This window comes from Bubalus bubalis, chromosome 4 (genome assembly GCF_019923935.1).
Source record: "Bubalus bubalis isolate 160015118507 breed Murrah chromosome 4, NDDB_SH_1, whole genome shotgun sequence".
In the NCBI taxonomy this organism is placed as follows: Eukaryota; Metazoa; Chordata; class Mammalia; order Artiodactyla; family Bovidae; genus Bubalus; species Bubalus bubalis.
In genome coordinates this window covers 86,450,633-86,594,811 of record NC_059160.1, presented here as the reverse complement: position 1 = coordinate 86,594,811, position 144,179 = coordinate 86,450,633, and the positions used below count along the sequence as shown (strand labels likewise).

The 144,179-nt window shown below is 40.5% G+C and overlaps 1 long non-coding RNA gene across 2 annotated transcripts; it reads left to right on the top strand.

Moving 5' to 3' along the window:
• Nucleotides 1–31,557: 31,557 nt before the first annotated feature.
• On the top strand, nt 31,558–101,497 carry LOC112584584. Of its 2 annotated transcripts, XR_006550568.2 has the most exons (3): nt 31,970–32,396; nt 98,377–99,802; nt 100,921–101,497. It is a non-coding gene; the product is annotated as an uncharacterized LOC112584584 (long non-coding RNA). The 2 variants fall into 2 exon arrangements; XR_006550569.1 differs by lacking the exon at nt 100,921–101,497 and having other exon boundaries at nt 31,558–32,396; nt 98,377–98,749.
• The last annotated feature ends 42,682 nt before the right edge of the window (nt 101,498–144,179 follow it).

The following is a 144,179-nucleotide window of genomic DNA, read 5'->3' as shown; positions in this document are numbered from 1 at the left end:
GATCTTGCTTCTATCACCAGTCACATCCACAACTGGGTATTGTTTTTGCTTTGGCCTCATCCCTTCATTCTTTCTGGAGTATTTCTCCATTGATCTTCAGTAGCATATTGGGCACCTACCGACCTGGGGAGTTCATCTTTCAGTTTCCTATCTTTTTGTGATGGTGCAGGAGCGGCCGAGAGGAGCTACCACATGCTCAAGCTCAGGGGCACGGCCAAGAGGAGCTCCCCATGTCCAAGGTCAGGGGCGGTGGCAGAGAGGAGTTACCTCACATCCAAGGTAAGGAGCAGCGGCTATGCTTTGCTGGAGCAGCAGTGAAGAGATACCCTACGTCCAAGATAAGAGAAACCCAAGTAAGATGGTAGGCGCTGAGAGAGGGCATCAGAGGGCAGACAGACTGAAACCACAATCACAGACAACTAGCCAATCTGATCACATGGACCACAGCTTTTCTAACTCAATGAAACTGAGCCATGCCGTGTGGGGCCACCCAAGATGAATGGGTCATGGTGGAGAGGTCTGACAGAATGTGGTCCACTGGAGAAGGGATGGCAAACCAGTATTCTTGCCTTGAGAACCCCATGAACAGTATGAAAAGCTAGGCTTCAACAGTATGTGAACCATGAACTTCTAGATGTTCAAGCTGGATTTAGAAAAGGCAGAGGCAATTTGTGATCAAATTGCCAACATCTGTTGGATCATCGAAAAAGCAAGAGAGTTCCAGAAAAATATCTACTTCTGCTTTATTGACTGTGCCAAAGCCTTTGATTGTGGGGACCACAACAAACAGTGGAAAATTCTTAAAGAGATGGGAATACCAGACCTCCTGACCTGCATCCTGAACAAATCTGTATGCAGGTCAGGAAGCAACAGTTAGAACTGGACATGGAACAACAGACTGGTTCCAAATAGGAAAAGGGGTACACATCAAGGCTGTATATTGTCACCCTGCTTATTTAACTTATATGCAGAGTACATCATGAGAAATGCTGGGCTGGATGAAGCACTAGCTGGAATCAAGATTGCCAGGAGAAATATCAATAACCTCAGATATGCAGATGATACCACCCTTATGGCAGAAAGAGAAGAACTAAAGAGCCTCTTGATGAGAGTGAAAGAGGAGAGTGAAAAAGTTGGCTTAAAACTCAACATTCAGAAAACTAAAATCATGGCATCTGGTCCCATCACTTCATAGCAAATAGATGGGGAAACAGTGGAAACGGTGACAGATTTTATTTTCTTGGGCTCCAAAATCACTGCAGATGGTGACTGCAGCCATGAAGTTAAAAGATGCTTGCTCCTTGGAAGAAAAGTTATGACCAACATAGACAGTATATTAAAAAGCAGTGACATTACTTTGCCAACAAAGATCAGTCTAGTCAAAGCTATGGTTTTTCCAGTGGTCATGTATGGATGTGAGAGTTGGACTATAAAGAAAGCTGAGCACCAAAGAATTGATGCTTTTGAAGTGTGGTGTTGGAGAAGACTCTTGAGAGTCCCTTGGACTGCAAGGAGATCCAACCAGTCCATCCTAAAGGAGATCAGTTCTGAGTGTTCATCAGAAGGACTGATGTTGAAGCTGAAACTCCAATACTTTGGCCACCTAATGCGGAGAATTGATTCATTTGAATAGACCCTGATGTTGGGAAAGATTGAAGGCAGGAGGAGATGAGGACAACAGAGGATGAGATGGTTGGATTGCATCACCAACTTGATGGAGAAGAATTTGAATAAACTCCGGGAGTTGGTGATGGACAGGGAAGCCTGGCCTGCAGTCCATGGGGTCGCAAAGAGTTGCACACGACTGAGAGACTGAACTGAACTGAACATTCTCTATCACTGATACTTCTCTTGCTCTGAAAACTACTCTGCTTGAGAAAGAATGCATAATATATAAAATTAACAAGTTAAGAAGTGGTATTATAATCAAAGATTATTTTAAGGAGGAGAAGATAAATAACACAATAAATACTAAAGAATTGGATATTATTGCTTCTGCCAAGCCAAACCAGGAATTAGGAGGGTTGAGTCATGGAGCTGCTGTTTTTGTGATAAGCTTTTTAGCACCATTTAACTTTGAACCATACAAATATGTTACTTTCATAAAAATAAAAGGCAATTTTTGAAGCAAAATCTATACAATGGATATCCTTATTTAAATATTTGTCTACTTTTGAATGTTTGAATTGTTTCTAGTTTCTTCATAACCAAATGAGATGAACATTTGCATCCATATCTCTGATTTTCTATTTGGATGGATGTAAGGATTTCTTTTGCAGGAATGAAGTCTTAAGTCCCTATTAGCACAATGCACACAAATACTAGCTTTGTCCAGCAATCAGTTAAAACTCTTCTTTATAAACTTTTCTGTACCTTTACTAAGGCATCTAGAAATAGTTTTTGTTCAAAATATACATGAAATATTCCCACTTCATATACCTCTTTAACCACATAGAACTTAAAGAAATCCTTAAACTAAACTCTATTAGATAAGTAATTATTTTGAAAATGGAGCAAGTGTCTAAAACTAGAATGTGGATTCTATAACTTCAGGAATATTTAATTTATATATTTCAGGCAAAAGGGCTTTTTAAGACTGTAAATATTTGATATCTTAGGTGATTTTAAGAATCCATGATTCTAAGATGGTGACATTGAATGTCAAGGATTTTTTGATAGACTCAATGGGAAGTTGTAACTTACAGCCCAAATTTTATTCTTAAAAATTCATATATATAATTTGTGGGTACAAGATGGCCCTATCATCCAAAATCAGGTCACACTTATATTGAATCAAGCCCCAGATAGCAAGAAAATTCATGCTCCTAATCCTTCCCATGCTCTCTCACTTTTAAGACCACTGACAATGAAAGAGTGAAACAGAGGGAGAAAGTTTTAATGCTAACTCAGGGTTGAGTACTTACTATGCCAAGCTAAGCACACTAATGCATTGGTTCAATCCTCAAGCAACCCTTTTACAAGAATTCTCTTATTACTCCTAATTTACAGAGGGGAAAACCGAGATTTAGAGAGGTTATATACACTGTCCCAGCTCACATATCTCAAAAGTGGCAGAGCAAAAATTTGAACCCAGTTCTGACTCCAGCAGAGCTCAACTGTGTTCAAGCATCACTTTGCTCAGCAGCCATCCTATATCCACAGGAATGCAATAGGCAGCCTGGATCAATAACAGCAGGTGAAAAGTAAAATTCTTATACTTTTGGTGTCAAATATGACTTTCCTGACATGTTTTACCTGAAATTAATGACAAATGTCCTACATCCCAACCCACAAGGGCTGCAGTGTCCATAACTAGTCCTGAAGAAAAACTGTATTCAGACATTGCATTCTGTACCAATACCATCTGCTGGGTCATTTGTCCATCTTCCAGTGAACTGCTCTTGCTAGGAAGCTCAGTTCTTTCTGCTCCCTCTGGGTACCTACAAGTCCTTTGTTATCTAAATCATCATCAAAACCAAACCTCTGCTGTGACAAATTCAGATGGTTCCCTTACTCAAGATTTCCTGTCTTTAGATAAAGGTGCCAACCTTCTCTTTCAGAGGTCCCCCAGTGTCCTAAGCCACAGAGCAGCCTGTATTTTTGGACCTATCCCAGTTTTAAGTGTTTCTAAACTTACTAGACCTAAATAGAAAAAGAGTGATAATTTTCTTTCTTTACTCAAACTGATTTATTAGTAGCATTTACCAGAGCACCGTGTTATGAGGATTCTGAGAATCCATGTAGGCTCTCTGGGAAAGAGGGTGATGTTTGACTAGCCAGGTCTGTCACTGACCTATGACAGGAGAGAAGCGGCACCATAACAGGAACTTGCAGTCCCTCAAGGGATTGTTCAAGCTTTCCAATGACTGCCCACACGAACTCTCAGGTTCGTAAGGAACACGTTAGAAAAGTGAAATAAAAGGAATCTGGGTTCTCTGAATCACCAGATTCTTTTCAATTTTCATTCTTATTCTCAAGGTAATTAATTCTAAACTAATTCAAACACCCTCCTCCCAGGATGACTAAAGATTCTTTTCCATGGATGAAGGTCATTGCCACACAGAGAAAACAGGCTTGACTGCACTTGACCATAGGATGACAACAGCTCCATGAGTCAGCTGCAGAACATGTTACAAGTGAAGGAGGCTAATCAGCTGGCATTCTAGGATGTGATTCTGATGCTAAGCAGAGTGACTGCCACAGTTCTGCCACATGTATAATCAGCTCCACAAGGTTCAGCAGAAGGAAACGGATCTGGTGTCAAAGGCTGATCAATCTGGTTTCTCATCCAGGTTCTTGCACTGACAGAACAACTCATTACATGTCCACAGATGAGAAGCTGTGATATTGTGAAGACATGGATTCATCCCCAGATTAATGTATCAGTTAATTCCAAATCAAAATCTTAATAGGGTTTGGATAAACTGACTCTCAAACATATGGAGCAGTGAAAGACCAATAATAGACAAAATGTTTTGGAAAAAGTCAAGATACAGAGTTGGGGTAGAAGCTTCTGGGAACTTTCCTAGTCAGATATGAAGAGTTCTTTATTTCAAAGCTGTAAAAATCAAGACAGTGCCATATTTGTGTGGGACAAACAATTAGAATGCGGGAACAAAATAGACAGCCCAGGACCAAATCCACTCACGTGGAAGGCTAATATATTTATGCTTATCCATTCATTCACCTATCACATATCAGGTGCTCTAGGAGGAGGTAAGCAATGCAAGAGGAGGCAAAAACAGATGAAAACCTGTTGCTCTGAGTGTAATAAGCTTTAGAGCATATTGAGCAGAGGAATGACATGATCTGATTTATGATTTTGAAAGATCACCCAGAGCCAGTGCTCTGTGACAACCTGTGTGCCATGGAGTTTTCCAGAGGCTATGTGATGTGCAACATCACAGTCACATAAATGCAGAAGCAGATACGAGAACTCAGCTACCATCTGTGAAAGAAACTTACAAAGATCTAAAGCAATGCCACTTTTTTCACTAATTTTCTCTTTTTTTAAGATAGTTATTTAATAGCATGCTTTGCACTATTCGTTATGAAAAATAATGGTTATTTATAGTAACCTATAAAGGGTTTATTATGTTATTTTAAGCAATTTAATAAGTGTTTTGGCAGAACACTCATTGACATAAATGGCAGCACTATTTTTAGGGAGTCTGTTTCCTAGAGTAATGGAAATGAAAACAAAAATAAACAAATGAGACCTAATAAATTTAAAAGCTTTTGCACAGCTAAGGAAGCCATAAACAAATGAAAAGAAATCCATGGAATGGGAGAAAATACTTGCAAACAATACTACTGACAAGAGATTAATTTCCAAAATATATAAAGAGCTCACAAAGCTTAATATCAAAAAGCAATCCAATGGAAATAAACCACCCAATCAAACTCAATCAAAAAGAAGACCTAAATAGACGTTTCTCCAAAGAAGACATACAGATGGCCAACAAGTACGTGAAAAGATACTCAACCTTGCTAAGTATTAGTGAAATGTAAATCAAAACTACAATGAGATACTACCTCACACCAGTCAGGAGAGCCATCATTAGAAAGTCTACAAAGAATAACTGCTGGAGAGGGTGTGGAGAAAAGGGAACCCTCATGTACTGTTGATGGAAATGTAAATTGGTACAACCACTACGGAGAAGAATATGGAATTTCCTTTAAAAAACTAAAAATAGAGTTATCATATGATCCTGCAATCCTACCCCTGGACATATATCTGGAGAAAACTTTAATTTGAAAAATACATGCAACCCAATGTTCATAGCATAACTATTTACAATAGCCAAGACATGGAAACAACCCAAATGTCCACTGACAGATGAATGAATAAAGAAGATGTAATATATACATCAGATCAGATCAGATCAGATCAGTCGCTCAGTCGTGTCTGACTCTTTGCAACCCCATGAATCGCAGCACACCAGGCCTCCCTGGCCATCACCAGCTCCCAGAGTTCACCCAGACTCACGTCCATCGAGTCAGTGATGCCATCCAGCCATCTCATCCTCTGTCGTCCCCTTCTCCTCTTGCCCCCAATCCCTCCCAGCATCAGAGTCTTTTCCAATGAGTCAACTCTTCACATGAGGTGGCCAAAGTACTGGAGTTTCAGCTTTAGCATCATTCCTTCCAAAGAAATCCCAGGGCTGATCTCCTTCAGAATGGACTGATTGGATCTCCTTGCAGTCCAAGGGACTCTCAAGAGTCTTCTCCAACACCACAGTTCAAAAGCATCAATTCTTCGGCGCTCAGCCTTCTTCACAGTGCAACTCTCACATCCATACATGACCACTGAAAAAACCATAGCCTTGATTAGATGAACCTTTGTTGGCAAAGTAATGTCTCTGCTTTTCAATATTCTATCTAGGTTGGTCATAACTTTCCTTCCAAGGAGTAAGCGTCTTTTAATTTCATGGCTGCAGTCACCATATGCAGTGATTTTGGAGCCCAGAAAAATAAAGTCTGACACTGTTTCCACTGTTTCCCCATCTATTTCCCATGAAGTGATGGGACCGGATGCCATGATCTTCGTTTTCTGAATGTTGAGCTTTAAGCCAACTTTTTCACTCTCCACTTTCACTTTCATCAAGAGGCTTTTTAGTTGCTCTTCACTTTCTGCCGTAAGGGTGGTGTCATCTGCATATCTGAGATTGTTGATAACTTTTTCATATATGTACATATATGGGCTTCCGTCATAGCTCAGTTGGTAAAGAATCCGCCTGCAATGCAAGAGACCCCGGTTCAATTCCTGGGTAGGGAAGATGCCCTGGAGAAGGGACAGGTTACCCACTCCAGTATATATTTATATAATGGAATACTACTCAGCCATGTATCAACATGGATGGATCTGGAATTTAACATATTAAGTGAAGTCAGTCAGACAAAGACAAATATATGATATCGCTTATGTGTGGAATCGTAAAAAACGATACAAATAAACTTATTTACAAAACAGAAATAGTCTTATAGAAGTAGAAAACAAACCTATGGTTACTAAAAAGATAGCAGGGGCAGAAGAAGAGAGACAAACTAGAAGTTTGGGATTAACAAGCACTATATACAAAGCAGGTAAACAACGAGGACCTACAGAAGAGCACAGGGAACTCTACTCAATATCTTATACAAATCTAAAAGAAAAAATATATATGCACGTATATGTATATACAGATAACTGAATCACTTTGCTGTACACTTGAAGCTAATACATTGTAAATTAATCATATTTAAATAAAATAAATATTAATAAATATTTGAAAGCAGATAAGCTTTCATTTCTAATACATTAAATACTAATAGACATAATTCACATAAAGAAGATCTTTGGGATCCTCAGTAACCTTTAGAAGTGTAAATCAAAAAATTTAAGAAATGAAAGCTCAGAGACAGAATTCCACATGTTCCCAAGGCAACATTTGTGAGAATGGTCACTGGTACATTGTGATAGCAAAAGGAAGGGGAGGAAGAAGGGAAGGGAAGAAGAAAAAGAGGAGGGAAGGAGGGAGGAGAGAAAGAAGGAAAGAAAGGGGAAAAAAATAGAAACAACATAAATATCAATCAACAAGAAAATGGATAAATTAATTTGGGCATATTCATGTTATTGAAGACTATACAAACGAAACGAACTAGAGCTATCTATAACTCTCACAAATATTAAGAGAAGAAAGCAAGTTTATTAATTTAAGCAAGTTATATAATTTATTTATGTAAATAAGCAAGTTACATAATTTAATTTAGGCAAGTTATATAATTTAAGCAAGTTACGTAATTATAATATTATGTAATATTAAGAGAAGAAAGCAAGTTTCAGAAAGATACATACCAGGATGATGCCATTTATATAAACTTTTAAAACATTCAAAATAGTAATATATGATTTTCATACCTATAAACAAATAAGAACAAAAGGTAAGTATAAGGCATGCACAATATTTAAGATGATGATTCACTGGAGTACTGGTTATATCCAGGGAGTGAAATGAGATTAGGAAGAGATTAAATGAGGGGCTTCGATCATATCTGTAAAGCTTTGTTTACTAAATGAATGATATGTACATAGATATCATGCTCTATACAGTTGTATTTCTTAACTAAGACAGGATTGAATTTGTTTTGACATTGTGTTATATATTTGCTGAGACTTCTGTGGTGACTCAGATGATAAAGAATCTGCCTGCAGTGCAGGAGACTGGGGTTTGATCCCTGGGCCAGGAAGATCCCCTGGAGAAAGGAATGGCTACCCCCTCCAGTATTCTTGCCTGGAAAATTCCATGGATGAAGGTGCCTGGCGGCCTATAGTCCATGGGGTCACAAAGAGTCGGACATGACTAAGCAACTATCACACTCACTTTTCACTATATATCTGCACCCCCACTCCCATTGGGTTATAATAACTTTAGCTTTAAACTATACCACCTGTGAAAACAAGACCTGTAAGGGGAAAGGCAAAAGGAAAAGGGAGCTAGCATTTGTGTGTCTACCTATGTACCATCACTGAACTGGGTATTACTTTTTTTCTTATTTAATCTTCACAACAAAATCATAAAAGACTGAGTTAAAGAAAGGCAGAGGTGTAAAAATTGAGTGATCCCCTTGAAGACAATCCATAATCATAAGCAATATGACCCAAACATTTGAGTTGCACAGTATCTGTGGGATAGGCCTTCATGAAATTGGTCATTTTGACCTTGTCCCAGAATACACAGACCTGTGTCTTATTTTTCACAATTTATGAGGTTAATTTCATGTATTTGACATGTCAGAAAATGAAAATGTTCTTCGTGGCAAATAGATGGGAAAAAACTGGAAACAGTGGCAGATTTTATTTGCTTGGGCTCCAAAATCACTTCGGATGGTGACTGCAGCCACAAATTAAAAGATGCTTTCTCCTTGGAAGAAAAGCTATGACAAACCTGGACAGCGTATGAAATAACAGAGACATCACTTTGCCAACAAAGGTCCATCTAGTCAAAGCTATGGTTTTTCCAGTAGTCATGCACAGATATGAGAGTTGGACCATAAAGAAGGCTGAGTGCCAAAGAACTGATGCTTTTGAACTGTAATGTTGGAGAAGACTCTTGAGAGTCCCTTGGACTGCAAGGAGATCAAACCAGTCAATCCTAAAGGAAATCAACTCTGAATATTCATTGGAAGGGCTGATGCTGAAGCTCCAATACTTTGGCCCCTGATGCAAAGATCTGACTCACTGGAAAAGACCCTGATGCTGGGAAAGATTGAGGGCAGGAGTAGTAGGGGGCAACAGAGGATAAGATAGTTGGATGGCATCACTGACTCAATGGGCATGAGTTTGAGCAAACTTCGGGAAACAGTGAAGGACATGGAAGCCTGGAGGGCTGCAGTCCGTGGGGTCTCAGAGAACTTGACATGACTTCACGACTGAACAATAACAACAACTCCATCTCTATGATATAATTATAGGAGCAATGCTGAAGCATATTTTACACCAGCAGTAGATAAAAGGGCACAGCCAGAATGAGGGGTTGAGATTTAAGCTCCAAAACTGCTGTCAAAATTAGATAGAAATGTGAAGTCCTTCTCCAAGCTAAAGTCTCAAAATAAGGAGAAGAATTAGAAAATTGAGCAAATGACAGTTGTATGTACTGCCATACATATATTTACTATATTTATGTTCACACATATAAAATATATCTGTATCTATACACATACACACACACACACACACACACAGAGATATCCTCTAGTAAGCAAAGAAATACCTACTAAAATCATGAGATACCATTATTCTATTAAATTAGCAAAGCTTTTTTATAGGTAATGTGTCTTGCAACAAAAATTAGATGACACATATAAGGTAAATTAAGAGATTTCTGGAAGGGAACAGAAATACATAAAATATATAACATATGCTGTATATATCCTATCAGTTCAGTTCAGTTCAGTCACTTGGTTATATCCGACTCTTTGCGAACCCATGGACTGCAGCATCCCAGGCTTCCCTGTCCATCACCAACACCCAGAGCTTACTCAAATTCATGTCCATTTACTTGGTGATGCCATCCAACTGTCTAATCCTCTGTTGTCCTCTTCTCTTCCTACCTTCAATCTTTCCCAGTATCCGGGTCTTTTCAAATGAGTCAGTTCTTCACATCAGGTGGCCAAAGTATTAGAGCTTCAGCTTCGGCACCATTCCTTCCAATGAATATTCAGGACTGATTTCCTTCAGGATTGACTGGTTGTATCTCCTTGCAGTCCAAGGGACTCTCAAGAGTCTTCTCCAACACCACAGTTCAAAAGCATCAGTTCTTTGGTGCTCAGCTTTCTTTATAGTCCAACTCTCACATCCATACATGACTACTGGAAAAACCATAGCTTTTACTAGACAGACCTTTGTTGGCAAAGTAATGTCTCTGCTTTTTAATACCCTGTCTAGGTTTGTCGTAGTTTTTCTTCCAAGGAGCAAGTGTCTTTTAATTTCCTGGCTGCAGTCACCATCTGCAGTGATTTTGGAGCCCAAGAAAATAAAGTCTGTCACTGTTTCCACTTTTTCCCTATCTATTTGCCATGAAGTGATGATACCAGATGCCGTGATCTTCATTTTCTGAATGCTAAGTTTTAAGTCAGCTTTTACACTCTCCTCTTTCACTTTCATCTAGAGGCTTTTCAGTTCCTCTTCACTTTCTGCCATAAGGTTGATATATATCACATATATGTATATCATATACACAGTATGTAGTTGAAAAATACATTGTATTAATAGATACATTATATTACAGGTATATACAACATATATGTTTGTGTGTGTATGTACCGGGTTAAATAACCTTAAATAGATTTTCTATGATACATTAATGTGCATCATGAAGCTCCAAGAGATGATGTTTTTATATTCAACAGTTGTCAAATTTATTTAATTATAGTGCTCTCTTTTCAAGAAAATTCCCCTGGGAAAACAGTCTAAAAAATGATGTCCCTCACCATCCTACACTCCCCCATGTCTCAGAAATCTCACCCCTGGAATCACCAAGGGAAATGGCATATTGTGTAACAATTCATAAGGCTGGCAAGGTGGCAGCAATGATACGTAGTGTTGCCTTGCTGTTAAAAATAACCAAGTGCAGTTAGAAATAAATAAATTTTAAAAATTAAAAAAAAGAGACAAAAAATATAATTGAGTGTTTAAGATTTTGATGATATTTTTTGAAATAAGACATCACTCTTTATGATGAAAATTTAAAGTTCCCAAACTCTACTCACTTATTGTATTCCTAGTGGGGAAATTTCTTCTCTGTGGAAACTCTCACAGAGAAGATAGACAAAGAGGAGAGTTGGGGCTTTCCCCCCTTAATCAGCAGAACACAGAAATGTTTCTGGAAAATGTTCTTAATACAATATAATTTTCTCACAAAAATGTTAACTACCCAGGAGAGAAAGTTCATTTTTCCAAAGTCCACATTTGATTAGTTCCTGTCCTGTAACACTTGACTTGCCTGTGTCAGGAGATCAGCCCTTAGCAGGCCGCTGCAGGAATGGAGCAGCGGCTGGGGGGGGTGGGGGTGGGGGTGGGGACAGGGGCCTGTCAGCTGCTGAATGTGATGTCGCCCCGTGTGCCTACCCAGAGCTCCATGAAGGAACGTAGTCCCATCCAGAATACTTCCAGTCACTTGAACGTTGATGAAGACAAGTACGTCTGTCCTTGGCTTTGGCAAAGGTGTCCAAGGCACACCAGTTTGCTTTTATGTGGGACTCCACAGAATGTTAATGTCAAGTCTTCCAGAATTCAGGTAATCCTGCAAAGAGTAGATGGATTTTTTTCTTTCTTTTCTAGGAACTTTTCAACCATCTTTTATCCCCACCCTCCCGAGGGGTCCTAAACCCTCTCCATCTTTGACTTCCTCTATGCAGACAACCCAGAGGACCCAAACTTGTCGTTCAGTGAATCTGTTATGTGCACGTCCTTTACCATGGCCAATCATCCTTTGCCTCCTCTTCTGATCTAGCTGATTTGGTTTCTTGTCTTCCTTCTTTCCCTCCATTGAGATCTCAAAGTAAAACCTGTTTCCTTTATTATTGTTTGCACCCTCTTTATTATTTTTAGCATGAAATTCCCACCTATCCTCCTTAATCTCCCTCTTTCCACCTGTTTCAATATGGAGAAGCAGGAAATGGTGATCGAATTTCCAAGAACCTTGGCATCAGATAGACCTGCGCTCTGACTCCAACTGGGCCACTAAATGAATTGGACAAGTTATTTAATCTCTCTGACATTTGGTTCCTCATCTATACAACAGATACTTCAATAGATACTTTGTAACATTAGGAAAGAAATAAGTGAATGGAAGGTGCCTGATACCTGCTGCTGCTGCTGCTAAGTCACGTCAGTCATGTCCGACTCTGTGCGACCCCATAGACGGCTCCCCCGTCCCTGGGATTCTCCAAGCAAGAACACTGGAGTGTGTTGCCATTTCCTTCTCCAGTGAATGAAAGTGAAAGTGACTGGTACTAAATAAATAGATCCTATTATTATTGTTGTTACATCAATTATTATCATTGCAGTCTACCAGTGATGACTTTCCCTGGACTTTCTCTCACCACATTACCCCATCCTCTTCCTTCTCTGTCAGGGGCACCAGGGCACTAATCCACAACCCGAATGGCTATTTCTCTCGGCCAAGGCCATTTGATTGCTGATGAGAATATCTCTCCTTCCGACACATTTGACTCATGAGTCAGCTATCTGCATTATAACTAGACAAGCTTGGGAGACTCACATAATCAAACCACCACCCCTCCTGATCAAAGTGAAAATACACACAGCTGGGAATGAGGATTTCAGGTGATGTGTTGGTTCTTTCAAGGGCCAGACTCTACCCCAGGTATCTCCCCAGCAACAGACTCTGCCTTCACATTTTTTTGCCTTTTTTTTTTTTTTTTTTGAAGGATAATTGCTTTACAGAATTTTATTGTTTTCTGTCAAACCTCAACATGAATCAGCCATAGGTACACATATATCCCCTCCCTTTTGAACATCCCTCCCCATCTCCCTCCCCGTCCCACACCTTTAGGTTGATACAGAGCCCCTGTTTGCGTTTCCTGAGCCATACAGCAAATTCCCATTGGCTATCTATTTTACATATAGTTCCAGTGGTCATGTATGGATGTGAGGGTTGGACTGTGCAGAAAGATAAGTGCCGAAGAATTGATGCTTTTGAACTGTGGTGTTGAAGAAGACTCTTGACAGTCCCTTGGACTGCAAGGAGATCCAACCAGTCCATTCTAAAGGAGATCAGTCCTGGGTGTTCTTTGGAAGGAATGATGCTAAAGCTGAAACTCCAGTACTTTGGCCACCTCATGTGAAGAGTTGACTCATTGGAAAAGACTCGGATGCTGGGAGGGATTGGGGGCAGGAGGAGAAGGGGATGACAGAGGATGAGATGGCTGGATGGCATCACTGACTCGATGGATGTGAGTTTGAATGAGCTCCAGGAGATGGTGATGGACAGGGAGGCCTGGTGTGCTGCGATTCATGGAGTCACAGAGAGTCGGACACAGCTGAGTAACTGAACTGAACTGAACTGAATGTAAGTTTCCATGTTACTCTTTCCATACATCTCACCCACTCCTTCCCTCTCCCCATGTCCATAAGTGTACTCTTTATGTCTGTTTCTCCACTGCTGCCCTACAAATAAATTCTTCAGAACCATTTTTCTATATTCCATATATGTGCACTAGAATATGATATTTATCTTTCTCTTTCTGACTAACTTCATCCTGTATAATAGAGTCTAGGTTCACCCACCTCTTCAGAACTGACTCAAATGCATTCCTTTTTATGGCTGAGTAATATTCCAGTCTGTCTATGTACCACAACTTCTTTATCCATTCATCTGTTGGTGGACATCTAGGTTGCTTCCATGTTCTAGCTATTGTAAATAGTGTTGCAATGAACAATGGGATACATGAGTCTTTTTCAATTTTGGTTTCCTCAGGGTATATGCCTAGGAGTGGGATTGCTGGGTCATATGGTGGTTTTATTCCTAGTTTTTTAAGGAATCTCTATACCTTCTTCCATAGTGGCTGTATCAATTTACATTCCCACCAACAGTGCAAGAGTGTTCCCTTTTAGCCACATCCTCTCCAGCATTTATTGTTTGTAGACTTTTTGATGATGGCCATTTTGACTGGTGTGAGGTGATATCTCATTGTGGTTTTGATTTGCATTTCTCTAATAATGAGTGATGTTGAATATCTTTTTTTTTTTAATTTTATTTTATTTTTAAACTTTACATAACTGTATTTGTTTTGCCAAATATCAAAATGAATCCACTACAGGTATACCTGAATATCTTTTCATGTGTTTGTTAGCCATCTGTATGTCTTCTTTGGAGAGATGTCTATTTAGGTCTTTCCCCCACTTTTTGATTGGGTTGTTTGTTTTCCTGGTATTGAGTTGTATGAGCTGCTTGTACATTTTGGAAATTAATCCTTTGCCAGTTGTTTCATTTGCTATTATTTTCTCCCATTCTGAGGGTTGTCCTTTCACCTTGCCTATAGTTTCCTTTGCTGTGCAAAAGCTTTTAAGTTTAATCAGATCCCACTTGTTTACTTTTATTTTTATTTCCGTTACTCTAGGAGGTGAGTCATAGAGGATCTTGCTTTGATTTATGTCATCGAGTGTTCTGCCTATGTTTTTCTCTAAGAGTTTTATAGTTTTTGGTCTTACATTTAGGTTTTTAATCCATTTTGAGTTTATCTTTGTGTACGGTGTTAGAAAGTGTTCTAATTTCATGTTGTCTTTGATTTCTTTCATCAGTGTCTTATAATTTTCTGTGTACAGTTCTTTTGTCTCCTTAGGTAAGTTTATTCCTGGATATTTAATTCTTTTTGTTGCAGTGGTGAATGGGATTGATTCCTTAATTTCTCTTTCTGATTTTTCAATGTTAGTATATAGAAATGTAAGTGATTTCTGTGTATTGATTTTGTATCCTGCAACTTTGCTAAGTTCACTGATTAGCTCTAGTAATTTCTGATACTATCTTTAGGGTTTTCTACGTACATATCATGTCATCTGCATACAGTGAGAGCTTTACTTCTTCTTTTCCGATCTGAATTCCTTTAATTTCTTTTTCTTATCTGATTGCTGTAGCTAGGACTTCCAGAACTATGTTGAATAATAGTGGTAAAAGTGGACACCCTTGTCTTGTTCCTAATCTTAGGGGGAATGCTTTCAGTTTCTCACCATTGAGAATAATGTTTGCTGTAGGCTTATCATATATGGCCTTTACTATATTGCTAAGGTAGGTTGAGGTAGGTTCCTTCTATGCCCATTTTTTGAAGAGTTTTAATCATAAATGGGTGCTTAATTTTGTCAAAGGCTTTTTCTGCACCTATTGAGATTATCACATGGTTTTATCTTTCAATTTGTTAATATGGTGTATCACATTGATTGATTTGTGTATATTGAAGAATCCTTGCCTCCCTGGAATAAACCCAACTTGATCATGGTGTATGAGCTTTTTGATGTGTTGCCGAATTTTGTTTGCTATAATTTTTTGAGGATTTTTGCATCTATGTTCATCAGTGGTATTGGCCAGTAGTTTTCTTTTTGTGTGTTGTCTTTGTCTGGGTTTGTTATCTATGATGGTGGCTTCGTAGAATGAATTTGGAAGTATTCCTTCCTCTGCAATTTTTTGAAAGAGTTTCAGAAGGATAGGCATTAGCTCTTCTCTAAATGTTTGATAAAATTCTCCTGTGAAGTCATCTGGTCCCGGGCTTTTGTTTTTTGGGAGTTTTTTTAATCACAGCTTCAATTTCAGTGCTTGTAATTGGGTTGTTCATAATTTCTATTTCTTCCTGGTTCAGTCTTGGAAGATTGAACTTTTCTAAGAATCTGTCCATTTCTTCCAGGTTATCCATTTTATTGCCATATAGTTGTTCATAATAGTCTCTTATAATCCTTTGTATTTCTGCTTTGTCTGTTGTAATCTCTCCTTTTCATCTCTAATTTTGTTAATTTGATTCTTCTCTCTTTTTTTCTTGATGAGTCTGGCTAAAGGTCTGTCAATTTTGTTTATCTTCTCAAAGAACCAGCTTTTAGTTTTATTAATCTTTACTATTGTTTCTTTCTTTTTCATTTATTTCTGCTTTGATCTTTATGATTTCTTTTCTTCTACTAATTTTGGGGTTTTTTTGTTTTTCTTTTTCCAGTTGTTTTAGGTTTAAACTTAGGCTGTCTATTCGATGTTTTTCTTGTTTCTTGAGGTAGGATTGTATTGCTATAAACTTTCCTCTTAGAACTGCATCCCATAGGTTTTGAGTTGTCATGTTTCATTGTCATTTGTTTCTAGAAATTTTTTGATTTCCCTTTTGATTTCTTCAGTAACCTGTTGGTTATTTAGAAACGTGTTGTTTAATCTCCATGTGTTTGTGTTTATTACGGTTTTTTTTCCTTGTAATTGATATCTAGTCTCATAGTGTTGTGGTCAGAGAAGATGCTTGATACCATTTCAACTTTCTTAAATTTACTGAGGTTTGATTTGTGACCCAAGATGTGGTCTATCCTGGAGAATGTTCCATGTATACTTGAGAAGGTGTATTCTTCTGCATTTGGATGGAAATCCTGAAGATATCAATGAGATCCATCTTATCTAATGTATTATTTAAGACTCTGTGCGACCCCATAGACAGCAGCCCACCAGGCTCCCCCGTCCCTGGGATTCTCCAGACAAGAACACTGGAGGGGGTTGCCATTTCCTTCTCCATTGCGTGAAAGTGAAAAGTGAAAGTGAAGTCGCTCAGTCGCATCTGACTCGTAGCGACCCCATGGACTGCAGCCTACCAGGCTCATCCATCCATGGGATTTTCCAGGCAAGAGTACTGGAGTGGCTTGCCATTGCCTTCTCCACTGAAGTGACTTAGCTTAGCTTATGTTCCTGTTGCCATTTTCTTAATTGGGTTTGGGGTTGATTTTGTAGATCTTTTTTCTTCTTTTGTATTTCTTGACTGTATAAGTCCCTTTAACATTTGTTGTAAAGTTGGTTTGGTGGTACTGAATTCTCTTAACTTTTGCTTGTCTGTAAAGCTTTTGATTTCTCCATCAATTTTGAATGAGATCCTTGCCAGATACAGTAATCTTGGTTGTAGATTTTTACCTTTCAGTACTTTAAATATATCCTGCCATTCCCTTCTGGCCTGCAGAGTTTCTGCTGAAAGATCAGCTGTTAAGCGTATGGGGTTTCCCTTGTATGTTACTTGTTGCTTCTCCCTTGCTGCTTTTAATATTCTTTCTTTGTGTTTAGTCTTTGTTAGTTCAATTAGTATGTGTTTTGGCTTGTTTCTCCTTGGGTTTATCTTGTATGGGACTCTTTGTGCCTCTTGGACTTGATTGACTATTTCCTTTCCCATGTTTGGGAAAATTTTCAACTATAATCTCTTCAAAAATTTTCTCATGTCCTTTCTTTTTCTCTTCTTCTTCTGGGACTCCTGTAATTCAAATGATGGTGCATTTGATATTGTCCCAGAGGTCTCTGAGACTATCCTCAGTTCTTTCCATTACATAAAGTAAAACTTTAATTTAATTTTAATTAATTAATTAAAATTAAATTAAAGCAAATTAGTTTAATTTAATTTTAGTTTTTAATTTTAATTTAATTTAATAAAAATTAAATTAATAAAATTTAAAATTTAAAAATTTAAAAGTTAAATAAAATTTAATTAAAATTTAATTTAATTTAAAATTTAATTTTAATTTAATTTAAAATTTAATTTAATTTAATTTAAAGTAATTAATTTAATTTAATTTTAATAAAGTAAAACTTTATTCTGCTCTTCAGAGGTTATTTCCACCATTTTATCTTCCAACTCACAGATTCATTCTTCTGCTTTAGATATTCTGCTATTGATTCCTTCTAGAGTATTTTTAATTTCAATAATTGTGCTGCCTTCATGTTTAACTGTAGACACGGGCTCCAGACCATCCCTCCATAAGGAGAGGGTGAAGAACGCCTGTCTGACCCAGGATTTGCTAAGTTAAGGAAGTTCATGGTTGCTCATTGGCTGCCCTGATCCTGATCTCCAGAGGACTCAGTGCCCTGGAGGAAGGTCACACGGCTGCGGCCTTCAGTGAATGCTCCTTGGACCAACGCCACCTCCTTTGCCAGGAGAGAGATGAAAACTAGGTCCCTGGGGCTTTGGGCCAGAGGAATTAGAAAGTCTTCTCTTTGTGGAGTTAGCCATTTCCCTGAGCCCAAAGTATCTCCCCGTCCTGTTTCCCTCCACCTCCCTGAGAAGTCACAGCCTCTCAACAAGCTGAGCTCCTCTGTGCCAGCCAACCTTGCCTCTTCCCACTCCACCCCAAGTCTCACATGCTTTTCCCTCTGTGTATAAAAATCCAGCCCTATCCTTCCCATTCGACCTACTGCCCCTCAAAGCACAACAGAGAGAGCTTTCTTCCCTCGGCAATTACCTTGACACCAGCCACATTTGGGGAGAGAGGAGACTGGACCCCCAGTTCTCAAATCTGTGTTATTAGGACTCCATGGGGAAAACTGCTAGCAGGATGGCTGTCAACTCTCAGACTGTGTTAGCTATTGCTACCCTTTTCTGGAAACTCTGCTCTGCCCACTGGCCTGAAAGAGGCAACTCTAATCTCCCAAATGACTCTCACTGCACCAGCTGCAGCTGATTGGATCGTGGATAAACTGTTGACTGAAAATGAACTGATCCATTGGCTGGGGGCTGACCTGTGATTCGTGTGATCTGGCTCAACCAATCATATTTTTCACTCAAACTGTATGTCAAGAGACACACAAACATGTTCCTATCCATGGTGGCCTGGAAAGCCTGTAGAGTCACATGAGAGATGAGTAGGTTACAGACAGAGCAGAGCTGGAAAGGCCATGGGGAAACTGAGGGATATGGAAATTTACCTCACAGGAGGCTTCCAACTCCCAGCAATGCCTGTAAACCTGACTCATTCCTTCATCTTTGTTCTGTGGGATTCTCTTCTAATCTTTCATTCAAGCCCCCCTGACTGCAGCTAGCTAGAATAAGGTTTTGTTCCAAAAGAGTCTTAACAGAAAGAGCTTCCCCCAAACAGATGCCTAAACACATCTTCCAGACACACTGCATTGTAGTTTGAGTCTCCTGTTAGTTTGCTTGTGATCATTAATGTTGTTGTTCAGTCACTCAATCGTGTCTGACTCTTTGAGATCTCATGGACTGCAGCATGCCAGGCTTCCCTGGCCATAACCTTCTCCCTAAGTTTGCTCAAACTCATGTCCATAGAGTAGGTGATGCCACCCAACCATCTCATATCCTCTCATCCCCTTCTCTTCTTGCCCTCAATCTTTCCCAGCATTGGGGTCTTTTCCAATGAGCATGGCTATCAGTTATGGAATGCTGTTTTATGCCAGGCAGGATGCAAAGAAGAGATAGAGGGCAGAGTACTATCTCTACTAGTGAGATAGTAGCATACACATTGTCTCATTTCATCTCATATGTATTGAGATGGGATGTATTAATACTATCAATACCCCTATTTTACATGTGAGAAAACTGAGACTTAGGTTGAATGAAATTGCCCAAGGCCATTCATTTACAAGTGGCAGACCCAGCATCTAAGTCTAGTTGGTGTGATTCCAAGTCTGTACTCCTATCCATCCCCAGGATGGTGTCTCCTACATCATCAACAAGGCAGGATGAAGCCACATCACTGCTCCCTGCAGGCATGTGGTTATGGGCTTCCAGAGGCTCTCCTGGGAGTGGCCACTTCCCAGTGCTGCAAACCAACGGTGATGTCCTGGTGGAACTGAGAATTATGGAAACAGATACTGCTGACATTCCTGGTGTCCTATGGGTAGGGCTCAAAGGGCACCCAACACATACAAGCCCCAGTACTGCTCACTGCAGGCTTTTGAAAGGAATTGTGGAAGTAGAAGCACATTAGGAAAGGCAGGGAAGCCTGCAGAATTATTTATAAACCAAAGACCTTTTAAGGGACAGTTTCCAAATATATTGATAAACTGATTTTTTTTATCAGTTTTTTTTGTAATCCTCCTCCAATCTACCCCTTGTTAACCCTAAACATCATTTCAACAACCTCTATTCTCTTTCATTGTAAATCAACTATACTTCAATAAAAAAATAAAAATTAACAGTCTCTAACATAAATTCCTGGGGATGACTTTCTTTGTGAGGCTTCTGTTTCACTGACATACAATCCAAGAAACGGTCCATTTATATGGGAAGAGATAAAAATAAATGCAGGATAACACTTTAAAGAAGTATCAGATCAGTCGCTCTGTCATGTCCGAATCTTTGCGACCCCATGAATCGCAGCACACCAGGCCTCCCTGACCATCACCAACTCCCGGAGTTCACTGAGACTCCGTCCATCGAGTCAGTGATGCCATCCAGCCATCTCATCCTCTGTCGTCCCCTTCTCCTCTTGCCCCCAATCCCTCCCAGCATCAGAGTCTTTTCCAATGAGTCAACTCTTCGCAGGAGGTGGCCAAAGTACTGGACTTTCAGCTTTACCATCATTCCTTCCAAAGAAATCCCAGGGCTGATCTCCTTCAAAATGGACTGGTTGGATCTCCTTGCAGTCCAAGGGACTCTCAAGAGTCTTCTCCAACACCACACTTCAAAAGCATCAATTCTTCAGCGCTCAGCTTTCTTCACAGTCCAACTCTCACATCCATACATGACCACAGGAAAAACTATAGCCTTGACCAGACTAACCTTTGTTGGCAAAGTAATGTCTCTGCTTTTCAATATGGTACCTAGGTTGGTCATAACTTTCCTTCCAAGGAGGAAGCATCTTTTAATTTCATGGCTGCAATCACCATCTGCAGTGATTTTGGAGCCCAAAAAAATAAAGTCTGACACTGTTTCCACTGTTTCCCCATCTATTTCCCATGAAGTGATGGGACCAGATGCCATGATCTTCGTTTCTGAATGTTGAGCTTTAACCCAACTTTTTCACTCTCCTCTTTCACTTTCATCAAGAGGCTTTTGAGTTCCTCTTCACTTTCTGCCATAAGGGTGGTGTCATCTGCACATCTGGGGTTATTGATATTTCTCCCGGCAATCTTGATTCCAGCTTGTGCTTCTTCCAGCCCAGCATTTCTCATGATGTACTCTGCATAGAAGTTAAATAAGCAGGGTGACAATATACAGCCTTGACGAACTCCTTTTCCTATTTGGAACTAGTCTGTTGTTCCATGAAGTATAGATAGTAGCATAATATTTAGTAAGATGTTCAAGCCCCAGTTCTAATCAACCACTCTTGATTGTTCCTCCAGAGACTTCTATGGTATGGTGTTAAGCAAGAATGTTTTATTCAAAGACACATTTATTTTTCAGGGTGGATAAATGACTGATATTGAGGGGTCAGTGCATATAAGAACACTCCAAAGGCAAGAATGCAATGATAAAGGCAGATAGTAATTAAATGTGCCCTAGAAGTTGTTGGAAATTACTAGAACTGTAATTATAGGGCTACTAACGATGCTAAGGATATAGTTAATGTTTTGTCAGCACTTTTATTGTAATACTTAGTGAGATTAGTCATTTGAGTTGTTCCCTTTTTATGCCAAAAATGGAAGACAGCTGTTTGTGCTCTAAAAACTATTTTTAAAGGATAGTTCTCTCTGTTTATCAAGTATACTTTGCCACCAGGGAAACATCTCTTAAAGCTTTTGCACTGTCAAAATGAAGTGAGTAGGAATGATTGCTTTAGCTTTAGTTATTACTCCTGCATAATGACAGGAAGCTTAAACATGTGGAAAAGCCTCACAGGGAGGATGAAGAATATCTGGGTGCACAAATATTCCAACTTCCATCTCTTCCTGTAAAGAGGGATTCCTGATGGCACTGATCATTCCCCAAGTTTATTCTCTGAGCAGGAGAGTTACTGCAGAAGTTTTTAGAGGCAGTTCTGTGAAGGTGGATAAACTAAATCACAATCGGCCTGTCCCTCATGAATAGAAAGCCAGCTTCTTTTCTTGAGGCAGTGCCTCTTAGTGAATCAAATCTAAATCCAGGAGTTTTGACTGGCCTAGATGAACCCATCTCCCAGAGTACAATAAACTTCAAGAATTCGCTTCCACCAGTACATTAAGTGGGGGCTTCCCCAATGGCTCAGCGATAAAGAATCCACCTGTAATGTAGGAGATGTAGGAGACACAGATTTGATCCCTGGGTGGGGAAGATCCCCTGAAGGAAGGAATGGAAACCCACTCCAGTATTCTTGCCTGGAAAATCCCACGGACAGAGGATCCTGGTGAGCTACAGTCCATAGGACACTCTTTGCCTGTTGTAGAGAGTCAGACACAACTCAGCATGCATATTAAATTAGATTAGTACGTTAAATATCTGTAGCCTATAACACACCAAAAAAATGGAAGTTTAATGGAAGTTCGCAGAAGAGGTTAAAAAATCCATTAAATGACACTGACTTTTTTTTTACATGTTTGTTTTCACCCTATATTACTTTGGGAGGTTTGGTTGTTGTCCTAAGGCCCTAACTCTTAATAAGGTTATAATCTAGTTAGTAACAAAGAATGAGATGGTTGGATGGCATCATCAACTCAATGGACATGAGTGTGAGCAAACTCCAAGAGATGGTGAAAGACAGGGAACCCTGGCGTGCTGTAGTCCATGGGGTCACAAAAAGTCAGACACAAACTGAGTGACTGAACAACAAAAACAACTAGTTAATGAGAAGACCTCAAGACAGAAAACAATTAAATGACCAACATGAATCAGCATACTGAAAGATGCAGCTCAGATCCCCCTCTTCAAGACAGAACTCCCTACCCAGCTGTGAGGACCCGGGCAAGCTGACAGCCTCCAGCTGGGAGCTTCTTTAGCTTCTAGCCAAGGTCACACTCTTCTCAGGAGGTCTCCAGACAATAACTGAGCAAGGCAGGAGTACAGGGCCTGATCATTTCCACACAGTTAATATTCCTCTCACAGCCATTTCTGCTGTAGAACTCTCCATGGAGACGGGAGGGACTCTGTCAGGTCCGCATGCAATTTGAGGTCTCCCTGCCCAGGTTTGTGGCCCGTTCTTTTCCTCTCACAGTGGCTGCTCCTCAATAAACCTTTTGCAATCCTCACTATGCCTCAGAGTCTGCTTTCTGGAGATCCTAACCCCCAGTAGTGTCAAAATATTAAGAGAAATCAAGAAGCAGATAGGACCAAAACCCTGTGTGTGCCTTCAGGGGAGTGGGAAGTGATAGGTGATGGAAGGGGTGTTTAATTCCCCAGGGGAATTGTGATGGCTAATGAGCTTTGGCTTCCACTGCTTGAAGTGATACCTGCTCTTGGAAAGCTGGAGAGATCAGGGACCAGTACAAGGAGAGATTTGGGCAGACCAATCAAGTGTAAGTCAAGGAGAAGGGCACCAGGAAGAGACCATCATCCATTCATTGTCCCTCCATCATCCTTCCTCTGAGGAAAACTTTGCAGGAATGCAGTGGAGGAAAGTGCGTATCTTGCATTCAGTAAAGCTCAACTTGAATCCTCGATCCCTCTTTGATGGCCTGTGTGACACTAGACAGGTCACTTCATCTGGAATCTCCTTGGACCTTTCTTGTTCACCAGAGATGATGCTTGATTCTCCCAGTGCTTATATAGAATCAAATGAAATAGTCCACAGGGAAGTGTTTAATTGGCTGAATGATATTACCTTGCCACGTCTCAGAGGCTAGGAGGCAGCCACGGAGCACCACCTTCTCCCCCAGACATGCTGTGTGAAGCTCTTTCACCCTGGTGGGCTCAGCTCCCCACTCCCAGCATCATCACCCCCAGGCTGAGTACTTATGCTGAAGATATAGTTAGCACATCCCTACCTTCTCAAATGTGTATCTGTTAATCATTTATTATCTTCTTCCTGGTGTATAGTTTAATTTAGCAATCCTGGCACAAAAATACACGCTCAATATCTGTTGGGTTGAACTGATTTGATCCTTCATTTAGTCTATGGTCTCTAAGGGTTTGTGATAGCTTTTATTATACAAACTGATTTTTTACGCTACTGTAACATCCTGTTCTTTATGTCATGGTGAATGATTTAGTCTCTGTTGTTAAATAACATGCTGTTATTTCTTTCATTAGGAGATAATGACTTGAATTCAATGTCAATTTATCAAGGCTGCATGAAAATAAATATTCAGGGACATTTGCTTATCTTTAGTGAATTTTACCCTAAAAAAATTTACTAAATTCCCTAAGGTATTTTTTATGGTGTGCAGTCTTAAAAATAAGTGTCTTCTAGACATGAGGGAGGGAGTAGGTGTTGCCTTTTGTTTTATTTTGTCTTGGTTTTTTTCTGTTCAGGGTCCCTTCCTTCAATTTCTTCTAATAATAGCACCCTTACTTTGTCGGAGAAACATTCCCCCACCTCCATTGAGCTTTGGTGGAACTGCCAACCACAGTCACAGTGGCCCTGGCCGCAGGATGAGTTCATCATGGTACTCATCCCCCTGGCCTGGGTGACTGACCCAGGCCTGTAGATCCAACCCAAGCTGAAATGATTTGTAGATGGATATACTAGGATAGCGGGGGGTCAAGATTGGGCAGGGGTATATTTAGAGTGTTCTAAGGTCAAAGTCCTCCTTTTCCTCACCACATGGAGGTCTGTGTGATGCAGGAGAAATGACCTCAAACTCCTATAGAGTAAGGCTGGGGGAGGAAGAAGGGAGAAGAGAGGCAGAGAGAGGGACAAGGAGAGGGAGAGAGGAAGATGGGGAGAAGAAGGCGGAGAGAAAGGGAGAGGAGGAGGGGAAGGAGGAAGGGAGAGGGGAGGAGGAGGAGTGGAAGAGGTGAAGGGGGGCAGGATGGGAAGAAAGAAAGATGGAGCAGGGAAGGAGAGAATGAGGAGAAAAAATGAAGATGTCTAGGGAGAAAGAGAAGCAGGGCGAGGGCTATAGAGATCAAAGAAGAGGAAGGGCGGGCAATACAGAGGAAAGGAGGGGAAAAGAGAAGGAACTGGAGAGCATAGAGGAAAGAGGAATGATGGGAAAAAGAGGTGGAGATTGCTGAGGACTGTTGTACAAACACGCAACACACAAAGTGAACTGTTTCAGCATTATCATGCCAGTTTACTTGCTAAACCCCAAAGAATTTCTAGACAGTACAATATTTTGTGATTGAGAAAATAAGAGATTTTTCCAGATGAAAGGGTACAGATCAGCATAGATTAATTTTAAGATCATGACCTTGTAAATTTTTGAAACACTATGTGAAAAAGAACAATGTTACTATTTTTCCACCTTCCTTGTAATTAAGATTCCTCAATCAAAAATTACATCTTTGTGTTCCCTCCAATGACTTGGATACAGTAGATACTCAATGAATGTCTGTTAAATGAGCATGGGATAGATAGACAGAATAAACACATTACAACTTGGAGGCTCTCAAATGGCATAGCCAAGACCACAGCTAAGACCTCGTAAAAAAAAAAGCAAGAAGCATTTGTCTGTGGGTTTCTCAGTGTCTTCTTTAAGGACACTTTCATCTCTTTTTGGAACCCACCCTGCCCCCCACTGTTTTTCTCACTCACCGCCTAATAAAACCTGCTTTCAAAGGACAATCAAACACTTCTGCTATCAAGTTGTAAAGGGCCAGAAGAACTTAATGGTCTGTCTTCAGGGGGCCTTTCTAAGGGCATTTTAAAAAGAGACAAAGGAAGCAAAGCTTTAAAAATCACACACACAAAATGAATGTTTAATTCTGGAATTTCTGGCCAGTGCAGAAAGCATTTAGAGATGATGACACAGGAAGGCAGGGGCCTTCTGGGGTCTCTGTGGTTGTACAAATGGTCATCTACGTGTTAGTTCTGGGCGACAGTGCAGCAGAGTCAGGTTTCAGACAGAATTCCTGAAATCTTGACCACTGGGCCCCAGAAAGAAACCCATCTGTTTGAGCCTGATTGCATTTGTTTACATTTTGCATTTTTCTTGCAAGAAAATACATAGTTATTTTGGCCATGTTGTGCCCACTAAAATCACAGAATGTGTTCCAATACCTTTAATGTCCACCATGAAAAGAACAAATTTATTACTTTTCCACAGCTCCCCAGAGGGTTTTCTCAGAACGTAAAAACAAAATTTTTTTATTAATAAGCTAACACACAGAGAGAGAAAGAAGCCAAAAAGGGGGCAATGAAAAAATGCTCATCAATGATTAATTTTGACCTTACTATAAAATTCTTTAAGTCTGTTTCTGTCTTGATTTACTGATAAGGAAAAGGATAGCTTTATCTAGGAATTTCCAAGTATCTTTTTGCATTTTTGCCTTGCTCGGTAGCTCTGCTGGATTGTTAGAGGCTGACGACAGCACTGCACTGATAAAGCCACAGTGAGAAAAAGTACCATGACTGATGATCAATGTCCGCCATGGGTGCAAGAAGGAAAAGGGTGGATTACATGCCATCAATTATTCTTGCCATTTGGCCTTCATTCACATTTCTCCTGGTAACTGAACCCAGATTTTTCCAAACCAGCCCATATACTCTGGGCTCAGAGCAGAGCATAAAACCAGGACCAGGTCTTTTGCTCCACTAAGCTAACAGTAGACCAGACTCATAAGACCAAGCTAATCTGTGTTTCCTGTTCTCTGAATCGTAATGACAGGGTTTAATAACCTTATCAAAGCCAATAACACTTCAGTAGGAGATGCTACAGTAAGGACTCTCACTTTTTCTGCAGAATTTCAGCTTGGAAGGATTTTGTAGTTCCTAGTATATATCTTGCAACCCTGAAAGAAGATTTCTCCTGTGAACGAATTCAGCCCAGAGGAAGTGGAATCAAAATTTACAAGAATAACCCTCCATGGCTGCACCACTGAGTCCTATTTAAAGTCATACCTGAAATCACATATCTGCCTTGCCTAAGCTACTTTGGGTCAGATATTCTATTACTTGTAATCAGATGAATCCTAACTGATATGGCCATTAATTCTATTTCCTGCCCTGGCTACAACCTTTGCATCACGCTTAGCTGATTCAGTCATGTCCGACTCTTTGTTATCCCACGGGCTGTATAGCCTACCAAGCATCTCTGTCCATGGGATTTTCCAGGCAAGAATACTGGAGTGAGTTGCCATGCCCTTCTCCAGGGGATCTTCCTGACCCAGAAATCAAACCTATGTCTCTTACATCTCCTGCATTGACAGGAAGGTTCTTTATCCCTAGTGCCACCTGAGAAGCCCAGCTATAACCTTTAACCAGTATGTTTTAAAATTAGTTTACCTAAGGAAAGCACCAAAAAAAAAAAAAAAAATGAGGGTGAATATTTGTTGATAGAATGTTAGGGGGGCTTTTCACAGTTTGGGGGTCCCAAAAGGTCAAAAAATTTCTATGCACTCTGTACCTGAAAAATATAGGCTTCACAAAAAAGTATCTGGACCATCCTTACTCCATCCACTGGCCTGGACATCCTCACTCCACACTGAGAAATCAGAAGTGATTGGACAGCACAAGAAGGAATCCCTAGAATATGAAGCTGTTCTGCAGAAGAACCTCGATACAATTAATGAATGTTTCCTGAGCACTTGCCGGGCCCCAGGTCAAGGATCTGAGTCTATAAGGGATGAAGATAAAGTATAATCTCATCAGGGAACTTACCTTGGCCACCTGATCAGCATTCCAACAGTGCTGATTCCAGCCCTTGTGCGAGAAGTTAGTTTGTCCAGATCATCAATGTTCCATGTGTATGGGTAGAGAACACACACTAGAGGTATTTTTTCATTCTTAGTAATTCACTTGAGCATGCACAGTGCTCTGTGAAGAAAGAGAAATTTCTTCTTTGCCTTTGCATCACCAGAAATTTACCTTGCAGAGGGAGGGTTTCCTGACAAGTTTAGGTTTGCCTCAGTCTCATCAGGGATTGTTCTCAAAGGTACTGATGTCAGAAGCTCCCAACACTCTTTCCCCATAAAGACTATGAAGACCAAGAGAAGCAACAGCTCCCTCTAACACTTCTCTCAGTGCACTTCTGTATACTCTTCTAACTCCCTAAACTACACCTCTATCTCACATCCTCTTCCTGATCATCAAGTTGTGAAGACTACTGAAAACCTCTACTTGCTATCACATGATCATTTAAAGCATACCATGCCAGAACTCACCACACAGAACTCACTATCCTCCCTGTCTTGCCCCTCCCCGTTTCAGAGACCGACTCTGTTGTTCACTGGCTTGTCCATGCCAGCAGCCTGAATCTGTCCTTGTCCCACTCTTTATTCCTCACTACCCATTTCTCATCAAACAATACACTATTTTTTTAAAGTTTTTATTGAAGTATAATTCATTTATAATATTGTGTTAGTTTCAGATGTACAGCAAAGGGATTCAGTTACATATATATGTGTATTCTTTTTATTCTTTTCCATTATAGTTTATTACAAGATTTTGAATATAGTTCCCTGTGCTGTAGAGTAAATCCTTGTTGTTTACCTGTTTCACATATGGTAGTGTGTTATCTGTTAAACCCACACTCCCAATTTATCCCTACCCCCTCTTTCCCCTCTGGCAACCATAAGTTTGTTTTCTATGTTTGTGGGTCTGTTTCCGTTTTGTAAATTAGCTCATTTATATCATTATTTTAGATTCCACATATAAGCTGTATCATATAATATTTTTTTCTCAGTCTAGCTTACTTCACTTAATATGATAATCTTTAGTTCCATCCAAATTGCTGAAAATGGCATTATTATTTTCTTTTTATGGTTGAGTAATACCTGCAGTGCAGGAGACCTGGGTTCCTGCATTGGGAAGATCCCCTGGAGAAGGAAATGGCAACCCCCTCCAGTATTCTTGCTTGGAAAATCTCATGGACAGAGGAGCCTGGCAGGCTAAAGTCCATGGGTTTGCGAAGAGTCGGACACAACAGAAGCGACTAACACTAATATTCCACTGTGTGTGTGTGTCTCTCACACACATACATCTTCTTTACCTTTTCATCTGTTGATAAACTGGCTGCTTCCATGTCTTAGCTCTTGTGAATAGTGCTGCTATGAACATTGGGATGCGTGTATTTTTTCAAATTAGAGTTTTCATCTTTTCTGGATATATGTGCAGGAGTAGGATTGCTGGGTCAGATGGTAGCTGTATTTCTAGTTTTTTAAGGAAACTCCATGCTGTTTTCTGTAGCAGTTGTACCAATTTACATTCCCACCAACAGTATAAGAGGGTTCTCTTTTCTCCACACCCTCTCCAGCATTTATTTGTATAGACTTTTTGATGATGGCCATTCTGACCAGAGTGAGGTGATACCTCATTGTAGTTTTAATTTGCATTTCTCTAATGATTAGCAATGTTGTACATCTTTTGATGTTAGCCATCTGTATGTATTCTCTCATTTTTTGATTGGGTTGTTTGTTTTTTTGTTATTGAGTTGTTTATACAACACATCCTATTGAGCTCTTGTTTATATCTGCTTTCACTAGCACTACTTTGGTTCAGCCCCCTGCTCTCTCTCTTCAGTTCAGTTCAGGGGCTTAGTCACGTCCAACTCTTTGTGACCCCATGGAGCTCTCTCTCTTGCATTCCTGTTATTCTCCTAACTCATTTCCCCACTGCTAGCCTTATCTTCTCTGATTCAGCCTCAGAGTAATTTTTATAATTAAAAAGTATTACCATGTAGCCCCCATTTAAAACACTTCAATCAGTTCTCATTGTCCTCCATATAAAGTCCCTAGCATAACTCACCATGCCTTTCATTATTTGACCTCTGCTTATCTCTCACTTCAAGGATCGCCCACCTTATTCTCCATAATCCCTACGGTTCTAATTGCAGCTCTTCAAACAAAAATGCCTTCTATTGTCTCTGGGATTTTGAACGTTTCTGGATGATATATTCTTTTATTGCTTTCTATCTGTTCTCTCTCCCAGCTTCAAGTTCTTCAGTTTCTTACCTTTTTTCTGCTTGTGAAAAGTGAAAGTGTTAGTCTTTCAGTCGTGTCTGACTCTTTGTGATTCCATGGACTGTAGTCCACCAGGTTCCTGTGTCCATGGAATTCTCCAGGCGAGAATACTGGAGTGGGTAGCCATTCCCTTCTCTAGGGGATCTTCCTGACCCAGGGACCTAACTCAAGTCTCCTGCATTACAGGCGGATTCTTTACTGTCTGAACCACTTCTTTCAGAAAGACTTTCCCGGCATCCAGACTGTGCTGATATCCCTGAAATGTACTCCCATAAGGTGCGCAACTAATCCTACAACTCAAACCCACTGAACTGAATTGCCTCTTAGACTGTAAACTCTTTGGGAGCCAGAACTATGACAAGTATATTATTGAGTTCCTGATGATTAATACAGAGACAACACAAACAGGACATCAAAAAAGATGGATCAAATCAAAGAATGAATTACCAAGGACTCTTGAGTACCCATAGGTGAAGCAAAGAAAATACACATATCTGGATTTTGATGTCACATAGCATTTTAGTTTGTATGTTTACTCACTAAATATGTGTTCTATGTTGTTTCCCATTTATCACACGTCTATTCCAATGACCTTGTGAAGCATCTGACAGGAGAGTGAAAATAACGTTTCTCAAAACTAATGACCTGATGTTGCAATAATTTCTCCCCACAACTATGCTAACCATAGCTATGGAATGTGTAAGAAACCGCCTGGTTTTTTACTATGTGTATACGTATACATATATATATATATATATATATATATATATATACACATATACATATAGCTACATCCAAGTAGAACTTGAAAGCTGTAATTTCTGAGTTCAATGCCTTCCATGGTGGCTGCCCAGCTACAGTCAGTCACATGAGTTGTCCCTCCCAGGGCCCTGCCCATGGTGGTGGCAGGCCCCTAGAAGCCAGGTCTGAGCTGTGTGGTCCTGCCCCTGTAACCTCAGCTCATTGATCCAAGGTGGGCACAGACCCACACTGGCCTAATAAGACTTTTTCTCCCAAGAACTGGGAATCTGGTGTTAACCTGGTGTCTGGAGAACTGAGTCATTTGACATGATCTCTTTAAAGTTCCATGGTGCCTCCCCTTCCCAAGGCCTCCCTGGACAACTCTTGCTTACACCCTCTGAGAGTTCTCAGAATTGTTTCAATAAACCTCTTTTGCTGCCTTGCATATAGGATTGTCATTCCCATCTTTCTAAATTCCATATATATTTGTTAATACACTGTATTGGTGTTTCTCTTTCTGACTTACTTCACTCTGTATAATCCAGTTTAATCCACCTCATTGGAACTGACTCAAATGTGTTCTTTTTTATAGCTGAGTAATATTCCATTGTGTATACACACCACAACTTCCTTATCCATTCGTCTGCTGATGGACATCTAGCTGTTGTAAAGCTTGCTGCAATGAACATTGGGGTGCATGTGCCTCTTTCAATTCTGCTAAAACCAACCTTTTTGATCAGGCACAGATCTCTAATTAGTTGAAAACAAGGTGACCAACAATCAATGTTTAAACATAACTTTCAATATGTTATTTATTGACACAAAGACAAGAACAGAAACTCAAATTCCAGAAGTTTTAGTATTTGACTTTAAAAACAAACATCCCCCCCCCAGAATCTTCCCTCTGTTTTTTTTTTAATAAATATACAAATTAAGAAGAGATTAAGTTTTAATAAATGTTCAGCCACAGTAACAGAAGAAAGTATCTTTTTGTCACCAGCAACCAGCACCTGTCCAGTTTTTCCAAGCCCGCTTGTTGGCAGTTCTCATGATCTCTATAGCAAATGAACTTCTAGCAATACTCCCTAAGAGTAGCAGTAGACTATACAAGTAGCCAAAATTGTCTTGAAAGGCTTTGTGAATGAGTGGATATCTTTCTGGGTTAACACTCAGAGTCCCAGAGAAAGGGAATTTACCACAGACATCCGAAAGATGCAGCTGCTCTTTCCGCTAAGAGAGATCATGAATGCCCAAAGCTTTTGAAACCTTAATTATTCGGTTAAATTTAGGGAAATTGATACTACCAAAAAGTCCCAGCAAATCTAACTGAATGTACTTCAGAGAACAGTGATACTGGCTGAAAACCATGGTTTACATTCCATCTTCAAAGTGAGATAATGCAAGAATGCCAAAAATTCAACAGAGCCTTCTCAAGTAACAATCTTGTCCTTGAGAGAGCACTGGGATTCTGAGCTGTGGAATTTTCCACTCATTTATTCTTTCATTTTTCATCTTCCTTTGCCTTCAAGTGTCAATTGGCTCCTCTCAGTCACAGCTGTACAAATCACAGGACCCCTTTTTTTTTAATTGGCAGAAGACATATACATTATTCATCTATTCATTTCTATCTAATGGAAATCCAAAAAAGACAATTTTATTTTCCAACAAAACATTTAAAGCTGCTTTTCCCCCCATGAGAAACGAGACAGAAGACTCCATCCATGGTCTATGTAAGTAAAAAACTTTTTGCCTATTAAAGCATGTATGAATTTGATTTTATTAAAATGTAAGACTGCTTTTTTTCCTGTTATGCTTCATAGTACTTGTACATAACTATGTAGCAAATTCAATGTTTTTCTTAGCTTGTGAAACCTTAGTACCATAATAATACCAAGAACACTCTGTGCTTTTTCCAGCAAATATTGACTTAAGAGGGCACTTTGTTTACACGTATGCTACATCCTTGATAGAAAGCGTGTACGTATTGCGTTGTGGGATGTGTTTTTCTCTAACTGTAAATACAATGAAGCAGAAAAGTCAAGTAGTGACTCTACATCAAGTCATTACCTTGGCCCCTGGGTTATTGATTGAACTGGAATGCAGGTTAAGGTCATGGTGACTCTCGTTTCGCAGGCTCCTCTGTAGCGAAAGGAAATGACCTGTGTCTAACTCAACATCCACACGACTTCCTATTTGACAAGCCAGTTCCCATACGAAATGAAGGGGAAAAGTGACGTTTGCATTGGTAGTGAGGTATATGTATCTGCCTTGCATGTCAGCCACAATGATAGGTTCATGATATAAGGATAAACCTTCCTCTCCTTCAGGAGATAGTTTATTACCCTGCTCTGTAAAAGCCTTGTGGGACGCACAGAGCAGGAGAAAGAAATGTCCACCTGGCTCCCCATCTTCGACCCAGCTCTCCATGACGCAAGAATGAAATCCTTAAGTAGTCACCATCAACCACTAATGAAAATGCTGAGCAAAAAAAAAAACACAAAAAGATGTGAGCTCCAAGCTCTCTGTCAGAAGATAAAAGTTCCATTATAAAAGACAGTCACGGCTTTACAAGCCAAACAGAACTTTCTCAACGTCTCACAGCCATCTCATTAACCAATGCTCTCTCATCATGAGTGATCATGGGTGTTTAGAGTCAGAAGCAAAATATGGGGAGCTCTGTCTGCAGGCAAGTAGAGACAAGGCATTATAGAGGAAGAGCTAGGTGTGTGAGGAAAATGATGAAGTGGGCATATTTTAGCGCTTAATTCATAAGGAAGAAAATGCAGCGCAGGCAGGAACTTAACCCCTTTCTGGTTGGCATGTCAAATGGATACGTAAACAATTATTTCCATTTCTTTCAATATCAATCCCGTCTATATGATTCGAACTTCTCTTTTGCCCCCCTACTTGGCTTTATTTCAAGGACTGGTAAAGGCACCTCATAAAGGCCTTTCACATATAAAAAGGTACAAATTTCAACATCTTTAATTGTTTTTGAAAGCTCATTGATTTTATGTAGAGGAAATCATCATTTGAGATGATTCATTTCCGAGTTGCACCAAGTGTACCATTGAACTCACAGCTGGGCATCTCAAATGAAAGATGGAATTTCTGGGAGCTAACACTTCAGGGGCAGCAAGGAGGGTGGCCCCTCAGTAGTTGATGCTGAAAAAGACTTTAAATCCAAACAATACAGGACACCCAGCACATGCTCCCACAGCATCACATGAGCGGCAAGCCTTATCTGTTCTGCAGAAGTCTGTACACAAGCCTGGGTGTTTACCTGGAGACGTCACCTTCCTGTTGCCCCATCACAGGTTGCCCTTATGTTGGTTTAACCTAGTTTTCACTGTATACACTTGTCAAGGCAAAGGAAAGAACTGTTGGATTTGGGACTTTATATTCTTTTGTGGGACGATTTTGTATTACCACTGAGTAACGAGTTTGCTCAAACGAATATTTTAAGAAGTAAAGGGCAGAGGGAGGAGAGAAGGAGTGGTTATTTTATATCCCATTTTATATTTTATATCCCATTTTTCCTATGTTAAAATGTCTGGAAATTTCGTAAGCTTAATGCTTATATATAAATACAAATGATAACGATGTAACTTTTGCTTATCCCTGGAAATAGGGATATTTTTGTTTGTGTGTGCGTGCATGCTCAGTCCTGTTCAACTCTTTGGCACCCCTCAGCATACATAGCCCACCAGGCTTCTCCGTCAATGGGATTTCCCAGGCAAGAATACTGCAGTGGGTTGCCATGAAGTAGGATAAGGTGGAGCAGACTAGGGTATGATGGGACAGCCTAGGTTCATGGAGCGTATGGTGGTGATCTCCAGTGGCCTTGGCCTACAATGCCTTGAAGTGGGTCTTGTGTTCCCCACCAGAAACTGGGCTGGGTTGCGGCAATGAAAACACCTGATCCTCGCAACTAGACCAGTGGTCAGTGACATAGGCCCTGATCCTTTGGCTTTGCAGAAAAGAATTTCCACAAAGATGGAAAGTAATGGAGCAAGTAAAGCATTTATTAAGAGGGGAAAAGTACAGTACGTGTGGACAGTCACACAGGAGGACTCAGATGGGGAGAGAGTCACTGAGTTACACCCTCGTGGCAGTTTGAATTACTCTGATGGGATATTTCTTCCAGGTTTCCTTTGACCAATCATTTTGATTTGCCTGGTTCACAATCCATATCTGGTATATCTCAGGATCCTCCCAGGTATGCATACGCATCTCTTAGTCAAGGTGGATCCTACCAAAAAGGCATCTGGGTAGAACATCCCTTGACAAAACTCTGCTCTGGCCTCCAAGGAGCCTTTTCTGGGTATGTGTGGCCAGGGAGGTCTCTTGACTTGGAGAATAAGAAGTATGTGGTCTGGGCAGGGCCTAGCTTCTCCCCTCAATTGCCCTGCTATTCTTGTCTCGGAGTTTCAGTCCATAGAGAATGAATGTCCGATTGCTTTATCCTGGGTGGGGCCTTCTGCCTCTTGCCTCAGTAGTAGGTGAGAGTGATGTAAGTGAATGTCCCTTAGTTATATCCAACTCTTTGCAACCCCATGGAATTCTCCAGGCCAGCGTACTGGAATGGGTAGCCTTTCTCTTCTCCAGAGGCTCTTCCCACCCCAGGAATCGAACCCAGGTCTCCCACATTACAGATGGATTCTTTGCCAGCTGAGCCACAAGGGAAGCCCTCAGTAGTGGGGAGGGGACAATAGTACTAGAATGAACTGCTAGTTCAACCCAGTGGTTTTGGAGCTGAGAACCTGAGCTTCAGTAAGGGGAGAATCTTAGACCATAGACAAAGGATTGAACAGTTGGAGTTAACTATATGAAAATACTGAAAAGGAAAGTGTTAGACGCTCAGTTGTGTCCAACTCTTTGCGATCCCATGGACTGTAGCCCACCAGGCTCCTCTGTCCATGGGATTTCCCAGACAAGAATACTGGAGTGGGCTGCCATTTCCTTCTCCAAGGGATCTTCCCAACACTTTTAATACGAAAAACAAAAATGCAAATTTTACTTACCTGCCATTTACTAGCTGTGTTACCTGAAGTAGGTTACCTACCCTCTCTGTGGCTTATCTATAAAATTGAAATATAATGGTCATAGCTTTGCTGGGAAAATAAAATCAGTCGATAACTTAAAAGTCATCTAGAAAAAGTATCTGATAAACATCAACTGTTTTTATTATTGTTGCCACTGCTAGTGTGGATTCAACTAGGCCTTTCTCAAGTAAGTGAGTTTTTGTTGATTGATGAGCTGGAAAACTCAGTCCACTATGAATTGGCATGTCACAGCAGTGTGGGTGTCAACATTTTAGGATACACTGAGGCAGAGCCTAGCTTCAGTGTGGAGCTGAAGGAAGTGGGGGGTATCTGGGAGTCTCCTCTCCATGACTAATGATCACTCATACTTAAGAGCATTTAGGTATCATCTTTCTTATAGCATAACAAAAACTCCTAAAATGGAATTGAAAACCCAAACCTTTCCTGAGTCCCAATTTTGATTTTTGGAAACCTTGACCAAGCCTCTTCTATATCTGGTATTAATAACAATCTTCACTTGAATTGTTACTGAGATTAAATGTGTTAGAAAGCACTTTATGATCTACAGATTCTACAGAGAACTGTACATTCTTAAAAGCATGGTGTATTACAATTACAACATGTTTCTCTTATTTTGAAATCACAGGGGAAAATTCATTCTTGCTTTCTTCCATGGATTTAGCTTTGACCATGAAAGTAGGATATATGTCCAGAGTATTCACGGAAAGTGTATTTGAAGAGAAACACTGAGCTGGGAAGGTTGGAGGATGGGTTCCAGCCCAGCTTTCCCATGGGCACAGCATACAGCTCCAGGCAAGTCGTTTAGACTTCCTGGCTCCCTGTTTCCTTTCCTGTAAAACACAGGATAAATTAGATGATCTCTCCCCCCTCATTCTATAATTCTAAATGTCAGACATAAGTTTGCATGAATCCGTGAGTCACTAAAACTTGGTAAATTTCAGAAAATTATTTAATAAACAAAATCTCTCATAAGCAACTCGAGCAAGCTTGGAACTGACTCCCAAAATATTGCATAATTGTGTTTAGGCAAAGACTTCAAACCTAAGAAGAAGATGTTGGAAGTGGGCCTCTTTTCACTACCACTAGCAATTCACACGACTGAAGCGATTTAGCAGCAGCAGCAGCAATTCACAGAAGACAGGCTGTCGGTTCCTGTGTTCATACTCATTCTGCCTTAAGGGCTCAGAACATTTGAACATCTTTCATTAATTTTATGGGTCACTTAATAAACAGAAAATGCTATTGCCTCTTTCAAAATGAAATGAAAGCCATTTCTATAACACATTTAGCATCTCAAAATGCTTAATAACAGTTTTAGTTACCCCTCTTCCTCATTTCTGGTTTGATCAACATAATAACTTTGCTAAGAAGGCTGGGCCCAGGTATTCTTATGTTCATTTTGCAATTGAATATTCTGGGGACAAACAAAAAAAAGTAACTTGCTTCCTACTTGGAGTTGATGGTCCTCCTTAGATCCTCTGACCCTCACATGAAATCCAATCCTGTCTAAGAGTATCCTCCTCACTATAGTCCACCTGCCTGCAGATAAGCCCCTGGAAATGCCTGACTCAGCTCCCTTCATCAGCAGAAAACTCTCCTCCCTACTCACCGCCCAGGTCTTTCTCTGGGACCCCACATAGAACTGAAGTGGTTCTCTGAGTGCTTTAGCCCTTTTAAAGAACTTCCATGGAAAAATGAGATTCCCAAGATAGAAACAATGGACTTATTGATGACTGAATTAGACCCTGCCTCCATGCCCTGTGGTTTCTCCCCATAAATGTTTTTCCCGTAATTTCAGTGGCTGCTTTGGGAGAACTGTCCAGAACACTTTCATCAAGAGTTATTTTTTCATCCTAAGATTTTGGCTATCTCTCAAAAGGGCAAGAAATGGATCATGTCCTAGAGAAAGATCCTACGAGGTCCTCAACATTTTATATCCATGGGGATAATTAGGAAGATTGAAGAATTACAGCTCCTCCAAGAACTGACTGAGGAGTGGACCAACTTCAAATCACAAATACAGGATTCTGAACACAAAGTATAATTTTATAGAACTCATTTCCCAGCCTCTGTGGTGGAGACAAGATAGTGATAGGTTTGAAGTGCCTGCCCTCGGTTTGGCTGGCAGAGTCAGAGGACTGGGAATGAAAGATCACACAGAGATTAACTCCACAAGAAACATGCTTGTGCTTGCATAATATTTATCTTTAATATTTACCTTCATACTGGCTTCATTTCATGTATCCCCCAAATTAAGTGGCAGAAATAGCTACTCATGGTGGCACACAGCTCCATTACTGCTTCTACTGGTCCTGGAAGAGAGGCACTGTTGCCTTCCCTCTCTTCCCTGGTGGCTCAGACAAAAGAATCCACCTGCAATGCAGGAGACCTGGGTTCAATCTCTGGGTCCGGAAGATTCCCTGGAGAAGGGAATGGCTACCCACTCCAGTATTCTTGCCTGAAGAATTCCAAATGGACAGTGGAGGCTGGAGGGCTACAGTCCATGGGGTCACAAAGAGTCAAACACAACTTAGTAACTAGCACTTTCTGGCAACTGAAGCAAACTGGCAACTGAAGCAAAATAAACACAGCTCCCATCTTTGACTCACTCTTCACTTATGATGGGCGATATTGGCAGCCATATGCATCATTTCACCTAATTCATGTCCACAAATGGAAAGAAACTAGTGTGGGTAAGGCACCACATTATGTGCCCAGGGGCCCAAAATCTGAGCTCAATGGAGTGAACTATGGCTGGAAAGGGATTGTGGGCAGCTGGTGATGGGGTAGATGAGTCTTCATATTACTGTTTAGAATAAAAGGTTTTATAATAAAAACACAACTAATGATCAAACTCAACAAAGATATCAGACTAGGGATCATATCTCCTTTGAAATATCCCTGCATCCCACTCTGATCCCTAAAAAAAAATTTTTAAGGAAAGAGAAATATCTTGAGGATTCAGAGAAGGGATGGTTTCATGAAGAAAGTGGTGCTAGAAATAAGTTCTAAAAGTTGAGCTTATTTATTTATTTTTTTTTTTTTGGCCATGCCATGAAAGATCTTAGTTTCCCAACCAGGGATTGAATTCTTGGCCCCTGCAGTGAAAGTGCAGAGTCCTAGCCACTGAACTGCCAGGGAATTCCCAATGCACAATTTTAAATGGCCCTATTATATCAGGCTTCCCTGGTGGCTCAGATGGTAAAGAATTTGCCTGCAATGCAGGAGACCTGGGTTTGATCCTTTGGTTGGGAAGATCCCTTGGAGGAGGGCATGACCACCCACTCCAGTATTCTTGCCTGGAGAATCCCCATGGACAGAGGAGCCTGACGGGCTACAGTCCATGGGGTCGCAAAGAGTCGGACATGACCATGCAACTAAGCACAGCATTACATATATCATCTTACTTCTTAAGACAAGGAGAGGAGGTCCCTTCACGTAAGAAGTGGACCAGGAGTAAAGGCAAGGGCCTGGGAAGCACCAGACTGCACATGCCAAACCTTTAGTGAGCACCTACTATGTTCCAGGTGTGAATGTAGGTGATACAAGGATTCTGAAGCACAGATGTCTGCCTTCAAGTATCATGCAGCCTGGAGGAGAGGCTGACAGTTGGCTCAGAACGTGTGTATCAGGTGGAAGCAGAAGATAAAGGTGGGAGACTCCATCAGGACCAGGTGAAAAGGATCATTAAAACTAGGCTGATGGGGCTGTACTTATTTCAGTGGTGCCACGCTGTGCTCAGTCACTTCAGTTATGTCAGACTCTTTTTGACCCTATGGACTGTAGCCTGCCAGGCTCCTCTGTCTATGGGATTTTTTTTAGGTAAAAATACTGGAGTGGGTTGCCATGCCCTCCTCCAGGGGATCTTCCCAACCCAGGGATCAAACTCACATCTCCTGCATCTCCTGCATTACAAGTAGATTCTTTACTGCTGAGCAACCAGGGAAGCCCTATTTCAGGGGTAACAGGATTGTTAAAGATTTGAGGCTGAGGAGACATGAAGTGGGTTGAATACATGATTCATTTAGAGCAAATGCATAGGATGCATTCAGAACAAGAAGAAACCTGGAAGAAAAACTGGGTAGGAGATGAAGGCAAAGGTCCCAGGCTATAGATAATAGTGCTCTGAATCTTGTTGCATTAAAGAGGGATGAAAAGAATGAAGAAAGGGGACCAGCTAAAACAGACAGTATAGGACATTGAATTGATTGAAAGGAAAAAGAAATGTTTGGTACGGACCATGCTGAGTTTGGGATGCTAGTAGAATGCTGAGAGGAGGTGTTTAGCCCACATTGGACAGTCGGGTCTGTGGTATTCACGTGCTGGCTAGAAAGATATGTCTTTGGTGCTATCCGCAGGCGGGTGGCTGATGGAGCATGTACAGAAGGAGGAGGAAGAAAACATTTCTGGGGAATGCATCCGTTTATGGGGTAGCAGTATTGGGTTGGCCAAAAAGTTAGTTTGGGTGTTTCCATCCGCTGTTATGGAAAAACTTGAACAAATTTTTGGCCAAACCCCCAATAGAAAGTGCTGTATCTGAGGGAAACAAGAGAAATCAGAAAAGAGTTGATGGTCAAGATAATACATGCCAGGGAGCAGGAGAATGTTCAAAGGAAGAGGTATCAAGAGTGAGATGCAAAGGAGAAGCCAGGAGATGTAGTCTGGGTCAGGATGAGCTATTGGATCTAGTGCTCGGGGCGGGGGGGCGGGGGGAGTGGGGAGCGGGGGGGTGGGGGGTGGGGGGGCAGGGCGGGTGGGGTCACTGGCTGCCTTGAAAAAGAAACAGAAAAATTAGCATGCATCAGCAGCAAGTTAGCGAGTGGAAAGAAGGAAGAGACAGATGGATGGGGTGATGGAGAATATAGATGAGTGTGAGGATGAATGGACTGATGGGGAAGAGGGCAAAGGAATCAGGTTTGCAGATAGGTGACATAGCAAGGGAAAGGCTGCATACAACCCAGAGACAAACTGGAAAGAAGAAAGAAAGCACGGAGGGGGTGATGAAAACAAAGACTCTCCCTCGACTATTCTCACCCATGCCGATGGGTGCAATTACCACCTCTCCCTGGGGTGACTCACACATTTATATCCCCTGCCCCAAGCTCTTCCTGAGCTCCTGATGTATATATAATATGATCTGCTAGACAACTCCACCTGGGTTCAGAAAGATACCTCAGACTCAACCAGCCTGAATCAAATGTGTGATCTTTCCCTCCAAGCCACATCACCTCCCACTGTTCCCTTCTCAACATGACATCTTTGTCCAAAGTCATAATGTTAGAACTTATCTCAGCACCTCGACTGCTCTGAAACTCCTCGCCACCTCTAAAGTGTTTTAATTTATCTCCCCAAATCAACCTTTGCCCTCACCTAAGCTCTATACTACAGCTGGAGAGACTTTTTCAAAATGCTAGTCTGATCACATCCACCCCTGCCTAGAACCTTTCAGTGATTTCCTGTTGGGCAGTGCCAGGGTCTGACCTGGCTCCCCAGCTCCAGACAGCATGGCCCTGCCCACCTCCCAGCCTCACCTCGCACCCTCTTCAGCACGCTTCTTTTCTCTTCCCCCATCACCCCAGCCTCCCTGCTTCTCTTCTCTTCCACCTCTGTGCTCCACACAAGCTGTTCCACCTGTCTGGCATCCCTTCCCACCATTCTCTTCACCTACTTAAGTTATATCTCAAGCAAGACAGGAAACAGTACAACAGAGTGGTTAAAACTCCAGACTTTGCAATTACATTGAGTTCCAGTATTTCTACTCAAGGTGCATGATCCTAAACAAGTTACTTACTATCTCCAAGCCTGAGTTTTCTCACCTATATGTTAACATGAGTCCGTAACTCACCAAAAATCCATATAAAGCACTAAAATCTGGGCCTGGTACATAGGAACCACTTGGTAATTGTCAACCAATGTTATTATTCTTGTTTTCAACTGTAGGTCAGTGATTTCTTTCTGGAGATACCTGTTGACCAGGTCACTACCCCCAGTTGGCACTCTCAGCCCCCTTGTACCCTCCCTTCTTTGCACCCATGACAGATTTAATTTTGCATTTATTAAGAGATTTTTAAGTCATGTCTGTGTTCTCTAACAGATTGAAGGCTCTTTGAGATTCTGCCTCCTTAGCTCATGCAAATAGCCTAGAAAAGACCCTGATGCTGGGAAAGATTGAAGGCAGGAGAAGAAGGGGACGACAGAGGATTAGATGGTTGGATGGCATCACCAACTCAATGGACATGAGTTTGAGCAATTCTGGCAGATAGTAAAGGACAGGGAAGCCTGGCATGCTGCAGTCCATGGGGTCACAGAGAGTCGGACATGACTGAGCAACTGAACAACGAACAACAACCAGCCAAATTAAGTCAACCAATACCGGCCTAGTGAGTGAGTGAGCAAACAAGTAAACAGATATGGCCCAGCGGTGGTTAGAGTATGTGGGGATTGGCCCATTCAGCTCATCTTCTATGCGACAACCCAGGATTCTGTCACCTAACCATCACGTCCTGTCTCTAGGGAGGGCCAGATAAACAGTGTGTCGTCTCATCTGTGAAAACCAGTACATTGTTATTAGCAATATATATTTTTAAGAAACCAAATGACTCTGGAGTAAAATCCATATTTGTGCAGGCCTCATTGACCAAGGACATTTGGTAATCCTTGACTGAGGCAGATGACGACAATGAGGATCGTCTCGTAATTAACAAGGCTTATGAATGTTAGCACATTCAGTCCCAGAACACACTGGGCTAGTGAGTGGAAAGAATAGACTAGAAGCTCTGGAAAGTTATCTCATGTGCCAAGTGAGAAACGCTGGGGAAGAGCCACCTTCCCTGCACCCTTTAGCCCATCTTAATTTTCTGTGTTGTAGATACAGCCACAGACATCAAACTGGACCCCTCACCGGGGTATGCCCTGCAGCTTTCTGACCGTGAACTGTGACTCACAGGCTCGAGGGGCAAATCACATCCTCTCTTCCTTCCACATCACTTTCCCTCCAGGTCACTTCTGAGGAAAACATTTTAGTTCAGAAAATATTTTCTGAAGAATTCTCTTGGTGTCTGCTATTGGGCACATACTAAATCCATGGGAAATTCTATACAACCTTGGACAAATATGAGAAAAGCAGATAAAAGATCCCTATAACTCCATACAGATCACCTTTACTACAGCAGGGAAACACTTTGATTAATGCCACCCTTTGCTTCTAATACCAGCGTGTTCTTTCCCTTGATGGAACAGATGACTGAGTAACAGTAGCTAGAGTTTATGCTGCTATCTGTGGCCTTTCTTCTATTGAGTACCTTGTAAAGGTAGGAAACCACGAGGCCCCATGTGCATTCCCTGTACTTGTCATTAAATTGAGCAGTAGTTTCAATGCCTTCAGTGTAAAAGCTAAGAACTTGGTATTCGTGATAGAACAGGAAAGGAAAATTGACATCTTTTTAGCACTCACAGATTGTGACCCTTCCCCTGTTCTCCTAGGACTGTTAATCTTAGGAGCTTTGTTTGGACCCTGGCAAGTTGCTGTCTCAGTTGAAACAATAAAGATTACCCACAATATGGTAACTTTGAGAACAGCAATGAAAAAACCTTTCACTTCCAGAACTTAGATAACCTTTTTGAAGAGATTCATTATTGCCTAGAAATTCTACTGTAAAGGCACATTAGGGTTTCAAAATGCAAAGTGGCTGAGAAAAAAGACTTATGTAACATTAGAAACAAAAGCCTGATTGTAAAGTCTTGTCTAGGTTATGATTGTAACTATATGAAAATTAGGCAACATATTGACTAACTGGAAGGAAACATTAAAACAGCTGGTTTTTAAAATGGCAAAATGAGAGATATGTTTTCCTTTCCTTTTTTCATGTTTGATTTCTGTGGCACTTCTTATGGTATGGTTTGTACAATGCATAGTTGCAAGCTAAACATTTGTATTATGCTTAAAATATGGTGGAAAATTATAATTCACTTGTAGTATAAACATTAAAAATTATACCCCATCTTAAAGTTAAATACAGAAAATATTGAGCTATTCTATCATATCTTTTAAAACGATTACTTATTCTACCAAAAAAAACTTCTAGCATGGCTCTTAAAATTGGCAGAAACAAATTTCATTTATCTCCTTTGGCATCACAGGCAACAACCTCAAAAATCTTATTTTCTTCAACGAGAAATGATAGAACAAAATGAATTTTTATTACATTTTCCCTCTGATTATCTAGTAGACCAGAAAACCAGTCTAGAGAAACTACCCTCTGTTTAAGGAGTCCTTAGTAAGGCTAGGTTAGAAAATGCTTCAGCATATATTTGCCTCATGACTACAAATGCTTAAAGACAGAATCCTTGCTGGGTGCTGACAGCCAGAGTTGAATCACTGCATTACAAGTCTACAAATTCAACTCAGAAAATAATCACAATGTTTTCTGTTTCTTAACCATCTGTTATTCGGTGTTTCAGTCACAGGGCCCTATTGCCTATGAACAACACAATGCAGGGTTAGGATAAATCTCACACGGAATGGGCATTTCCTTCTGACCAGATATTTCCACCTTTTAAATGAAATAATTTCTATCCATAAGAACTGGCTGTCTTTGCCCTCTAGAATGACATTAAAAGGTTAAGGGAGTCTGTGGTTAGGTTGGACTTTATCTGTCTTAGAGTTCAGGTCCCTCCTTTTGTCCCTTTCATGCAAGTCATTCCAACAAAAATGTATCCAGCTGAGTGACTTCCCAGAGCTATTGAGTCAACAAACTCTACCAGGAGGCTATGGAAATACCTTATTGGCCCTTGAACGCTGTGTCTCACCCACTGATTAGTTAGCACGGTTCATGCAGCTTCTAAACAGTTCAATCCAGAATCAGGGGGACTTCATGTTCCTAACTTTCCTCTTCACATGACTGGTTATACGCGGTAAGAGTTATCAGCTGCAAAAATAAATAAGCCCAGTGCTACACTAACAAGCAATCTGCTGACCCACAAATGAATGACTCAATACTGGTGAGTTGATTACTACACTAAAGATCATGAACTTGATTCTGGGGGCAAAGGGGATTGCAGAATGATCTTTAAGAAGAGCATGCATAATGTAACTCTGGTTTAAGATAAGAACTAAGCCTAGAGGCTGGAGGAAAACAAACGGGAGAGGATAGGGATTGGCTGGAATCCGGAAATGAAGAAGAAACAACTGAAATTGCTGAATTGGCTCAAATCAAGGCAATGAAGACAGGCATGAAAATCAAATAAATAACAAAGTAAAAATGGATCAAATGATGCAACAGATTTGATACAGATTAATGAACCCCTGTAGTAATCTCTTCCTGTTCTCCCTGTTTTATGCTTTATTTCCCTCACTTCTCCTCTGCATGGAAAATAGTGAGATCTTGTATACTAAAGATGAACATCCCATCACTCCTCTGCTTAAAAATCTCTAAAGACTCAGCATTCCTACCCTCAAACATAACACTCTCGGCCTAGCCTCAGGGCCTTGGCACTTGCTGTTCCCTCTGCCTGGAGTGGTCTTCCCTAGATTCCTCGAGCTTAGCCCTTTTACATCCTTCTGCTATTAGCTTACATGTCACAGTCTCATGGAAGAAACCTTTTGATGATCCTTCCTTCACCCACCCCAAGCACTCTACATACACTTCCTCTGTTTTTATTTTCTCTGTAGAAAATTATCATTCAAAATGAAAAATTCATGTATTTGTTTACATCTTCTGTCTCCCTCTTCAACTGCAATGTCAGTTCTTGATAGCATGTCTGTCTTATTTCTCTTTATAACCCCAGTTCCTAGTACAAAGTAGGATCTTCATAAATAATTGCTGAGTACTGGTCAGTTGCTCAGTTGTGTCTGACTCTCTGTGACCCATGGACTATAGCCCTCCAGGTTCCTCTGTCCATGGAGTATTCCAGTATTCAGGCAAGAATACTGGAATGGGTTGCCATTTCCTTCTCTAGGGGATCTTCCCAACCCAGGGGTCAAACCAGCATCTCCTGCATTGGCAAGCAGATTCTTTATCACTGTACCACCTGGGAAGCCTAATTGTTGAATGAAAGAATGAATATATATGGAAGTATATGGATCCTTAAATATGAAACATGCATTTCTTCCCCAGTAAGACGGAACAGTCTAACTTACAAACATAATCCTATGGCCTTGATTTACTCTAACCTGGATGTTTCACCGAGGTAAGCCAATAAACCTCTCTGGCCCCTATTGTCCTTCTCATTATGAAAGAGCCAACAATTGCCACTCTCCTGCCAAAGACACACGTAGTGAAAAATAAGCAAGATGAAATCTGGCCAGTACCCAGAGTCTTGCAAAAGGAAGACACTCCACTTAACTGTTAACCCACCAGAAACATGACAGGCTGAGGCCAAAACGACAGAATCAAAATCCCCAAAGTCACATCAAACCACTGGACTACAAATCCCCAAATGGCCCTCAAACAACAGTCCATCAGAATTTCCACCAAGCTATAGGTCACGATTCAATGTGGCAATTCCTGAAATTTTTGGAAAACAAAGCCACTCCCCAAATGGATTACAGATGACAAAGAAAATGGAAAATGCCTTCTGCCACAGCATGGTCAACACCCCAGTTCCCAGACTTCTGGCTTCCCTCTTTCCATGGAGACCACCCATCAAGTCCCTCAGGTGCCCCAGAGCCCACTGCCAGAGCATTCAGCCAGCACCCCCTAGGAGTTTACTCTCTGAAAACCTTTTCAAGATACACCCAACCAAACTGAAGAAAATAGTTTAGTCTTGAGCTTCACTTCAAGCCCAGCAAATGGAAGTTGGCTTTATAAATCTAGGATAATGACTCAGCTCAGGAAAACTGACATAAGCAGCGTTCTTCTCCAGTTACAAACCCACTGCTGCCTGTGAAGTCTCTATTAGAATAAAGGAATTCAGAAAGCTCATCACATCTGGTGTAGGAGTTAAGAAAATGAACTGTAGGGACTTCCTTGGTGGTCCAGTGACCACAACTGTGTGCTTCTGATGTTGGCGGGGGGAGGCGGGAGCTGGGTTAGATCCCTAGTCAGGGGCTGAATCCCACATGCCACAGCTGAGGACCCCACCAGCTGCAGCTAGAACCTGACTTGGACAAATAAAAAAATATTAAAAAAGAAAATGGATTTTGTTTTTTTTACTTGGAAGGCACCAGGGTTTTCCTGATTTTATCACTTAGCCAGTTGTGTCACTTCAGGCAAGTTATTCTAAATCCATACAGGTTTCAGTTCTCTATAAAATTGAATTGAATGCCTACTTTAGTGGGTTATGGTAGAAGAGACAAAGGAGATAGAACAAAATGCTAAGTATGCTCAATGAATGCTATCTGTTGTTGCTAATCAATAGGTAATGATTAATTGTCAATAAAAATATCTGAATTCATGTTATTTCTTTTGTACGTATCCAGCAAATGTTTACTAAGCGTCTACTCGATGCCCGGCATTGTGCTAAGTGCTGGAGATGAACCAACAAACATGGGAGACTGATCCTGCACTCGTGCAGCCAACAGATTTGCAAGCAGACATTTACAGGGTGGTGAAGTAAGTGCCTCTTCATACTGTTCATGGGATTCTCAAGGCAAGAATACTGAAGTGGTTTGCCATCCCCTTCTCTACTGGACCACATTCTGTCAAACCTCTCCACCATGATCTGTCCATCTTGGGTGGCCCCACATGGCATGGCTTAGTTTCATAGACTTATGCCAAGAGAATGCACTGGTCATAGCAAACACCCTCTTCCAACAACACAAGACAAGACTCTACACATGGACATCACCGAAATCAGATTGATTATATTCTTTGCAGCCAAAGATGGAGAAGCTCTATACAGTCAGCAAAAACAAGACTTGGAGCTGACTGTGGCTCAGATCATGAATGCCTTATTGCCAAATTCAGACTGAAATTGAAGAAAGTGGAGAAAACCACTAGACCATTCAGGTATGACCTAAATCAAATCCCTTATGATTATACAGTGGAAGTGAGAAATAGATTTAAGGGACTAGATCTGATAGAAAGAGTGCCTGATGAACTATGCACGGAGGTTCGTGACATTGTACAGGAAACAGGAATCAAGACCATCCGCAAGAAAAAGAAATGCAAAAAAGCAAAATGGCTGTCTGGGGAGGCCTTACAAATAGCTGTGAAAAGAAGGGAAGTGAAAAGCAAAGGAGAAAAGGAAAGATATACCCATTTGAACACAGAGTTCCAAAGAATAGCAAGAAGAGATAAGAAAGCTTTCCTCAGCGATCAATGCAAAGAAATAGAGGAAAACAATAGAATGGGAAAGACAGAAAAGGCAATGGCAACCCACTCCAGTACTTTTGCCTGGACAATCCTATGGACGGAGGAGCCTGGTAGGCTGCAATCCATGGGGTCGCTTAGAGTCCAACACGACTGAGTGTCTTCACTTTCACTTTTCACTTTCATGCATTAGAGAAGGAAATGGCAACCCACTGGAGTGTTCTTGCCTGGAGAATCCCAGGGACGGAGGAGCCTGGTGGGCTGCCGTCTATAGAGTCGCACAGGGTCGGACACGACTGAAACAACTTAGCAGAGATCTCTTCAAGAAAATTAGAGACACTAAGGGAACATTTTATGCAAAGATGGGTTCAATAAAGGATAGAAATGGTAGGGACCTAACAGAAGCAGAAGATATTAAGAAGAGGTGGCAAGAATACACAGAAGAACTGTACAAAAAAGATCATGACCCAGATAATCACGATGGTGTGATCACTCACCTAGAGCCAGACATCCTGGAATGTGAAGTCAAGTGGGCCTTAGGAAGCATCACTACAAACAAAGCTAGTGGAGGTGATGGAATTCCAGTTAAGCTATTTCAAATTCTAAAAGATGATGCTGTGAAAGTGCTGCACTCAATATGTCAGCAAATAGGAAAACTCAGCAGTGGCCACAGGACTGGAAAAGGCCAGTTTTCATTCCAATCCCAAAGAAAGGCAATGCCAAATATGCTCAAACTACCTCACAATTGCACTCATCTCACATGCTAGTAAAGTAATGCTCAAAATTCTCCAATCCAGGCTTCAACAATACATGAACTGTGAAATTCCAGATGTTCAAGCTGGTTTTAGAAAAGGCAGAGGAACCAGAGATCAAAATGCCAACGTCCAATGGGTCATCAAAAAAGCAAGAGAGTTCCAGAAAAACATCTATTTCTGCTTTATTGACTATGCCAAAGCCTTTGACTGTGTGGATCACAATAAACTGGAAAATTCTGAAAGAGATGGGAATACCAGACCACCTGACCTGCCTCTTGAGAAACCTATATGCAGGTCAGGAAGCAACAGTTAGAACTGGACATGAAACAACAGACTGGTTCCAAATAGGGAAAGGAGTACATCAAGGCTGTATATTGTCACCTTGCTTATTTAACTTATATGCAGAGTACATCATAAGAAACGCTGGGCTGGAAGAAGCACAAGCTGGAATCAAGATTGCAGGGAGAAATATCAATAACCTCAGATATTCAGATGACACCACCCTTATGGCAGAAAGTGAAGAAGGACTAAAGAGCCTCTTGATGACAGTGAAAGGAGAGTGAAAAAGTTGGCTTAAAATTCAAAATTCAAAAAACAAAGATCATGGCATCTGGTCCCATCACTTCATGGCAAATAGATGGGGAAACAGTGGAAACAGTGGCTGACTTCAATTTTGGAGGCTCCAAAATCACTGCAGATGGTGATCGCAGCCATGAAATTAAAAGATGCTTACTCCTTGGAAGGAAAGTTATAACTAATGTAGACTGCATATTAAGAAGCAGAGACATTACTTTGCCAACAAAGGTCCGTCTAGTCAAGGCTATGGTTTTTCCAGTGGTCATATATGGATATGAGAGTTGGACTATAAAGAAAGCTGAGCACAGAAGAATTGATGCTTTTGAGCTGTGGTGTTAGAGAAGACTCTTGAGAGTCCCTTGGACTGCAAGGAGATCCAACCAGTCCATCCTAAAGGAGATCAGTCCTGGGTATTCATTGGAAGGACTGTTGTTGAAGCTGAAGCTCCAATACTTTGGCCACCTGATGCAAAGAGCTGACTCATTTGAAAAGACCCAGATGCTGGGAAAGATTGAGGGCAAGAGGAGAAGGGGATGACAGAGGATGAGATGGTTGGATGGCATCACCGACTCGATGGACATGGGTTTGGGTGGACTCTGGGAGTTGGTGATGGACAGGGAGGCCTGGAGTGTTGTGGTTCATGGGGTCGCAAAGAGTCGGACATGACTGAGTGACTGAACTGAACTGAAGTAAGTGCTATACGAGGAAATTCAGAGTGAGAAGATCTGAAGGACATCAAACATGGGCTAGGGAGTCATGGAAGGTTTATTGGAGGAAGTGTTGATTAAGCTATATGACAAGTATGTCATCCAAAGTTTGGAGAAGCTAGAGCAAAAGAAAATCCTATGCAGAAGAAACACTCTTCACAGATGCCCAAATAATAGAGAGCAAGGCATTTTCAAACTGTTGAAAACAGGTTTGAGCAAGGCACATTAGGCTGATAAGGATCCTAGTAAGTGTTTGTTAAGGAATTTATGCTTTAATCGAGTATCTTGGGGAGCATGGTAAGATTTGAAGCCAAAGAGTGGCATGGTTGCATTTGTATTTTAGATTGATCACTCTGGCTGCTGTGTAAAGAATATGCTGTGCTGTGCTTAGTCGCTCTGTCATGTCCGACTCTCTGCAACCCCATGGGGATTCTCCAGGCAAAAATACTGGAGTGGGTTGCCATGCCCTCCTCCAGGGGATCTTCCCAACCCAGGAATCAAACTGGGGTCTCCTGTATTGCAGGGGGATTCTTTACCAGCTGAGCTACCAGGGAAACCCATGTAAAAAATAAATTGAGGCAAAGTAATCATTATGAGTCTATGAATCAAGAAAATATCCCACAAGCATGTGGAGAAGTAGACATATTCTAGAGATATTTAGAAGAACAATGACAAGACTTGACAATGGATAGAGTGAGGAAGAGGGAGTGGAAGAAGATAATGCCAGGTTAAATGGTGGTACCACTCACTGAAATAGGAAACAAAGAGGAACAAATTTTGGATGTTCTGTACAGAATAAGCTGAGTCTGAAACGCCTGCAGGATTCTCCAGGGGAAATACCCATGGATAAGTTGATTAATAAGGCCTGAATCTCTTCTTGTCATCACAACTACCTTTCTAGAGTACTTACTCACTGTCACTATGATCCAGCCACATAGGTCTTCTCCTCTTCAAATAAACCAAACTCATTTCCTCTTCTAGGCCTTTGCATCTGCTGTTCTCTCCAGCAGGGATCCTCTTACCTCAGCTGGCCAAATCTGGCCAAATTTGGTTACCAACTCAGATATTACCTCCATCGAGGGGTCTTCTGTGACTGCTCAACTCAACCTAAACTTGCCCCAAAGTCATGCTTAATCACTCCATCCTAAATAGCATTATCACCACCCTGGCAAATGATAACTATCAGGAATTATCTGCTCTTTTATTTATTGATTTTTTGTTTGTCACCCACCTATATGTGTTCAATACCATAGCCTCATGCTGCTTTGTAAATTTCAATAAATTAAAATTTAGAAAGATTTGAAAATTCAGTACCTTATTTGCACCAACCACACTTCAAAGACTGAAATCACATGCAGCTACTGGTTTACACTTTTCATCATAGGAGACTGAAATGCAACACTAGGAACTCAAGAGATACCTGAAGTAAACAGGCAAGTTTGGCCTTGGCTTACAAAATGAAGCAGGGCAAAGGCTAATAGAGTTTTGCCAAGAGAACACAACTGGTCATAGCAAACACCCTCTTCCAACAACACAATAGAAGACTCTACACATGGACATTACCAGATGGTCAATACCAAAATCAGATTGATTATATTCTTTGCAGCTGAAGATGGAGAAGCTCTATACAGTAAGCAAAAACAAGACCGGGAGCTGACTGTGGCTCAGATCATGAACTTTTTATTGCAAAATTCACACTTAAATTGAAGAAAGTAGGAAAAACCACTAGACCATTCAGGTATGACCTAAGTCAAATCCCTTACAATTATACAGTGGAAGCTACAAATAGATTCAAGGGATTAGATCTGATAGACAGAGTGCCTGAAGAACTATGAACGGAGGTTCATAACACTGTACAAGAGGTGGTGATCAAAACCATCCCCAAGGAAAAAAGCAAAAAGAGCAAAATGGTTGTCTGAGGAGGACTTAAAGTAGCTGAGAAAAGAAGAGACGCAAAGGGAAGAAGAGAAAATGAAAGATATGTCCATCTCAATGCAGAGTTCCAAAGAATAGCAAGGAGAGATACAAAAGTCTTTTTAAGTGAACAATGCAAAGAAATAGAGGAAAACAATAGAATGGGAAAGACCACAGGTCTCTTCAAGAAAATTAGAGATACCAAAGTAATATTTCATGCAAAGACAGGCACAATAAAGGACAGAAATGGTATAGACCTAAAGGAAGCAGAAGATATTTAAAAAGAGGTGGCAAGAATACACAGAAGAACTATACCAAAAAGATCTTAATGACCCAAATAACTACGAAGGTGTGATCACTCACCTAAAGCCAGACATCCTGGAGTGTGAAGTCAAGTGGGCCTTAGGAAGCATCACCACAAACAAGGTTAGTGGAGGTGATGGAATTCTAGTTGAGTATTTCAAATCCTAAAAGATGATGCTGTGAAAGTGCTGCACTCAATATGCCAGAAAATTTAGAAAACTCAGCAGTGGCCACAGGACTGGAAAAGGTCAGTTTTCATTCCAATTCCAAAGAAAGGCAATGCCAAAGAATGCTCAAACTACTGCACAATTGCACTCATTCCACATGCTTGCAAGGTAATGCACAAAATTATTCAAGCTAGGCTTCAACAGTATGTGAACCAAGAACTTACAGATGTACAAGCTGCATTTAGAAAAAGCAGAGGAACCAGAGATCAAATTGCCAGCATTAATTGGATCATCAAAAAAGCAAGAGAGTTCCAGAAAAATATCTACTTCTGTTTCATTGACTATGCTAAAGTATTTGATTGTGTGGATCACAGCAAACTGTCAGAAATTCTTCAAAAGATGGAAATACCAGACCTCCTTAACTGCCTCCTGCAAAACCTGCATGCAGGTCAAGAAGCAACAGCTAGAACTGGACATGTAACAATGGACTGGTTCCAAATTGGGAAAGGAGTACATGAAGGCTGTATATTGTCACCCTGCTTATATCACTTATATTCACAGTACATTATGAGAAATGCCCTGCTGGTTGAAGCACAAGCTGGAATCAAGATTGCTAGGAGAAATATCAATAATCTCAGATATGCAGATGACACCACCATTATGGCAGAAAGCAAAGAGGAACTAAGGAGCCTCTTGATGAAGGTGAAAGAGGAGAGTGAAAAAAGCTGGCTTAAAATTCAACATTCAGAAAATGAAGATCATGGCATCTGGTACCATTACTTCATGGCAAATAGCGAAAAAGTGGAAACAGTGACAGAATTTATTTTCTTGGACTCCAATATCACTGCAGATGGTGACTGCAGCCATGAAATTAAAAGACGCTTGCTCCTTGGAAGAAAAGCTATGACCAACCTAGATAGGGTATTAAAAAGCAGAGACATTACTTTACTGACAAATGTCTGTATAGTGAAAGCTATGGTTTTTCCAGTAATGTGTGGATGTGAGAGCTGGACAATGAAAAAGGCTGAGTGCCAAAGAATTGAAGACTTTAAACTGTGGTGTTGGAGAAGACTCTTTAGAGTCCCTTGGACAGCAAGGAGATCAAACTAGTCAATCCTAAAGGAAATCAACCCTGAATATTCATTGGAAGGACGGATGCTGAAGTTGAATACCCAATACTTTGGCCATCTGATGTGAAAAGCCAACTCATTGGAAAAGACCCTGATGTTGGGAAAGATTGAAGGCAGGAAGAGAATGGGACAACAGAGGACAAGATGGTTGGATGGCATCACCAATTCAATGGACATGGGTTTGAGTAAACTCCAGGAGTTGGTGATGGACAGGAAAGCCTGGAATGCTGCTCTCCATTGGATCACAAACAGTCAGACATGACAGAGTGACAATACAAATACCGCATTGGGCAAGACAGTTATAGAACATTTCCATCATTGAAGAAAATACAAATGCACAGCTCATCTCTGGAAAGAAAGTTCCATGTGATCAATTCTTATATACCCCAATAGCCTAGAAGAATGTCTTCTAAACTGTAGGCTATATTGAGGATTTGGAATATTCAGTAGTTAATGACCAATACAAGTTTGTGAAATAGAGTAGAAAATAACAAAGCATATAACATTAAACCTAAGAAGAGTAAGGATCTCTGCAGGAAATTTTATTTTGCATAAATTACATAACTATGCGTAAATTACACATTATGCATACATTACAAAAATTACATATTACATAAATACATATTATGCATGTATGTCCTAGACAACAGTATATTTCATGTTGTATGTCACAGTCTATAAAAACCTTGTACATAGTAACTGTAATATGAAAAAAAGTGTAAGTGTTAGTAGCTCAGTTGTATCTGACTCTTTGCAACCGCATGGACTGTAGCCCACCAGGCTCTTCTGTTCATGGAATTCTCCAAGAACGAATACTGGAGTGGGTAGCCATTCCTTTCTCCAGGGGATCTAGTGTGGACTTATTTTTTGTTGAATCAATCAACCAATAAAATGTTTTATAGTGTACCTGATTACGCTGACTCCCAATTCACACCCCTTGATGAGGGAATTACTATACTTATTTTATTATTTTCTATTTATTTATTTATTTCTTACTTTACAGTATTGTATTGGTTTTGCCATACATCAACATGCATCCACCACGGGTGTACAAGTTGAGGAAAATGGAGGCTGTGAGAGTTAAATAACTTGTCCAGAAGACAAAATTTAAAAGGGTTGGAAATTCAGTGTCAACTCTGAATCTGGCTGGCTCTACATCCCATAATCTTAAGCACGGACGTGACTGGCTCCTGCAAGTGGAGATGAGATGAGGAGCTTCGAGAGGGCTGGGAGGAAATCTGGCATTGGAGGATGAGCAAAGGAGGAAGAGTCTGAAAGAGAGGAGCCTCCTGAAGGAGAGGGAGGCTTTCGGAAAGGAGGGAGTGGTGGAAGCTACAAAGGGGTCCAAATTTCAAGGAAAATGGAGCTGAAAATTTCAGTCAAGTTAGCCTTGAGGAGGTTGTTAAAAGACTTTAGCAAAAATGATTTCAGTGAAGTGACTGGGAACCTATTCCTGAAGGCCGAAGGGGAAAGGGGAGGTGGACGTACACTTCCGCTGTAAGGGAGGAAAGACTCTGCAGTCGGAGGCAGTCACTACTGATTTATTTTCAAAATAGAACATTCTGAGCATGATAATATATTGATGAGAAGGGAGAGGTTGACATAAACAGTTCCTGAGCTGATGGAAGGAGACGAAATCCAGGGAAGAGATGGGAGAGACGGCCCTGAATAATGGGAGGACAGCCCTCTCCGGTTTAAGAGGAGGAAAGGGAGGTTGAGAAATGGGTCCAGACAAACTAGAAGCAGGAGGCTGCCGCAACTTTTCCCCAGTGGTTTCTTCTCTCTGGGAAGCAGGAGACATCTTGTGCTATGAATAGAAAGTAAGGGGGAAAAAAAAATGTGGAAAGGGTATTTTCTTAAATTTATTTTTATTTAAGTATAGTTGCTTTACATGTTGATTTCTGCTGTGCAACAGTGATTCTGTTATATTAGTACTTATATATACATATATGCACATTCTTTTCATATTCTTTGCCATTATTTTTATTACAGGATATTGGATGTAGTTCCCTATGTAGGACCTTGCTGTTTATCCATCCTGTATATAATAGTTTTCATCTGCTAATCCCAAATTCCCAACCTATCCCTCCCCTTGGAAACCACAAGTCTGTTTTCTATCTATGTCTGTGAATCTGTTTCTGTTTCATAGATAAATTCATCTGTGTCATAGGTTACATTCCACATATAAGTGATATCATATGATATTTGTCCTTCTCTGGAAAGGATATTTTTAGATATTTTTATCTTTTTAATTTTTAATTTTTTAAAATAAAATTTTTTATTTTTTGTATTTTTAATTTATTTAAAAATTTTTATAGTAGCAGGCTTCCCTCATAGCTCAGTTGGTAAAGAATCCTCCTGCAATGCAGGAGACCCTGGTTCAATCCCTGGGTCAGGAAGATCCCCTGAAGAAGGGAAAGGCTACCCACTCCAGTATTCTGGACTGGAGAATTCCATGGACTGTATAGTCCATGGGGTTGCAAAGATTCAGACAGGACTAAGTGACTTTGATCTACAATGTTAGTTTCTGCTGTACAACAAAATGAGTCAGCTATATGTTTACATATATCCCCTCTTTTTCAGATTTCCTTCATTTAGGTCACAGAGCATTGAGTATAGTTCCCTGTGCTATACAATAGTTTCTCATTAGTTAACTATTTTATACATAGTATCAGTAGTGTATATATGTCAATCCCAACCTCCCAATATCCTCCTTTCCCCACTGATATCCATATGTTTGTTCTCTATGTCTGTGTCTCTATTTCTGCTTTGCAAATAAGATCATCTATACCATTTTTCTAGATTCCACATATATGCATTAATTTATGATACTTGTTTTTCTGACTAACTTCACTCTGTATGGTAATCTCTAAGCCCATCTACATCTTAGCAGTTGGTAGAATTTCATTCCTTTTTATGGTGAGCAATATTCGATTGTATATATTTACCACATCTTCTTTATCCATTCTTCTGTCGATTGACATTTAGGTTACCTCCATGTCCTGGCTATTATAAATAGTGCTGCAATGAAATTGGGGTGCATATATCTTTTTGAGTTATGGTTTTGTCTGGGTATATGGGGCTTCCCTGATGGCTCAGCAGGTAAAGAATTCACCTGCAATGCAGGAGATGCAGGAGACGCTGGTTCAAGCCCTGCGTCATGAAGATCCCCTGGGGGAGGAAATGGCAACCCACTCCAGTATTCTTGCCTGGAAAATTCTATGGACAGAGGAACCTGGTAAGTTGCAGTCCATGGGGTCACAAAAAGTCAGACATGACTAACCAACTGAGCACTGGTTATATGCCCAGGAGTCGGATTTCTGGGTGATATGGTAGTTCTATTTTTAGTTTTTTTTTAAAGAACCTCCATACTTTTAAAGAACCTTCCTAGTGGCTGTATCCATTCACATTCCCACAAACAGTGTAAGAGGGTTCCCTGGAAAGGGTAATTTTTATTGTATATTGGAGTATACTTTATTAATAATGTGTTAGTCTCAGGTGTACAGCAGAGTGATTTGGTTATACATATACATGGATCTATTCTTTGGAAAGAGTATTTTTAAAAAACAAGGCTTTGTCTACATATATATGTGCTGCTGCTGCTAAGTCGCTTCGGTCATGTCCGACTCTGTGCGACCCCATAGACGGCAACCCACCAGGCTCCACCGTCCCTGGGATTCTCCAGGCAAGAACACTGGAATGGGTTGCCATTTCCTTCTCCAATGCATGAAAGTGAAGAGTGAAAGAGAATAAACCCTCAAAACCCTGTTCCTAGTTCTCCTAAATAAGAAAGCCAAAATTTCCCTTCATCACAGTACCCTAAAGGAGTTAGAACTACAAAATGTTGAGAGAAAGGTACTCTAATCAGCTGAAATGGACTAGACAGCTGACCTGGAAAGTAAGAATGGGGAGCAGCATGCCTGGACCCCATGGAAGCTGCATCCCGTGAACTTCAAGTGACACCAGTCAGCAAGCATCCTGGATATGCCTGGATAATCTTGGACTTTAATTGAGTGTTTAAGACGTCGGACTTTAGCGTAAGAACCTGACCTCATTCCTCCTGTAAAAGCTAAAAGCTGAAAGAAACAAACCTCCAGTAGAGAGCAGAAGAAAAATATAATCAATGTGACCATTGCTTAACTAAACTCGTACCCGTTTTGCACCCTCCTTTTTGTTTTACGTGTTCATTGAAAGTTTCCAGTCTTCCACTTGCAGGTGCCTAAAATGCTGTTAGCATACAAGGTTTGCTTAAAGTTTGAGAAACAAGCCCTCTCTGTTACAAAAGCTCAGTTTGCTCTACCTGCTGAGTTGGGAAAAACCTTTTCTTGCCTACCCTGTGTTTCTTTCCTGTCTCCTTTACTGCTCACACTGCACGCTTCACTTCTGGTCACCAAGTATGTGGGGGTTTCTACTCACACCAAGCAGTTCTCCATGACACCAGCTGGGTGTCATACAGCTTAATTCTGACTATGTCTACCTGGAGAGGAGGTCTGATCCCACATGCTAAGGGTTCAGTCCCAGTCCCCCACCTGAGAGGGCTAGAGCAAATTCAGATTGTCACCTGTGCTTCAACCAATGGGTTCCCACAACCCCCTCAACTGGCTTGATTAATTTGCTCGAGCAGCTTGCAGAATTCAGGAAAACAGTTTACTACATGGACTGGTTTATTGCAAAAGGATATGATAAAAGATATAATGAACATCCAGATGAAAGAGATGCCTAGAGTGAAGTAAGTGGGAAGGGGTGTGGAACTCCTGTGCCCTCTCTGAGGGCACCGTTCTCCCCACACTTCCACCTGTTCACCCACCTGGAAGGTCTCCAAATCCCTTACTTTTGGAATTTTTATAGAGGCTTCCTCATGTAGGCACAATCAATTCTTAACTCCATTTCCTGCCCCTCTCCTCTCTTCGGCGGATAGGGGGAGGGTTGAAAAATTCTAAGCTGCTAATCATAGTTTGGTCTTTCTGGTGGTCAGTCCCATCCTATCACTTAGGAATTTATAAGGGTTTTAGGAGCCCTGTGTAGGGATGTAATGAAAGACCAAATTTTAGAACACAAGATGCTCCTAATACTCTTCTGACTCAGGAAATTACAAGGGTTTTAGGAGCTCTGTGCCAGGAACTAGGGGCAGAGACCAACAAATACATTTTCTATTATCTCATACCCTAAAAATCTTGTGTAGCGTTGTCCTAAATCACATTTTAAAAATCAAATTTAAAAACTTCCACCATCACTATTAGGGATGAACTAGAAATACAAACGGAGAAGGCGATGGCACCTCACTCCAGTACTCTTGCCTGGAAAATCCCATGGACAGAGGAGCCTGGTGGGCTGCAGTCCATGGAGTCGCTAAGAGTTGGAGACGACTAAGCGAGTTCACTTTCACTTTTCACTTCCATGCATTGGAGAAGGAAATGGCAACCCACTCCAGTGTTCTTGCCAGGGACAGGGGAGCCTGGTGGGCTGCCGTCTATGGGGTCGCACAGAGTCGGACACGACTGAAGCGACTTAGCAGCAGCAGCAGAAATACAAAATTATCGAAAGGATTTTCATTTCCAATGGTAACAGCAGCCCTTGCTGTTTCTCTAAAACGTTTGTTCCACTTATATCACTATCCTCAGAGCCTCTCACCTGACTCCCTCTCTTCCAGTGAATCAATATTCTTCTCATCACATAACACTCTTAGCAGTTCCTCTGCAGATCCCCCATGTCTCTATTTGCAAATACACTGACAATAAAACAGCATACTACCCTGTGCGTCCAGAGCCCAGTGTAGCTCTACAAGGCAAGGTCACTTCTTCCATGCTGTAGCCACATCCTGCCTTACCCAGTGTTGCCCAAAGCAAAAAGTCTAGTAAACATACATAAGATTTTCACAGGCATCCAGGGAGAAAGTTGAGTCCATACATTACACCACATACCCACAAAAAATCCAGATATATCAAAATTTACATGAGAAAAATGAAACCAGAAAAGAACTAAGAGGGGGAAAAAAACAGGAGAATGTCTTAAAAATCTCAAAGTAGAGAGGAACTTTTTAGATTTTTCCATAAAACCCAGAAACCACAAAAGTAGTGATTGATAGATTCAGCCAAATAAAATTTCTAAAATTTTACATTAAAGTTTTAAAATATATTAAAATACCAAGGGCAAAAGCAAAAGAAATTTTGCTTTACATCACAGACTAACAGCTGATTTCTTCCATAAATAAGGAACTCTTAAAAATCAATTAGAAGAAAAAATTTAAAGGGCAAAGTATAGGAACAGATAATCCATGGAAAAGGATACACAAATGATTTAGGTGTATGAAAAGATGCATTGTACCATTAATAATAAAAGATACAAATTTAAGGTACAATGAGAGACCAGCATTCAGCAATCAGATTGGCAAAGATCAAAATATTTGAAAATATTACAGACACATTCCTGAGTTTGTGGTAGAAATATAAATTAACCTCTTGGAAGGTGTGACAATAATCACAAAAAATTGAAATTTTTTATATTAGTTAAACCAGTAGTTGACTCACAGATATTTTCTTCACAAATGTATTCCCTCAGGTAAAAATGTACCTTTGTCATAATATCAAAGAATTGGAAACAATCTAAATGCCTTTCCATGGAAGACTGAGATTTTACTACACATTGAGATGGATAGCTCTCCAAGAGACAGTTAAGGGGAAAAAGTATTGTTCAGAACAGTGTATAGCGTATGCTACCATCTGTATACAAATAAAATATATACACATAATTATCATCTTCAGTTCAGTTCAGTTCAATCACTCAGTTGTGTCCGACTCTTTGCGACCCCATGGACTGCAGCACGCCAGGCCTCCCTGTACATCACCAACTCCCTGAGTTTACCCAAACTCAAGTCCATTGAGCTGGTGATGCCATCAAAACATCTCATCCTCTGTGATCCCCTTCTCCTCCTGCCTTCAGTCTTTCCCAGCATCAGGGTCTTTTCAAATGAGTCAGTTTTTCACATCAGGTGGCCGAAGTATTGGAATTTCAGCTTCAGCATCAGTCCTTCCAATGAATATTCATGACTGATTTCCTTTAGGATGGACTGATTGGATCTCCTTGCTGTCCAAGGGACTCTCAAGAGTCTTCTCCAGCACCACAGTTCAAAAGCATCAATTCTTTGGTGCTCAGCTTTCTTTATAGTCCAACTCTCACATCCATACATGACTACTGGCAAAACCATAGCCTTGACTAGACAGACCTTTGTTGGCAAAGCAATGTCTCTGCTTTTTAATAAGCTGTCTAGGTTGGTCGTAACTTTTCTTCCAAAGAGCAAGCCTCTTTTAATTTCATGGCTGCAATCACTATCTGCAGTGATTTTGGAGCCCAAAAAAATAAAGTCTGACACTGTTTCCACTGTTGCCCCATCTATTTCCCATGAAGTGATGGGACCAGATGCCATGATCTTAGTTTTCTCAATGTTGAGTTTTAAGCCAATTTTTCACTCTCTTCTTTCATTTTCATCAAGAGGCTCTTTGGTTCTTCATCGCTTTCTGCCATAAGGGTGATGTCATCTGCATATCTGAGGTTATTGATATTTCTCCCGGCAATCTTGATTCCAACTTGTGCTTCACCCAGTCCAGTGTTTCTCATGATGTACTCTGCACTTATCATCTTAGGAAAGTATATATACATATATATGTATATGTTTGTAAATATGTGACAGACCTTTAGAAAGATATATATTAAAAGTGACAGTAATTGGGAGAGGAATTAGATGGCTAGAAGATAAAGGAAGATTTTTTATTCAACATCTCTACATGAATATTTTGAACTTTTATTGAAGTATAGTTGATGTATAATACTATATCAGTTATAGGTGTAAAATATGGTAATTCACAATTCTTCGGCAAAGGAATCACAGATCAAATTTCCAACATTCGTTAGATCTTAGAAAAAGCAAGGGAATTCCAGAAAAACATCTACTTCTGCTTCATTGACCATACTAAAGCCTTTGATCTGTGGATCACAACAAACTTGGGAAATTCTTCAAGAGATGAGACCTGCCTGCCTCCTAAGAAACCTATATGCAGGTCAAAAGCAACTGTTAGAACCAGACATGGAACAACAGACTGATTCAAAACTGGGAAAGGAGTACATCAAGGCTGCATATTGTCACCCTGCTTGTTTAATTTATAAGAAGAATATATCATGAGAAATGCTGGGCTGGATGAATCACAAATTGGAATCAAGATTGCTAGGAGAAATATCAATAACCTTAGATATGCAGATGATACCATTCTAATGGCAGAAAGTGAAGAGAAACTAAAGAGCCTCTTGATGAGGGTGAAAGAGGAGAGTGAAAAAAGCTGGCTTAAAATTCAACATTCAAAAAACTAAGATCATGGCATCTGGTACCCTTACTTCATGGCAAATATATGGGGAAAAGTGGAAAAAGTGACAGATTTTATTTTCCTGGACTCCAAAATCACTAAATGGTGACTGGAGCCATGAAATTAAAAGATGCTTGCTCCTTGGAAAAAAAGCTATGACAAACCTAGACAGCATATTAAAAAGCAGAGACATTGTTTTGCTAACAAAGGTCCATCTAGTCAAAGCTATGGTTTTTCCAGTAGTCATGTACAGATATGAAAGTTGAACCATAAGAAGGCTAAGTATCAAAGAATTGATACTTTCAAACTGTGGTGCTGGAGAAGACTCTTGAGAGCCCCTTGGACAGCAAGATCAAGCCAGTCAATCCTAAAGGAAATCAACCCTGAATATTCATGTAAAGGACTCATGCTGAGGTTGAAACTCCAATACTTTGACCACCTGATGTGAAGAGCCAACTTATTAGAAAAGACCCTGATGTTGGAAAAGATTGAAGGCAGGAGAAGGGGATGACAGAGGGTGAGATATGGCACATCTTCTTTATCCCTTCATCTGTAGATGGACACTTAGGTTGCCTCCATATCTCCATGCCTCCAAACGGAGAAGGCAATGGCAACCCACTCCAGTATCCTTGCCTGGAGAATCCCAGGGACAGAGGAGCCTGGTGGGCTGCTGTCTATGGGATTGCACAGAGTTGGACATGCCTGAAGCGACTTAGCAGCAGCAGCATATCTTGGCAATTGTAAATAACACTGCTGTGAACATTGGGGTGCAGATATCTTTTCAAATTAGTAGAGGATTTTTTCAGATACAATGCCCAAGAGTGGAATTGCTGGGTCACAATGCTGGGTAGTGCTATTTTTAGTTTTTCGAGAAATGTTCATATTGTTTTCCACCATGGCTGCACTAATTTACATTCCTACCATGTACAAGGGTTCCCTTTTCTCCACATCCTCGCCGACATTTGTTATTTGTGTTTGTTTTTTTGTTTATGATAGCCATTCTGAAAGGTCGTATATTATCACTGTGACTTTTATATGCATTTCCCTGATGATAGCAATGTTGAGCACCTTTTCACGTACCTATTGGCCATCTGTACATCCTCCCTGGGAAAATGTCTGTGTAGGTCTTCTGCCTATTTTTTAATTGGTTTTTTGGTTGTTTGATGTTGAGCTGTATGAGTTGTTTATACTTTGTGAATATTGACCCCTTTTTAGTCATATCATTTGCAAATATTTTCCCCTATTCAGCAGGCTGTCTTTTTCTTTTGTCAATGGTTTCCTTTGCTGTGTAAGAGCTTTTAAGTTTAATTAGGTTCAATTTATCTATTTTTGCTTATATTTCCTCAGCTTTAGGAAACCAGTTCAAAAAATATATATATTGCTAGATGTTTTGAATTCTTTGTAGGTGTTAACCCACTGGAGAAGGGAATGGCTACCCACTCCAGTATTCTTGCCTGGAGAATTCCATAGACAGAGAGCCTAGTGGGCTATAGTCCATAGGGTTGCAGAGTCAGACATGACTGAGCGACTAACACTTTCACTTTCAACCAGTTAAAAATATCAACGTCCAGCAAACCAAACAAGAGTACTACCAACTCCCATAAACACAAAGCTCACTTAACACTGTATAAAACTATGGAAATTCTAATCAGTGATCCTATGGAATCACCTCTGAAAGATTAGAACCTAAATAATGGGACCCTGAAGTTCATTTCTAATTATGAATTCTGGCAGAACATCACAATTTAACATTCTTATAGGTGCAGAAAATACACACTTGCAGAGGCCAGTAGCCACACCACTCCTGGTGAGCAGAATAAAACAATCCAAGTAACTGGCATACCAGTCAAGAATGCTTCCTCGCCAACCACCATTATGTGACTCCGTCTTAGTTCCAATCTTAATTGAAAATTAATTTTTTAATAATTCAAAATAAATATAATCACAAAAAGTAAAACAGTCAAAGGGAAAAACTTTCCCCCAAATTGTCCTGAATCAAACTAGGGAGCATTTCCTCTTCAAGGAAAAGCCAAGATGGCCTCTGAGTTATTTTTGAGTCTGATTAAAACCTTGCTCCCAAGACTGTACTTAGTTCCCTTTGTGGATTGCTTGTCATCACAGAAATCTGGCACATTATGTTCAAGACAAGGATTAATGTGATCCCCAAGTAAATTTAACAATGACGTTCAACCACAGTTACTCAAGTTGAATGATTTGGAGCACTGGTACACTGTTGTAAAACACAGCTGATGATTTATATAAGACAGGGAAGCAATTTTATTTCTTGTGCTTTCTCCTCTAACCTTTCTGAGCAGTTACATTAGGAAGTGGCTGCTTCTCCTGGCAGCTGGGCTATGTATCTCTACCCTTGGAGAAGCAATTCCCTGTGCTTCAAATACCTAGGGGCTGCTGCTGCTGCTGCTAAGTCACTTCAGTCGTGTCCGACTCTGTGCAACCCCATAGACGGCAGCCCACCAGGCTCCCCCGTCTCTGGGATTCTCCAGGCAAGAACACTAGAGTGGGGTGCCATTTCCTTCTCCAATGCATGAAAGTGAAAAGTGAAAGTGAAGTCGCTCAGTCGTGTCCGACTCTTAGCGACCCCATGGACTGCAGCCTACCAGGCTCCTCTGTCCATGGGATTTTCCAGGCAAGAGTACTGGAGTGGGGTGCCATCGCCTTCTCCGACCTAAGGGCTAGCTCCTTACAAAAGAACTTCCTTTTGCTAAGAGAGTTTGAACATACTTTAGACCATGCACTAAACATTAGTGTTAATCATTGTCAGAAAGGCAAGAGTAGAATGCAAATAGGTTGATGAGGTTAAATCCAAAGTTACTTTAATAAAATTCAGTACCTTGGACTCTAGATCTTATGCACCCAGCACACACGTGCACCAAATAATTTCTCTTTCCATTACAAGTCCAGTCTTACTGGGTGAGATATTACACTGCTTTACTCTGTTTCCTCATCTAAAAGTTTAAGCCTTGACTACCTATATTAGGGCTGTAGTGAAGTTCAGTTTACTGTGCCTAATGCCACATAAACTCTGGTAGAAGTAGCTCATAAAATAAATACCTTTTTTAAGTTGTAGGCAAAAATAGAAAGCAGAAAATATGTAATTTCATCTATCACAAAATTTTATAGCTAAAAAAATAACTATTCAACTAAATTCACATATGTAGTCATTTTTTTCCTAACTTGCTTGCACATTTCCATTTTTTTCTACCATAAAACAGGAAAAAAATTATCTCTGGATACTTCCCAAAGTGAATGTATTTTTTTTCCTTGCCTGGGCATACAGCCAATAAAGATTAAATTGGTGGGAGTCATTAAACATATGACCTTGGACAAGCACATTAACCCTTCAGGATGCCAATTTCCTCTTCTATAAATTAAGAAAACTGGACAAATAAGTCTTTCTGAAAGCACAAAATGTTCTGGAATTATCTAGGGACCATGTATCTTGGCCATTGGAATAGGGTCTATGAAGCTGCATTTTTTTAAGAACTCCCCAAGAGATTCTGATGCACACCAAGTTAGAGAATCTTTAAATCTGATGATCTCTAAGTCATTTCTGGCTCTAACAATTAGTAATCTTTTTTTAGACATACTTGTTCTGTGTATGTAGACAACTTCATAAAACTGCACAACTGTAACCATATACTTGCTTTGCTGTTGTTCAGTTGCTCAGTTGTGTCCAACTCTTTGTGACCCCACGGACTACAGCACGCCAGGCTTCCCTGTCCATCACCATCTCCTAGAGTTTGCTCAGACTCGTGTCCATTGAGTTGATGATGCCCTCCAACTGTATCACCCTCTTGTCGTCCCCTTCTCCTCCTGCCCTCAATCTTTCCCAGCATCAGGGTCTTTTCCAATGAGTCGGCTCTTCACATCAGGTGGCCAAAGTGCTGGAGCTTCAGCTTTAGCATCAGTCCTTCCAATGAATATTCAGGGTTGATTTTCTTTAGGATTGACTGGTTTGATTTCCTTACAGTCCAATGGACTCCCAAGAGTGTTCTCCAGAACCACAGTTTGAAGGCATCAATTCTTTGGCATCAATATGTGCTTTGGGGACCTTTTTTCTCCCTCTTCCTTTTTTGTGTGTCTTCTGCTGCTGCTGTGCATCTTATTCTATTCATAACAGTCACCTTCCTCCCAAAGGACCCCATATGAACACTCTATCCATGATCTCAATAAATTAAGCAAAGGCCTGCTTGGTTCCTTATTCTAGATTTGGGATGCTGAATCCAGAGTCTTAAATGTATTTTTTAATCTAACTGAAAATATAAATGATTTGCCAATTCTCTGTCTCCTCTTGTTCCGTCTGCCTTGCCATCCAAGTAACCTCATGTAAAAGCAATTGCTCCTTCGCCATCACGGTTGTCTTTACCTCTGCATCTCCTGAACCTGGCTCAGTGCTTAGCTGGCACAGGGTATTGCTGTTGACTGACTGGCTTTGAAAAAAGATATTGCAATCTTTGTCCCTGACTGTTTTGTGACTCTTAATGGGTCATTGTCTTTACTGAACAGATAGGAGTAAGAAGGTCAGAGATGAATGAAGACTGCAAAGGAGATGGAAAGCCAGACTCAGAGTCTCCTATGATTCTCTGTCTCTCAATTCACAGGCAAAAGACTCTGAAACTGGACATTATGTGTATAATAAAAAGAAGAAGAAATAATAGCTCCTTTCAAAACAGGTAAATAGAATCCTACTGATCTTTTGTAGGATTGAAATAAAGACTATGTGGAATCTCATAAAAGCTCTTTATCTTTGACTTAATTTGATTTAGTTTTGTTAAATTTTTAATTTGGCAAGAATTAGTAAATATTTTACTGATAGGTGGATTATGTTCATGAGACTGAATTTGATCTTTGGCAAATCTCTATGAATGGGAAATTGAGATATGACTTGTCACCCCACAACCCTCTTGTAGTACTTGTAGTCCCTCTCCATGTTTTACTCTGTGTCCACCCAAATCTCCCTGACTCATAACCAGGTATGTGAGTGGACATAACATTGCATTGCTCATCTCTGAGGTGCCAGGAAGGATTGTGCCAAAGCCATCAAGTAAATGGACCATGCTGCCTACCTTGGCAACAGAAACCTGTATAACAGCTCTCTTGCTCAGGTCACTCTTTCGGTGCTGTTAATACTTATTACATATTTTATTAAGACTTCAGCAAAAGACCCAAAGCTCAAAAGAGTATGGCTGATGATGATAACACACCCTCAGCTACTTAAAAAATCAGTACAGAGCCCACACACTGACCTGTTATTGAGAACACTTCTGATACTATCACACATGCCAGATAGCTCCACTGAAAAGACGGTCTTCAGGGACATCAGGCAAACCTCCTGACACGAACATTGCAATAAACATCAATCACTGTGGCACTTTTCACTCAGATCTTTGAAAAAACTTGGGATATTATTGAGAGTCCTTTAGAGTCACACTTTCATCCTATATCTATGAGTTGGGGTGACATCCAGGTTTGGGGTAAGAAGAGTCAGCAAAAGTACCATGGGAAGGGGACTCTTCCATAGCCCTTTCTGGGGTCTTTTGGTGCCTTTGTCAAGTTATTTTCCTGTTCTTGAGATTATTCATATAAAATAGCAGATTCCTTCCTTTTTTCCAGATACACAATGAACCACACTATTCTCAGAACCTAGTGTAAACGGGTGTATATTCAGAGCTTAGTCAGGAGTACAGATCTTGGAATGTAAACATGTCTGAAATGTTTACTATGGTGAATCTATATTGTTTTGACAAATTTTCCAGAGTTGCTCAGTTGATGTAGAAGTGTAAACTTGATCCTAGACAAAGCAGGAAAGTCAAGCAGTTACTGCCTGTGAGTTCTAAACATAAACAGCTGGGTTCTATTGTCACTGGCCTCCACATCTGGAGAAATTAATCTAATGTAAACTAGTTCCTGCCAATTTTTTAAAGTTCTGTAAGAGATATCAATATCTGGAACTACAAAAAAAACTAATTATTTTTATCAAAATAAATATTAGCCATAATATACTATTAACATACATTTGCATACATGGTCGCCAACCCTTCCATCAAATTACCGCTCACCCTGTTGTTCAGACCCAAAACTATTGTTAATAGTCTCCTTGGTTCCTTGCCTCCCACACCCAATCTACCATTAGCTCTAACATAAGATATATCCTATGTTTCCCCACCTTTCCTCAGTTCCCTGGCCAATATTCTAATCAGGGCCAAAATCATCTCTCTCCTGGACCACCACAATAGCTGCCAAAATTTATTTCTCAAATTTCCTGTTGCCTCCTCAAAGCCATGCTCCAATAACAACCAGAGAGACTGTTATATAACTCAAACTTTTCATGGCTCTCTTTTGCATTTAAGATAAAATTCAGGTTCCTTGGCCTGATCTCTCACAATCAAGCCTATGTCTACACGGTCAACTCCATCACCTAACACCCTCCCTGCCTCATGACCCTCCAGCCACTGGCTTTCACTCTGACCCTTCCACCCACCAAGCTCACCTTATTCTCTTTTACCAGCACTTGAAAGGGCTAGATCCTGTACATCATTCAGTTTTCTAGATCACAACTCAGTGTCACTGCTCCCAAAAAAAGCACTTCTGAACCATTCTTTCTGAAGTAGCCTCTCAATCCCAGACTCTTGTTCGAATCACCCTGAAATTCCCTCCACAGCAGTAATCATTCCTTCCTGTCCTTATCTAGAGAGAGCTGACACACCCAGGGTTACACCTCTTCCTGTGGTCAGTCTGTATCCACTAATTGACCCAGACAACAGTAGAAAAAAGAGCCCATTCTCTACAATGAGGGATCTCTGAAGTCATCCCAGTCTCAGATCTCCCTGCAGAGTTAGCTGAGATCCTCCCTGAGTTGTCGACTAATTGCCCCCTGCCTGAAACTACTTTCAGCCCCTCCCATCCACAAACAATGATCCCAAGAGGTCTGTAGAATAACTTTTTATCTGCTAATGGCTTCCTGAGTCAGCTTTCGGGGATCCCAACCTATAACAGAATAGCTCATATTCTGCATATGTCTTGAAGATATAACCAACAAAATTTGCTGATAGATGTCTTCGTGGGGGGAGGGGGAGAAGGGAGGCAAAAATAACATCAAGATTTTTATCTTAAGCAACTAGAAAAGCAAGTTGCCATTTACTGTTATGGGTAACTCTGCCAGAAGAACATTCTGGGGGTGGGGCCAGGACCCATTGTTTGTTTCTGTTCCAATCACGATGTCTATGAAGCACCACAGAAGAGCATCAGGTAAGCCCTTGAATATGTGAGACTGGAGCTCAGGAGAGAGGTCAGGGCAGAAAGAGAAATGTGGGAGTTGTTAGCATGCAGAAAGTGAGTGCTCACAACTGGATAAGAACACCTTTAGATCAAAAAAATATATCCATTATAGTTTTGGTCAGGGTTTCCAAAGTAGACTATTGGCATTATTAGTATAGTATTTTTTAATTTTTAAAATTTGTCATGAGATGTATACTGTCACTAGCTATCTACCTTGAACAAGTTATTAACATAACTTACTGGCCTCTTTGTTTCTTCATCTGACATGTGGAGATAAATTATAATTATAACCTCCAACTTTAGGGGTTAATCTGAGGAACAAATGAGAAGGCAGATGGGAAGGCACTTTGAGGAGTTAAAACTTATTCTAATGAGGCATTTTATTGCTGTTAAGCATTTTTTTAGAAATATAGCTTCTTTGTCATTAGGAATGAAAGTGAGACAAGAATTAAATTAAACACTGAGTTTCACGCAAGGAGAAATAACAAATGAATCCAAAGGAAAATTAAATAAGTGAAATAACAATAACAAGATTGAACTAAACACATTGGGAAACATTAAAATTCTCAAAAACAATAAATAAAACTCAAATTTTCAATAAGCTAAAAAATAAAAAAACATTTTGAAAATTATGAAAAACAAAAGAGCTTACACATTAAATGACAATTGAATAAAAAAATATTTTTTAATAAAAATGAGCATTTATTAAAATTAAGGATGTAAATTTACATATAAGCTTCATTAAAGTGATAATTTTTCTCCTTGAAACATAGAAACAGACTTGTTTCACCTAGAAATTAATTGGAGTTCCTACATACCCAAACAAGATATATGTGTTGTTATTTTTGATCTATATCTTTACTTTTTAAACTACTAACTACTAAGTCGCTTCAGTTGTGTCCGACTCTGTGCGACCCCATAGATGGCAGCCCACCAGGCTCTCCCATCCCAGGGACTCTCCAGGCAAGAACACTGGAGTAGGTTGCCATTTCCTTCTCCAGTGCATGAAAGTGAAAAGTGACAGTGAAGTCGCTCAGTCATGTCTGACTCTCAGCGACCCCATGGACTGCAGCCTACCAGGCTCCTCTGTCCATGGGATTTTCCAGGCAGGAGTACCGGAGTGGGGTGCCATTGCCTTCTCCACTTTTTAAACTGGGAAATGCAATTTTAATTGTTTGCAGAATTATTTTTTTTAATATAATGGGAAAATCTGAAAAGAGTACTTAAAATATGTCACTCTCATTCTTCTAATGCCCCATTTCAATTATGCTGTCTAGATGCGCTTCATCCTATTCCACTCATTGCATCCTTGCTGGGGTGGGAGCACCATAGAAACTCTTTCAATTGAAGTATAGTTGAGTTGCAATATTGTGTTAGTTTCAGATGGCACCCCACTCCAGTACTCTTGCCTGGAAAATCCCATGGATGGAGGAGCCTGGTAGGCTGCAGTCCATGGGGTCGCTAAGAGTCGGACACAACTAAGCGACTTCACTTTCACTTTTCACTTTCATGCATTGGAGAAGGAAATGGCAACCCACTCCAGTGTTCTTGCCTAGAGAATCCCAGAGACGGGGGAGCCTGGTGGGCTGCCGTCTCTGGGGTCGCACAGAGTTAGACATGACTGAAGCGACTTAGCAGCAGCAGTACCACATAGTGATTCAATGTTTTAATAGATTACACACCATACAAAGTTATTATCAAATAGTGACATTATTTCCTGTGCTATACATTGTGTTCCTATAGCTTATTTACTTAGTAACTGGTAGCTTATACCTCTTAATCTCCATTCACTTATTTCATTTCTGTCCCCTCTACTCTTCCCTCTAGTAACCATTGTTTGTTTTCCGTATCTGTAAGTCTGTTTCTGTTTTATTATATTTGTTTATTTGTTTTGTTTTTTAGATTCCAGATATAAGGGAACATGTATGGTATGTGTCTCTATCTTAATTATTTAATTAAACATAATATGTTCCAGATCCATCCATGTTGACACAAATGACAAGATTTCATTCTTTTTTATGGCTAGGTAATATTCCATTGTGTTCTTTATCCATTCATCTGTTGATGGGCACTTAGGTTGCTTCTGTATCTTGGCTATTATAAACAATGCTGCAATAAGCTTTGGAGCACCTTTTCAAATCAGTGTTTTTATTTTCTTTGGATAAATGCCCAGGAGCAGAATTGTTAGATGCTATGGTAGTTCTATTTTTAATTTTTTAAGAAATCTCCATATTGTTTCAACAATGGCTTTACCAATTTACATCCCCACCAACAGTGTACTATGGTTCCCTTTTCTCCAGATCTTTACCAATATTTGTTATTTGTCATCCTTTTGATGATAGCCACTCTGATCATTGTCAGGTGATATCTCAGTGTGGTTTTTGGTTTGCATGTCTATAGTAATTAGCAATGTTGAACATCTTTTCATGTGCCTATTAGCCTTCTGTATGTCTTCTTTAGAAAAATATCCATTCAGGTCTTCTGCCCACTTTTTGATTGGGTTGTTTGGGTTTTGATACTGAGTTATATGAGCTGTTTATATATGTTGGATATTAACCTCTTGTCAGTTACATCATTTGCAAAAAAAAAAATGTCTCCCCATCTGTAGCTTGTCTTTTCTACAGCCAAACCACCCTGAACATGCCTGGATCTCATCTATAGGTTCTTTTTGTTTTGTTAATGATTTCCTTTGCCGTGCAAAAGCTTGTAAGTTTACTGATGGATGTCTCATTTGTTTATTTTTGCTTTTGTTTCCTGTCTGAGGAGACAGATTTAAAAAGATGTATATATGAAGACAAATATTGAAGAGCATATTGCCCATGTTTTCGTCTAGGAATTTCATGGTTATAGATCTTACATTCAAATCTTTAATCCGTTTTGAGCTTATATTTGCATATGGTATGATTGCAATGTATATTGTAATATTGTAGTGTCATTCTTTTACACGTAGTAACAGCTGCCCAATTTTCCATTCACCTCTTATTTAAGAGAGACTGTCTTTTTCCCATTGTAAGGACTTGCCTCCTTTGTCATAGATTAATTGACCTTGTAAGTATGGATTCATTTCTGTGTTTTGTTCTGTTCCATTGATTTTATGTGTCTGCTTTTGTGATGGTACAATATTATTTTGATTACTATAGCTTTGTAGTATAGTTTGAAGTCAAGGGGCATAATAACTCCAGCTTCCTTCTTCCTCAAGACTGCTCTGGCTATTCAAGATCCTTTGTGGTTGCATACAAATTTGGGGATTAATTTGTTCTAGTTCAGTGGAAAATGCCATGAGTATTTTGACATGGATTCCATTGAATCTGTAGATTTTTTTTAATAATATTTAGACTGCAACAATGTTAATTTTTCCATGAACACACACTGTCTTTCAATTTATTTATATCATCTTCAATTTCTTTCATCAATATCTCATAGGGCTCAGAACACAGGTCTTTCATCTCCTGGGTTAAATTTATTCCTAGGTGCTTTATTCTTCTTGAATAGATTGTAAATGAGATTGTTTTCCTGAGTCCTTTCTGATAGTTAGTTATTAGTGTATAGACATGCAACAGGTCTCCGTTTATTAGTTTTGTATCCTATAACATTACTAAATTTATTAGTCCTAATAGTTTTTTGGTAGAGCCTTTATGGTTTTCTATATATAGTATCGTGTCATTTGCAAATTAGTGATAGTTTTACTTCTTCCATTTCAATTTATATGTCTTTTATTTCTTTTCTTGTCTGATTGCTGTGACTTTGACTTCTAATTCTATGTTAAATATAACTGATGAGACTAGGCATCCTAGTCTTGTTCCTGAATCTAGAGGAAAAGCTTCCAGCTTTTTATCATTGAGTATGTTAGCTGAGATTTCTCATAAAAAAATCTTTGCTATATTGAGCTATGTTCCCTCTATACCAACTTTGTTGAGAGTTTTTATCATGAATCAGTGTTGAATTTTGTCAAATCCTTTTTCTGCATCTACTGTGATGGGATTTTTATCCTTCATTTTGTTTAATGTAGTATATCACTTTGATTGATTTGTGGAATTCCTAAATTTTCCTACTTTTCCCCCTATTATCATTTTTGTATGATTTTAGAGCTGGAAATAATTTCTGAAAAATTTTAATAAACTATTAATTATTAATAAATATCACCTGTTTCTTTGTGTATTCTTTTAAGAATCTAATCTAAACATGCACATTCTTAGAGCCTGTAAAACATAAGAATACTGCCAATTTTTTTTTTAAGAATACCTCTTTAAAGTAATGTTTTAGGTCTTGCAGCTATTTTATGTTATTCCAGGTCATGTAAGTATGACATGAAAATGACTAATGAAAAGGGGTAGGTCGGTAAACAATTCATCTGGCTCATCTATGGAACTCTAGTCAAGTGACCCTCTCTGTCATCATGGGGTAACTCATTTTTCCTGGCTGGGCAGCAGTCAGTTTCCATGTCTGTAATACAAAGACTGTGAGGATTCAGAAAAATTTGTCCTCAGCAGGGTACATACTTGAAAAACTTTGCTCGAGAGAGCCCAGCACACAGTAGGTACTCAATGAATATTCAATAAGTATATCAAATTGGTAAAAGTACTGACCAGACTCACAGACATCTTTAGTAATTAAACTTCTAAACATCTTAACAGTGCCAAGATACAGTTTCAGAAAGTCACACTTACACTGAATTATACTTTTTCCACTGGATTCAAGGAAGAGTAGGAGGATGGAAACTAACTCTTAGATTATGAGTGTAAGGAAAAGAACCAGGAACACCTTTAGAAGCATCAAATCCAACAACAACTGGGTTATGCCAAAAAGTGCATTTGAGTTTTTCCCTAAGATCTTATGGAAAAACCCAAACGAATTTTGTGGCCATCCCAATACTTCTTTTAATATAATCGTAGAGTTCGGGCTTGTTTAAATGACAATTTCTTTTAATATTCCACAGTTGGATACTGAATGAACAAAGTCTGGCTTCTCCTCAGAGTGAAACAGATTGCTCCCAGCCAGTGAATTCAGCCTACTTTCTCCTCGGTTAATTTTAGACTGCACAGGAAACACTCAAGACTAAAGGAGCCGGAATGTGCCCTTTTACCTGCAATGATACTGGCAACGCTGGCATGTGCCACCAGTGACGTGGAACAGAGCTGACAGGCACGCCTTGCTCAGCTAAGCTTCTTTTCATTTGACCTGATATCTATTCCTGTAGTTGTGCAATGTTCTACAATTACTTCGGACATCACCGATTTAAAACAAGGCATACCATACTTTATTATCTACTCCTCTTAAAAGGAATTGTAAAAATGCTACCATAGTTTTGTTATCCCTGACTGAAGATGCAAACCGATGAATGAACTGGCAGTCCAGCAGGATTATCCTCACCATAGGTAGCTACATCATCCTCCGTACATCAATTTGAGGTCTCCCTGTGTGCGGTGTCTCATTATGAGAACCTGAGTAAAATGTCTAAACCATTCCGATGTCTGGTCACGTAACATTAAGCAATTTACCAACATTCTGGTCACTAATAGGTAACAGTGCAGCACAATTGTGCTTTGAAAGTCTCTCACACTCAACCATTAAATAACTATTGGAGAACTTTGGAGCCAGTTCATAGAAAATGTTAGGTAATACCTGCTTCCTTCATAGTTACAAACCAACAGAAGATGACATCATCTTTCTTTCCTCTCATTTATTTATATGAATCAGAATCAGGCTTTTAATTCACACCAGGTAATAAGTATTCAAAAGCACCTACAGACATTCTGTATATATTAATCGAAAACATAAATTTAATCATTACCCTAAAATTCCCCTGATAGGGTTCTGGGGTAACAATCTGTGAGCTTCCTTTAAAGGCAAGTCTTATAATGCCTCTCCCCAACTTAAAATCCTTCAATAGCTTCCCACTGCTCTAAAATACAATGCTGACCCTCAAAGAGGGTCCAAAACTGACGGGACCCTTATTGCTTTCTCTTACCTTATGCCTCGCCCTATTGTCAAACCACGGTATGTTTTTACTTTCTGAAAAATTCATTAAAGAAAATTTATGTTTTCCTAGTTTTCAGATAACAGCTAGCTTTTGTAATAATAGGAGATGGATATTTTATGTTATTATACATAAAAAGCATCTTTATCAAGCTTATCAATCCATAATCAATCAATCATTTTGTTGAAAGGGACATGAATATGATGAACATGCATACATTTTAAGCTACTAGATGATTTTATGAGATAATGACTACAATTTTTTTGAGTGTTTAATATGTGCCAGTCATATATACGTACTTCACATATATTAAATCTCATCTAACTCTCCCATGAGCCCTTTGTGGTAGGTAACATACATTTCCACCCTAGAGTTGAGATTACTGGGTGCTGGAACTGAATTTGCTCACTTAATTTCCATTCACTCTCACAGGTTGCAAAGACAAAAACTAAATTTCCCATATTCCCTTGCAGCTAGGGTTCTGGAAGAAAATTCTGTCCCAAAAGGTTAATACAAACAAGTGAGACATGACAATATAGAAGGCAAAGTGAGGCAGAAACCATTGTTTTTTATTCCTTCTTGACTACTTCTTCTGGCAAGCAAGTTAAGGCTCCTCGGCACCATGTTCCAGCATCCATTTTATAGATACATTGATGTTTACAGACAGCAGCAAGTTCTTGATCCTTGCAGAGCTTTGTTGCTGGTCTCAGAGGTAGTATTGTACTTTTGCAGTCATTCCTGGACAACTTTAGAACAACTCAAAACCTGTTTCTTCAACCCTTCTATTGCTTTTATAAGTGCCTAATCCCCTGGCTTCCCTGATAGCTCAGTCAATAAAGAATCTGTCTGCAATGCAGAAGACCAGGGTTTGATCCCTGGGTCGGGAGGATACCGTGGAGAAGGAAATGGCAACCCATTCCAGTATTCTTGCCTGAAAAATCCCATGGACAGAGGAGCTTGGAGGGCTATAGTCCATGAGGTCGCAAGAGTGGGACACAACTTAGCAGCTAAACCACCAACCACCAATCCCCCTCTTGGGATTCCTAGGTGGTGCTAATGGAAGAGAACCTGCCTGCCAATACAGGGGAAGAGACAGGGTTCTATCCCTGGGTTGGGATGATCCCTTAGAGAAGGGCATGGCAGCCCACTTCAGTATTCTTGCCTGGAGAATCCCATGGACAGAGGAGTCTGGAAGGCTACATCCATAGCATTACACAGTCAGACACGACTGAAGTGACTTGGCATGCACAGACTCAATCCCCTGTATTTAATCACTAACTGTTTAAAATACTTAAAGTGGTTTCTCTTTTCTTATATCTAATCTGAGAGTGTGCAAAAGCCCATGTGTTCATTAGACTACAGGTTAAGCTGAAACAAAGGCACTCAAAAAATAGTGTGGCTTAAATAAGAGCAAAGTTTCTTTTTCTTTCACGTAATAGTACAGAAGTGGGTAATATCACACAGGTGGGATGGCTCTACCATCATCAATATGTAACTCTTCTCTTTGGCCCAGGGAAGGTCCAATATGAGGCTATTTCAAAGCCGTGGAAGGCAGAGTGAATAGAAAATATCCAATGATTTTCAAACACATACAAAACTCCTCACATACCATTGGCTGGAAATGAGTTGCAAAGCAAACTTAATCCCAAAGAAAGCTGAGGGAATATAGTGACTAGGTAGGCAACCAGGTATATCCTGCTAATACTTATGGGTGGGTTGGGGAGGGGTGCAGGGGGAGAATTGGATATTTTGTTAGGAAAAAAAAGAAAAAAATGGTTATTAGTATAACATCACTCTCTTCCACAGAGAAGGCAACGGCAACCCACTCCAGTACTCTTGCCTGGAAAATCCTATGGACAGAGGAGCCTGGTAGGCTGCAGTCCATGGGGTCGCTAAGAGTCGGACACAACTGAACAACTTCACTTTCACTTTTCACTTTCATGCATTGGAGAAGGAAATGGCAACCCACTCCAGTGTTCTTGCTTGGAGAATCCCAGGGATGGCAGAGCCTGGTGGGCTGCCGTCTATGGGGTCGCATAGAGTTGGACACGACTGAAGTGACTTAGCAGCAGCAGCACTCTCTTCCATGTCTACCCCTCGGTCCAATATCCATGTCTCCCCTTATTTCTGAAAATAGATCGCACAGCCTAAGTGGAATTCTAATCTACTGGCGTCCATGTGAAAGAAATAGTAGCCAAAGACCTCTCTGGTCACAGCTCTTGAGCCAAGATTCCTCTTTTTTTTTTTTTTTTTTTTTACCAGCCTCCCTACTTATCCTTTCCCTCTGCTTCTATTTCATGTTGGCTACCTTTAGTGGCAGCCATTTGAAACAATTAAGAAGGCAGTGCCTTTTATCCAGTCTTTGTTTCAGGCTGATTTCCATTTTCTGGCCAAGGAATATACTTAACAGAAGGTCCACAAGAAAGACCTCCATCATCAAACTTATCTACTGTTGTCTGGGGACACAGATCTTCCAACCTTGCATGGTCCAAACTTAAGCTCTAAGATATATAAGATTGCAATCCATAAATGAGAAAACCTCCCTCATCAGAGCTATATTCCCTTCTATCTCCACTTACTGACCAATAATTACCTGACTTTCCTTTCCTCTTATAATATATTATTAACAGTAGTGAGTGGTAATCAATATATACCTATATTCTTAATTGCTCTCCTTGAGCTAGAGGTCATGAGGCCCATGACCTGTCTTCCCAATTATAATAGGTAACTGTCTTAACAAATGATATGTCACAAAATAACAAGTGCTACCAATGTTCCTAAATGAAATACTGTGCCTATGTCACCTCTTCCTGTTTTTTAAATGCTCACATCCCATTTCTGGTACCAATTTCTATACTAATTGGATACATGCTTATTCATTCCTTTTAAGCACATGTCACTGTTCAGTTATGTCAGATAGTTCCAAAATTATATGATTAGGGAACTTTTTGCATTTTAACCTAGGTTTGTAGTTCTCTTGTTTGTTACACAATCTAATGCTTAAAAATATTGCAGAGCAGTGTCTTTGAACGTTTTCAGTTGTACTGCCAGATCCTCTTTACTTGTTTAATTTTCACCTTTAAATCTGCGATGTGTTAGGTATGTGTCTGCATGAAAAACCTAGCGTAAGGTTTCATGGTCTCTGTGTGATGGCAGTTGATACGGTTTGTTAACTTTCATTCTTTTGGGACGTGAGGATTTTTTTGTTTGTTTGCTGGTTTGTTTTTAATAAAGATTTCAATGATGACATCTGAAAAAATTTGGATTCATGCTAAGATCTTTTTTAAATTTAGAAAAAGAAATTCCAAAATACAATGTCTTCATAACGTAGAAGCTTGCTTCTCTTTCACCTACGGGTGCAGGGCAAGCAGGAAGACTCTGCTGCCAATGTGTGGCCTTCATCTCTGGGTGCCCTTTAGCTGCTCGAGTGTCACCCTCTCTCGCCCAGCAGGAATTGTCTTTTAAAAGGAATATTCACAAGGTATCACCTCACTTTTGCTGACTTCCCATTATCAAGAACTTAGTCTTGCAGCTGCAAAGGATGCTATGAATTATTGTCTCGACCTGAGTAGGTGTGTGTGTGCCTTGCTAATACTCAGGAATCTCATCACTCAAAGAAGCAAAGGAAAAGGGACCCTAGGAGATAACTAGCACTCTCCACCACTGATTACAGCTGTTTGACTCCAGATCGCAAAGGCAAAACTACTTCCAAAACTCTTCCAATATCTAGAAAACATGTTAAGTCTCTTATTCTTCCTCACTACTCTGATGGTCCATATTCTCTAGAATAAGAAAGTTGTGGCGCTTTGTTTGCCATCTTGTTTCAACTTATTTACTCATTCGTTTATTCTAGGAGCTGTGCTCATGTGCTCAGTCACGTCTGACTCTTTGTGACTCCACGGACTGTAGCCCGCCAGGCTCCTCTGTCCGTGGGATTCTCCAGACAAGAATACTGGTGTGGGTTGCCGTTTCCTCCTCCAGGGCATCATCCTGACCCAGGGATCAAAACCATGTGTCCTGAGGCTCCTGCATGGCAAGTGGATCCTTTACCTGCTGAGCCATTGGGGAAGCCCATTCTAGGAGCAATTATTTATCAAATACCTACTATATGGCGGAATTTAGTTAGACAATAGGAAGAAAAAGATAACTAAGACAGAATCATCTGGACTCTTTATTCAAGAGTTTCTATTTATTTAGAATAGAATATTTACTTAGAAAATTCACCATTCTCTTCTGAACATACCATAACACCAAAAATGTATTTAAAAATAATAAATTGAAGAGAAGGACACACAAGAGAGTTTTATATTTTTCACTTTCTTTCCTCAATTTTGTATTACTTCCATCAATCGACCTAACTAAAAATTATAGTTTAGTGTCAAATGAATCATTTAAAGCACAAAAATCTTGCCAATAAGGACAAGCTGCAACTCAATTATACCTACAAGACTCTTTGTAATCAACTGCTATATTGATACCAGTTTTCATCATTAATATGAAACTGCAATATGCAAAAGACTTTTTTCCCTCCACTGAGCCCCCCATTTGGAATTCTACTTCTGTCAGATCTAAGTCAACATCAAAATATTCCCCAAAAGAAGCCATACACAAATTAATATATACTACATTATTCTATTTATACTTAAAGTATAAAAACAGGAGAAAACTAACTTATGCTATCAAAAGTAAGGATAGGATGCCCACCTTGATGAGGGGCATGCAGGATGCTTCTAGAATGCTGATAATGTTCTGTTTCTGGATCAGGGTGGTGATCACATGGGTGCATTCTGTTTGTAAATCCCACCTAATATTCTATGTTGGTAGCAGTTTTTTCATATAATTCTGGAGCAGTTTTCACATACTTTAGAAGGCATCTCAGAGAAGGCAATGGCAACCCACTCCAGTACTCTTGCCTGGAAAATCCCATGGGCAGAGGAGCCTGGTGGGCTGCAGTCCATGGGGTCGCTAAGAGTTGGACACAACTAAGCGACTTCTTTCACTTTTCACTTCCATGCATTGGAGAACGAAATGGCAACCCACTCCAGTGTTCTTGCCTGGAGGATCCCAGGGACGGGGGAGCCTAGTGGGCTGCCGTCTATGGGGTCACACTGAGTCAGACACGACTGAAGCGACTTAGCAGCAGCAGAAGGCATCTAGAGGGCCTTATGACATGTCAAGCATTTTGCCAGTCACTGTGAAGGTTTCCAACAACATGTAGTACATGTGCCACCTTTCCATTTCCATCAGAATGAGGCAGCTGCGATGTGAGAGGGAAGAAGGGGAATCAGGAGCTAGCCTGTGTGTCCACGTGTAAGTCCAAACTAATAATTCCCTCTCTGAGCCTCAAAATTTCTCAGATAGATCTGAACTCTAAGGCTCTATAATTCCCTACCAGTCAGTCACGGTTGCCCATTTTCCTGTTTGTATCTAAAGCACCTTTTTTTTTGGAACTCATAATATCAAATTAGGTGGACACTGAAAAAACATTAATACATTATAACGAACTTACATAGCTCTTTACCAAAGGGCTTCCCTAGTGGCTCAGATGGTAAAGAATTTGTCTGCAATGCAGGAGACCTGGGTTCAATCCCTGGGTCAGGAAGAATCCCTGAAGAAGGGAATGGTTACCCACTCCAGTATTCTTGCCTGGAGACTTCCATGGACAGAGGAGCCTGGTGGGCTACAGTCCATGGGGTCACAAAGAGTCAGACACGACTGAGTGACTAACACTTTACCAAAGGCAGGATAGTACGACTGGAAAACCCTGGGACCAGGTACCCCTTGACTCCTGATTTATGGTCAACACCCAGTCACTAGCTCATTGCATGACGTTAGGCAAAGCCCTTCAGTTTTCTGGATGTCAGTTTCATCATTTGTAAGACAAGGGGCTTAGACCCTAAAGATTCTGTTTCCAAGTTAACTTGTTCAGATGAAGAAGTAGCAAAACCCAGACTCTGGTTTTAGGCTCAACCCCAGTTTTGTTCCTACAAATATGTATCTTAAAAAACAACCTAAATTTATATTTAAAAATTCTTGTTGCCCAATATGTGCTGGACATAGACATCAACTGTATCAGGGAGATATGTTACCTGTGCTTTTCAGATTAGGAAACTGCCCATCAGAAAGTTAAGTGACATGTCCCTGTATGTGCCGTAGTCAGTACCAGAGGAAGCAGGGGAAGCCTGGTCCACAGACTCAGGACCTTACTCTCCACATGGAGGCTTGTAAGGGGTCCAGAATCAACAAATAAGCCAAAAATAAATCCAATTCTAAAGCAAAAAAGTTTTACTTTTTCTAGTTTCCTCTGGTTGAGAAAGAAAAATAAGAACTAGGAGTTTCACTAGTAAGTATAAAATTTCATGTTATTTGTTAAAATGATAAAACTATATACAGTTGAATAAAGCCTCAGGACGGCTCCAAAGTCACAGCACGTTTTCAGACTTGATACATATGTCACCATTTTCACTGCGATTCACATTTTCTCTGGAAGATAAGTTCCTTGGGGGGTGTAGATGATTTTATGAGCCTAGAATCAAAGGCGAACAATAATTTTATCTTTTTTTTAATGTTTATTTTATATTGGAGTATAATTGATTTAGAGTGTTTTGTTAGTTTCAGGTGTACAGGAGAGTTATTCAGTTATAAATATTCATAAATCTATTCTTTTTCAAATTATTTTCCCATTTAGGTTGTGTTAGTCGCTCAGTTGTATCCGACTCTTTTCGTTCCCATGGAACATAGCCTACTAGGCTCCTCTGTCCATGGAATTCTCTAGGTAATAATACTGGAGTGAGTAACCATTTGCTTCTCCAGGGGATCGTCCTGACCCAAGGATCAAACCTGGGTCTCCTGCACTCCAGGCAGACTCTTTACCATCTGAGCCACCAGGGAAGCCCATCCCATTTAGGTTATTAAAAAATATTAAGTAGTTCCCTGTGCTATATGGTAGGTCCTTGTTGGTTATTATTTTAAATTTAGTAGTGTGTATATCGGAGAAGGCAATGGCATCCCACTCCAGTACTCTTGCCTGGAGAATCCAATGGACAGAGGAGCCTGGTGGGCTGCCGTCTATGGGGTCGCACAGAGTCGGACACGACTGAGCGACTTCACTTTCACTTTACATTTTCATGCATTGGAGAAGGAAATGGCAGCCCACTCCAGTGTTCTTGCCTGGAGAATCCCAGGGACAGAGGAGCCTGGTGGGCTGCTGTCTATGGGGTCGCACAGAGTCGGACACGACTGAAGCAACTTAGCAGCAGTGTGTATAGGCCAATCTCAAACTCCCAATTTATCCTTCCCCTCAACCTTACGCCCCTAATAACTGTAAGTTTGTTTTCTAAGTCTGTGAGTCTCTTGCTGCTGTTTTGTAAATAGGTTCATTTGTATGATTTTTTTAGATTCCACATATAAGTGATATATATTTGTCTTTCTCTGTCCTATTTATTTCACTGAGTATGATAATCTCCAGTTTTCTTTTCTTTAAAAAAAAAAAAAAGTCCTGATAAAGCAGAAAAGCTTAGTTATACCATGCCCTTGCCAGGTATCATGTATGATATGGGGGCGTGGTCCCCGAGGAAAGAGCTCAGAGACGCAGAGGATAAAAACTTTGGGGTGAGTGAGATGCTGTCTATACACAGTGTTCTCAGCAAGCCTAGAAATATTTCAAATGTTGTTCCAGCCCAGCTGATGATTGTTTTAGAACAAGTCTCCTGTCTAGGCCTGGCCCTTGATCTGCAGAATTCCTTCAAAGACATTGAGACAAGCAGGCAGGAATATATCATCTTCTAGGGGGGACACCAAAAGTCCTGGAGGTTGCCATGACTCTCAGGTTATTAGAGTTCACTTGAGTACTTCTAAAAATACAATGGGATAGCCTTCCCAATCTTTCTTTTAAAGCTAGACCATCAATGAATAGGCAAGAAACAGCTATTATAAGACAGCTTTGAGAAAAATGTACAATATTTTTTACAAGTCATTAACTTGTCATTTTTCTGTGCAGAAACTCCAGTTTTTAACCCTAAATTCTACCATAAACTGAACGCTGAGGTATGGGGTTAACATTAAGTATAATAGGACTAGTTTCTAAATCAGATGTTAATGAGCCTATTTGCTCCTGTAATTGTAAACATAGGGGAATGTTCCCAATAAAGCCATGTTCCTGAGCCTCTCTACAGTCCCACCCCCAACCTCTCCCCACCCCGCAACAGAGTGCATGGATAATGTCTCCCACAAACTGCTTAGTTCCACAGCACTTTCTAGTGTTCCAGGTATCATTTGTTAAACATATTTTTAGAATCTATTCCACCCAAGGTCAGAAGTTACAGATAAAGCAGAGCAAGTCAGAACTGACTGCCAAAATGGATGTGGCCTGGAGCCCTGGGTTTCCCAATGGGAGGGAATTGGGAAGGAGGCTTATTGGAGGCCATCGCATGTTTTCTGGAAGTTTCATCCAGGATGAGACTTGAAAGGCAGTAAGAATTTTCCAAATGAAGGAAGAGCATGCGGGGGCGAGGAGCAGTGTTGGGGAACAGGAGAGAACAGGAGAAACAACATCTCTGGCAGCAGAGGCGGAAGAGGCCCAGCTGGAATTTAGGCAGGGGCCCACACGGGCCTTCACCTTGACCTGGGTGCCCAGTGTGAGGGCAGGCAGTGACCATCTGCAGGCGACAGCCGTGCTGTGACATTAAAGATGCTGATAGGAAGTACTCTGAGGCTCCTGAACTGTGTGACCCAGACTCTGCCCCACCTTCCTGGCCACTTCTCACCCAGAAACCGGAAGCAGAATTCTACTCAGCACTCTGTAACTCTTATCAGCCTGTGTAGTCTGCACATTTATGTGGGGTCCCTGCAGAGGAAGGGGGCAGGGGGAGAGCAGGGCTCTCCTGCCTGTTGCCTGCAAGCCTGCATGCGGAAAGCATGCATCACGAGGTGAGCAGTTTGGGAGAGGTCCTGTGAACAGTCACAGCAAACCTGGAACCAGGCGCTGCCCTAAGCCTTTTACACGTTTGGGGATTATCTCTTTTAATTCTTATAGCCCCTATGAGCCTGCCTGTGTGTTTTTTTCTTTAGTTTCCCCCCCACTATGATTCCTGTTCTACAGATGAGGGAAACTGAAGCACAAAGTGGCTGAGTAATTTGTCTGAGGTCACACAGCTAGTTCTTAAAGAGAAGCCCTGGAACCCAGACAGCCCAGCTCCAGCCTGAGTTCTTAGGCCCTGACTTCCATGGCCCTTACTCCAGCACAAGGGAGAGCACCACAAGCCCCCCATTCCTCCAGGAGCTGGGGCATGGAATAAACACCTACTGAGAGCACAGGGCGGAGAAGGCAATGGCACCCCCCTCCAGTACTCTTGCCTGGAAAATCCCATGGGCGGAAGAGCCTGGTGAGCTGCAGTCCATGGGGTCGCTAAGAGTCGGACACGACTGAGCGACTTCACTTTCACTTTTGACTTTTCACTTTCATGCATTGGAGAAGGAAATGGCAACCCACTCCAGTGTTCTTGCTTGGAGACTCCCAGGAATGAGGGAGCCTGGTGGGTTGCCCTCTATGGGGTCGCACAGAGTTGGACAGGACTGAGGCAACTTAGCAGCAGCAACAGACAGCACAGGGGCTTGACTAGAAATAAGAATCACATGGGTGCAGCTCACAAAACAGACTTCAGAGAGGCCTAGTCGATAGCATGTATACAAAACAGAACTGATTCTGCCTAGGAGAAATGGCTGCTTCATTTAAATTATCTCATTGCTGTCTCACCACTGGGTTAGGGAGATAGAATCTCCTCATCTGATTCAAGAGGAAACTGAGGTGAAGATGGTTGTGTAACCAGGTCCAGATGGTGAAGCCGAGTTCTTTTCCTATTCAGTGAAGCCTCCTCAAAATTCAGAGCTTTGTCCTCACTCCTAAAAGTTGGCATCCATTTCAAGTAACTTCTCTTTGACGTAGAGAGTAAGGGGAAGTGTTTTCATTCAGGCAGTTAGCAGATTCGCTTCCTAAACTCTGCAACAGGAAGCTGATGCAAACACACCAAAACATCCTGCTCACGGCAGCCTGGCTGTTTAGAGAGACCTCTAGCTCCAGACTATTCCATCTGAGGCTGATGGGGACTCTGCTGAGGGCGCTGTAAGTAAAGGGGTGCCATGTTGGAGTTCTAGATCCCACTTAGCCAGAAGAGAAGGCATTTGAAGAACACTGCAAGTCAGGAGGGGATAAAGAGGAAACAGTGTAAGGAGGAGGGAGCTGTGGGTGGAGGTTGGTTATGGATCAGACATCACAGCACAATCCAAGCTTTGATCCTCCCATCAGGATCTTCCTTCAACAGTAAAGGCTGCCCAGCCCATGCTGGTCAACCCAAGGTCTGCATGGGCTGCAAAGTATCTTCCTGGCAAGGAAAAAAGAACTGTTGAGCCAGGGCTTATAGCCAAGATTTCAGGAGAGGAAGCTACATTTTAGCTCTGAAGTACAAGATGCATTGCTTCGAAGAACAGGGAGAAAAATGAGAAGTATAACTTTGTTTTTAAGCGTAGAAGTAAAACTTTGTTCCAGTTCTATAATAACAGCTTCCTTCCTCCCTCCTTCAATTCCCCAACCCTGTGAGACAAGAACAATTGTACTAATGAAATCCGCAGTTGCAGAACCTGAAGATCAGTTTATATTGGGTTTTACTCTTTGGGGAAGATAAAAGGGGCAAGGTGTTAGACTTTCCAATGAGTAGAAAACAAAGAGGCAAACACAAATAACCTAGCATTTGGGTATCAAGGGCAGCAATGATTCAAGTAAGAGTATAGCAAAGGAACTGTGTGGCTGAGTCAGAACCATGGTGACTTGTGTGAAAAACAAAGGGAAGTGAGTCCTGTCCCTTCTGGCCGAGACGTGCAGGCAGCATGCCTGAAGCCTGGGGGCAGCCGGCTTTCCCTTGGGGCTGCTTGAGGGATTAGGTAAATATAAACCTCTTCAAATAACCCAAGATGTAAGAAATTGAAAGCATAGCAAGCTGGAGTAGTCATCAGAGGATATATTTAGGAGAGCTTATTTTGCAAGCTAGAATTACAGAACAACATGATGCAGTCAATTAAAAGTATTAAAGGGTGAAGTTGCTATGACTGGGAGAGAGTTGCCATCTATGACAAAGCACCAGAAGGGACCACCGTTCTCCAAAGATCAGGCAATCAACTGGCTCATTCTCCCTTGCCCCAACAGCCAGTTTCTACATCAAGACTAGTTCAAGATTTCAACAAAAGGAAGTGGTTTACAAAAGAATCAGCAGGAACCCAGAAATGTTTAATTAAAAAAAATAATAACCACACAAATAAAAACTTTCTCTGTATACCATTTAGGTTACACACGTTTTCTAAGTAGCAAAGGGTAGGAACTTTAAAAACAGACACTGCTACAAAATTTCACTATATTCACAGAATTCTGTATAGCCCTTTCAGTTCAGTTTAGTCGCTCAGTCATGTCCGACTCTTTGCGACCCCATGAATCACACCACGCCAGGCCTCCCTGTCCATCACCAACTCCCAGAGTTCACTCAGACTCATGTCCCATCGAGTCAGTGATGCCATCCAGCCATCTCATCCTCTGTCGTCCCCTTCTCCTCCTGCCCCCAATCCCTCCCAGAATCAGAGTCTTTTCCAATGAATCAACTCTTTGCATGAGGTGGCCAAAGTACTGGAGTTTCAGCTTTAGCATCAGTCCTTCCAAAGAAATCCCAGGGCTGATCTCCTTCAGAATGGACTGGTTGGATCTCCTTGCAGTTCAAGGGACTCTCAAGAGTCTTCTCCAACACCACAGTTCAAAAGCATCAATTCTTTAGCGTTCAGCCTTCTTCACAGTCCGACTCTCACATCCATACATGACCACTGGAAAAACCATAGCCTTGACTAGACAGACCTTTGTTGGCAAAGTAATGTCTCTGCTTTTGAATATGCTGTGTAGGTTGGTCATAACTTTTCTTCCAAGGAGGAAGCGTCTTTTAATTTCATGGCTGCAGTCACCATCTGCAGTGATTTTGGAGCCCCAAAAAATAAAGTCTGACACTGTTTCCACTGTTTCCCCATCTATTTCCCATGAAATGATGGGACCAGATGCCATGATCTTCGTTTTCTCAATGTTGTGTTTTAAGCCAACTTTTTCATTCTCCACTTTCACCTTTTTTTTTAGTTTTTTTAGTTTCTCTTCACTTTCTGCCATAAGGGTGGTGTCATCTGCATATCTGAGGTTATTGATATTTCTCCCGGCAATCTTGATTCCAGCCTGTACTTCTTCCAGCCCAGCATTTCTCATGATGTCCTCTGCATATAAGTTAAATAAGCAGGGTGACAACATACAGCCTTGACACACTCCTTTTCCTTTAGGTACTGTCATATCCCTTGCCTTGGTGGAGCCTCTTAATTCCCTACTTAGGTAGAACAAGAATTATGGTCATTTTACAGATGAAGAAACTGTAGCTCTGGAAGGTTAAATATATTGATATGGTCACACAGCTAACAGGGCAGGACTGAGATATGAACCCTGTCTGCATCACGCTTTTTTTCCATAGGTTCCTCAAAAAATAAAATCTGAGATCAGCTAATATGTCATCAGTGTTTATCATGTGCCAGACACATGCTAAATTATTTATATTTATTATTTCATTTAATCCTCAACCACTCTCCTCAGTTGACCAATGAGGAAATAGAAGCACCGAGAAGTGAAACAACTTGCTCAAGGTCACGCAGCTAGTAGGTGGCAGATTCAAAGCCCCAAGAGGGGCCACATTTTAAAGTGGTCATGTGGTGCAATTACACATAAATAATTATTCTATGGTCTTTTTTTCATGCTTATTGAAATATTATCACTTTATGTGATTTTTCTGCTTTAATTTTCACAAAAACACTTTAAGATATGTAATATTGTTCTTCTGGATCCAACATTTAAAAAGCTCTGTATCTTTTAAAACGTTACAGAAGCTGAGGGCTTTTGCCTATGTTTCATCCTCTCTAAAATGAGAACGTGAATAGTTATCATTAAGATTAAACTAGTTTATTCATGGAAAACACTTGTAATTAGCACCAAGTGGTGCCCATGGCAGGCTTCTGCTTGTATAAACTATTTTCATTATTGCCCATGGCCTACCTTCCCCAGTATGGCTAAGAACTGGAGTTGTAGAAATCCACTTACTACCATTAAGGCAGATGCATATGTCTCGCCAGCATTCAGGATGTGCTTTAAAATAAATTGGAATAAATGATCAAAAGTTCAAACAAGAAAGTGAATGACTGATAACAAAATTACAAAGTTCAAAATGATCTGCAGGACCTGGAAATAAATGCCTCCAAAGAGGAGTAAAATGGAAACCACATATTTTTTTTTAACTTTCCAAGAAATACATTTCACTTAATCCACTGTGAACCACATTTCTGTTAAAATGAAATGATTATTTTCCAAAAATAAGTAGTATGAAGTCACATAAAAAGCTAATGAAGTCCACGTCCAACTATAAGAGAGCCTTACTGAGATCTCACTTAAAATTGAGGAAGGAAATCCGTGGTCAGGTTTTTATTTCATCTTTAATTTCCCACGGTTTTCAAAGAGCCATATTACAACTCTCTCTCAAACATTTGCAAGGAAGTATTGTGATTGTGAAAATAGATACTCCGAATACCTAAGCTAAATATTGACATTCTGCCTTTTTTAGTTAAACAATTGACTTTGTTCTTTAGCATTTAGGTCAAAATATTTAAATGCTGTAAAACATCAATAACAAGAGGATATGGTTTTTCACCAGATAGTCTAAACTTACTGGTTTTAGCAAAAGCTTCACAAGAAGGAATTGGGCACTTAAAATAATGTTAACTTGCATACACCCTGGAAATAAGGAAAAAACGGGGGGGGGGGAGGTGTCAGTCATTTATTCTTTTTGGCACAACACCACATTTCTTCCACTTCCTTATCTTTATGGAGTTAAGACTTGCTGAGCATTTACACCTACCTACATCATCGCAACAATAGCTTCAATTTTCTGACTTTACATAGGATTTACTTCAAAGTAGTTCTTGGATTGACATGCCTTGGTTTATTTATTTTCAGAGCATGTCTGTCCATAATAGGTATGGGACTAGCATCTTATCTTTATCCTACAAAATTAAAACTGGAGGTACTAGGGGATGAAGGGACCTGCCCCCAAAAGACCAACTATTATTAGGAAACTTGCCTTATAACTCACATCTTCTTTAATATAGTAGGGTGTTTTCCCACTGGATTGTTTTTCCTTCACATAAGGGAGCAGCCAGGTTGATAACTGGGCAGGACAGGCTACCTGGGCAAATTCCAAGAACATTTTTGGAGGATAGGTTAATATGACCCAGCAGTGGCTCTGAGGCTGGAAAGAAAACGTGAGGCTCAGAGAACTGTGTATGTTTTGTGATACTCAGTGAGCTACATGTAACTACTGGTAACAAGACAGTCAAATCAAGCTGTGTAAGAGAAGTTGAGAAACAGAGGTGTTTTCTAACAAACTTCTATCCTTGTTAGTTTCGTTTGAGACTTCCGCTCAGGCCCTGTGTTTTGTGTGTGCCTCGTGCCTGCCCAGCCCGAGTTCTCCTCTGTGTTATTGGAGCTGCTGTTATTGGTGTTGCAGGAGCTGGAAAGCCAGCTTCTGCTGCAGCCAGCTCGGGGCAAGAGGTTTTATGCGAGGAGACTACAGAGCGGAATGTCCGACTGCACCAAACCAGTCACATTGATGACACTGGAATGGCACGTTCTTCAAGAAGGAAGCCATTCAGGCACCCTTTGCTGCAAAAGCCACAAGGAAACATTTGGATTCCCCAGTCATTTCTCTCAAACCTGACTTGAGCTGCCAGGACTGAGTCACTTTCTTTCCACTGTGGCTCACATTACAGGTGGCAGGTTCCACCTGTTTCAATATTTGAATGATGACAAAAGTGACCCTTGAGGGCTGAGTGACGTGGGCAGCTGAGCAGGCTTCCACACCAATTGTGGGAGAAACCAAGATAACCTGCCCTCTATAAAAGGGATTACAAAGACAAATAAGGCCAAAAGAGGGTGTTCCGAGAGGCTCTTTTGTCTAAAGCTCTTTCTGAGGGTTAACAAGTATTGGAGGGATCAGTTTAAACAGTAGCAGGAGAGGGCATAAGCTTAAGTTACAGCAGAGAGAATGAAGGTCAGATATATTAAGGACCTTCTGAACACGAGAAAGCTAACATGGGAGGAGAAAGAATAGACCACGCAGATCTCTGAAGTAAGATCTGTCACGAGTCTTTCTCAAACTAGGATTTTCGACAAGGAAATAGGTTTCTGCCCAGTGAGGCACCTTGAGAAGAGAAGATTCAAAATCCGTCCTTGCAATTTTGAAACACTCTTCCCCTGAATCCCTCCATGCTTGCCCTCCTGTGCAAACCCCACCATTGTCTGTTTTGTGTGTTAATTGCTATAGTACTGAATATAATGCCAGGAGCAGATTTCTCACAGCTCTGCTCTTCACCTTCTCCAAAGCACTACCCCTTTCCAACCATCTCTCATGAGAGGATGAAGTGATTAATTAATAATGATTTAAGCAATGAGGAGAATTTCACCAGTTCTCCTCCATCTTAATCTTGCCAATGCAAGAAGTGGCAGCCAGCTGTCACAGAAACAGGGGACAAGGTTAAGGGGTGGAAGAGTAAACAAGCGCTTTAAAGAGAAGCTCAAAAGATCAGGGGGTTTTGTTTTGCTTTTGCCACTCAATGTTCTGTGCAGCTTTGTGTTCGTAACTCCACTGCTCTCTGCCTGCTTCCCTCATAAAACCTGCCCATGTCTTCTCCTGATGCTATCTAAATAACAAAGAATCCAGCAATCAATACATAGTCTTTCTTCCTCTTGTATCTGGTCACTCACACTAAAGGTTTTTGGAAGATATAAATTTCCATCATCAGAATCTCAGAAAATGACCATGAGTTGGACAAAGCTGGCCCTTTTAGTTCAGTTCAGTCGCTCAGTTATGTCCGACTCTTTGCGACCCCATGAATCGCAGCACACCAGGCCTCCCTGTCCATCACCAACTCCCAGAGTTCACTCAGAGTCAGTAATGCCATCCAGCCATCTCATCCTCTGTCGTCCCCTTCTCCTCCTGCCCCCAGTCCCTCCCAGAGTCAGAGTCTTTTCCAATGAGTCAACTCTTCGCATGAGGTGGCCAAAGTACTGGAATTTCAGCTTTAGCATCAGTCCTTCCAATGAACACCCAGGACTGATCTCATTTAGAATGGACTGCTTGGATTTCCTTGCAGTCCAAGGGACTCTCGAGAGTCTTCAACACCACAGTTCAAAAGCATCAATTCTCCTGTGCTCAGCCTTCTTCACAGTCCAACTCTCACATCCATATATGACTACTGGAAAAACCATAGCCTTGACTAGACAGACCTTTGTTGGCAAAATAATGTCTCTGCTTTTGAATATGCTATCTAGGTTGGTCATAACTTTCCTTCCAAGGAGTAAGCGTCTTTTAATTTCATGGCTGCAATAACCATCTGCAGTGATTTTGGAGCCCAAAAAAATAAAATCTGACACTGTTTACCAGTGCTTATATGATGTGAATAATATTTCTCTCTCTCTGAAGTCTATAGTTTCTCACTAAAAGAATTTATAGAACAAGAATAATTTTGTGATTAAAGATTATTTTAATTTAGAAATTGTTAGTGAATTCAATTATAATAAAGACATGGGGATAATTGTATTTCATGTCTGGAAAATTAATATATATTTTATGCCTTTCTTTAACTGCTACTAGCACTGATATTTTCAGGATTAAAACATCTGTAGTTAAACCATAACAACTCAGCATTTCCCACTGAGGAAGATGCTATGGCTGGGTTTTCATTAGATGATGTTTATCGATTTTTTATCAAAGAAGATCATGGGATCCAGGCCCATCACTTCATGGCAAATAATGGGGAAACAATGGAAGCAGTGACAGACTTTATTTTCTTGGGCTCCAAAATCACTGCAATTTTGACTGCAGCCACAAAATTAAAAGACACTTGCTCCTGGGAAGAAAAGCCAACCTAGGCAGCATATTAATTAGCAGAGACATTACTTTGCCCACAAAGGTCTGTATAGTCAAAGCTATGGTTTTTCCAGTAGTCATGTATGGATGTAAGAGTTGGACCATAAAGAGGCTGAGCACCGAAGAATTGATGTTTTTGAACTGTGGTGTTGGAGAAGACTTTTGAGAGTCCCTTGGGCTGCAAGGAGATCAAACCAGTCAATCCTAAAGGAAATCAATCTCGAATATTCATTAGAAGGACTAATGCTGAAGCTGAACCTCCAATACTTTGATCACCTGATGCGAACAGCTGACTCATTAGAAAAGACCCTGATGCTGGGAAAGATTGAGAGCAGGAGGAGAAGGGGATGACAGAGGATGAGATGGTTGGATAGCATCACTGACTCAATGGACATGAGTTTGAGCAAGCCCCGGGAGATGGTGAAGGACAAGGAAGCCTGGCGTGCTGTAGTCCATAGGGTCACAAAGAGTCAGACATGACTGAGCGACTGAACAACAATGGACTTTTTATAATCATTAAGCCTCATCACATAACTAGATTTTCATCTTCTATGAAACTTTAAGGATCAAAACAAATATATTAAGCAAGAAAGGATGGATGTGTTGCTGTATCTCCTCATCAAATGGGAAAAATAGCATAGGAAAACAGCCAGGTTTACCAAAAATCACAAACACAGATCATCGAGATAAAAAGAGAGAGCAAAATTCCTGAATCCCAGGCAAGGACAGATGACTCTGTGTCTTACATGTGCCCAAAGGGATGTGCAGCTGACACAGTTTGTCCCTCAACCCCCTTGTGATTTACAGGTAACACCCAGGCCCACAGAGTTGAAGTCACGTAGCTAGAAAGAGAGGCCTCTTTCCCACCTAGACACTGTTCTGTTCATCTCTTGTTCCATCCCAGAGCAACTGGAACAGACTGCCTCATTCCTTCAGCCAACATGTACTGAGAACCTAGCAGGCAAAGCCCAGGAGGAATGGCCAAATCTCATCTGCTAAAACACATTCCTTGCTCCCCTCAATGGAAAAATAAAAAAAGAGAGAGATCAAAAGTCAAAATGTACAGGGTCCTAGGTAAGGACAAGGTTTGGACGGGCTTTAAGGTTAGACAGACCTGGATACATAATCTGACTACACTTTGCTAACGTGTAACCTTGGGCTTCTACATCCTCTTCTGTACAACTGTGAAAATTCCTCAGAGGTGGTTTATGAGGATTAAATGAGATAGCACTTTACTGCTACTGCTAAGTCACTTCAGTCGTGTCCGACTCTGTGCGACCCCATAGAGGGCAGCCCACCAGGCTCCCCCATCCCTGGGATTCTCCAGGCAAGAACATTGGAGTGGGTTGCCATTGCCTTCTCCAATGCATGAATGCGAAAAGGGAAAGTGAATTCGCTCAGTCGTGTCCGACTCTTAGCGACCCCATGGACTGTAGCCTACCAGGCTCTTCCGCCCATGGGATTTTCCAGGCAAGAGTACTGGAGTGGGGTGCCATTGCCTTAAAATAATAATAATAACATAGTGTCTGGACATAGTAAGGGACTGAGTAAGTGTAAGCAGTCAGCATTACATCCACTCAGATTACATCAGGCTGGGAGTGAGAAAAGTATCAATACTTCTGCCGCTTTTTCTTTCTTCTCCCATCAGATGGCTTCAGGGCACGCACCTCATGCCATCTGCACCACATCAATATGAGAGTTATGGGTAACTTACAGGTGGCCTTGCAAGGCCACTTTTAGTGGACTCTGTCTGCAAGGTTTCCTAACTCTGTGTGTCTGCGTGTGAGAGAGAGAGAGAGAGGCTTTCTCGCTAAACCATGGCTTTTAAATTCCTTAGAGTCTATGAGTCATCCACCTGTCCAAACTTGTACATCTTCTGCAAGTAAAACTTCAGAACCTTGCCTAATAAGTTTTTGGTTAATAGATACCAGATTAAGATGAGAATTACTAAACTGAAAAGCAAAAAGAAGTGTACTGAGAGTTTCCCCCAATACACCCTGTATGCATTGTCTCTGTAATTCCTTTAATCCATAACCATGCAAGGCACTCCATGAAAAGAGACACGGGATCCTCTGAGTTCCCCTGGAGGACTTAGGATAAGTGCTGGTAAACACGAAGTGACAGGCATGGAGATGCCCAGGCAGTCGGGGCTATATAAAGACAGGCGCGTCAGTGCTCAGAAGGGCGAACATCTATAAGACACAGGGGTTAGCAGGATAACGGTCAAGAGTGAAGCAAGACAACACCTGTTTGGAAAGACTTCAAGGAAAAGAGTTCTGAAGGGCAGTGGGGTGACAGGCAGACGTCAGGGTGGACAAGAGGGAGCAGAGCAGAGATGGCAGGAGATAACAGAAAAAGTGACCGCTGGAGAGCAGAGAGCAGAAGTGAATGGGTTTGCAAACTTCTCCAGGACCCCTTGACACCTGCATAGTCAGAGAGAACCAGAGAGTGGCGTATGGCAAATTAGAAGCATACAGAATTATGTTGTCCATTTTCCCCCTTCCCTGTTTGTTTGTATTAAATGTAGAATACAGACAAATGGTATTTAACTTTCTACTTACACTTACCATAGTGGGACTGTGAATGCCCCAAACCCAAAGTCATACAAACAACTTCAAAACCCCAGAAATGAATTATTAGCCTCACATGGATCACTGACAAATAGGAGGAACGTTAGAATTTCTTTTAACTACAGAACTACTTATAATTTAAAGAATAACAAACTTCCAGAAATGGTTTTGTTAACATGGCTTGCCATATATGATGGCAAGTTTTTAATGACTAGAAGGTTTACAGGTTTACTTTTTGAACAACAATATCTAATCCAGCAGTACTGTGTAGTCAGTGGAGACTTTTATAAAAATACTCGTTGACTAAGCTGGTCATGCCCTTGACTCAGGTCATAAGACTCACAGGCATATTCCTTGCAAGAAACTTTGACTAGATCCTCCACGAAGGCCCTGTGGGCCGTGTGGGTGACAATTTATATATTAATAGTAAAATAATATCTCCTTTAAGGAGCACATTCGAGGTGACAAACACTATTCTGGTGCCTTCCTCCTCATTATCTCCAATCCTTAATTAAGGAATCCCACCCTGTAATAAAGCAGATGTCTTTAGAGATGAGAAAACAGGGGCTTCGAAGGAGAGACCATGTTCCCAAGTTGCATAATTAATAAGTCATGGAAAGGAGACTACAGTCCAGCTCTCTTGAATTCCACAGCGAGGTTGGGGAAAGGAGAGGGTTGTCTTACCTAAGAATCAGATTACACGAAGAAATCTCTTAAACTTATGCTTTAAACTAAAAAAAGAAAAAGAAAACTATCTTTGTAGACCTGTAGATAGTTTTTCAAATAGAAAATTAAATGCCCAATAAATAAGCCCCAACAGTCACCACTGTAAGATTGAACTAGACTCTGAACCGCAACTAAGAGCCCTTCCCCCACCCATCCCCTGAGGAAAGGAGGTCAGATTTCTCCAGGCACCCCAAGGCCTCCATCCCATCAGCCTGCCAGCAGTTCTGCTCTCCAGGTCTGACACCAGGGGTTGAAAATAATTGCAGTCTGAGCTCTCACCTCATTGCCACTGGCAGCTAAAATCAGTCTTAGTAGTCAAGACAATCTCATAGGAAACAATCCATAATATCCTTGAGACATTTGCCTCTGAGAAAGATGGATTTGGTACAGTCGCCTCCGCGCCCACCCTGGGCCCCGCTCGGCTGGCAGGGGGAAGCGCCTGTGGGCGGAGAGGAGCCGCCAACCCCAACACCGGCCTGGCCTCCCGCTGGCTCCGCATCCTCGCCCCCAGGAGGGTGCCTGGCCCGCGCGCAGGAATAACAGCAGCCTCCACCGAGGCAGCAGCGGGGAAAAGCCAGTGTGTTCAAGTTGTTGTTTCTGGCTGGGTGAGCAAGTCTAGACCTCGGGAACTGGGAGGCCGCCTGGGGACTGGCAGAGGCCCGTGTGGAAACGGGGCTGCCTCTCCTGCGTCCTGCCTGACTTCCAAGGTGACGCCCACTGCTCCTGCACTCCCCATCTTCTTACCTGAACCCCAAAAAAACCAGTCACCACCTTGGGAATTCACTGTGACCGACACGCCCCGGGGCCGGCATTTCTAGCGCAATTGGACAATGCTAGCCATCCTACACTCTTTAAGAAGGTGTAGGTGAAGTGGCTGGGTGAAGTGCCAAGCTGTGACATTGTGACTTTATACTGTGAGACAGGAGATGGCCAGGACATACAGTACAGCCTAGACAAAACCAAAGTAACGCTGATCACAATAGGAAGAAATTAAAAATCTAGAAGAAAGGGGGGGTTAATATTTAACACTGCATCCTTCGTAAAGAAGCCACAGCTTCTGAATTCACATCACTTGTATTTTGCAACACAGAAAATGTTTATCCAGCTGCAAATGTATTTGGAACGCATATTATTCTACAGTCCCTCTTTCCAAAATTCTATTTTCAAAGCCCTTCTTCTATTACTTTTTTTTTTTGCTAGATCTTTTTAATATTGATAATCATCTTTTTGAATTTCTTCCTCTCTCCTAGTTTGAATCTCTAGGAAAAATAATAATAGTAGTTATAAAGTCAGATATAAAGGAAAGAATCAAAAAGAAAGAAGGCTTTAGATCTGAATTCTGATTTCAGAATTCCCTTTTGAAGCATGATTTCTTTCTAAGCTGCATTTATGAACGAACACGTGCTCCTCAGTGGCTTAATGATCCCTTAGGAAACATGCTGAATTTCAGGACCCACGCCCTTTCTCCTCCACTTGCATTGCTTTGGTTTAGTCCCGCCTTTACTTTTTGCCTCTCAGAGAGATTGGCACCCACTGCTTTCCAGTGCTCCAGGCTCACCCTGTCCATGCCACCCTATCCTACCGCTTTGATACCCAAGTAGCATCCTAAATTTTAAATCTCTTAGTGTTAGCCTTAAAACTTTTCACTGGCTATCCATGACTTAGAGCAGAGGTTCTTAATAGTTTGGGACATTTGATTAGAGTTTTGGTCACTCTTTAAAAGCAAATCACTCAGGATAAATAATAAATCCTGAGTTAAGAATTTCTTCCTTGGCCTAGAGCAGAAGTCACTAAAGGGGTGTGCGTGTACCCTGGGGATACATTAGTGTTCATGGTGGTACAAAGAAAACAGTTATTAACACTTTTATGTTTATACATTTTTTGTCTTTAACAAAACTAAAAGAATATAATTAGGAGGTCATTTCAATTTATACTAATACTGAATGTATGAAATGACACTGGCATTCTTGCCCTGTCTGGCTTTCACCTAACACATCTAAGGTTCTCTAAAAAGAAAGGAAATTCCACAAACAAGGGGTGATGCTGCATCCTCATTCATTCCTTCACCTTCACCTACGGTCATGATTTGCATTCTACAGATTGTAAGATGCCATGGATGGTTAGGTTATGAAAACTGAGTCCTTCATAAAGGAGATTCTTTGCAATTCTTTTACGTTAGATGAAAAATTTCACACCCATAGTTATTTTGTATCCAAATAATTAAAAAGAGTTATTCCACTGCAAGATGATTTGCATATTTTCCTTTTGCAAATGACAAGGATCCCAAGTTGTCAGACTTTTTCATGTGCGAACTAGTGGCTGCCAGAATTATGCAGATTTTTTCAGGAAAAGGAATATGCCTGGTCAATCTCTTTAAGGTAAAGATGGCCTTTTGATGGTGAATGAGAATGTAACTGCTTTTCTAAAATAATTTGCTATTTTGAAAATGGGTGTGGTAGGCAGTCTCTGAGGTTGCCCCTCCCCCTTCCCATCCCCTCTTTCTGGTGTTCATGCTCTTGTGTAACCCCTTTCCCTTTGAGTGTGGGCTGGACCTCAGGACTCACTTCCAAGGAAGAGAATATAGGAAGGTCAAGTTCATGCTCAGTTGCTCTGTGGTGTCCAACACTTTTGCAACCTTATGGACAATAGCCCACCAGGCTCCATGGGGTTTTCCAGGCAAGAATACTGGAACAGGTTGCCATTTCCTTCTCCAGGGGTCTTCCAAACCCAGGGATTGAACCCACATCTCCTGTGTCTCCTGCATTGCAGGTGGATTCTTTACTGCTGAACCATTAGGGAAGCCCAAAGCAAGGTTACCTCTGAGATTAAGTTACAAAAAGACTGTGATTTCTGTCTTATGCTTGCTCTCTTTACAGAAAAGCCAACTGGTAAGGAAGTACTCTCTCTGCAATAGCCATGAGGACTGTGAGGTCTGCCCACAGGCATGTGAGTGAACTTGGAAGCAGATTCGCCCCCAACCCAGCCTTGAGCTGCCTGGAGAACTGGCCACCACCCCAGTTGCAGCCTTGAGACAGAAGAACACAGCAAAACCACTCCTAGATTCCTGACCACAGAAACCATGAGATAATAAATGTCTGCTGTTTTAAGCCACTAGTTTTAGGGATACTTTGTTACACAGCAATAGATAACTCATGCAATTGGAGAAAATCGTATGAATGCATTTCATTAAATAAAAGAAGAAAAAAAAACTCCCATCTGCACATTAAAAAAAAAAAAATAGAAACAGAATTTGCTAGCCTATTTTTTTAATCCCAGATAAAATCATCAATGGATTTGAATCAACTGCTAAAAATACAGAAATACAACACCTTCTAAAGAGTTTTCAATAATGAATGCATGATTGACACCAGAGAAGATGAAGTTATTAATTAAACTTCAAGAAAGATCTGAATATAGTGCTCAAAGTAAATAGAGTCATGATTTGGTCAATCATGCTAACAAACACTCCTGTTGAAATTCTCTTTGCATAGTATCTTATTTTGATTAAAACTAGAAATTAAAATAAACTGAACTTAAAACCAGTCCTTCAAATTACCCTATCACAAGGTATCACACAAAAGTTTTCAAAAATATATAACATTTTCAAACACATTGCTCATACTAATATTTAATAATATTTTTGTGGGAGTAAAAATTTTAAATGTTGTCTATGCAATCTTATCTCTGTGTATTTTGTAAGAGATACAATAAACTAGTATGATGTACATGTACATAAACAATTAAATATCAATATAAATTATTAAATAACTACCTAGTTATTTAATAACTAGTTACCTAGTTGGAGAGGACAGGCTCAAGTTATTTTAACAATTGAAACAGTTTGTATATCCCTGACCTTGAAGGTAAGTCCGAATGCTTTCCCTGAGTTTGTATAGCTTCCACCTATCTTTCTAGCCCTGTACTTAGAGCCACTTGCAACTCGCAAGACACTCTTGAGTAGCTTAGAAGTGAATCCTCCCCCAGAAGCCTTTCTTCCAGCACCACCCCCACCTGGCCACTATGTCTACTAAGAGTTTCTACTCATATTTCAATGGTCAGCTTACTTGTCAGCTATTCCATGGCATTTCCTCTTCCCCTTCCCCTCCCTTCACCTCCCAAAATACATAGTACCTTTGTAATTTCTTTATTACAGGACTTACGCACTGTGATATACTTCAAGGATTTATTTTTCATCTACCCTTGTCAAACTGAGGGCGTCCTACAAAATTTTCTCAGTAAATGCATGTACAAATGAACTCAGTTTTCCAGATCATTTTCCTCCATGGTTCAAAGTCTAACAAGGTGAGAAGAGACTCTCCCTTCATCTTATCCTGGCCAACTATCTGGAAACTTTATTACCAAGATTCAGTTTAATAAACTTTTAAATATTTTTTCCAAAATATTTAAAAATTGATTTAAGGACCAGATCCAGCATTTGAGAGCAGCTTTCTTATAACATTGGGTAAGCCAGCATTGTCTGCCAGACTGCCTCAGGTTAAATCTACTTCTGCCACTTGGGCACATTAAATATCCTCATGGCACTCAATTTCCTCATCTAGTAAATGAGGAAAATAATCATTAATGCATATAGGTGTGGCACAGAGTAAAAGTTCAATAAGCGTTGGTTATTATCCTGTGCTTTTGATATTCAGCAAATGAGTAATAAGTGTTAACTAAGCTCCCAGAGTGGATCTCCTGTGTACCTACCCCGGTGAACAGACACATGCGTCCACAGAGAGAGGCATCTTAAGGACAGGGCTGTGTCTACTTCTATTTTCATTGTTGTAACCCCAGTGCCTGGCATAGAGTAGGAGCTCCATTAATGTTTATTGATTTATTTCAAAATTCTCCATACATTCCTGCCTTGTACAGATTTGAATTCGCATTGTGGTTCAGACCACCCTTTGGAAAGCATTCTCAGGGCGGCTATTGTCAGAAACAGGATGTGGGGAAACAGTTAACGAGGCTGATGTTGCAGGAAAAGCTGAGAAGGAGACATGGGAGGAAATTATGGTTCAAGAGGGTCCGAAAGTCTATCAGGAATGTAATGGGAAATGATTCACAAATGCAGTATTTACACACAAGTACAAAATGTTCCAGTGACTTCAAAAAGTAAAATGGCTTATTTTAAAACAAACAAACAACAACCTTGACAAATTCTAACAGAATAAAAACTGTTTAAAACTGAATCAGTGCTGTAGTCAGAATCCTTTCAGTTATAGGTGACTAATGCAAAGTTAACTGCTATAAGAAAGGAATTTTATGGGCTTGCATAAATAAGGGTAGAGGTTTGTCTCGGGGACATGTAAATTGTCGTCAGGTGGGTCTTTCATCTATTTATTCCTTTATGTATACATCCACATGTCCATCTCTCTGACTTCCGATCTATCTCCCTAGCTTTTGATTGTCTTTTGCTTCAGGCAGGGGTTCTCCATTTGGCAGAGAGAAAGAGGGGCAAAGCCACCAACAGCTCCAAGCGTACATCATCTCAGTTCATTAGCCAGAGATGGGAAGTTCCTCTTCCCTCCTGGGTCCATGTAGGGTGAGAAGCGTTGTTGGATAACCGGAACAGTATCTGTCTACCACCACCATGATGGAAAAACCACTCGAAATTCTACTACTTCAACACGCGAACCACTTGCCACCATCACGTTTCCTGGCCGTGCTAGTGAATGACTTTTATATAGTATCCTGGCACACATTTTTTCATTCGACATTTTGTCATAAGCATTTTACCTGTTGCTACATAGACTTTATAATGACCAGTTTTAAGGGACCATATAAGATTTAACTGTGATTAGTCATTATGCAATAATTTACTTAATCATTTCCTTAGTGATTTCTGCAATTTCCAGCTGCTGTTATAATTTAAAAATAATTATTCTCTTCCTACCTGTAGTTTGAAAATATGTGTTTCCTTAAGATACTTCCCAGAAATTGGATTAATGAGTGAAATGGTAAGAACAGTTACATAGGTCTAGTTCTTAAGATGTATAACCAAATGTATGTTAAAAAAAGTTGAACCAATTTTCAGTGTATCCAGTGATGTGTATATGCTACAGCACCACCATATGATACTGAGTATCATGTGCAGATAAACCTTCATGAAGTCATGATGCCTGAACATTCTCACCAGTTCACAGTGCTTTCATTAATAGCCTGACTCTCTTGAGGAAACATACATGAGATTACTTAGCCCAGTACATAGTACATAGGTAATAAAAGTTAGGCAAATCTGCAAAGGAATCTATTATGTTCCTACTTATGTTTCTAGGGAAGTCCACCCTTTGAAATTTGGGCTTTGCAAATTCAAAGTACAGCACAAAGATAAGCAAAAATAAATCTGTGGGGTCCTTTCCTCATAAAACTATACAGAAATTAATTTATCTGCTGACTTGCTTGAGCTTCTCTTATCTGTTTTGGAAAACAATCAAATAAATCTGAGGGTGTTATTCTCACAGAAGCATAATGCAATTATTTGGAAGTTCCTTCTCTATGAATTTTTTTTTCCCCAAGATTAACCAAGCCCACCATTGCTCAACATCGTGTGTCAAAACCCTGGGTGTGTCAGAATGACTTATGGAAGGTTAGGTCATGTTTTTATGCTGTCACCTGGGCCCCATCCCCAATCCTCCCACTGAGAATTCCCATGGAGAGCCAGGCATTGGTAACTTTTTCAATCTGTGTAGGTGATTCTGACACAGAGTCAGAAGCCAATAATCAGGGAAGCAAATAAATGAGTCAGTAATGAGGTATTAGTATTTCTGTCAGTTATTTTTAATCCTTCAATTTAAACTGAGAGCAAACTGGATTGGGGGTTTTCCTTATACCTCTGTCCTGTCTCATGGTTCCATGCAGCACCTCTGACCACTCTCTGTGGACCAGCCTGCTGCACTTTCTGCTTCCCACAGGAGACTGTGCTTCCTTAGGTTTCCAGTTCCTGCACTTGGGTACATCCACCCAAAGCCTTACTGAAGGATCAGTGGGTGCCCTCGGCTGACAGATCCATGCCACATTCTCCAAAATCCACCTGCGTCACTCTCTCAATATCCTATTTCTTTGGCCCCCTCAAGCCCCATGAGTAGTCATCTATTTCTGCATCTCACCTTCCTTTCTAGACCACATGCTCGTTGAGGGCAAGCTGGCACATCTTCCGTATGGTTTGTAAGATACAGAGCCTGGCGCCTAACAGACATCGGATAAATGTGCAATGAACAGAGTGTGAGATGTGACTCCTCTCCACACCTGCTCTGTGCCAAACAGTATGTGAGGTCTTTCCGTGATCTCATGCTGCCCGCATCACAGCCCCTGGGAGGTAGGATTTAATATTCCCAATTTGCAGGTAAGAATAGAAATTATCATCAAAGAGAGCCCATTCTGTCTGAGAGTATTTATTGGCAAGAACATTAAAAAGTGAGAAGTTATTCCCCGTTCTCTACCTAGTTTTCTTGAGATGGTTTGCTCTAAGCACACAGATAGAAGTCCACAGATCCCTGCTATTACAGACATATAACTACCTAGAGATGTGTGCTCTTGGTTGGAAATTATCAAATCGATGAGCTCTAACCCAGACAAGTGCCTTTTCCCTTTCTACATCATTCATTATCATGAGATCTTAGTATTTCAGATAGGATTGTGCCATTTGGGCTGAGTACTTAAGATTCCTCTAAGGGCCGAGGCTGAGTCATTTTCAGGTAATGGGCTTTAATGTCAGGAAAGAGACATCCTGAATCACCTTCTGAACCTGTGCCACAGACCTGCTGCAATACTCAGTGTCAGTTGTTCTAGAACCTTACATAATTGATCTTGTGATTTGAATTGAATCACTTTCCAGTCTTCTTCCAAAGTAGTTGCCCTCCTGAACTGCATGCTATTACAGCTCCACTGAGTCAGGCAGCTAAAGAAAATGAAGATGATCATTCCTAGCGCTTCCACTTTCACTGAGGCGCTTCAAAGTCACTCTGAGCCCCCTTTAGCCTCAAGGGCAGAGTGAACCACAGGCAAACTTTTCCCCAGTCAGAAAAAAAATGAGGGTAAAAATCAGAGGAAAAGGAGATCTTGCACAGGCCCAGGGATTCGGGTCCTTAGTCCTCCAAGGACTCCGGCCCCCCACTCACCCTGAGGAAGTGATCCGAGTTATGCTCACCCTTGTGCACACCACCAGGTAGAGTATCTGCATCAGTGTGAAAAAGGTCAGTGTGCAAAGTGTGGTAAAATTCATTAGGACAGACCCCACTCATTTAAAATTTGAGGTTGTAAAACCTGAATGTTGGCACTCACTCCATTTACACATAGGGAAACAAAGGCTCAGAGAGGTTAAGTGACTTGCCCGAAATCACACAGCTATCAAATAGAACTGTGGTTTGAAGGTAGTCCTCCCAAACTTAAATTCAATGTTTTGTTTAATAAAGAGTACTGCTCTTAAGGGGGAAAGAAAGCTGAAATTTAACTTTATTCTAAGATAAAATAATTTATTTCCTAAAAAATAGCATAACAGGATGCATAGAGAAGAGGATAGACAGAAAGATACATGGTTTTTCTAGTTTAAAAGAGATAATTAGGAATAAGGAAGAAGAAGGAGATTAGACGGAGAAGGCAATGGCACCCCACTCCAGTATTCTTGCCTGGAGAATCCCAGGGATGGGGGAGCCTGGTGGGCTGCCGTCTATGGGGTTGCACAGAGTCGGACACGACTGAAGTGACTTAGCAGCAGCAGCAGGAGATTAGAATTAAAAGTCCACTCTTCAATTTACCAGTTGATAATCTTGGGAAAGTTGGTTGACAGCCATGAAATTTGAATTTTCTCATATATAAAATGGACTACGCACAGGATTATTGTAAGATTTAAATTAAGTAATCCAGATAAACTAGCTGAAACTCAGGTGCTCAATAAACACTCTTTCTCTTCCTTGACACAGACATGTTAACCATCATTCTCATCATTCTTATTCATTCATTGAAGAGTCCTCCTAAGGACTCTTAGATAATGTGACTCTTAGGGTCTGTTACTGTGTATATTTATTTGCTTAAATATTTTTCTGCCTTTTCCCACTAGGAGGTAACCTCAGAGAGGACAAGTGCATTTCTGTCCTGTTCTCCTGGTTCCTAGCACAGGGACTAATTCATACTGACAATTACAAAAAATTAGCAAATGACAGAAAATAATTAAAAACTTCATAGATGTGAAGGTGCTTTGCCTCACCTTTTTTAAAAAAGAAAGGGTAATATTTTTGCTAATTATTTTATCTTATATGTGCCCTATATTAAGAATATGATTATATATATATATTTTTTTAATTATGTGAAATTGAAAGAGTTAGTTGCTCAGTTGTGTCTGACTCTTTATAGCCTACAGACTGCCAGACTCCACTGACTTATGTATATATACATATATATCCAGCATGGTGTATACCAATATAGTTATAATGTAGTACACTAAATTATATATTATATATTATAGTTTATATTATATATTATGGGCTTCCCTTGTGGCTCAGCTCATAAAGAATCCACCTGCAATATGGGAGACCTGGGTTCGATCCCTAGGTTGGAAAGATCCCCTGGAAAAGGGAAAGGCTACTCACTCCAGTATTCTGGCCTGGAGAATTCCATGTATAGTCCATGGAGTCGCTAAAAGTCAGAGACAACTGAGCAACTTTCACTTTCATGTTATATATTATAACTACATATATAGTTATATATTTTGTATAATATATAGATATATATTTAGTTCTAATGTAGTATTCTAACTTACATACTAAAATAATGCAATAAATATTATGTATTATGTAATAATATAATATTAGTGTCAACATGTTATATATGTAATAAATTACATTTAGATATCAAAATAAAGGATATGACAAATATGAGGTGGTGGTTGCCACTGGAGAGTGAGGTAAAGGTATAAGCACTTGGAAAGAAACAAAGAGAAGCTCAACATAGATCTGCAAATGTCCTACTTCTTTTATATTAAAACGGTGGACATACATGCACCTCGGTGTTCACAGTAGCACTACCACGGAAGTGATTCCAAGACATGGAAGAAACTTAAGTGAATGGATAAAGAGTATGTGATATATATATATAATAGTGAAATATTACTCAGCCATCCAAAAAATGAAATAATGCCATTTGCAGCAACATGGATGGACCTGGAGATTATCATACTAAAGTGAAGTAAATCAGACAGAAAAAGACGTATCATATGATATCACTTATATGCTGCTGCTACTGCTAAGTCGCTTCAGTCGTGTCCGACTCTGTGCGACCCCATAGACGGCAGCTCACTAGGCTCCTCTGTCCCTGGGATTCTCCAGGCAAGAACACTGGAGTGGGTTGCCATTTCCTTCTCCAATGCATGAAAGTGAAAAGTGAAAGTGAAGTCGCTCAGTTGTGCCTGACTCTTAGCAACCCCACGGACTGCAGCCTACCAGGCTTCTCCATCCATGGGATTTTCCAGGCAAGAGTAATGGAGTGGGGTGCCATTGCCTTCTCCATCACTTATATATGGAGCCTTAAAAAAAATGATACAAACGAACTTATTTATTTACAAAACAGAAATAGACCCACAGACATAGAAAACAAACTTATGGTTACCAAAGGGGAAAGGGGGGAGGGAGACAAATAGGAGCTTGGAATTAACAGATATGTACTCCTGATATAAAAAATAAACCACAAGAACCTACTGTATAACACAGGGAACTATGTCCAATATCTTTTAATAACCTATAATGGAAAAGAATTTGAAAACTTATATATACTGAACCATTTTGCTGTATACCAGGAGAAAATATTTTTTTTTAATAATTTAGAAAATGATAAAGTCAAACAGACAAAGAGCTGAGAGGATCAGCAGAGGTAAAACTTCATGGGAAAGAGGCATTGATACGAAAGAAATACATCAAAACTGACTCTGCCTTAACAGTCATAGGAAGTGACTAGTGCTGTTCCAGGTTTACAGATGGGGAAGCTGAGGCTGATCAATTTTTCAGGGACAAGTAGGCAACAAGCAGCTGGGCCAGGGTTTGTCAGCCTTAGACATTGCTTCCCTCCCTAGGATCCAGCATGATTTCCCAGCAATCAGATTACCACCGCAGAATTCCCAGTGTATCTGCCCTTAGAAGAACTTGTATAATCATCATATAGAGCAATGTCACTCCGCATAGGAGAGGTATCCCTGAAGTGGCTTTTAGGCAAATACGGTATTTGTGAATCGTGGCGCTATTGTAAATGCTCAGCTGCTAAACTGTATTCCACTCTTTGCAACCCTTTGAACTGAGGCCTGCCAGGCTTCTCTCTCTTTGGGAGTTCTCAGGCAAGAATACTAGAGGGGGTTGCCATTTCCTCCTCCAGGGGATCTTCCACCCCGGGATCAAACCCCGGTGGATCAAATGGGTCTCCTGCATTGCAGGCAGATTCTTCACTCACTGAGCCATGGGGAAGCCCATTATGATCATTCAGTTCAGTTCAGTTCAGTGGCTCAGTCGTGTCCAACTCTTTGCGAGCCCATGAATTGCAGCAGGCCAGGCCTACCTGTCCATCACCAACTCCCGGAGTTCACCCAAACTCATGTCCATCCAGTCGGTGATGCCATCCAACCATCTCATCCTCTGTCGCCCCCTTCTCCTCCTGCCCCCAATCCCTCCCAGAATCAGAGTCTTTTCCAATGAGTCAACTCTTCGCATGAGGTGGCCAAAGTACTGGAGTTTCAGCTTTAGCATTATTCCCTCCAAAGAAATCCCAGGGCTGATCTCCTTCAGAATGGACTGGTTGGATCTCCTTGCAGTCCAAGGGACTCTCAAGAGTCTTCTCCAACACCACAGTTCAAAAGCATCAATTCTTCAGCGTTCAGCCTTCTTCACAGTCCAACTCTCACATCCATACATGACCACTGGAAAAACCATAGCCTTGACTAGACGGACCTTTGTTGGCAAGGTAATGTTTCTGCTTTTGAATATGCTATCTAGGTTGGTCACAACTTTCCTTCCAAGGAGGAAGCGTCTTTTAATTTCATGGCTGCAATCACCATCTGCAGTGATTTTGGAGCCCAGAAAAATAAAGTCTGACACTGTTTCCACTGTTTCCCCATCTATTTCCCATGAAGTGATGGGACCGGATGCCATGATCTTCGTTTTCTGAATGTTGAGCTTTAAGCCAACTTTTTCACTCTCCACTTTCACTTTCATCAAGAGGCTTTTTAGTTCCTCTTCACTTTCTGCCATAAGGGTGGTGTCATCTGCATATCTGAGGTTACTGATATTTCCTGGCAATCTTGATTCCAGCTTGTGTTTCTTCCAGCCCAGCGTTTCTCATGATGTACCCTGCATATAAGTTAAATAAGCAGGGTGACAATATACAGCCTTGACGTAGTCCTTTTCCTATTTGGAACCAGTCTGTTGTTCCATGTCCAGTTCTAACTGAGCCACACCAAATTGATTCGAAAATATTCTCTTAGATCCACAGATGTTAGTTGCATCATAATAATACTTCAGAAGAAACAAATGGCATGAGTGCCCAGACCAGGTTTATTTTGTTAAACAGTGGTTTGGAATTTTCCCACTGTGGGTGTCACAGTCTAAGTGGAAGGAAATTCATTAGAAGCACCTGTGTCTGACTGACTGCTCTGTTGTCCCCATTTTGAAATTCTTAATAGTTTTAAACAAGTGGTCCACCTTTTCATTTTGCAGTGGACTCCACAAATGATGTAGCCAGTCCTGTTCAGACTCGATGTTCCCTACCCTGGAACAATTTCTGTGACTTGTGCTCTCATAAGGCCCTGTGATTACAGACCTTGATATCTCTCTCATACTGGAATTTAATAATATATTGTCTTCCCTCTGGTCTGTGAGTTCCTTGAAAGTAGGAACAATGATTAATTCATTATGGTACTTCCAGCATCTCCTGCCCAACAAATATTTGATGAATAATGGATTATCAGATATGGGGTTATTTTCATAGTTTCCAACTTTGAAATTTTTCTCTCCTGCAAAAGGAAATCACTCAGTCCTTCAAGAGTGTTCTTGCTGTGCTCTTTGCCAAAATTTCCAAGTAAACCGGTAGCAGCAGTGTGGCATCTTACAGACCTTCAGATTGCTGCAGTGCTCCCCTAGAGGGACCTACGGGTCCAGCTGGAATCTCACATCACTCAAATCTGTCCCCCAGACCACTTTTTTCCTCCCAAACAATACAGAAAATCATATACAGTAGCCCACTGATGTCTGTTACTTGAAGTCTCTACTACCAGAAGCATACAGGAATAGAGACAAATACAAATTACCCCACTCCAGGAAAAAGACAAATTAGAGATTTATGGAGTACATTTTCCCAATCCTACACAGAAATTAGGAAGCTTTCCTGTTGGCTCAGGGGTAAAGAATCCACCTGCAATGCAGGAGACTCAGGTTCCAATGGAAATGGCAACCCACTCCAGTATTCTTGCCTGGGAAACCCCATGGACAGAGGAATCTGGCAGCCTACAATCCATGGGGTCTCAAAAGAGTTTGACATGACTTAGGGACTAAACAATAAACAACACAGGAATTAAAAGATTCTATTTTCAACTCATAAGGTCTTTCTGATGCACAATAAGGACTAAATACAAGCTAAACTTCAACAGGCCACAAAAAGGAACTACATCTTTCTACAGACCCTTATCTTAGAATAAAAATAAACTGGAGAGTGTGCCACTTGTGTTTAAAAAAAAAAAAAAATTCTGGGCAGTTCACCAAAGCCAAACTGGGAGGAATTATTGTAAAGTCAGCGTTGTTTGACGGGCATGTGCATCACAGTACAACACGTAGACTTGGAGCCCAAGCATTCATGAATTGGAATCCTCACTCTTCTGTTTATCTGCTGTGACACCTTGGGTTATTTAGCTAAATCTTTCCGAGCCAGTTTGCTCATTTTTAAATACAGATAAAAATATCTTCCCCCTTGTAGTCTTGTTAAGGAGAATAATGAGAAGATGTATGCAGGGCGCTTAGCACGGAGCAGGAAAAGCACAGAAAATCTCGGGAGCAGCAGTTACATCCTTCCAGCTGCTCTCATGCCCCAGTTCCTAGACAGCCTTTGGGCCCTCCTCCGCTACCCCATTCACACTATATTCCATCCCCTTTGTCTTCTCTTCTAAACTGGTCTCTAGGCAGATACCATTAATCCCCCAAACCGCAAGAGTCAATAAATATCTTTAAAAGAAATACTTTCAAGCTTTAGGTTTCTGTGGACAATTTCTTCTGTCCCACAAGAACTTTGTACTGTGTATTTTAAACCTTGTACTGTGTACTCTTAAAAAATATGAATAAACATACATCAGGAATGACCTCTCTGATGCCAATAAATAACTCAAATAGGTCAAAGAAATCTTGCTTTGCTTTACCGAAGGAAGAAATGGCATCACTGACCAGAGGCACCTAATATACAACATGACTCAACCCAAGGGAATTATTCTCTGTAGCATTTTTCTTCTCCGGTTGCCCTTAACATTATTCATAAATAACATTTGACAAGGAAAAAAACGCAATAGTAAAACTATTTAAAAATCTATCTCCAAATATGTACATATTATGTTTGTTACTATTTAATTTTCCATGATTTCACAGTCCAATAATTCAGGGGTGGAGGGGAGGGAAATTGATGCCTTTAAAGTTTCAATTAGCAGGTACATGCCTAGATCAAAATAACCAGATAATTACCAAAATCTTGACTCTGCACAGAGTTGTGTAGATACGTGTGACAGTGTTTAACCACACCAGAATTTTCTGCTAAATAAACCGTGATTGAGTACCTATTCTGTTTAGATGAAAATATTGTGCTATAGTGACACCAAATCAGAGACTACAAAGGCCCTACTAAATACTATTTAGCTAAACTCTGCAGAGTCCCAAGCCTGTAGAGTAGAGTGGTAGATCAGAGCAGAGGAAAAAGAGAATCGGATTTAAAGTTTAAAAAAAAAACAAAAAACAGACTTGAGTAACAGGGAGGCCTCAAACAAAGCACTTGATCTTCTCAGTCATTAAAATTAGAATAAATATTATATCCCTGATTTATTTCAGATGGTTGGGATGCTTGGATGAAACTTCAAATAGGAAAGAATTTTGCAAAATGTTGTATAAAACACAAGTCATGTTATTTGAGTGAACTGACGTCCTGAGAAGGTTCAACTGCTACAGTGCGAGTTCTTAACCTGAGATGCACTGATGGACCATCGTCACTGTCACCTGGGTGTGCAAAACCATAAATATATCTGTCCATGGGCATTTTTTGAGTGGAGGGGCCATAATTTTCATGGGTTTCTCCAAAGGATCTTTGGTTCTTCTCTTCTTTCATGCCTCACTCCCAAAATTAAATACATCATTCTAAAATACTTTGGTATCTTGACTGAACTGTGATCACATATTTTTATAAATGAAATATCCTCTTCTAATGTATATAAGTTCAGATTTCCACTTTTTGGACTTTTTTCATAAAGGCATCACGTACATTTGGGAAAATTTAAGGTTATAAGGAAATGTGGCCCTAAACTGGTCGGTTGCATTGCTTCCATGCAAACAGGGATGGAAGGAAATGGTTTCTTAATATCTCTTCCCATCTTAAATACTTAGTTACCTTGCTGCCCTTTATTTGAATTGGTCCCTATGAATCACCTTCGAAATATCCTTGGTCCTGAAATAATAAGAACATAATGCAAACTCTTTATATAATGATGTTCACCCACAATGCTGTTTAAAACATCAAAATACTGGGGGGAGAAACTAAATATTCAGTAAGTGATCATATAGCCTAGGATGGAATATTATGCAACATAAAGCGATACTTTCAAAAGATTTTTAAGACCATGGTGAATGTTAATACTAATAAAGTAAGCTTAATACAAAAGGAACAATACATATAATTATGTTGCAAAATTACATGCAGTGTGTATATCTGTGTGTGTGTGTATATATATATATTACATATTGCATATTGTATTCTAGCTAGCCTGAAAGGAGGTACACCAAACATTAATAGTGGTTATCTTTAGGTGGTGGGATTATGGGAATTTTTGATCTATTTAATTTTCTTTTTGTTGCTTGTTTTTCTTTTTGCTGTGTTGTCTTGTCTTCAAAATAAAAACACTTTTTTATTCCTGATTATAAAACAACTGTAAAATATTTAGGTAGTACATAAAGACACCAAATGAAAAGCAAAAATCATTCAAAACCCCCTACTGGCAGACATTGCAGTTAACATTTTGGTGTAGTCCTTCTGAACTTACTTCTACACAAGTCGCCCTACACTCACACATCTTCATACAGTACAGAAACAGAATCGAATATACATGTGCTTCATAGTCTGTCTTCTTTTAAACTAATAGACTTTATTAGAACAATTTTAGGTTTACAGAAACAACAAACATAAAGTACAGGGAGGTGACACCACCCTTATGGCAGAAGGCGAAGAGGAACTAAAGAGCCTCTTGATGAAACTCTCCTCTTGATGAAAGAGGAGAGGGGAAAAGCTGGCTAAAAACTCAACGTTCAAACACCTAGGATCATGGCATCCAGTCCCATCACTTCATGGCAAATAGATAGGGAAACAATGGAAACAGCGGCATCCTTTCTTTTCTTGAGCTCCAAAATCACTGCAGACTGTCACTGCAGCCATGACATTAAAAGATGCTTGCTCCTTGGAAGAAAAGCTATGGCCAGCCTAGACAGGGCATTAAAAAGCAGAGACATTACTTTGCCAACAAAAGTCCGTCTAGTCAAAGCTATGGCTTTCAAGTAGTCATATACAGATGTGAGAGTTGGACCATAAAGCAAGCTGAGTGCTGAAGAATTGATGCTTTTGAACTGTGGTGTTGGAGAAAACTCTTGAGAGTCCCTTGGACTGCAAGGAGATCCAACCAGTCCATTCTGAAGGAGATCAGCCCTGGGATTTCTTTGGAAGGACTGATGCTGAAGCTGAAGTTCCAGTACTTTGACCACCTGATGCGAAGAACTGACTCACTAGAAAAGCCCCTGATGCTGGGAAAGATTGAAGACAGGAGGAGAAGGGGACAACAGAGGATGAGATGATTGGATGGCATCACTGACTTGATGGACATGAGTTTGAGCAATCTCTCGGAGCTGGTGATGGACAGGGAAGCCTAGCGTGCTGCAGACCATGGGGTCACAAAGAGTCAGACACGGCTGAGTGACTGAACAACAACATCCCTCCCTACACATACACCCATTCCCTCTGCAATTTACATCTTGGCATGGTATATTTGTAACAACTGATGAAACAATATTGATATCTTATTATTAACTAAGGTTTACAATAGGATTCACTCCTCTATGGTTTTTACCAAATACGTAGTGTCATGTATCCACCATCAGAGTAGCATACAGGAAAGTTTCACTGTCCTAAAAGTCACCCATACTCCACCTATTCAGCGATCCTCACTCCTCCCCCAAACCCCAGCAAGCTCTGATCTTTTTACTGTCTCCATGGTTTTGCCTTTTTCAGAATGTCATATAGATGGAATCATACAGCATGTAGCCTTTCCGATCAATTTCTTTCACATAGCAATATACATTAAAGTTTCCTCTGTGTCTTTTCTATCTTTTTATGATGTGATAGTTGTTTATTTTTTTAATTGCTGAATAACATTCCATTGTCTGGATGTACCACAGTTAATGTATCTATTTATTTACTCAACGATGTCTTGGTTGCTTCCAATTTTTGGCAGCTATGAATAAAGCTGCTATAAAAAGGCATGTGTAGGTTTTTGTGCAGACAGAAGTTTTCAACTCCTTTGGATAGACACCTAGAAGTGTGATTGCCAGTCATATGATAAGGCCATGTTTGGCTTTGTGAGAACCTGCCAAACTGTCTTCCAAAATGATTGCTGTAGCCTACATTTTAATTAAAAATTTAGTATAGACATCTTTCCATATAAATAAATAATAATTGCTTGGTATTCCATATTCTATACTATAGTTTATTTAACCTTTTGTATATTATAGGCCTCAAGGTCATTTCTAATTTTTTACTACTGCAAATGATGCTGAGATAAACATTCTCATACATACATCTTTGATCGCAAGTTTAGTTATACCTGGGGGAAAATCCGAGAAAATTTGTGAAGCATATGTAGTTCATATGTAGTTCTGAGGAAAGACTATACAAATTTACTCTCCCATTAGAAGTAAATGAAAATGCTGTTTCCCCTTTGTCTCTCATAATTAATCCTCTTCAACCTTACCAATCCAACAGGTAATAAATTGCATCTCAATGTGTTTCACCTTATCTTTCTTTAATAGCTCAAGAGGTTAAACACTTTTTCAACTTTTTTGAATATTTCTGTCTCTTTTTTGTTAATTCTGTTCATATTCCTTTTACTTGTGCTGTTTGAGTATGCAAAAAAATTTTTTTTTGCTTTCTAAAACTCTTTATATATCTTATTTCTGCTTTCTAATAAGAAGTTTGTAAGAATATGTACTATCAGTTTAACCACTGTTAAGAACAAGGGAAAAGAAACATTATAACATTAAATGTATATACAAACTTCAGGAAGGGTGAAAAAAATAGAAAAAGGAAATTCAGTGTTTCTGTGATGTGTGTTGTTTTAAAAAAACAAATGTAACTTAAGTGAGGATTTTATTTTTTGTGTATTTTGTTTTGTTTTGCCACATTAAACTTTCATATGGGCAACTCTGTGGACCTTCTATTTTGTTTTCTGCTTTGTTATCACATTTTAACAGGCTTTCTCTAGTCAAAGCATTTGAGTACAAATATATTTACTTATTTATCCTGTAGTTTAATGTATATAAGCTGTGCCGTGCTCAGTTGTGTCGGACTCTTTGCAACTCTTTGGACTATAGGGCTCAGGCTCCTCTGTCCATGGAATTTTTCAAGCAAGATAGCTGGAGTGGGTTGCCACTTCCTCCTCCAGGAGATCTTCCTGACCCAGGGATTGAAACCGCATCTCCTGCGGCTCTTGCTTGCAGACAGATTCTTAACCCACTAACCCATTGGGTATGTATTTCAACATTAAAATCTTTCATCCATTTGCAATTTTTGTCTATAAAGGTAGGATCTCAACTTTTTTTTTTTTTTAAATAAATGTCTAGCAAATTGTTACAACACTGTTTATAAACAGTTGATCTTTTTGGCCACTTTATCACATGCTAAATCTTCACATATATTTGGGCCAATTCCTGAACTCAATATTTTGTTGCATTTCCCCCCCTGTGGCTCTTTGAAGCTAAGACCACACTGTTTTAATTACTGTAGCTTTTAATATCCCAGATAACGCCATGACTCACCTCCTGCAGGTCTTTACCCAAATACCACCTTTTCTGTGAGATCCTTCCCAAGCAGCCTACTTACAATTGCAGTTTCCCTCTCCCCTCTCCCCTGCCCGCCCCCTGCCACAATGCAGTCTCTTCTTTGCTTTATTCTTCCACTTAGCACATGTCTCCATCTGACATCCTAAGTGTTAGATTTATTCATTTGCTTATTATCTGTTATCTCTAAACTGAGCTCCATGAGATGACAAGTTTCATGAGAACAGGGATTTTATTCTCTTGCATTCACTTTTGTATCCCCAGTGCCTGGAACACTGTCAATGACAGAATAGATTCTCAGAAATATTTGTTGAATGAATGACTATCTGGTAGAGAAAAACATACTACATACAGCCACTACTCTTTTTTTTTTTTTTTTTGAAACTTCCTAGTTCTTTTTACACAACCATTCTTCCATGAAATATAGTATTAGGTTGACCAGGTCAAAAAAGAAAATCCATGAAATTTTGATTAGTCTCAGTTCAGTTGCTCAGTCATGTCTGACTCTTTGTGACCCCATGGACTGCAGCATGCCAGGCTTCCCTGTCCATCACCAACTCCCAGAGCTTGCTCAAACTCATGTCCGTTGAGTCAGTGATGCTATCCAACCATCTCATCCTCTGTTGTCCCCTTCTCCTCCTGCCTTCAATCTTTCCCAGCATCAGGGTCTTTTCCAACGAGTCAGTTCTTCGCATCAGGTGGTCAAAGTACTGGAACTTCAGCTTCAGCATCAGTCCTTCCAATATTATTCAGGACTGATCTCCTTTACAATGGACTAGTTGGATCTCCTTGCAGTCCAAGGGACTCTTGAGAGTTTTCTCCACACCACAGTTCAAAAGCATCAGTTCTTCAGCACTCAGCTTTCTTTGTGGTCCAACACTCACATCCGTATATGACTACTGGAAAAGCCATACCTTTGACTAGACGGACCTTTGTCAACAAAGTAATGTCTCTGCTTTTTAATATGCTGTCTAGGTTTGTCATACAAGCAGCCTGGGTGGCTCAAATGGTAAAGCATCTGCCTACAGTTGAGGAGACCCGGGTTCAATCACTGGGTTGGGAAGATCCTCTTAGGAAGGAAATGGCAGCCCACTCCAGTACTCTTGCCTGGAAAATCCCATGGACAGAGCACTGTGGTAGACTACAGTCCATGGGGTCGCAAAAAGTCAGACACAACTGAGCGACTTCGCTTTCGCTGTCAGGTTGGTCATAGCTTTTCTTCCAAGGAATAAGTGTCTTTTAATTTCATGGCTGCAATCACCATCTGCAGTGATTTTGGAGCCCAAGAAATAAAGTCTGTCACTGTTTCCATTGTTTCCATATCTATTTGCCATGAAGTGATGGGACAGGATGCCATTATCTTAAGTTTTTGAACATTGAGTTTTAAGCCAGCTTTTTCACTCTCCTCTTTCAGTTTCATCAAGAGGCTCTTTAGTTCCTCTTCGCCTTCTGCCATAAGGGTGGTGTCATCTGCATATCTGAGGTTACTGATATATCTCCTGGCAATCTTGATTCCAGCTTGTACTTCATGCAGCCCAGCATTTAGCATGATGTACTCTGTATATAAGTTAAATAAGAATGGTGACAATATACAGTCTTGATATAATCCTTTCCCAATTTGGAACCAGTCTGTTGTTCCATGTCCAGTTCTAACTGGTGCTTCTTGACCTGCAGATTTCTCAGAAGGCAGGTCAGGTGGTCTGGTATTCCCAAATCTTAAAGAATTTACCACAGTTTTGTTTTGATGCATACAGTAAATATCTTTCCTTTTCTCCTTTGCCTTTTACTTCTCTTCTTTTCACAGCTATTTTTAAGGCCTCCTCAGACAACCATTTTGCTTTTTTGAATTTCTTTTTCTTGGAGATGGTCTTGATCCCTGTCTCCTGTACAATGTCATGAACCTCCGTCCATAGTTTATCAGACACTCTGTCTATCAGATCTAGTCCCTTAAATCTATTTCTCACTTCCACTGTATAGTCATAAGGGATTTGATTAGGTCATACCTGAATGGTCTAGTAGTTTTCCCCACTTAGAATAACAAGGAGCAATAAGGAAGCCCTCCTCAGCTATCAATGCAAAGAAATAGAGGAAAACAATAGAATGGGAAAGACTAGAGATCTCTTCAAGAAAATTAGAGATACCAAGGGAAAATTTCATGCAAAGATGGGCTCAATAAAGGACAGAAATGGTATGGACCTAACAGAAGCAGAAGATATTAAGAAGAGGTGTGTGTATTACACAGAAGAACTATACAAAAAAGATCCTCACAACCCAGATAATCACAATGGTGTGATCACTCACACTCACCTAGCCAGACATCCTGGAATGTGAAGTCAAGTGGGCCTTAGGAAGCATCACTACAAACAAAGCTAGTAGAGGTGATGGAATTCCAGTTGAGCTATTTCAAATCCTAAAAGATGATGCTGTGAAAGTGCTGCACTCAATATGTCAGCAAATAGGAAAACTCAGTAGTGGCCACAGGACTGGAAAAGGTCAGTTTTCATTCCAATCCCAAAGAAAGCCAATGCCAAAGACTGCTCAAACTACTGCACAATTGCACTCATCTCACACACTAGTAAAGTAATGCTCAAAATTCTCCAAGCCAGGCTTCAGCAATATGTGAACTGTGAACTTCCTGATGTTCAAGCTGGTTTTAGAAAAGGCAGAGGAACCAGAGATCAAATTGCCAACATCCGCTGGATCATGGAAAAAGCAAGAGAGTTCCAGAAAAACATCTATTTCTGCTTTATTGACTATGCCAAAGCCTTTGACTGTGTAGATCACAATAAACTGTGGAAAATTCTGAAAGAGATGGGAATACCAGACCATCTGACCTGCCTCTTGAGAAACCTGTATGCAGGTCAGGAAGCAACAGTTAGAACTGGACATGGAACAACAGACTGGTTCCAAATCGGGAGAGCAGTATGTTAAGGCTGTATATTGTCACCCTGCTTATTTAACTTATATGCACAGTACATCATGAGAAATGCTGGGCTGGAGGAAGCACAAGCTGGAATCAAGATTGCCAGGAGAAATATCAATAACCTCATATATGCAGATGACACCACCCTTATGGCAGAAAGTGAAGAAGGACTAAAGAGCCTCTTGATGAAAGTAAAAGAGGAGAGTGAAAAAGTTGGCTGAAAGCTCAACATTCAGAAAATGAAGATCATGGCATCCAGTCCCATAACTTCATGGCAAATAGGTGGAGAAACAGTGGAAACAGTGGCTGACTTTATTTGGGGGGGCTGCAAAATCACTGCAGATGGTGATTGCAGCCATGAAATTAAAAGATGCTTACTCCTTGGAAGGAAAGTTATGACCAACCTAGATAGCATATTGAAAAGCAGAGACATTACTTTGTCAACAAAGGCCTGTCTAGTCAAGGCTATGGTTTTTCCAGTGGTCATGTATGGATATGAGAGTTGGACTATAAAGAAAGCTGAGCACCAAAGAATTGATGCTTTTGAATTGTCATGATGGAGAAGACTCTGGAGAGTCCTTTGGACTGCAAGGAGATCCAACCAGTCCATCCTAAAGGAGATCCATCCTGGGTGTTCTGATCATCAGTTCTGAAGGAGTGATGTTGAAGCTAAAACTCCAATATATTGGCCACCTCATGCGAAGAGCTGACTCATTGAAAAAGACCCTGATGCTGGGAAAGATTGAGGGCAGGAGGAGAAGGGGATGACAGAGGATGAGATGGTTGGATGGCATCACTGACTCAATGGACATGGGTTTGGGTGGACTCCAGGAGTTGGTGATGAACAGGGAGGCCTGGCGTGCTGCAGTTTATGGCGTTGCAAAGAGTCAGACGTGACTGAGCGACTGAACTGAACTGAACTGATACAGTCAAAGGCTTTGGCCTAGTCAATAAAGCAGAGGTAAATGTTTTTTTCTGGAACTCTCTTGCTTTTTCAATGGTCCAATGGATGTTGGTAATTTGATCTCTGGTTCGTCTGCCTTTTCTAAATTCAGCTTGGACATCTGAAAGATCTAGTTTCATGTACTGTTGAAGGCTGGCTTGGAGAATTTTGAGCATTACTTTGCCAGCGTGTGAGATGAGTGCAATGGTGCAGTAGTTTGAACCATTCTTTGGCATTGCCTTTCTTTGGGATTGGAACGAAAACTGACCTTTTCCAGTCCTGTGGCCACTGCTGAGTTTTCTAAATTCCCTGACATATTGAGTTCAGCACTTTGACACCATATCTTTTAGGATTTGAAATAGCTCAACTGGAATTCCATCACCTCCACTAGCTTTGTTTGTTATGATGCTTCCTAAGGCCCACTTGACTTCACACTCCAGGATACCTGGCTCTAGGTGAGTGATCACACCATCATGGTTATTTGGGTCATAAAGATCTTTTTTTATATAGTTCTTCTGTGTATTCTTGCCACCTCTTCTTAGTATCTTCTGCTTCTGTTAGGTCGATACTATTTCTGTCATTTATTGTGCCCATCTTTGCATGAAATGTTCCCTTGGTATCTCTAATTTTCTTGAAGAGACCTGTAGTCTTTCCCATTCCGTTGTTTTCCTCTGTTTCTTTGCATTGATCCCTGAGGAAGACTTTCTTATCTCTCCTTGCTATTCTTTGGAACTGGGCATTCAGATGGGTATATCTTTCCTTTTCTCTTTTGCCTTTCGTTTCTCTTGTTGTCTCAGCTATTTGTAAGACCTCCTCGGACAACCATTTTGCCTTTTTGCATTTCTTTTTCTTGGGGATGGTCTTAATCACTGCCTCTTGTACAATGTCATGAACCTCTGTCCACAGTTCTTCAGGCACTCTTTCTATCAGATCTAATCCCTTGAACCTGTTTGTCACTTTCACTGTATGATCGTAAGGGATTTGGTTTAGGCCATACCTGCATGGTCTAATGAATTTCCCTACTTTCTTCAATATAAGTCTGAATTTTGCAATAAGGAGTTCATGATCTGAGCCACAGTCAGCTCCCAGTCTTGTTTTTGCTGACTGTATAGAGCTTCTCCATCTTCAGCTGCAAAGAATATAATCAATCAGATTTTGGTATTGACTATCTGGTGATGTCCATGTGAATAGTCATCTCTTGTGTTGTTGGAAGAGGGTGTTCGCTCTGACCAGTTCATTCTCTTGACAAAATTCTGTTAACCTTTGCCCTGCTTCATTTTGTATTCCACAGCCAAACTTGCCTGATACTCCAGATATCTCTTGACTTCCTACTTTTGCATTCCAGTCCCCTATGCTGACAAGGACATCTTTTTTTGGTGTTAGTTCTAGAAGGTCTTGTAGGTCCTCACGGATCCATTCAACTTCAGCTTCTTCAGCATTAGTGGTTGGGGCATAGACTGGATTACTGTGTTGAATAAAGTGATTATTTTAGGAAGAATTGACAGCTTTACAGTCTCAGATACTTCCAAGTAAGATTCAGTTATTTACTTTTTCAACTCTTCTTCCAAATCCCTCAGTGTAGGCTAATGATTTTCTGTGTAAGGGCCCTATATATTTTATATTGATTGCTCCTAGTCATTTTGGTATGTTTTCATTATTATTCATTCAGTTATTCAATAGATGTTTATTGTTGTCTCCCACATGTCAGGCACTGTTTCAGGAGCTGGGAAAGCAATAGTGAACAAAAAATGTTCTCTCCCTTCATGGCCTTTGTGTTCTCGTGAAAATGGACTTCTTTTTTCCCTTATATTTTTTAACTGGTAAATATTTGGCATATAAAAGAGCTTTTGAGTTTTGTGTAGTTACTTTTAACCAATCTTTTTACTAAATTCTTTTACTGCTTCTAAAAGTATTTTAAATGACTTTCTAGTTTCACCAAATAGACAACTATACCCTCAGATAGTGAAAACTTTGCCATCTCTTTCCAAACATATTTATTTCTAGTTCATTTTCTCATTTTATCTATTAGCATAGTGAAGTTTTCTAATAGAGTCCCTGTATTTATCCCATACTTAATATTATGGAAATTAATTCCATTTTAACAGTCAGGAAGAAAAGACATTAAAAATATTTTTTAATCTTAGGCCCATATAAGCTACCAGAAATTTTAATTTAAGTATCAAATTATCTAATATGATTCAAATATTTGATTTGATACAATTGACATTAGCTGGGTACAGCAGATGCTAAATTCATTTTGAGAAAATACTAATTTTTTTTCTCTTTGCTGCCAGATTATTGATGTAGAATTAATAAAAAGAAAAGAAGACAAATTGGTTGAGGCCTAGAGAGCTAAATAATTCATTGAGTCAGCTATTACTGAATCTATCTGTTAAAGTAAAATATAAAATCATGTTTCACCGTTGAAATTAGAAAACATTAAATCTACTTATTTCCTTTATATTTATATTTGCCTATTACTTGTACAAACATTGAAATAGCTACAAATTTAATTCATATATTCAGTTCCATTAAAAAAGGGTTGCCTGAGTAAAGCTTTACACCACATTTGTAAACTAAATTTTTCTGAGTCGTTTGTCCTAATAAAATAAAACATGGATTAAGAGCAGTGATACGGCACCCATTTCTACAGCTGAAGACAATGAGACTTGGCAGACCTGAGTGTCTTGCTCATGCTCACACCATACACACAGAGCCCACCCTCAAACTCTGGTTTTCTGCTTCACATGAAATATTCTCTCCACAGTGCTGTCCCTTTCGTGTGGCCTTTTCTACATAATTAGAAATACTCAAATGTGTTTCCTCACTTACCTAGGAAATTTTCTTAATTGCTACCTTTCCCTATTATTTTAGCAGGAAATTATTTTTTATAAAACTCACATGTGGCTTTTGATTTTATGGTGCCCTTTTCCTGAAGGTTCAAATAATGAACGTATGTTTGAAGAGTAAATTCTTACCACAGTCCTGTGTGGGGGAAGCAGAAATGAAGAGCCTTCTGTGATGTAAATCAACGTTCTCATTGTTAAAAAATAGATGCACTCATTCATAAGTGTCACAAAGCACTCCAAACTGAATAGGAAGGAATATCTGAGTGGAACTGATAACAGCCAAGCCTGGAGAGGAAGCAAGACAGCCCGTTACCAGCTATTGAAAAGTTCCATGAAAAAAAAAAAAAAAAGACATACAGCAGGAAATTCCTGACCAGTGGTGTAATCTCTTACATAAATGTGTTGGCAGATAAATGGATTTTTACGATTTTCGCTTACGCCCACTGCTCATTGCCCCTTTAGATATGTCACCTTGTAACCATATTGTAACTTCACTCTAACTCCGTTTAATGGTCTGATTCAATGAATTGTAGGTTCATCTTAATCCCCTCAAAATATTCTTGGCCCTTTGCCCAAAAGTGGGGGAAAGCGTAACTAAAATACCACCAGAAACTTGATGTAAGCTAATTCTAGGAAAAGTATATGGAGGATAAAATACAGTCAGACCCTAATTTACTATTATAGTATAGAAAATAGGCAGTGGAAATTTTAGTGTACTGACTAAGGCCATAGCAATAGACCTATGGAACTAAAAGAGCAGAAAGTAAATAAAATAAATGTGTTAAAATCCTGGCATATGTTAAATACTAACCTAAATGTTTTACTTACATTTTCTCATTTCATTTTTATAACAGCACTGCAAAATGACTATTATGCTTATTCCACAGAAGCATAATAGAAATTTCAAGAAGATGAAGTTATATAATCCATACCCTCCCGCCTCTGCGGCAGACCTAGATTTAGTAATTCCTGGCGCTGCCACTCGCTGCCTACGCAACCCTGGGCCGAGTGTGAGCTTAACTTTCCTCACTTGTAAAATGAGAATGAAGATACCTACCTCACAAGGTTACCGTGAAGACATTAAATAAACAGCAAAACCAAACATGTTGGCGATTACTACTACTAACACAAATAGTTTAACTGGTAAGAGAAAGTGATGGGAATCGATTTCCAAATTGTTTTCTTGGACACTTTGTTTTCAAAGGCTTGATTACGCAATACGGATCTGTGTTTTCCAGGCAAGGTCTTTTTGGTTGAGCATCAGTGAATCATTTCCTTCATATTCAGATGAAAGATATGCCTGGTTAGGTCAGGTTCCACCCTGCTTTATCTTAACAATCCATAGATTGCAGGTAAGCAAACAATTAGGATTGTTAAGAATTCCACTCCTAGGAGACCAAGATTCCCTCTCTGCAGATATTTGCAGCACAAAAACGGGAACTGTAGGGTCATTGACCTACTGACACTGAGTCTACAATGACAAGTTCTATGCCAGTAAAGTGAGAGGCCAGGGGAGTGATTCCAGTATTTTCTGTTTTTCATGTCAACTAAACTCAGTTTGCAAATGAAATCTCATGTGGCTCTACAACATAAACGACAGATAATAACAGCAATATTTATCAAAATATTTTATTGGTCCAAATTTGTCACATACATTTATTATAAAATTAATAAATGAAAATGACGAGTTTTAAGGAACACAAAAAATTTTGAAATTGGAGATTATTTATGATAGTGATACAAATCTTAATGCTCAGTGCTCCAAAATTTCATTTTGCTTTGTTTACACAAAATTGAGATGTCTGATACACAAGTAATTGCAGATGAGAACAGTTTTTGTTAGTTGGTTTTTGGTTTGTTTTGTTTTTGTGGTGACTGTAGGTTTGGATGTTTTGTTTTGTGTTCATATTTAACAGTTTATGTTGCTTTTCTATTAAGCAATTAGCCAGAGAGACTTTATTTGAAAATGTGCACAGGTATAAGTCACTAGCCATACAACGTAAGATCACCATAATTAATATTGCTCTGAAGGTATATGTAGATAAAATAATTGTTTAGGTGGAGAACTCAAGAGAATCAGCTGAAAAACTATTACAAACAATGAAGACTTGTGAAAAATGTAATATGGAAAAATCAAGTCTTCATACAGACAAACAAAAATCAGAAGATACAATAGAGGAAATCACTCTATTTATTGAAAAAAAGGTTAAAATTCTTCCAGATAAACTCAATAGTTATTTTTTTAAAGACTCAAACAATTGGAAAGGCATATCATGTTTTTGGTTTAAAAGACTCAGCATCTTAAGATGTCAATTCTCTCAGAAGGTAATTTATGAATATTAGGCATCCCACTCCCAAAATTGCTGATAGGATTTTTTCAGACTAGGCAAGCTGATTTTAAAGTTCCTGTATAAAACTAAATAAGAAATAAGAGCCAGTAAAAAGTATCTAAGGAAAAAAATTTTTTAAAAAAGAATGAGGAAGGGTTGATCATACCAGTTATTAAAACTGATGGGAGAGAAGAAAGAAAAAAATGGAAGGAGGGAGAAATTTAAACATAGAATTGTCTGTAACTGCACTGAACATCTCAGAAGAAATTAGCTATATTGCTTGGTTCTGTGGAACAGAATTAGATGCCTTTTGTATCAGTTTTACATTTTTTTATCACTACATACATGCATGTATGAGCCATTCAAAAACTTTAAAATAACTTTAATATACAGATATAAATTGAATAAATGAAGACTGTAATAATCTACAAAGTTAAGGGAAACATATATCAATTGCATTTAAACCCCTACAATCCATTACATGTATTAGATTTACAACCATAATCTGTGATTAGTTATACTTCTTAACAGAAAATAGTTTATAATGTGGTATATTTTGAAAGTCTTCCCTGGTGGCTCAGCGGTAAAGAATCTGCCTGCAATGCAGGAGATACAGGTTCGACCACTGGGTTGGGAAGATCCCCTGGAGAAGGAAATGGCAACCCACTCCAGTATTCTTGCCTGGAAAATCCAGTCCAGGAGGTTGCAAAGAGTTGTGCACGACTTAGCAACTAAGCAATAACAATATTTTGAAAACTTCATCCTAGAATCTAGGACACTCAAATATTCCAAAACCATATAACATTAAGCCATAATACTCAGCATAGGTATTTTCTAAATAGGAAAGAAATTAAAGGTAAGAAAGGAACCAGTTTCCATAGCTGCTGCTTTGGAAATAGGTTAAAATACAGTTTTCAATGCAAATATATTACTTTTCCCCTCCTTTCTACGTCACCAGTATACAAATGTCTTTTTATAAATTTAATGGAATAAATGAGCGATTATTAAATAAGTACTTTTGAATCTTAAATTTCAGCAGAATTCCAATGATACTAGGAGACATATAATCCCAAACCCTTAACATTAACCCTGGTACATAGAGGCACTCAAGAAATAGTTGTTGAATAAACAGTACTAGAAATATGGCTTCCCTGGTGGCTCAAACAGTAAAGAATCCAGAGTTTGGAGTTCAATCCCTGGGTGGTGTGAGGAAGATCCCCATGAGAAGGGAAAGCTACCCACACCAATATTCTTGCCTGGAGAATTCCATGGACAGAGAAGCTTGGCCAGCTTCTATCTATCTTCTATCTACAAGGACAAAAGCAAAAATCAAAAGTGGGACTACATCAAACTGAAAAGTTCCTGTATAACAAAAGAAGAAAGTGAAAGAAAGTGAAGTCACTCATTCATGTTCAACTCTATACAGCCACGTGGACTCTAGCCTACCAGGCTCCTCCATCCATAGAATTTTCCAGGCAAGAGTCCTGGAGTGGGTTGCCATTTCCTTCTCCAGGGGATCTTCCCAACCCAGGGATCAAACCCTGGTCTCCCACATTGCAGGCAGACACTTACCCATCTGAGCCACCTGGGAAGCCCTGGTGGGCAAAAGAAGCAACCAGCAAAATGAAAAGGCAACTTATGGAATGGGAAAAAAGTATTTGCAAACCATCTGATAAAGGTTAATATCTAAAATACGTAAGGAACTCATACAACTCAATAGCAAAAAATCAAACAATCCTATTGAAAGATAGCCAGAAGACTTGAACCGATATTTTCCTCAAGACAGCACACTAATGGCTAACAGGTGAAAAGATGCGGACTGCTTTTTTGGAGCTGTTTATTTGTAACTCTCCCTTTCTCTTTGTATTTTAAATTCCTATGATAGGAATTTGAAATTGGTGTTGATGTTTGACTGTGCTTCTGAATAGCTTATTTTTACTCTCTGATTGCATTATATTTGGAGTGTTAGATCTATCAAAATAAAAATAACAAACTAGACTTGGGGAATATTCAGAAAATGAAAAAAAAAAAAAGCCCAACTTTCTTCAGCCATAAAAGAGAAGGAGATCTTGCAACATGCAGCAACATGGATGAAACCTGAGGGCATTGCACTAAATGAATTAAGCCAATCATTCCTATGAGGTACCTAAAATAGTCAGACTCAGATTAGAATGGAAGTTCCAGGGGATGGTGGAAGGGGAAAGGAGGCATTGCTGATCACCAGGTATACAGTTTCACGATGTATATGCATGCTGACTAAGTTCTGGACATCTGCTTTACAATACTGCGCCTAGAGTTAACAATACTGTATTGCCCACTTTAAAATACTGTATTCATATATTATACTGTTAAAATACTGTATTGCCCTCTGTTAAGAGGGCAGATCTCATGTTAAGTTTTCTTACCATAGTACAATAAGAAGCCAGTCTCATTCTGGGTGCAGGGCTGTGCATATGCTGAAAGTGAGTCCAGTTCAAGGAACGGGTTGCTGCGTCCACCTCCTGCTCAGTCATTGAGTGGAATGGCAGGTGAGATCACCAGCACGGATTTCTCCTGCTTTAATTGCTTTTATTTTGGTGTTATTGTTGTTGTTTTTGTTGTTTTTTTGCCAAGTACATGTAGGGAACTCTATTTTTCACTTCAGATATATAGAGTAGATTTAAGTCATATTCACGTATGGTACACTTCCTCTGCAAAATTCTTCCACTTGTGTAAAATAAATAAAAGTACATAGGTGTGTGCTTAGTCGCTCAGTTGTGTCCAACTCTTTGTGACACGGTGGACTATAGCCCAACAGGTTTCTCTGTCCATGGAATTTTACAGGCAAGAACAGTGGAGGGGGTTGCCATTTCCTTGTCTAAGGGATATTCTGACCTAGGGAGACCCCCATCTCTTGCCACTGTGCTACCTGGGAAGCTCTTCACATATCCACATGCATACTTACCTATTCATAGACTATCTGAAGAGACACTCAAGAAACTGGGAATACAGTTTACCTTTGCCAGGAAGGACAGGGCACTTGAAGAACTGGAGTCGGAAGGACACGTTTCACTTTGTAATATTTTGGTGTTATTCAAATGTTTCACCGTATATCACATTCTTTTAAAAATACAAGTGAAAATACTGTTTAAAAATGTACAAAACATCTAATGGTTTAAGATTTATTAATAGCTATAAACTGAAGACTGATTAACCTCCCGCTAATAATGACTTACTCTTCCTCTTTCCCAGTTCTTCACTTTTGGAGCTCATAGAATCTTTAAAAGTTTGATAAAACTAAAAACCTCCCCCAGTGGAAAACAGATACATACATATACATAAAGCCATGAAATCTCTGAACCCTCAGTTTAAAGCTGTTACATTACATCAACACCTATCTGTGAGATTCTTGCCACAAAATGTTCAACCTGAATCTATTCATGAAGATATAATCAGATACATTCAACATAAGGAATATTCTCCAAAATCAGCCTAAATTCTTCAAAAATTCCATATCATGGAACACAGCAAAGCAAAATATAAATCTAAAGAAAATAAGACACACACAACTAAATACAATGTGTGAACTTTGATCAAATTATGATTTGGGGAAGAAAAGAAATCTATAAAAGATATTTGGGACAACTAGAGAAATTTGAATATGGATTCTATATTAGATGCCATTATGGGATTATTATTTATTTTAAGGGTGTGATCATGCCTATTAAACAACCGAGGGGTGAAATCTGCCTGCAACTTACTTTATAGTTCAAAGCTATTACACACAGCGCAAATGAATATAACTAAATGTTAGCCATTCTTAAAGGTTAGCGCCTATAGTAAAAGGTATTTTTTTCACACTATTTTTCTAACTTTTCTGTCAGTCTGAAAGTTTTCTATAGAACAAGTTCCCCTCACTCTCCCATAACTGTAGCAGAGCACCATCACCAGATTTCCCCCTTCTTCCTACTCACCCACTGGGCTTTCCACCTCCAACTGTCTTGCCAAAATGCGTTGTTGATACAAGAAAGCTAGCACTCGATCCATTTCTTCCACAAATATTATGAAGCATAGGCAGCATCTCACCCTCAGCCCAGGCTGCCTTTGCCTTTGTCTCACTTGGCTAAGCCATGAGGAACTGTGTTGTTATCGTCTTTATAACCCCAGGATTACAAATGCAGTAAGAGGAAGCAATAAACATTTACTGAGCTGAGACTTTGGGCCAGTGTCCCTGATCTTTAGTACCTGTTGTGCTGCTCCTTAGCAAAGTAGGTAACAGATGTCACGGGAGGATGAGACAGATGCTGAAACCAAACTCCCAAAATCAAACTCTAGGGTCGCCTCTCCCATGAGTACAGATCAAAAGGGCCTGGCTCACAGCAGCTTTGTGCCACGTTAGCAAGAGTATGGGAGCCCAACGCATGCCCCAAGTGGAGTACAGTTAAGGTTTTTAAACTGCCATCTGTGCCTGCTGCTGGCTTTACCCAGCTTCCACCTGTTAGCTTTTTATTCTCCAATACTGCACTGAGAGCATTTTCTGTAAGGAGGGAGCCACAGAGACCATCACTGGCAACATAAGCACCATCCTACTTTAGAGTAAATAAAACTATTTCAAGCAAATTGGAAACTAAGTGACAGAAAGTGTCACAGATGGAAGACACTGGGAACAGGAGGGGAAGGCTACGCTGCTCATCGTCCCCGAGGTCCGTGATGGAGTCGATTCTGAAAATGCTAGCCATGCATCCAAGCTGTCTATTGCCATGTGTATGCAGAACAAGCCAACTGAATTGCATTCATCTTTGGGAATAAGATGTTCCTGTACTCTCCATTACAATCAAAATCAAATCTATCCACTGCAATCGGTATTGCACTTTTATTTATTTTTTTTGTGTGTGTGTAATAAAGTTTTATTAAAGTATAAAGGAGATAGAGAAAGCTTCTGACATAGGCATCAGAAGGGGGCAGAAAGAGTACCCGCTTGCTAGTGTTAACAATGAAGTTATATAAGCCAAAGAATGTCTGGAGGTTGCAAAGACCTCATCAGACCCACTCCCATAATTTACATCTTAAGGTAACACTGTCCTCAGGCAAGATACATCCTTGTAAAGACCAGGTCTACTCCCATAATTAACATTTTAAGATAACAAAAGGTATTGCACTTTTAAAAAAGTGTTTCCTTTTAACTTTACTCATTGCCCATTATTATTCCTCTTCTCTTTTCCTGCACCTTCCTTTCTCTTCAGAGAAGTCTCTAGAAAGAAAACACATGATCTGGGAGATCAGAGAATCTGATTTACCATCTCCAACTCCCTGCTAATACTGGAACCCTTGACCTGACTAAAGGAAGAAAAATAGTGACACGTTTCACCGCCTAAGTAGTTTCAACTGCCACCTCTTTCTAATTTGAAATCCGATCTTCCCTGGTGGCTTAGACAGTAAAGCATTTGCCTGCAATGAGGAAGACCCAGGTTCAATCCCTGGGTCAGGAAGATCCCCTGGAGAAGGAAATGGCAACCCACTCCAGTATTCTTGCTTGGAGAATCCCATGGACAGAGGAGCCTGGCAGGCTGCAGTCCATGGGGTCACAGAGAGTTGGACATGACTGAGCAGCTTCACTTTCACTTTCACTCTTGATTAGGCTTTAAAAATAAACAAAGAAATGGAGATGTTTGCAGTCAGAGTAATGGCAAAGCACACTGGCCAAGACAGGGATTAGGAACTGGGTGAAATAATATGTTCCCTATCCTATTCTCTTTCTCACCTTCAGGTCCTTCTTCATCTTTCTGCTTCTCCCCTTTTTTTCCCTCCCTTTTGACCCTCTCCACATTCTGTGCCAGTGTCAATTAATGACTGCCAAAGCTGAAGAGCCTGACTTGCTGAAACTATTTCTGTCTTGTGGAATCAAGGCTATGAGTTCCCTTCTCCTTTTCACTCCTTTGTCAGCAAGAAGGTTGAGCCCAGATTAGTCCACAGCGATCCACTAGGTCTACGTCCTCTGATGTTTGCTGAATAGTGCTCTGTTCCAGGTATAAGCAAAGAGGAGGAAGCCTTGTTCTGCCTACAAGAAGCCTCTGCTCCAGCAGAGGAAAGCAAGCCTGACAACAACTAAATCTAAGGCAAGGGAGAATCACCGAGGGACAAGTGATTAAATTTCGATGAGTTCGCCAATCCCCCCCAGGAGATTATACCATAGAAAAAATTTTTTTCTACAAACACTTAAATAAACAAGAGTACAAAATAAAGATTTATTGGATGCCACACACAAAAATCCTCAACCTCAAAAAGCATCTCTCCTTTTTGCAAGGGGTGGGGTGTTGCACAGGAAAAATGCTTAGTCTTTAGCACAAGAGGAACTAAATAGAAGACCAGAGGAAATTCTTATAAGGCTATGTTTCCACCTCTTAGTCAGGAACAGCAACACATACCAGCATGTATCCGATGACCTCAGTGGCTCAGTATCCTTGTCCTGGGTTGGAGATAGCACCAGGATCATTCTAGTCTTAACTACTTTCCATTTACCACTGGTAATCATGACTTTTGGACAATCCAAGCCATATTGAAGTGAGGACTACTGAAAGAACTTTAAAAATATTACAAATCTCATCAATAACACCTTCATTCAGACTCAATTTGGCATGGCTATTGGTCCTGAGAGTTCCAGGAAGGTAATTTTAACAGACGAATGCTCAAGAAGATCACGGGTTGTGTCTTTCCCAAAAGATGCTACACTTAAAGCTGCATAAATTGTCTAGGGTCTCCCAGGTCATAAGAAGGGAGAAATAGCTGACTGGTAGTTGAGTCCCTTTCCCTTCTTTTAGTTCTCCAGGAAATGAAGCGAGTTCAGAGAAAGGGGAACTGGGTTAATGAAGTAAAGAAACACTTGTCTAGAGTTGGGCAACCCTGATACATGGAACTGATACATGGAAAGGGCAACACCACTGGGAGAAGGCAGAAATCCAGCAGAGGAAAGAGTGCCAATAGAGGCAGCCATCTGAGGTCTCTGAGGCCCCGACTATAAATAACTGCTCTCCCCCATGTTCCTGTCACCTCTTCCCAAAATGCGAGTTAGATTCCCAGTCAAAAGTTAAGCCTCAGTCCCATGCCTTCCTCTCTCTAACCTAACCTTCTCTTTCCTAATGCTATATGGTAGTGGGCCGTCGATCAGCAGGAGGTCCGGAGTCAAGCGCCTCAGTGTTGGATTCCTGCCTTCTATTTCCCAGCTTCCTGAATCTCTGAGCTGTGACTTCATCTGAAAAATGGAACACTGATTATGATGATGGTAACAAGCAACCATAAAATAGGTACTAATCTTCAGGGGGGAAAATTCAGGGCAGTATTAATTATTGTTAGAAGTAATAACACTTCTTCCTTTAGAGACGAAAAATTGCAATTCTGAGAGGAGTTAGTTAACTTATCCAAGAGCTAATCCTTGCCTATGGTTATAAATGGAAGTGTTAGTCACTCGTTCGTGTCTGGCTCTTTGCGACCCCATGGACTGCAGCCTGCCAGGCTCCTCTGTCCATGGGATTCTCCAAGCAAGAATACTGGAGTGGGTTGCCATGCCCTTCTCCAGGGGATCTTCCTGACCCAGGAATCGAACCCAGGTTTCCCGCATTGGAGGCAGATTTTTTACCATCTGAGCCACTAGGGAAGTCTTGGTTATAATACCTGCCTGAACAGGATACTGAAAGGGTTAACATTTGTGTGTACGCCTATCAGTGAACACTACTGACATTATTTTTGGTGCTATTTCCTTCCGTGGTGATACTTTTGTTTTGTTGCTTTCCTCTCTCTCCAGATGCTGGGAGTTCTGAGGTCCATCAGGCACAAATCATGAGCCCATACACCCACAAGACTAAACCAAGGCCTTGGGGACAATTTTGAGCACCAGATAACAAAACTGATAGACCTTTTAGATGTTTCATTGTTGAAATATACCTGTTAAAAGTAAAATAAAAATTAAGAAAAAAACAGAGAAATAAAAACTTTTAGAGCTAATAAGTCAGTTCAGTAAGCTTGCAGGATACAACAAGATCAAAATACTTAAATCAGTTGTATTTCTGTAAACTAGGAATGAACAACCAGAAAATAAACAAAATGCAGATAGATGAATAGATTTTAGTTAACAGAATAAAAAAGTTTTATAGATATGGTTTCTACTTCCACATTGCAACTAACCTTTAACAAACTATCACTTTCCTAGTTTTGAAATGTCAAAGAAAAATATTTCTATCCCTGCTGCTGCTGCTGCTGCTAAGTCGCTTCAGTCGTGTCCGACTCTGTGCGACCCCATGGACTGCAGCCTACCAGGCTTCTCCGTTAAAGGCTATTAAAATACTCCAACCCTTTCAAGTACAAAATATATATACATATATACTTTTTGAGTATGAATGAGATTATCAAGAGGCAAGGGAATGAAATTCAGTACTAATATTTCAACTCTATCTAAAAGGGTCCCCCAGAGCTTGTGTTTTCTAAGAGTTCAGAATGACAAAAGGCAAGGTATATTGTCCTTATGTGTCCCACTTAGATTTCCTAAATTAATATTATCCTATGCCAACTTTCAACTATCCAAGCTGTACTTGTGCTCCATTCTTATCTTTTAGTTCACTTTTGACTCTCATGAAATAAATGTTTAAACCTCTGACATGCCAAGATGCCCATCAGATTAAACACAGCAAGCATTTAGCACATACATGGAGAATTCCCTAAGTAATATAGAATTATTACTGTATGTCATCATTTCCTTCCTATTGCCAGCTAATATCCCCATGTCTGAAAGTGTATCTTCAAGCTACACATCTATTTATAATAGTGTGCTCACTGTCTTCCTTCCTCTGGTACATTGTCTGTGACCTTGACCATTTGAAGGCTGACAAAACAGGGCCATCAACATATGTTTATGAAACTCTAGATATCTTGTGAGAGATTCTGTAGTTATTAAAAGCAATAAAGAGTGACAAGGATAGTTCTAGACTATAATACTGCCGGTCGAGAGAAAAATGTCACCCTTCCCAGAAAGGACCTAGAGGCATAATTAGGAGATAGAAAAGACACACTAACGAGAAGCTGGGGCAAAATACAGAAGCAATGGAAAGTGCCTTCTCTCCAGGTTGCCTAATTGACATCCCTCAGTCCACATCCAAAGAGTCCAGGTAACAGTGAGGACTCCATGTCCAAAATATGCAGCGTGAAAGAATGCCCAGCCTAGTAGCCCTCCTGAGGAGGGGCCAGCAGGAGTTTCTAGGAGGAAATGTGGCTTTTCCTAAGAGCATCAGTATGAAAACTAAAATAATGAATCCACCAGGACACCTACAAAGAACATTAAAAGAATTTAAGCTTCATAGTTCCTGAATGTCCATACCCATAACCACAAATCCATACGCCCCACAGTGCTATAAACAAGTCTTGCCTGAAGGTCTCCTTCCTATTCACATGTTTCTTCATAAAATCTGGTAGGATCTCCTTCGCTTTTTCCTAGCTTTTGTCCTTGTCATTCCTGTCTGTCAGGAACAGAAAGGAAAGAAATACACAAATGTATGATATCACTCATAGATGGAAGTTAATTTTTTAAATGAATACAAATGAACTTACTGACAAAACATAAACAGGCAGATTTTGAAAACAAATTTATGGTTACCAAGTGGGAAACTTGGGAAGTAGGGGTAAATCAGGAGTTTGGGATTAACATACACACACTACTATATATAAGACAACCAACAAGGACCTACTAGAGCACAGGGAACTCTATTCAGTATTCTTTAATAACCCACAAGGTAAAGAGTCTGAAAAAGAATGAATATATGTATATGAGTAACTGAATTACTTTGCTCTACCTCTGAGACTAACACAATATTGTAAATCAACTATACCTCAGTAGAATTTAAAGAAAGACACAAATAAACTGGGCTCCAGATGCTTTCTCAATTAATTGGCCCCTGAATGCTGACTTTCCTAGGATCAAAGTAAAGGTGTCCCTGGCAACCCAACATTAAGTCGATGTGGTACCTTAGAGACCTCTGTGTAAAATGTGGGGTGTTCGTGTAACCCCAACTATCCTGCCAGCACAAAGATTTTATGATTCTGGGATGCATGGTGGTGCATGAGAAGAGTCTCAGCAGCTGCCCCCACGCAGCCTCTCTCCTGATCCTTCTCATCCCAGTGGAGTGGAACCTCCCTCAGCCCGCATCCCCATCCCCAAAGGCCAGAGGCAGGGAGGTGGCTGCCACTCTCTCACCTCTCGGTTAGCAATGGCTACAAAGATGGAGCGGCCTTTTCCCAAATGACTCTCTTCACCTCACAGAAAAATTTTACCTTCTTCACTTTAATTATCAGTATCATTCACCTGCCAGCACCATCACCTGTCCCCGCTCCTCCACCTCTCAGAAGTATGACCTCTCAGTCTCCTCATCTATAAGAGGAGGGTAGTAATGGTATCCGTTGCTATTGTGAGGATTAAACTGGTTAACACAGGGAAGGCCCTTAGTCCCTAGCACACAGTATGCACCAGGTAATAGCTGTCATTTGCATTGTTATTACTGCTAGTAGCAGTAGTGAGTGGTAAGAGTAGTTTTCTCTGTCACCAACTCAAGGATTCCAACACTGTTATCTTTCCCTCCCTTATATTTGGCTTAGGGTGAATAGTTCAGATCCCCACTTTAAGAGCCTGTACTCTCAGGACAAAGCTAGGGCTCTGTGGACTTTACTGGAAGGTTTTCACTTTCTCTTGACAGGAGGCGCTGTGTATTGAACGTGTCCTTGCCACCTCTACAGTATTAATAACTACCAAGACGAGAGAATCATAGACATGTCAGCGATTTGATTCCACACGTTTACATCATGATTCAAAGAGTCAAGGTCACAAACAATGGGATAAAGGAAGACGACAGCTCCAGGATACCAAGCCCACATTTTCTCCAAATTTTCTGTAATGTGTTAAAGCTTTTTAGCATTTTAGAGCCCTATATAGTGCCTGTGTCAGATGGAGTGATTCTTCCCTAAGAATATTTTGTATTTTGAATAACACCCCAGTGAATAGATTGAATCAAGGTGATAGCAGCAAATGGCAGAAAAGTAATAGTCTAAAATTGTTCCCAAACCCAAAGCTCTTCTCTCAGAATGAGGTCTGGAGCTGTGGCAAGTAGAAACCAGATCATCACTGCTTCTTCTATCCACAGTATCTAGCAATACTCAAAGGCTGTGGTTTTTTAAATTATATTTTAACTAAGGTTTGAAAAAAAATAATAGATCCATTTATTTTATTTTATTTTATTTTTTTGCCAATCCAATATTTGAAATCTTTATAAGCTCTAAAATAATGATACATTCCAATCATTGAAGGTTTTCTTTTACAGGATTCTATCATCTCAACGCATGTCATGAACTAATTTATCCTTGTTCAACTTAAATCTAGAGGGACATCCTGGCACCAGCCAAAGTAGATGTGGTGAGAATCACTGCCAGGGACTGATTTACTTAACATTGTACCATTCTTGATGTATGGGGGCAGATGTGTTCAGAAATGAGTGACTAAAAATATAATTTTCTCAAAAATTAACTATACCTTAGTGTAGATAAAGTAGAATAATCACAGGTCAAAGTGTCACTGGTGGTAGATTGATCCAGAGGCAACTCTGTCCTTAGCCCATCACTCCCCCCAGAAAGGTCCAGACAACTCTCTCTGTGTATGGTTAGGGAGGTTCAGGTCCTACCACTGACTCCGATCAGCGCCCCCAAAAGGCAGAAGACTGTACAGCGTCTTCACTCAAGTCCAGGTGTTGTAACCCATCGTGTACAACATTCCAAATATGATGAGGAGTTGAGGGTGACGTCCCTAGCCTAGCTAACTCGTTCCTAGTACTAACTCTGGGAGCAGGTCTCAGTCTCTTTTAGAGGAGCCCCATATGGTCACACCACTGGTGGTCTGTGAGTAACTCCCTCTTGCCAATCTTCCGTACATCCTCACTCTATTTCTCCTTTAGTTCCTGTCTTTCTGGAAGTTCCCATCTCTGGTCTCCTGGCCATCCGAGTGTGATCTCAGTTATTCTCATGATCTACTCCACATGGTTCTGCTGTGAGACGGGGAAGATGCAGACTTCTGTGGGTGGAGGCAGTGAGGGAAGGTCCCTGACAGTGAGCTGCTCTCTGGGTAAGGCAAGGTTACACTGCCAAAGTTAACTTCCTGCTAGGACAATTGTCCTACCTTCTTCAGCTACAACAGTGTAGTCCTCCTTTCTGGCTTTCAGTTGTATTTCCTAAAGCTGCCTTCACTACCACACTACCCTACATAAAGCAACTGCCCCAACACTCTATTCCATTAAGTAGATATTAGGTAAAATCTATGTGGGAGCTTCCCAGGTGGAGCTAGTGGTAAAGAATCTGCCTGCCAATATAGGAGACTTAAGAGATGTAGGTTCAATCACTGGGTTGGAAAGATTCCCTGGAGGAGGGCATGGCAACCCACTCCAGTACTCTTGCCTGGAGAATCCCATGGACAGAGGAGCCTGGCAGGCTACAGTCCATCGGGTCGCAAACAGTCAGACACAACTGAAGCAGCTGAGCACAGACACATGCACGCAAAATTTACTTGAACTCTCTTACATATGAATTGCCTCTCTGGCTATCTTCCCCCTCCCCTCAACCCCACCAGAATGTAAGCTCCATGGGAACACAGGCATCACCTCTCTCAGGATATTCACTGCTTCATGCCCAATTCCTATCAAGGAGACTGGCACAAGGTAGTGAGTTTCAGATCTGCATGTTCAATTGTTGGCTAGTTTTTATCATGTGGGCAGTTCGATTACAACTTGGAAAAAAACAGAATTCAGGAAAGATGTCCCCAGAAAACCTCCTCTTTATTCTTTCTACCGTTCTCCCCAGCTGGAGAATTCAGTCTTCCGGGAATTAACCCTCTCCTCCTTTCTCCAGCTCCCACATTCCTATCTTCTTGCACCATTTTCCTCCTTCTTCCCCTCCAGGCATCTCACTGCCACAACCCTCTTGCTGCATCTGATTGGTTCCCACCTGCAGCCCTCCTCAGTCGTCCCTCCTTCCCACATGTAGGAGTTACCGCTGATGTGAAGCCTGTTCCTTCCCTCTACAGTTAGCGGCTGTCATCTTGGGGCATCACACCACTGTGCCTATTGATTCACTCAGTGCTTTTTAGGTCCTTTCAGGGTCTCACACCTTCTCAAGAGTTTGATCAAAGTCATGAGTCCAAGAAAATCCATGTGTTCTCACACTGATATAAAATATCAGGGCTTTGTATTTTAAACCCTTTACTACAATGTGCACTCTGATTATTTTGTTGTAACTGTTTATGGGGGACACACCTGTCTCCCTCACTAGAATGTAAGCAGTTCTAGGGCAAGTTTGTATGTTTTATCTTTTTTCTTTAATCTTGTTGTGTGTAGTACTGTGCTTAGTATGCACTAGCTGCTAAAAATTGTCTGTCTACAGACTGTCTATAGTGATATTTAGGTGTAAGGTTAACACTGCTGCTAAGCTGCTAAGTCGCTTCAGTCGTGTCCAACTCTGTGCGACCCCATGGACTGCAGCCCACCAGGCTCCTCTGTCCATGGGATTCTCCAGGCAAGAACACTGGAATGGGGTGCCATTTCCTTCTCCAATGCATGAAAGTGAAAAGTCAAAGTGAAGTCGCTCAGTCATGTCCGACTCTTAGCGACCCCATGGACTGCAGCCTACCAGGCTCTTCCGTCCATGGAATTTTCCAGGCAAGAGTACTGGAGTGGGGTGCCATTGCCTTCTCCAAGGTTAACACAGTGTCTTCTAAATATCAGTCATGTAAGTAACACCTGCACAATTTTTGGCATCTCTGCTACAACTTGTCCTATTGTTTACTTACTTACTTTTTGGGGTAGATTGTTTACAAAATGATTGTCAAAGATTCCTTCCACCCCTGAACACAAGTGCCACTAACCTCCCCTCAAATATGCAAATCTCTTTCTCCTCCCTTTGAAACTAGACTTGTCCTGTCGCTTGCTTAAACCTATAAAATGGAGCAGGAGGAATGCTGTGTGACTTCTAGACCTAGACTTTAAGAGATTTTGCAGCTTTTTTTTCCCCCACTGTCTTCGGGTCCAGGCACAGTATAAGAAAGCCCTGGCCAGACTACAGAATGATGAGAGACCACACAGAAGCGGGCTGAGCCAACTGCAGTCACTCCAGCTGGGCTACCAGCTCATGTGTGAAGCCATCTTAGACCTTCTCAGTCAGTTCAGTTCAGTTCAGTTGCTCAGTTGTGTCCGACTCTTTGTGACCCCATGAATCGCAGCATGCCAGGCCTCCCTGTCCATCACCTTTTAGTCCCAGTCAAACTCTCAAGCCACAGGAATGATCCCAGCAGACAGCATGTGAAAAAGAAGAACTGCCCAGCTGAGCCCAGTCAACTCACAGTCCTAATAAGTCATTGCTTTTTAAGCCACTATGTTTTGGAATAGTTTGTTAACACAGCAATAAATAACAGATACACCACTTTTCTTTAAATCAGCTCTTTTTAAAAAACTCTTTCGTAAAAAGAAAATTTTGTCACTTCTATAAATAGAAAATTAGTTTCTTTTCATGACTAAACATGATGAAGGAAAAACAAAACAATATTACTCACTTCTACCAGATACTGCAGTCTACAGAAGACTTTATATTAGTTCCCCCAAAAGATCTCCAAATGTCAGAGAGGTATTAAAGATACACCAGAAGTAAACTGGCGGAGAAGGCAATGGCACCCCATTCCTGTACTCTTGCCTGGAAAATCCCATGGACAGAGCAGCCTGGTAGGCTGCCGTCTATGGGGTCTCGAAGAGTTGGACATGACTGAACGACTTCACTTTCACGCATTGGAGAAGGAAATGGCAGCCTACTCCAGTGTTCTTGCCTGGAGAATCCCAGGGACCAGGGAGCCTGGTGGGCTGCCACCTATGGGGTCGCACAGAGTCAGACACGACTGAAGCGACTTAGCAGCAGCAGCAGAAGTAAACTGGAACTCTCTCCTTCGTATAAGTCATGTTGAAAGAAAATATAGTGAAAATAACTTGCTCATTTTGAAATGCAATATTATGTAGGGCTCTATCACCAAAAATCATTTTTGTGCTGCTATAGATAATAAATAATAATTCAGGGAGCAAACATCTGCAGCAAAAATTATAGAGGAAGTTACTCTAATGACTGACACTTGGAAAATGCTGTATTAACCTAACACCTATACATTAAGATAGGCCATAGACAGTCCACATTTTAGTGCTTTCTATACAACAATTCTGGCTTTCTTGGTAGCTCAATGGTAAAGAATCTGCCTGCCAATGCAGGAGATGCATGTTCAATCCCTGGATTAGGAAGATCCCCTGGAGAAGGAAATGGTAACCTACTCTAGTATGGTTGCCTGAGAAATCCCACAGACAGAGAAGCCTAGTGGACTACAGTCCATGGGATCTCTAAGAGTCAGACACAACTTAGCAACTAAACAACAACAAATACAGTATTCAATGCTAACCAGAAAGGGATTTGAATAAAAGATAAAACATAATCATGTCCTAGAAATGCTTATGTTCTAGTACAGAAGACAGGTATGTAAATAGTTATAAGACACTAACCATGGTAAATATAATTGGATTCAATTTAAACTCAAAAGCCCATGGACTTAGACTCCAAATCCCTGACATTTCGTGTAAGAGTTTGAGGGTAGATAGCTATTTCCAGGCCCATAACTTTCATCAGCTTCTCAAAGGACTCCAGTATGGAATCAAAGGATTGTATAATGTAGGAAACACTGGTTAAGAAAATGCATAGTGATGAGTTTGTTTCAACTGTTTCTACATCAAGACTCTTCCAGATTGCGTGGACACTCACTTTTAGTCTGTAATTCTGAAATCCAAACTCTGACCTCTTTCCTCCCTGTGACTTTTTTCCTTTCTCACATAGCTATATAAAAGTTCTCTTAAATTCTCTGATGACCAGACTTGCCTCATCTCTACTACAAATGTAAACTCTTTGAAGCTAGAGATACATCCTATATTTTCCTTCCTTCCATTATCAATAAACATCTTTAAATGAAGAGCAAACCTCTTAGAACTCCTTTAGAAGGTTTTCTCTGCTGTCTAGGACTGATTTTGAAACATGTTTTCTATTGCTCAGACTAAACTCTGAATGGGTATTTAATCTGAAATTTGTGCCTAATAAAATGTTTGGGGTGGAGGGGAGCATCAAGTTCCTCCTGCAATATGTTCTATGTGTATATTCATCAATGTCTGCCTAGACAGGCATTTTCTGTCTGTGCCTGCTTAGGTCAATGTGGAATATTTTAAATGGTGTGGGGTTTATTGACATACTGCATAAAGCAGCCTCGCAATGCCCTTCACACACGGGGTCTCGGGGCCTCTCCTGGGCATGAAAGTGATGCTGTTGATATGTATGCTTTCCTCACTGCTTCTTCTTTAATCCTATTCTTCCAACATAGTGATTTTGTTTCTCTCTGGAACATAAATTCAGTGAAAAACAGACACCACTAAAATGTTAGTACTTTCATCAGAATTAAAAAAAAAACACAAAAAACTTTCTTTAGCCATGCTATAAAGTGAGTGAGCTAAAGTTTCCTCTGTTCAAAGTTCTTGAAGGTTTGACATTTAAATTTCTTCTAAAATAGTTTTTGCATGAAAAACCAAGAAAGGGAGGATTGTGGTTTGTACCTTGGCATGGAATTTTATACTAGTGGGACAGAAACAGAGCAGTGGTGTTGAAGCTGTCTGCAGGATTTGCTGGCACTGCTCTGGGCAGCAGTAGCCCAGTGTCCAAACAAGCACATAATTCATATGACTAATTCTAGCTTTTGCCTAGTCCTCCGCCTCCACCCCCACCCCCACCAAACGATCAACATATATGGAACACTTAGCAAAGCCATCATCTCATTCCACCAAAATGATGGATTCTCCCCATACCCATGCCTGAGCTTCTCCACAAAGAAGGGGACCTTTGGGGCAATGAGCAGCAAAGCAAAGTGAGCACCCATGCAGAACCTTCTGTGAGAGCAGAGAACTAAACATCTTTCATTCCGAGATGTTTTCCTGGGGTATGCTGCTGAACCATAGGAGGAGTATGCTTCTCTGCTCTCATAGAGCAGAGAGCTAAACATCTTTCATTCCGAAACGTTTTCCTGGGTTATGCTTCTGAGTGAAAGTCGCTCAGTTGGTCCGACTCTTTGTGACCCCATGGACTGTACAGTCCATGGAATTCTCTAGGCCAGAATACTGGAGTGGGTAGCCATTCACTTCTCCAGAGGATCTTCCCAACCCAGGGATCAAACCCAGGTCTCTGGCATTGCAGGAGGGTTCCTTACCACTGAGCCAAAATATCTTATTTACATATATAATCATATAGGCATATATATATATATATACACATATACAGAAACACTCTACAATTTACCATTTTTTCCTAAACACTTGTTTTCTAAACTTTAATTTTTAAGGACTTTTTAAGTGTCATCTAAATATACTCCTTATTACATGTGTCTTATTCCAGTACCTGAAATGCCCTTTTTATTCATCTATAGCGCTGAACCTTGTTAATAGCACCTCATTACAATTAGGAGTTTGAACGGATTAGCCATGACATGACACCATTGTTTAGAGACTAAACACATGTGTGTATTAATATGTGTAATAGAAAACACCTGCTGCTTGGAATGTACAGTTCATCTGATACAATGTAGCAAATTTTGAGGAGTATATCCCTGTGGGTGCTGCTTAGTCATGTCTGACTCTTTGTGACCCCCATGGACTGTAGCCTGCCAGACTCCTCTGTGCATGGAATTTTCCAGGCAAGAATGCTGGAGTGGGTTGCCATTTCCTTCTCCAGGGGAACTTCCTGACCCAGGGATCAAACCTGCATCTTTTGCTTCTCCTGAATTGGCAGCCGGGTTCTTTACCAGTTGAGCCATCAGAGAAGCCCCATTTTGAGGAGACTGCATCATAAATAAGGTAATGTCAGAAGCACGCTAAAGCCTGACCTCCCGGGCCCCCAAAAATGATTGCAACGACAGTCCTTGGAAGAGCAGGAGAGTTGTTTTCAGGCCAAATCCTCATAGCTTGTCTCTGAGAGCTTCTTCCAGAAGAGAGCCAAGCAAATGTGGGGGTGTGTGTGTTTTCCTGAGTTGAGATAGAAAGTTCTAGAAGTAGATGTTTGGTGGTGCTTCCATGCCAACACAGAAGCTGAATAAAGCAGGGTACACAAGAAGAGGGTTACACCAGAGGTCCTGGAATGGTTCCTTCCAAGTTCAAAAGGCTGCTCTCCTTCTAGGGGCAATTGAACGAGCATTAAAAACCTGCTTTTCCCCAGATCTAAAATGCAAAAGGAAAAAGTGGAGCATCTACTGAAAAGTGGTGGAAGGCTGAACAGGCAGGGAGGTGCTGCCCAAGCGCAGTCCCTCAGAAGCTATGGAGATTGCGGGAACCTCTGGAGTGCCCTGAGACTCCACTCAGCATATGGGGCATGTATCCCCATCTCCTGCCCATACTGGCGCCCCCTCCACACGATGAAGAAACACCTCCATGGTCTGCATGGACTTTGAACTTATATAATCACCCCTGGGGTGGACCCCTGTGCAGACAAGAGCAGGAGAAAGATGTGGAATCTGAATCTTTAGAAGTAAAATCTCCATTCTCTGTCTCGTCCATCCACACTGATGATGGTGTGGAAGAACCCAGAAACAGTCAAAGTGTCTGGGTCAGTTCTCTGCTCTACAATTTACTCGCAGATGACTTTATGTTAGTAACTAAATCGGTCCGAGCGCAAGTCTTTTCTTTTTCCATTATGGTTTATAACAGGATATTGAACATAGTTTCCTGTGCTATATGGTAGGACCTTGCTGTTTATCCATTCTATATATAATAGTTTGCATCTGTTATTCCTGTACTCCCAGTCCTTCCTTCCCCCGTCCATGCTTTCCCTTGGCAACCACAAGTCTGCTCTCTTTTTCTCTAAGTCTGTTTCTGCTTCATAGATTGGCTCCTTTGTGTCGTATTTTAGATTCCACATATAAGTGATATCATATGGTATTTGTCTTTTCTCTGCCTGACATATTTCCCTCAGTATGTAATCTCTAAGTCCATCCATGTTGCTGTAAATGGTATTATTTCATACCTTTTTATAGCTGAATAATATTCCGTTGTATTTATATACCACGTGTTCTTTATCCATTCATCTGTTGAGGAGCAGTTGGGTTGCTTCCATGTCTTGACTATCGTAAATAGTGCTGCTGTAAAATAGGCATGCATGTATCTTTTCAAAGTATAGTTTTACCTGTCTGGATAGATGCCCAGAGGTGGGCTCGCTGGATCCTGTGTGAGCCCAAGTCTTTTAAACTGCAAAATGGACAAAAGGGTAGTATTTGCTTAAACAAATTGCTGAGAATGAGCCCAGGCCAGGGAACAGCCCCTGGACTCGTGTGCCTATGAGAGGAGGGACAGAGAGGTGGACCTTCACAAACAGCACATGTATGCATGGGACAGAGGCCAGCAAGTGGCACCTCAGTCTGTCAAATACATCAACTGCCGGCCAGAGTCCACCTGAGCAACACTGAGTGGACGTCTGGGCCTCCCCCAGCACAGGGCCCTCTGTGCCCACAACCCTGCCTCACCCTTGTGGCCATAACTGACCGCTTCCTGTCTCTGCCGCTGTGCACTGGGGCCCAGTCCCTCTCACCTCCTCCAAGATAATGCTCCAAATTATATACTCACCCTTGCATCACTGAGCTGCTATTCTCTATTGAGTCATTCCCAGCACACAAATGTGCTATAAGAATCTCTCCCACTTAATAAAATTGTAAAACGTTCCTGGTCCCATATCCTCTTCCAGCTACCACCCCATTTCTCTTCCTTTTAAGAGTAAAACTCCTCTAAAGAGTAGCCTTAGAGCCTGCCTCCTGTCCAACTCCTCCCATTCCTTCTGGAATCCATTCCAAACTGCTCTCGGCCTCATTACTTCATCAACATAGTTCCTGTCAAAGTCACAGATGACCTCCACGTTGCTATACCCAGGGTCAGCTCGCAGCCCTCCTCTCACCCACCCTATCAGCTACATGCTGGAGGCCTGCTTCTTTCTGAAAACACTTGATTCACTCAGCTTCTGGGACTTCAACCTAGAACCCTAGAATGGTATTCCAGCTCACTCAGAATAAAAACCGTAGAATGGCTTTAAAGGCCTTTTTGGAGTCCTCTTGTGGGAATGGTCTTCTAGATGACCACAAAACTTCTTCCCTCATCTCCATTAGTTCAAATGTTACCTTATCAACTTGAGGGTCTTTCCCTAGGTAAAATAACTGCCTCCCTTACCCG